The sequence below is a fragment of the Drosophila subobscura genome, chromosome J, assembly GCF_008121235.1.
Source record: "Drosophila subobscura isolate 14011-0131.10 chromosome J, UCBerk_Dsub_1.0, whole genome shotgun sequence".
Lineage (NCBI taxonomy): Eukaryota > Metazoa > Arthropoda > Insecta > Diptera > Drosophilidae > Drosophila > Drosophila subobscura.
The window spans coordinates 6279196-6388676 of NC_048532.1; the positions used below are offsets into that span (position 1 = coordinate 6279196).

General features: G+C 45.4%; 18 protein-coding genes across 31 annotated transcripts; 7 read left to right on the forward strand and 11 right to left on the reverse strand.

The window, feature by feature from the left end:
* Positions 1–616: 616 nt before the first annotated feature.
* Positions 617–6704, reverse strand: LOC117893825 (potassium voltage-gated channel protein Shal). 3 transcript variants are annotated; one of them, XM_034800579.1, is made up of 5 exons: positions 5590–6704; positions 5367–5529; positions 5116–5304; positions 2631–2783; positions 617–2171 (listed from the first exon to the last, which is right to left on the reverse strand). In XM_034800579.1, the coding sequence occupies exons 1-5, from the start codon at positions 6702–6704 to the stop codon at positions 2076–2078; spliced, it is 1716 nt and encodes a 571-aa protein (XP_034656470.1). In that variant the 3' UTR covers positions 617–2075. The 3 variants fall into 3 exon arrangements, with proteins under 3 accessions (XP_034656470.1, XP_034656472.1, XP_034656473.1); XM_034800581.1 differs by lacking the exon at positions 2631–2783 and having other exon boundaries at positions 2076–2171; XM_034800582.1 differs by lacking the exons at positions 617–2171; positions 2631–2783 and adding an exon at positions 4477–4909.
* A 283-nt stretch (positions 6705–6987) lies between these two features.
* Positions 6988–16734, reverse strand: LOC117893826 (UPF0389 protein GA21628). The gene is made up of 3 exons (XM_034800583.1): positions 16513–16734; positions 15561–16457; positions 6988–7373 (listed from the first exon to the last, which is right to left on the reverse strand). The coding sequence occupies exons 1-2, from the start codon at positions 16677–16679 to the stop codon at positions 16238–16240; spliced, it is 387 nt and encodes a 128-aa protein (XP_034656474.1). The 5' UTR covers positions 16680–16734; the 3' UTR covers positions 6988–7373; positions 15561–16237.
* Positions 16735–17621: 887 nt separating this feature from the next.
* LOC117893878 (ATP-binding cassette sub-family F member 3) lies at positions 17622–20386 on the forward strand. The gene is given in 8 exon segments (XM_034800650.1): positions 17622–18025; positions 18028–18119; positions 18178–18401; positions 18462–19109; positions 19169–19342; positions 19409–19899; positions 19965–20056; positions 20115–20386. Coding segments are annotated over 8 exon segments (2124 nt in total). The 5' UTR covers positions 17622–17775; the 3' UTR covers positions 20268–20386.
* LOC117893879 (rRNA methyltransferase 3, mitochondrial) lies at positions 20261–21744 on the reverse strand. Its single transcript, XM_034800651.1, has 2 exons — positions 20631–21744; positions 20261–20566 (listed from the first exon to the last, which is right to left on the reverse strand). The coding sequence occupies exons 1-2, from the start codon at positions 21716–21718 to the stop codon at positions 20398–20400; spliced, it is 1257 nt and encodes a 418-aa protein (XP_034656542.1). The 5' UTR covers positions 21719–21744; the 3' UTR covers positions 20261–20397.
* A 1100-nt stretch (positions 21745–22844) lies between these two features.
* Positions 22845–31182, reverse strand: LOC117893139 (histone-lysine N-methyltransferase ash1). Its single transcript, XM_034799594.1, is given in 8 exon segments — positions 22845–23500; positions 23562–23786; positions 23849–24660; positions 24663–25293; positions 25358–30166; positions 30259–30390; positions 30445–30551; positions 30765–31182. Coding segments are annotated over 7 exon segments (6900 nt in total). The 5' UTR covers positions 30532–30551; positions 30765–31182; the 3' UTR covers positions 22845–23296.
* A 465-nt stretch (positions 31183–31647) lies between these two features.
* LOC117893833 (transcription initiation factor TFIID subunit 6) lies at positions 31648–33948 on the forward strand. Its single transcript, XM_034800596.1, is given in 6 exon segments — positions 31648–32611; positions 32670–32839; positions 32906–33126; positions 33129–33357; positions 33424–33691; positions 33758–33948. Coding segments are annotated over 6 exon segments (1860 nt in total). The 5' UTR covers positions 31648–31726; the 3' UTR covers positions 33845–33948.
* Positions 33949–34032: 84 nt separating this feature from the next.
* LOC117893839 lies at positions 34033–36207 on the forward strand. 2 transcript variants are annotated; one of them, XM_034800605.1, is made up of 3 exons: positions 34033–34417; positions 34513–34531; positions 35463–36207. In XM_034800605.1, exons 1-3 carry the CDS (start codon positions 34214–34216, stop codon positions 35756–35758), a joined length of 519 nt encoding a protein of 172 aa, XP_034656496.1. In that variant the 5' UTR covers positions 34033–34213; the 3' UTR covers positions 35759–36207. The 2 variants fall into 2 exon arrangements, with proteins under 2 accessions (XP_034656496.1, XP_034656495.1); XM_034800604.1 differs by having other exon boundaries at positions 34036–34417; positions 35448–36207.
* On the reverse strand, positions 34419–35169 carry LOC117893840 (general odorant-binding protein lush). The gene is made up of 3 exons (XM_034800606.1): positions 34912–35169; positions 34709–34859; positions 34419–34640 (listed from the first exon to the last, which is right to left on the reverse strand). The coding sequence occupies exons 1-3, from the start codon at positions 35125–35127 to the stop codon at positions 34552–34554; spliced, it is 456 nt and encodes a 151-aa protein (XP_034656497.1). The 5' UTR covers positions 35128–35169; the 3' UTR covers positions 34419–34551.
* A 1478-nt stretch (positions 36208–37685) lies between the features above and the next one.
* On the forward strand, positions 37686–39314 carry LOC117893836 (venom protease). The gene is made up of 5 exons (XM_034800600.1): positions 37686–37813; positions 37872–38032; positions 38089–38225; positions 38284–38863; positions 38923–39314. Exons 1-5 carry the CDS (start codon positions 37726–37728, stop codon positions 39193–39195), a joined length of 1239 nt encoding a protein of 412 aa, XP_034656491.1. The 5' UTR covers positions 37686–37725; the 3' UTR covers positions 39196–39314.
* Positions 39218–50121, reverse strand: LOC117893830 (lon protease homolog, mitochondrial). Of its 4 annotated transcripts, none has more exons than XM_034800590.1 (10): positions 50046–50121; positions 42501–42744; positions 42186–42444; positions 41747–42125; positions 41560–41689; positions 41189–41493; positions 40699–41121; positions 39888–40634; positions 39633–39822; positions 39218–39576 (listed from the first exon to the last, which is right to left on the reverse strand). In XM_034800590.1, exons 1-10 carry the CDS (start codon positions 50108–50110, stop codon positions 39331–39333), a joined length of 2988 nt encoding a protein of 995 aa, XP_034656481.1. In that variant the 5' UTR covers positions 50111–50121; the 3' UTR covers positions 39218–39330. The 4 variants fall into 4 exon arrangements, with proteins under 4 accessions (XP_034656481.1, XP_034656479.1, XP_034656478.1 ...); XM_034800588.1 differs by having other exon boundaries at positions 42501–42787; positions 50089–50107; XM_034800587.1 differs by lacking the exon at positions 50046–50121 and having other exon boundaries at positions 42501–42916.
* A 403-nt stretch (positions 50122–50524) lies between these two features.
* On the forward strand, positions 50525–51572 carry LOC117893837 (glycosylphosphatidylinositol anchor biosynthesis protein 11). The gene has a single exon (XM_034800601.1). The coding sequence runs from the start codon at positions 50611–50613 to the stop codon at positions 51319–51321; it is 711 nt and encodes a 236-aa protein (XP_034656492.1). The 5' UTR covers positions 50525–50610; the 3' UTR covers positions 51322–51572.
* LOC117893829 (trafficking protein particle complex subunit 8) lies at positions 51477–56207 on the reverse strand. The gene is made up of 7 exons (XM_034800586.1): positions 55984–56207; positions 55736–55897; positions 54500–55673; positions 53978–54440; positions 53007–53922; positions 52526–52951; positions 51477–52464 (listed from the first exon to the last, which is right to left on the reverse strand). Exons 1-7 carry the CDS (start codon positions 56147–56149, stop codon positions 51809–51811), a joined length of 3963 nt encoding a protein of 1320 aa, XP_034656477.1. The 5' UTR covers positions 56150–56207; the 3' UTR covers positions 51477–51808.
* Positions 56208–57018: 811 nt separating this feature from the next.
* LOC117893838 (histone chaperone asf1) lies at positions 57019–58154 on the forward strand. Its single transcript, XM_034800603.1, has one exon. It carries the CDS (start codon positions 57316–57318, stop codon positions 58000–58002), a length of 687 nt encoding a protein of 228 aa, XP_034656494.1. The 5' UTR covers positions 57019–57315; the 3' UTR covers positions 58003–58154.
* Positions 58155–58232: 78 nt separating this feature from the next.
* On the forward strand, positions 58233–61168 carry LOC117893832. The gene is made up of 2 exons (XM_034800595.1): positions 58233–58335; positions 58387–61168. Exons 1-2 carry the CDS (start codon positions 58259–58261, stop codon positions 61070–61072), a joined length of 2763 nt encoding a protein of 920 aa, XP_034656486.1. The 5' UTR covers positions 58233–58258; the 3' UTR covers positions 61073–61168.
* An 831-nt stretch (positions 61169–61999) lies between these two features.
* LOC117893831 (mitogen-activated protein kinase kinase kinase 13-A) lies at positions 62000–69252 on the reverse strand. 3 transcript variants are annotated; one of them, XM_034800592.1, is made up of 7 exons: positions 68930–69252; positions 65237–65725; positions 64976–65167; positions 64250–64903; positions 64027–64183; positions 63078–63970; positions 62000–63024 (listed from the first exon to the last, which is right to left on the reverse strand). In XM_034800592.1, exons 1-7 carry the CDS (start codon positions 69082–69084, stop codon positions 62622–62624), a joined length of 2943 nt encoding a protein of 980 aa, XP_034656483.1. In that variant the 5' UTR covers positions 69085–69252; the 3' UTR covers positions 62000–62621. The 3 variants fall into 3 exon arrangements, with proteins under 3 accessions (XP_034656483.1, XP_034656484.1, XP_034656485.1); XM_034800593.1 differs by lacking the exon at positions 68930–69252 and adding an exon at positions 67189–67435; XM_034800594.1 differs by lacking the exon at positions 68930–69252 and adding an exon at positions 65946–65995.
* Positions 69253–73583: 4331 nt separating this feature from the next.
* Positions 73584–76165, reverse strand: LOC117893834 (E3 ubiquitin-protein ligase rnf146). 2 transcript variants are annotated; one of them, XM_034800597.1, is made up of 4 exons: positions 75818–76161; positions 75614–75741; positions 75034–75187; positions 73584–74482 (listed from the first exon to the last, which is right to left on the reverse strand). In XM_034800597.1, exons 1-4 carry the CDS (start codon positions 76041–76043, stop codon positions 73674–73676), a joined length of 1317 nt encoding a protein of 438 aa, XP_034656488.1. In that variant the 5' UTR covers positions 76044–76161; the 3' UTR covers positions 73584–73673. The 2 variants fall into 2 exon arrangements, with proteins under 2 accessions (XP_034656488.1, XP_034656490.1); XM_034800599.1 differs by lacking the exon at positions 73584–74482 and adding an exon at positions 74623–74946 and having other exon boundaries at positions 75818–76165.
* A 4506-nt stretch (positions 76166–80671) lies between these two features.
* LOC117894413 (ornithine aminotransferase, mitochondrial) lies at positions 80672–83487 on the reverse strand. The gene is made up of 3 exons (XM_034801423.1): positions 83105–83487; positions 81002–81816; positions 80672–80936 (listed from the first exon to the last, which is right to left on the reverse strand). Exons 1-3 carry the CDS (start codon positions 83425–83427, stop codon positions 80776–80778), a joined length of 1299 nt encoding a protein of 432 aa, XP_034657314.1. The 5' UTR covers positions 83428–83487; the 3' UTR covers positions 80672–80775.
* Positions 83488–86073: 2586 nt separating this feature from the next.
* On the reverse strand, positions 86074–99048 carry LOC117894813 (protein Teyrha-meyrha). Of its 5 annotated transcripts, none has more exons than XM_034802052.1 (8): positions 98588–99048; positions 92695–92952; positions 92400–92553; positions 88354–89009; positions 87818–88286; positions 87434–87731; positions 87149–87371; positions 86074–86864 (listed from the first exon to the last, which is right to left on the reverse strand). In XM_034802052.1, the coding sequence occupies exons 1-8, from the start codon at positions 98702–98704 to the stop codon at positions 86592–86594; spliced, it is 2448 nt and encodes an 815-aa protein (XP_034657943.1). In that variant the 5' UTR covers positions 98705–99048; the 3' UTR covers positions 86074–86591. The 5 variants fall into 5 exon arrangements, with proteins under 5 accessions (XP_034657943.1, XP_034657941.1, XP_034657942.1 ...); XM_034802050.1 differs by having other exon boundaries at positions 87092–87371; XM_034802051.1 differs by having other exon boundaries at positions 92695–92967.
* Between the last annotated feature and the right edge of the window lie 10433 nt (positions 99049–109481).

A 109481-nucleotide genomic window follows, 5' to 3' on the forward strand; every position in this document is an offset into this window, starting at 1 on the left:
TGTGTATGGGAGAGTCAAAGGGGTAAAGTATAGTACGAGTATATAGTCGAGAGGGTTCGCTTTGTTTGGTGGAAGTAAACAGATTTCTTTATTTATTTTATTATTAATTTTTAGCTTTTCCATTCTCGGAGACCCGTGGCAGAATATTTGTTCTTGTTGTTGTTTTTGTTTTTCGAATTACATATCACTAAAAATCAAAACAGAAAAGAAATGATTTCTTCCTATTGATTTCCACTCCGTTTTCCGTTTACTTAATAGATTGGTTTTGGTTTTCTTTTAGAATATCGCTACGAGAGTTGGTTTTAGTAACCAAATGTTTGTGTGTGTTCTTGTTAGTTTTCGACTAATCGTAATCGTCTTTTTCTTGTGTGTGTTGTTTCTGCACAATTTCGTTACATCGCTAAACAAAAGTTCGTTTTTCTTTTGGATTTTTTTAAAAAAGTTTCCTTTTTGCACATTTTTTGTTTGTGTTTAGAAATTAGCAGGCAACTTAGAGAATTCGAACAAAATTAGTCAACGCCATCGTCATAATCTTCATAATTAGAGTAATCATAATAAATTTATCATACATATACATACAAGCTCCATATTTATGTTGTTTTTGTTTTTTGTTTTGTTTTTGTAAGTTGTTTACTTGAACTAATTTTAAATGTTTGATTTGTAATTTAGAATTAATTAATATACTTTGAGTTTCTGTTAGAATTTGCTAAGAGTTCTTTTTAGTTAGTTAATGCTCCAATTCTTTAAAGCCTGTCCTACACACACACACGTACATATACATTTAAATAGGGTTTCTCCTTTTGCTAACTTAGTTCTTGGAAGAAAGTTCATTATTCATTGTGTAATTTCAATAAATTTTGATTAGTTCACTTATGACATTACCATGAGGAGAGAGAGATGAAAAACTGAAACCTTTTTGCTATATACGAGTACCATAGATGCGATAAAAATTACACGAAACGGGAGAGCATTTCAGTTGGAGGTTAAAGTTTTGCTGATGAGAAACCATAGAGGGGATAGCGGATAGCCGATGAAGTTCATACCTACAAAACTACGGACCATTTAAAAAATACACGAATTTGTAATAATAATAATATTTATATAATTTGCTCCTTTTCCTACGTTCCTTTGTTCTTTCGTTTACCTATTCATTCTTCTCTATGTATTTATTTTATTCGTTTCCTTTGCTACACAAGTCATTGGCTGTTAAAATCTGTTTATTGTGTTATTTTTTTTTTTTTTTTTCTGTTTTTTGGACCCCATGCAATTTGCTTGAGGAAACTCCTCCCCCCCGCTGGACTTTCAGTGGTATTTGATCTCCTATTTGTATCCAATCCCTTGGGTATTTTAGTACACTCTTCGATCTATTTATTGCACTTCTATGCTATTATTTATGTTCACTTTAATAAAACATACACACGGTAAATTCCTCTAAAATGCTTCGGTTTCTGTTGTTTCTGTTTTTTGTTTTTTGCTGTTTGTCTTGTCACCTATATAAAGTAAATAGTGTTGCATATATTATTATTTGTATTATTATAATTATTATTACTCGGTTTATCTAATTTATTAACGGGTCCTCGCTAATCAAATCCGACTGCGCCGCCTTCAGAAACTGGGTTCGGTCGGCACTTTTATTTTATTTGTTACTTGTTTATTTACTATTTGTTATTTGGTTTTTAATGTGCTTTTTTACATTTTACACATTGAGAGATGTTTGCACTTGAATCCGCAAATGTTTATCGTTAATTAAATATCTTTTCTGTTCGTCATAAACTCGAAAATCAGATTTTAGAGATTACACTTGTGTTTCGATTTTAGTTTTTGGGTTTTTGGGTTTTTTGTTTGTATCTTTTTTGGCGACTACATACACACACACGTACGGGGGACAATTTCTACAAACGAATTCAATTTCAATTTAGTTTAAAAACTTTTCAAGTTGTACTAAACATAAATCAACTTGATCTTGATTTGGATTTTGATGTGAATGTGAATGCGAATGCAGATGCGAATGCGATTGGGGGACTGCGACAGATGCTGATTCTTATGCTGATGCTGTAGATTGGCCGTGTGCTGGCTCAGAACGAGGCCTCCACCAGGTAGGTGCCATCCATGGGCTGATTGTTTTGGCTGTTTTGAGCATTGCTGGCAGCTGGCATGTACTTGCCGCAGGCCTAAACACGAACGAGAACAAAGCGAAAATGCATTAGGGCTACAAGATTTGCAAAGGCACAATATTAATGATTAATGTGATGGCTGCAGAGTAACTAATCAAGAGTATGACTATGGCTAAGAGACGAAGCGTACGCCCAAAAGTAGACTTCACTTTGTGACAGTGTTTCACCGCGTGTCTGTGTCTTTTAGGCTGTACGCAAAAGGCGTTTGTGTCGGTGTGTTTGGTGTTTAGTGTTGTTGGGTAGAATACACACAAATTCATACACAATTATAACAAAATTCAACACACAAACTATACGTAAAAATAAGTAGTTATTTTGTTTACAGAGGGAGTTACAGAAAGCGGTTGTGAGAGACCCACCTGCAAACGCGCTCAACCCTCAGCTGCTGAGGTGTCAAGCCAAGTCAGGGGGATTATATTGGGGTTGTGGAGATTAGATATGTACAATAGTGCTTACCTGATAGCGCTGGGAGCAACAGCGACCGCAGCAGGACTGCAGCAGGCCGGCAGTACTGTGCGTCGAGTGGGCGGGACTGGCCATGGGCGAGGGCGAGCCCGGCCGCTTCGGCTGTCCGTTATAGGGTAAATCTAACTCGACAAATTCTCGATCCTTTAGTGGTTTTTTGGTCAGAGTTATTTGAGCATTTGAGAGGTGTGTACAGCCAGAGAAGAATTTTACAAAGAGAAACGAAGAATACATAGAGTACAATATCTTTTTTGGTTTTACGTTTTTTGTTTTGTTCTTTTGTTCAGAGTTTTTTTTTTTTTTGTTCAACAATTTTACAATACAGTAGGAATACAGACGGGGGTATTGGAGTAGGTTGTAGGTGGGGGTGGAGGGCCTTACACACACGCACATAGAACACAGGACAGGGTTAAATACATACAAAGAAATATATAAATACTTAGAGCGAGAGTTTTCAAGTCTCTTTCAAGTCAGAAACAACAATTAGAACATTAAGCGGGGCTTGTGGGTTTATGGGTTAAGGGGAGGGGGACTTAGGGGGTAGAAAGGGTGTCAAACATTTAAACGCTTAAAATTCTAGAATGGTAACAGAAATTATGTCTTTTTTTTCTTTGGTTTCCTAAGCAATGACAATTTTACAATAACACAATAAACACTTCAAGACAGCCAAACGTTAGGTGGCACAGGGCAGGGCTGCGGGTTGGTGGGCAGAGCAATAAATGAGAGCTAGGGCAAGGGCAGAGCCGAGCGGGACGAGGTAGAAGCAAGCGCCAGAAATTCTTCATTCAATTTTTCAATTTTTTGCTAGCTGTTAAAAACGCGTTCGGGTCTAAGTGCGATTTTTCGTTCATTTTTTCAGATTTCATTTGCAAGCTGTTAAAAACGCGTTTGCCAAAAAAACGATTTAGATTTATGGCGGGTACTGTTTTATATTTATTTGTGGTTTTAGGTGGGCATTTTGAGTGCTCATCAAGTGGTTTACGGCTAGACTAGGCTACTGCTGTGGAGGATATGAAAGGGCTATGATTTGAGGAGGAATAAACCGGGAAAATTGGGAATTTAAAATGGTAAAAGAAAATATAAAATAAAGTTGCTTCCCTTCCTGAATATTTGTGTATACTTCCTGGTTATTTTTTTGGAAGATTTTTCTATACTTTTAAAAACAAACACAAATTTTTAACACAATTAGAGCACATTTAAAAAAAAGATTCGATGCGGAATTGCGCTCTAATCAAATGTATAAAAATAAATTGAATAGTTAAATGGACTTTTTACGACTATGAACACTTAAGTGGATTTCCATTTTTCCCACTTGATGAGCAAGCTCTCAGCAATCCGATTTGTTTATACATATTTTAGGGATGGGGGCTAAGTTTTTAGTTTTCGTTTTGGGCTTAATGTTGACAGCAATCGATTGCATATGGCCAAATGGTCGTTTCCGAATGTTGCTTGGGAAGTGGGGGCGGGTTTTAGCATTCGGTTCGATGCTATTCGGTAATGACCTATTCAAACAACTTAAAACAGAACAGAGCGCATAGCATTCAACACTCAAATGGTTTGCTTTCAACAGAAGGAATCGAAAAACAACATATGTAGATACAACCAAAAAAGATACAAAAAATAAGAATTGAAAATCATAAAAATTAATTGCAACGCATAAACGAGAAATAGAGATAGAGAGAGGAGAGCAATAGATACAGTTACAGATACAGAAAAGGGATAGAGTTAAAGATAGAGAAAAATGAAGGAAGAAACAACGGAACTTGGGTACAAACCGAAAGCACTTACTTTTCAGCGTTTCTATTCATTTATCAAAGGTATAGACATTGATTTTGAATTGGCTTTTTATTATTGCTATGCATTATATTTGGTTGAGTCTGCTCTTGAAACGCTTGTGCGAAAAACATGACACAAATGGAAAACTTAGAACATATTCTATGGTACATAAGAACGGAAAATATATAATAATTATAATTATAACAATTCGTAAACAAAAAGTACGCGGATCTCATACTAAAGATTGGCATTTCAGTTCAGTTCTCTCTCTAGGGGATTTCTTTTCATAAATGGGAATTCGCGCGATTTCTGAATCCCAATCCCAATCCCAATATCCCATCCTTGACAGCCTCATGACTGCACTGGGGCTCTGGTTGTTCTGGCGGGGTTTTTGTTGTTTGGGTTGTTCTGGTTGTTGTGTGTGTGGCTTGTCATTGCTTGAGGCAAAGTGTTTTATTTTTGACTATTACATGGATGTTCAAATGTGGCTACATCTGTCGCGGGCAAAGTCCAAAGAAATAAACCGAAAAATGTACAGAGAAAGTTTTTGTGATGATTAAATTAAAATCAAATGATAAGAGCAATTAATAAATGCGCGATAGAACCATAAATATATTTATATAGAGAGAGATATACATAGAGAGAGATGTAGAAAGAGCCAGAGAGAAAGCCTTGGGGCTGCCACATCGACTATACGCACCGTTGTCTTCTCCAGACATCGCAGCAAATGATGGTGCTGAAGCTCAAAGATATCCTCGTCCCTATAGTTGTCATCCAGCTCAATGCCCGACTCCTGGGCCGCCCATCTGGCCTCAGCGGCCTTCTTCTTGTTAACAAAGGCAGCACCGGACGAGGCCTTGGCAATGCGGATGCGCGCCAAGCGAGCTTTCTGCAAGAACAATCAGTCATGAGATTTGCCTGAAGGAGGAGAATCCTGGTGGATGATCTTACCCGCTGCGCCTTGCGCTTGTCCGAGCGCTGATTCTGGTGATAGATTCTACTAAAGTTCGATACGATAACAGGTACAGGTAAGGCGATGACCAGCACACCGCTAAGCGAGCACACGCCGCCCACTATTTTGCCAGCTATTGTCTCCGGCACCATGTCGCCATAGCTGTAAGAGAAAAAGGGTAAGTATCAGGTGCAGAGGGTACAGGACTAGACTTGAACTCACCCCAGCGTCGTCATGGTGACAATGGTGTACCAGAAGGCAGCCGGAATCGATGTGAAGTTTGTGCCGTTCACATTCTTCTCGGCATAGAACATGACGGTGGCAAATATGATGATAGCCATGGCCAGCGAGAATACGAGGAAGCCCAGCTCGCTGGCGCACGACTTGAGCGTGTAGCCGAGGATCCGGAGACCCTGCGAGTGGCGGGAGAACTTGAAGATGCGAAAGACGCGGAAGACTCGCAGGGTGACAAAGGCACCGCTGACGTCGTCGTTGTCGGTGATGCCCAGACCGATGTAGTAGGGCAGGATGGCCACCACATCGATGATGCTCATCACGGAGCGCACGAACTTGCACCGATCGGGGGCGGCAAAGAGTCGCAGCAGATACTCGGCGCTGAAGATCATCACGCAGGCGGTGTCCAGGCAGAAGAAGACGATCTTGTAGCGCTCGCCGCACGGCAGCGTGCCCGCCCGGCCCGGTCTGTGTCCGCACGGCACCGTCTCCACCACATTGGCCATCACAGAGACGGCGATGAAGAAGCCGGTGACGTAGTAGAAGACCAGGGCACTGGTCGACGTGTGCGGGTTCTCGAAGGCACGCCACATCTTCTGCCGTATGTTGGTCAATTGCTGCAGGTTCTGATCCCCATTCTCCGACAGTTTGTCGTCCATGAGGCGCTCGGCATTCTCTCGCTTCCGATCCCGATAGTCCTCGTAGCAGCAGTCACCAATCACGTCCGGCATGATGCCGAAGAAGGCCAGCTCCTCGTCGTAGCTGGTGAGGCATTCGTGTTTGGGGTAGTGCAGCTTGCCCGTCCGATAGTAGTTGAGTATGTGGCGGAATATGTCCGGATCCCGGTCAAAGAAGTACTCTTTGCAGTCCTCGTCGTAGAAGAACTCCCGCTCATTGGAGCCGAGCAACGTGTCCGGGTACTTCTCGAGGGTGTTGCGCCAGGTCTCAAAGCGTCGGCCGGATACATTGATCAGCAGCTTCTCGTCGTCCGTCTTGCGTCGGTCCTTGGGCACGGGGGGCGGTGGCAGTGGTAGGGAGGCTATCGGCACCCAACCGATGGCCGCCGCCCGTGCAAAGGGAAGCCAAGCGGCGACCGAGGCCATGCTATTGGGTGGAATGTTTCAGTGTCCCGGTTGTCGTTCAAAAGTGGGTGGCTCTCGCGGGCTGTCTCTCCCTCTCTCTATGTCTTCCTTTTCTTTTCCTTTTCCTTTGCACTTTGCTCTTTATCGTCCTGTGGTGTTATCCTTTTTCAGGGTTATCTCCTATGTTGTTTTGGCAGTTGAGTTTTGTGCGGATGGTGGCGTGGGGAGCTTCCAGAGCGGTAGGACGTCACTCTATCTCGTTCTCTCTCGCTCTCGCTCTCGCCCTCTCTCTCTCTTCTCTTTCTATATATGATTAACTCCTAAATTAAAGCTTTTATTTCTGTTGTCCAGCTCGTCGTCGGCCTCGCTTTCGGCCTCTCCTTTGCTCTTGGTTCTGCTTTTGCTTTTGCTCTTCTTCTTGCTTATCCTTGAGGTCTGCTTATTGTGTGATGCGTGCATTTTTGAACTGCTTGCCAAGCAGTGTTTTATTGCTTAAACTTATTGCTGTCATTTTTGCTCTTATTGTAGTTGTTGTTGCTTCTGCGTCTGCTTCCGTCACTGCCGTCTCTCTGCTGTTTGCTGCTGCTGCTGCTGCTGCTGATTCTGGCTCTTCTTGTTTTATTGTTCGCCGCAGGGATATGAAATGTTTCCTATGTGTGTACTCTATCTAAGTTTCGTTGTGCAGCAGCACTGCAAAAGAGAAAGAGAAACAGACAGAAAGAGAGTGAGAAAGAGATACAAAGAGAGTTGAGTTGAAAAGTTTTGCGGGAGTTTGAAAACAAGTTGTCACTGGGGAGAGCAGTGGGAGGAGAGTTTTATAGTTCAACGAAAAGTTTTCAGTTGGCACGCACACACACACACACCGGACACCCACATATAAATGTAATTACAGTTAAAAGTTTGTCTGCCATTTCATAGTGTGGCCTTATGTTGAACACAAGTTTGTGTTTTTTTTGTAAATATTAATTAAGAAAATAAAAGCAGACAAAAAGAAAACGTTTAAGGAAAATATATTTAATGTTTCTTATTGTTAGTATGCAATTTTAAAATATTTGTAGTATTTATTCGGAAATTAAAACGTTCAGTTCTAAGTCCCAGCGCAACATGCACACCTAATTTAATTCAGTTTGTTTACTATTCAAACATTTAACTAAAGACTCTTCTTGATTTCTTCTTAAACAATAGACAATTTATACTTAAATTGCTATTGAATTCGTGGAAGCTATTAGCCCCCTAAGAAAATCATTCTAATGGGTTGAGTGGGTTGTGCATTGAGAATAAAATACACTCACATTTAATTTAATTTCAAGAAACTGTTTGAATTCACTTCAATCGGATTGTAAAGTTTATGGGGAATCCCAGGCAATAGAATTTCGGACTTTCTCAAAGCATAAATATTATCATAAATCTGCGGGAACAAAACAATAGTAATACAGACAGGCACAGACCCACACAAACACACATCGACCCACGACGACCCACTCGTCTATTTCTCGCTTCACTTGTTTATATTGTCAATTTATCGTACCCCTCATGGTAACCCACTCTCCCCACTCCCCCACTGGATATATATAATGATTCACAGCAACAGAAATCGACAGACAACGCCATTCAATGCGTTTTTCGGGCAACGTTCTGTCTAAATATTTAAACGAGGCAAACACAATCGAACGGGGGGGGCACGGAATCGTAGCGAAGGGTTCTGTTTCTGTGTTTCTGTTGCTGTTGCTGGTTCTGCTTTACTAGTCCAGCAGCTGAGACCATTTTAATGGGTCGAACGTACCGACGGAATGACCATTCGACCGTCTCCCCATCTGCCTAGGTCTGGCTGGCTCTGGTGTGGGTTCTGTTTCTGGTGGTTGGGAATGGCCCGCCAATGAGTGGATGTTGGTATGGGATGCGTGGGTGGCTCTGCCAGGCGCAAGAAGCACAAATTTATGTGCATTTCTGTAGACAGTAAACACACTGCAAATTTCCTTTAGGCCACAAGTCATTTTGCCAACGACAATTAAAACGCAAAAACTTTTTGCTTCTTCTGTGTGTTTGCTCCTCCCTCATCCCATCTCATCTCATCGGCCTACCCAGCGGGGGTGGAGCTGTGACAAAAAGTCATTTGTTTCCATAAATGTCAGGGCATGGCATGGCTCTTGAAGTCTATATAATGTGTGTCTTTGATTTATATAATATTTATGGCTCTCGCACTGGCACTGGCACTGCCAAGATGCTTCCTTCACTGGCCAAGTGCACATCGAACTGTACTTCATCCACTCGTGGTTAGTGGAAGGACTTATCTAGGTATAGATATCTCCGAATGGTGTGCAAAAGTGTTTTCATATTCATGGCCGGCTGTCACATCCCTGACGTTGGCTTGGCCACTTCCCTGAAAGGGGTTCAGCGGGAGCCTAGAGCAGGAGCAGATATTTGCCATAACAACAGCCATTAGGAGTTATTAGTTATTTGATGGCAGAACACTGAGACACGCCACGGCCACAAAGAAAGAGGATAAGGTTGGACAAGGTTATGTCTCAGCTAAGGTGAATTTATGGGCATGGGTTTTATATTCTTTGGTCTACTTTACATGCGAAATGCATATTAACGCTTGTAATTCGATTGATGACTGTCAGCGCTTGTTTGTCTTTGGAAGAGTTTCTATTTATTTGGCAATTTAGATACTTCAAGTAGGGTTATATCGACGCCCCTAATGAATCCGTTCGTGTCACTTAATTCAGTTCAATGCGATTCACTTTTCTATTGCTATTGATTTTTCAACATTTCAAATCTATCGCATCATTAATTATTCAAGCACTTGGCACTTGCATTATTGCCGTCAAAGCAATTTTACCTTGACAATAATTGTGGGAAATCTATGGACATTCGTGCACATGTATGAGTACTTGCATAACCATCCTTCAACGCTTTTGGCGTACATTAAGCGATGAAGAGTCAAACAAACTGACAGTTTCCATCCCACACCACTCAGCAAACGTGCTGATGCCACCCCAGAAACCCCACTGAAACCACTCCAAAACACTCTCCACCCACACAGTGTACACTATCGGATGCCAGAGAATGGCAGACAATGGGCCATGGATTCGCTCCCAGAGGTCCGTCGTGTCAGGCCTTAATGTTTTAATGCCACATTATCCTATCAACGATTTTCCACTATGGATTGACGTTCGTCGTAGTCGTTGACCTTGCCTTGCTTTTCGCCGTGGACGAAATGGAAATTAATCAATGCCGTTTGCTCTGCCCTGTCCCCTGTCCCCTGTCCCCTGTCGCCTATCCTCTTTGCTGACGGTGATGTTGATGTCTGGATGTCGTTAGGTTATACAAGGACCAGGATCCATTCACGTATTCTGTGCGTGTTGTGTGCCATCAAAATAAATTGTCAAACATCAAATGGGTGCAGTGGCGGGAGGTAGAGCACGAGCAGAAGCCCTCCAGCAGCCCCAGCAGCAGAGAGTGAGAGGCAACACCTTGGGGCTGTTGGCAGTAGGCAGCAGGCAGCAGGGTCTACGGAGGTCAGGGATCAGTGGCTGACGTTGACTTCCGCTGGACTCAAAACAAAGGCGCCACATGTCCTTATTATATTTCTTTTTTCGTCTTTCTGTAGGCTTTCATTAATTATTTGCATAGTTTATTTTAGTTTACGAGCAGGGCAGGGCAGGGCAGGGCATCGCTGAGCATAGAGGGGCAGGGGTGCCTAATTATTCGCCAGTTAGTTGGCTGCTGCCTTTGGGGAACAGCCCCCCTCCGTCTCCGTCTCCGTCTCTTTCTCAAGGTTACATTTTGTTGTTTGTACCTTTCCACGAGAGTGGGCGGCCCGAACAATGGCCCTGCATCTCTCATCTCTCATCATAATGATTCGCATCCATCTGTCCATCCATCCACACTGTGCTCCCATCAACCAACATTGTAGATCATTCCGAGTGGGTGGATTTGGACTTGGTCTTGCCTCTTGCGACGGGCATAATAAACATTTCAATCAACTGAATTTTCCGGCCTCAAAACTGATCTTGAAGGTGAATAGAATGAACTTTTTTGTGGTTCATTATTGTGTATAGGAAATATACAGAAAAACGATTGAATTGCCTGAATTGAACTTAATAAAAGTTCATTTATGATATAGTATTTTTTGTGGATGAAAGAAGGCCACACAAATATTTCGTAGAATATTGTTTGTTGCTATAAGATTGCCGGAAGTTTACAATAGTATTTTTTTGTTGAGCGATTTTAAATCAAATATTTTTTAAATACTATTCCCCAAGGGAGATTCTAATTGATGTCATAACTCTCATTAAATTTTGCACTCACATTTCCATAGCATACTTATCCGAACTGAATAAACACCATAAATATATAAAATATTCCAACGAATTCATTGCCATAATTATCTTCTGTCTGTGCCTTTCAGGGCATATCAACTTCCATGCCTTCTCATTAGAATATTTTCCCTCCAATGCCACTTCCTCCCCTTCGTCTCGGTTTGCTTTCACTTTTCCCTCTGCTTTGTTTTTTTTGTTGTTGTTGTTTATTACGCAGCCCCCAACCTCCCCTCGGGACCATTCCATTCAATTCGGGTGGGCCCCAAAATGCTAGTTAGGCATTAATGTACGAAATACACGAAAAATCTACGGAAATCCTGTGAAATTTTCTCCTGCTCTTGCGTGGGTTTCAGTTATTATGATGACTTAACTTTCCTCTCTTCGCTCTTTTTCTAGCAAAACGGAAGCTATTCCGAGGTACTACAACTATTACTACTACTACTATATGGGTGAAGCCAGTGCCAGTTAACAGCCAATTGCAACTTTGAGGCCAAATACTAAATTGGGAAGCATTTCCAGATCATAAACGCAATTTTATAGCCTATGGTGGGGTGGGGTGGGCATTTCCATTTTGTATTTTTATTGCCAATAAGTTAACAATGTTTACTTTTAGTTGTTCGTTTTCTATTTTTAAACAATCACAACAGAATCTCCCCTGCTCACCACTCCATCCCAACCCCCCCACATCGTCAGTTCAACATTTTCCGTACAATTTTCCTTTCTTTTCTTTTGTTTACAAGCCATATTTTTCTTTCCTTTTTTTGTTGTATTCTCTGGGTTAAAGAAAAATGAGAAATACATGCGGGTATGTGTGTGTGTTCAAATGGGCAGCAAGAAAGAGAGATAGCGGGGAGAAAAAAGCGAGACCAAGTGTGGGTGAGAAGGAAAGAGTGAGAAAGGGAGAGAGAGCGAGAAACTTTTTGTGTCTCTGCGCCTGCTCATGGGACCCTGGGCACCCGCTGCCACTTGGGTTTAGGTTTTGGTGGGACCTTAGGATTCAGATTGGGATTGGTTCGGGTCGAGTCTACGAGTGCTACGTTGTCTCGGCTCAACATCAAACATTTTGCCTTATGAGCAGTTTATAATTTTGCTTGCCTTTTGCCTTTCTTTTTTTTTTTGCAACCATCTATGCTGCTTATGTCTGTCCCTGTCCCTGTCGTACAGGTCCTAAGTAGAGGCTTATGTGTCCTCCCACTAAGCACTTACTCAATTGAAGGTGTCTCCGGCACGAATAAGGTGTCTATTTGGCAAGCATTTCAAAGGAATTCGTGTGACTTATGGCCGGTTTTTTCTTGCCTGCTTGATGGAAATTAATTAGTTTCTATTTGTAATTGCAATCTATGGGGCAATTTTATTGGTGATTCAATCATACGAATGTGTAGAAACGTACGTGTAAAAGTCACGTATACAGCTATAACATCTATAAATAAGTCTGATTTAGTCTGTTGCCTAATGTAACTAGTGTAATAAATGGGCTTCTTTGGCATTCCTTGAGAGCCATTGAATGAATACTCAAACACATATGTATGTCTGAATATTCCTTAGACTTACATAAATTAGACTTACAATAAATAAAATATTTAAAATTTGTTTAAGGCAATAAAATATACAAATGTTCATTGCGCGTATATTAATCTCTTTTTTTGTTTAACAATGAATTAACTCACTTCACAATCTTTAATTGAAAGCATTTAATGGTAAAATACATTTTGTATTTAAACACCGAATGTATAAGCGTTCTGCAATTAATCATCGTATTGAAGAGCGTATTTTCTGTCAGGGCAATGTGAAATTTAATCTGATTAATTTCCCGATATGCTTTTAATGGCTACCTTCATATTTTACGAGCATTCCACTTCCGTTTTACATTTTATTTGAATCCATTTTGTATATAGTATTTACAATATGATGCGGCGGCAGCACAGTGCGTATGCTTATTATTAATTTAAAACATATCCCATACGTCATGTGGTTCCAGAGGACAATGCAGGAAATATGTAGAATTCGATTACTCGCACAAGCTGATTTATTATTAAAATTGCGTGTACAGCACAAGTATGGGCCACTACAGGAGATCGAAAGGCAAGGCACGTGCAACGTATTGGCTTACATAATGAATGGGCGATGGATGGGCATGGACAATGGGGTGAAGAACACTGGGCGAGACTTTCGTTTTGCTATTCAAATTAATTGAGAAACTCATAAAAAACTTTAGAGAGTTTTGGCTATCAGACCGCCAGCATCGCCAGCTGGAGCCAGCCCCAGTGCATCCACTCCATAGAAAAAACCCACCCAAAAAGTTTTCTAATGCCGGCCCTGACTGTAACGAGGGGAAGAACTGAGACTGAGAACGTGCAAGTGACCCAAAGAGCGTGCGAATGGGCCGCATATAGGATTTGCAGAGGGGTGCTGAGGCCAATGGGGTAATTTATGTAGGCCCGCTAAGTCCTTCCATGCGTGAAATGTGATTATATCTGCGTATAAATACGCAGACAAGTGTGACCGTTCGTATGTACATATGTGCGGGGGAGAGAGAAGATAAAGAGAAGAACGAGGCAATAGCAGCATGTGTGATAACCAGAGATGCGAAAGCTGCTCTGGCAAACGCATCCCATAAATGGCCACTAAAAACCCAAAAGGTTAAATCTATTTAAAAACATAGTTTTTATAAATAAAGTCTTAAAATAAACAAGCATTGCTGTTTCTACCCAATTAAAACGAGAAACTCAATCATTTTCCAATAACTCTAGCACTTCAGAAACCAAAAACCACATCTCAAAATACATAACCCAACGGACAGCTCTCCAATCAAATCTAAATCTGCAACCGCAAAACCACTCTGAGAATTTGCCGAAACCTAACCGAAATCTATATAAATAATCCGCCCAACCGCCCCGTGTTCTCAGATGCCGCCATCCATCCCATTCAGAGCACGAGGGCACATGGCCATTCCCTGCTGATAACAGCAACAACAAATGCAAGCAGTGCTGCAGGCTGCGCTGCCCTCGTCTTATGCTGCTGCTGCTGTGCATTAAGCGCGTCATCACACACACACACACACGCACCAACGCACCCACACTCATGGACAAAGAAACAAAGCTGTGTTTGTGTATATGTATCAGTGTTACAGTGGGGCTTTGTTGTTGCGCCAAAAACCAAGCCAAGGATTTTTCGCACGTTTACGCCAGCAAAATGGACCGACAGACGGAAGAATGGACAGCGCTGCTGCGACTGCTGCTGCGACTGCTCTCTTTCTCTCCTACAGACGACCTTCACTTAAGCATAACAAGAGCGGGGGATTAGGCGACGGACCATTACCGTCTACCTTTGCAAAGAGTATTAAGATTTTAGACAGAATTTTGCCACACTAAGAATTAGGGCTATCCTTGATTAGTGACAAGCGGCTAGCCATGTCCATCAGTCCGTTTATCTTCTAATATATCAGCTATGTTATCTCTCTGAAACTTCCCATAATGATAGGTAGATATTTACAGAGACATTTCTGATAGCCGGAATAAAACACTTTACCACTTATGGATAAATAACTACCCATAGTTACGATCGTTGGAATAACATTTTTGATTACAACTTTATCAGTGGATCCACTATCTCAGCTAAATTAAAACACTATTTCATGGTACTGCCAAAGGACTGATTTATGTGCAAGAGTATCAGAATGCTTTGCTAGGTACCCTGCCCATGCTTTCACTTCAGTTTCATTGTGGCTTTCTGGCTGTCTGGCTGGATGGAATGGATGAATATATTAATATCATAAACGTGGGCGGAGTGGCTGGGAGACTCGTGCTGCAATGGAGGTCTTAAATAGGCCAGATATGCAGCTAAAACCGCTGCAACAACAACAACTTGTTGTATTTACTGACTGCACGCCAAGCAGAACAATTAAAATATGTTTTTTTAAAAGCTTTTTTTTGTCACTCAACAAGGACATCATGGGCGGCATTTCAAATCAGTTGTACTCGTATATTCCGACATATGTATGTGTGTATGTGTGTGTACTTTTTTGTTGTTGTATTTTTTATACACATTTTTTGGTTGTTTTTGTCTTTTTATGGGATTGTCGTGCGTTCGTTCGCCAGCAGCCAGCAACATTCGCGGATACACACATTTTCACAAATCAAAAAAGCAAACGAATATTGCCACACACACACACACTCCCACTCACTCACTCACACACTCCCACCCGCAAAAACACACAGACACACACAAACCCGAAAGAGAGACGGCGAAGCAGGCAGGAAAAATCTCTCGCGAATGCCTATTTTTTATGGATTTTCTGGCCAGGCAATCTGCTTTTCCTGCTGTTTTTTGACGGATAAAACAATTTGTTTACTATTATTTATTTTTCAATACTTTTTTTTCGAGCAGCTTCACGTTTGTTGATCCTCTCTCCCTCTCTCTTTACGCTCTTTTCAAAGCAGTAGGAGCATGAGGCACACGCTTGCATGAATGGTATGAGGGCATACACACACACACACTCCCACAGGCACACCACTTCTGGGGCTTATTACATTTTACACTTGTCGCCTCTTACACTTGCTTCGTCGTTCCGTTAGCCGCACCACACTCGCCTCCACACTATTTTAATAAACATTTCTTGTACATTTTTGCTCTCTTTTTCAGCTAGTAGCTTCTTTGGAAATTTTTTCCGAGCTTTCCTTTGGCTATTCTGTGGCTATTTTTTCTTTTCTGGCTTTTCTATTGCCTGCACGCACGATTGCCACAAAACTTTGGGGCACAACTGCGTCCCGCTGTGGGCTCTGGGGGCGCTGCTCCGAGTTCAAATGCTCACGACAAACTGAAAGTGAAAAGCGACGGCGCCTCCGACAATGAGCATCCGAATCCGGGACACAAAACGTACGGCGGAGTCAGCTCTCACCGCGTCGGCGCTCTCGTCCGTGCAAGTGGTGGCCACCGAAACGAAACAGATGTTGCTCGGCTGCGGTTGCTCGCTTGCAGCGTTTTCAATTGCATCTGGGAGCTGGAACACTGCACATGTACTCATAAAATATTTATTACAAATATCACTGAATATCAAGCATGTGGATGTGGTTATACCAAGAAAAGTCTAACTAAATGTGATTAATGGTGCAGGTCTATAAATATCTAACAATTCAATTTTTATCTAAACAAACTTCACGAAAAAACACCAGAAATAATCAACAATCATTGCGAGTGGGGGTGTTGAGGCTTCTCTTCTATTTCTGTTTCCTATTTGGTGGTGGCTGGGGCTGCTGCAGCAGCTCCCTCAGGCTGGAGCTCATTGAACTGCTTGTGCCATTCCAGATTCATCTTGGTCACGGACTCTCCCCGTTTGGCCGCCTGCTTTCCGCTGTAGACCATAATGCCGCAGCCGACAACTGTCAGTAAAATCATGATGTTGGCCAGGCGGATGCGCATTTTGTTGCGAACACGTTCCATCTCATCCTGGCTGCAAGCAGTAGTAACAGTAACTAATATTTAACCACCTGTTAGTCGACACATACCTGACGAAAGCTGGAACATCAGCCTGCGACTTGTATTTGCCGCTCCATACCAAAAACCGTTTCTCCATATTGTTGGGCTGGTGGTTCTTAATCGCCTGTCTCAGTTGGTTGGTGCTGCCAAAGGAGCGGCGCACCAGGCTGCCAATTAGCGCGTATTTATTAAACATGTTCGGTTTTTGTAGAAAATTTTTTTTTTGTTTGTTATTTAATCGCTACAGCGAATTGGATGGTCGCACGACGATGAATCCGCATTGAAGAAGTAAGTGTTGCCAATTTAGCCATTTTCCCATAGATCTAGCGTTTTTCAATTGCCAAATGCGGGACAAACTGTAAAATATCGGGTAGCAGAAATTATAGCTATTTTACAATATATTTTTGCGTTATTCTAGTTTTTCAAAACATCTGCCATCTTCCATTATTTATATGCTTTTCTTAAGTACTTTGTAGTATTGTTTCCTTGTGAACGGCAAAAATAAGATCGACAAGTCAAAAGAGCATTTAATTGAAACGAGTTTTATACTATCACTGACGAAGTATTTCAGAACAATCACTTTTATACTATCCCTGACGAAATATTTCACAATTTTTTTAATCGTTCGCGAGTGTCAAGGCAGGTAACCAGCACAGTGGAAAATTCAAGCCAGAAATTTGTTAAAAAATGAATATGTCCTGAAATTGTAACTTTTCAGAAATTAGAATCACCCCTGTTAAAATAGCTTTTATTCTTGGCTTCCATCAAAATTGTCCGTCTATTTCTAGCTTTTTTCAAAGCTAGTTTAGCTTTCTTATGGCCCGAAGAGTTTGCAGCACTTCAGTGCGATGTTGGTGCTGTCGATATTTTTATATTCGGTGTTTCTGATGAGGGCGGACAATGTTCTTATAATTAAATTAAATAAAATAAAATTAAAGTTTTAGCGCGGAGACCCTAACTAGCTAGTAACATTAAATAGAACATCAAAACGAACAAAATAATTTAAGATTTACGGTATATTTACAGTATATTTTGAAAATGCAAGGTGATTTCTGTGTATTAAGAAGGAACCAGAGTGCCAGAGTGGAACAAAATAGCTGTCTTAACATCGATAGCCGGAAATCGATACTTTCTTCTCTCTTTGATTTCGCATGCGATGGTGTAAAAAAAATCATAAAAGCCAAATAAATCAATTATTTCTGCGTGCCGCTTCCATTGGATATTGGATATAGGATAGCCGTGATCAAGGTCAACTGTAGGGTCCAATTGTCCAGCAGAACAACACGAGCGAAATGAGTGAATACACGAGAATTCTGCAGCGCGAGTTCCCAGCGATAGACTCGGAATTGGTTTCCTACGTTATTGGTGTGCTGGCCGGCAGCGTGGAAGATTTCGAAACGTGCGATGACATCTTCGAGGCCGTGGGCGACATTCTCCAAAGTGTGGCCGGCGACCGGCCGGAGGAGAGTATACGGGACATATGCGAGGAGTTCTTCAACATAATGAAGAACAATACCACAAATGTGGAGCGCAAGGTGCTGAATGCCCCGTAAACATAGAGGAGATGGCCAAGAACATGGAGCGCATGGACATGGATCTGCAGAGCATATGGGTGGTCAACAAGGATGGGGCCAATGTGAGTGTGTACCTGACCAGAGTCGAAATCTAATTTTCATATGTCAATCTCCCTGAAGAAAGTGGACTCGAAGAAGCTGGAGAAGGCGGAGGCGAAGCTTCAACAGAAGCAGGAGAAGCGGCAGGAGGTGAACAAGCATGGCATGATTCCCGTGGCAGTGAAACTGCAAACGGCCACCGCCTCCCAGGTGACCAACAAGAAGAACACCAAATTGGATCAGAAGGGCCTGAATCGGTCCATGGACATTAAAATTGAGAACTTTGATCTGGCCTTTGGTGAAAAGTGAGTTCAAAAACAGACGCTTATCGCTCCCCCCATTAATCATAATGTTTTTCCCCACAGAGTTCTCCTGCAAAATGCGAATCTGCTGCTGTCCTTTGGGCGCCGCTATGGGCTGGTTGGACGCAATGGTCTGGGCAAGACAACCATGCTGAGGATGATTGCAGAGCGACAGTTGCAGATCCCTTCACACATCTCAGTGCTCCATGTGGAGCAGGAGGTGGTGGGCGACGATACGACAGCCGTTGAGAGTGTGCTGGAGTGCGACACTGAAAGAACGCGGCTGCTGACAAGAGAAAAGGAAATTCTGGCTGCCCTAAACAATGGCGTGCAGGATGCGACGCTGTCCAATGAGCTGAGCGAGACGTATGCTGCCCTGCAGAACATCGAGGCAGACAAGGCGGTGGCCCGTGCATCTGTGATACTCAAGGGTCTTGGCTTCGACGCTGACATGCAACTGCGGCCCACCAAATCATTCTCCGGTGGCTGGCGCATGCGCTTGGCCCTCGCTCGTGCACTCTTCTCCAAGCCGGATCTGCTGTTGCTCGATGAGCCGACAAACATGTTGGACATCAAGGCCATCATTTGGCTGGAGAATTATCTGCAATCGTGGCCCACTACGATCTTGGTTGTATCTCACGACCGCAACTTCCTGGACGTAGTACCCACGGACATTGTACATCTACATTCCCAGGAACTGGAGGCATACAAGTGAGATATACACATGCAGAAATGCCTGGAACCAGCTATCATATCTTCTCATTCCACAGGGGCAATTATGAGCAATTCGAGAAGACCAAAACGGAGAAGCTTAAGGCACAGAGGCGCGAATACGAGGCTCAAATGGCTCACAGATCTCATGTTCAGGAGTTTATTGATCGTTTCCGTTACAATGCCAATCGTGCCTCATCTGTACAATCCAAAATCAAGATGCTGGAGAAGCTGTAAGTCTTGAAAATAACTCACCATTAATCCTATTTTACTGACAATCTTTTATCCACTCCCAAAAGGCCCGAACTCAAGCCCGTGGAGAAGGAAACGGTCGTCACGCTCAAGTTCCCCGAAGTGGAGCCACTAAATCCGCCCGTCCTGGCCATCTCTGAGGTCTCCTTCCGCTACAATCCCGAAGATCCGTTGCCCATTTTCAAGGGTGTTAATCTGTCTGCCACCTCGGACTCGCGCATCTGCATTGTGGGCGAGAACGGAGCGGGTAAATCCACGCTGCTCAAGATCATTGTCGGCCAACTGAGCACCATTTACGGCAACATTGTCCTGCATCGTGGCCTGCGCATTGGCTACTTTGCCCAGCACCATGTGGATCATCTGAACATGAATGTGACGTGTGTTGGCGTCCTGGCTGAACTGTTTCCGGGTCGTCCCGATGAGGAGTATCGCCGGCAGCTGGGTAGCTTTGGTTTATCCGGACCCCTGGCACTGCAGAGCATTGCCAGCTTGTCTGGTGGACAAAAATCACGTGTGGCCTTAGCTAAGATGTGCATGGGTAAGTGGGCTTATTGAATCCATCTCAATCTCACTCAAAACTAATGAAATTGATTGATTCATCAGCGGAACCCAATTTCTTGGTACTCGATGAGCCTACAAATCACTTGGACATTGAGACAATTGATGCTTTGGGCAAGGCCATCAATGCCTTCAAGGTAGATTTCATCAAACTATATTTAAATACATATCTAAGACCCATTGTTATCATTTTAGGGCGGCGTCATCTTGGTTTCCCACGACGAGCGTCTCATCAAAGTCGTTTGCAAGGAGCTCTGGGTGTGCGGCAATCGCACGGTTCGCGCCATCGAAGGTGGCCTGGATGAATACAAGCGTGAGGTCTACAAGGAAATTGAAGCGAATAGTTGAATTGTTGTATTTTATTACCCAATGAATTTGTGAACTAAATTCTAGCACTAAATTTATAACAACATGTCCGTGACAAAGAAAACACTTCGGAAATGGTTTAACAATGTTTCCAAAGATAATCTTCCCTTTTTCACTCTGGGTTTTCCTTAACATCGATTGATTGCGATCCAGGCTGATTCAGTTTCCGGCGAAGCTCAAAGAGCAACAGCGTCAGGGCGGATGCCACATTCAGACTGTCAATGCCAGCTGCCAGGGGTATGTAAACGCATTTTCCCTTGCCTCCCACCAGGTTCATGAAGCTGCAAGAGGAAACAAGTCATACATTAGGAAATACGTAACCATCGGGAATGAAGAATCTCTTACTTGTAGGCCTCTTCGCTCACACCATGGCTTTCGCCGCCAATAATGAGCAAATTGTGGGATCCAATCTGCGCAATGTCTGCATAATCGATGGCCTGGCGATTGGCCAGCTTCTGCTTATTGCTCTCCGCTATGAAAACATGACAATTATCAGCTGAATCGGCTGGGATGGTCATGGAGAGCTCTTCCCATGACACATCATCGAGGATGGGCACGCGGAACTGACCGCCACAGCCGCCGCGCAGAGCCTTCGACTCCCAGGGATCGCAACAGCCGCGGGTGACCACCACTTGGCTGCAGGGCAGGGCGGCGCAGGTCCTAATAATGCTTCCCAGGTTGTTTGGCTCCCTAATGTTGTCACACACGACTGTAATGGGCAAGGGCTGGGTGCCCAGCCGCTGCTGCTCTGCCAAGTTCTTCTCCAATCCCTTCTCCGAGGGCCGATCGAAGACGGCCAACAGGCCAGGGGGCGTCACCAGCGAGGACCAAGTCTTTAGGTCATGTTGTGGAACTTTGTAGATCTTTGTGCCGGTCTCCAGCTGGGCCTGGGCCACTTCCTCTTTTAACAGGGCCAACTGATCTTTCTGGCTGAAGATGAGGCTGCTCATTTTGAGGCCACATTGCAGGGCCTCCTTTATGAGACGTCTGCCTTCGATGATGATCTGTCGGTTCTTGTCGCGACGCTTGCGAGACCGCACTGTGGTCAACAGCGTGCTCGTCAGCGGATCCTGCAGTGTGAGACGCACAAACTCCAGATTCAATTCGCTGTCCTTGATGACTGAAAGAGGAACTGGTGTTGGTCGTGCCGCAGGTGGAATACTGAACTTCGGTGGTGGGGCCAATGAAACACTCTGATCTTTCACTTTTCTTTGGGGTTTAGCTGTTCCCTTGTTCCGATTCTTGCGTAAAACTTCCCGCGTGCTAACCGGCTCATGCTTTATAGCGGAATTCTCGAAGAGATTAGCCTCTATATCCAGTGCATCGGTGATATCGTTTCTAGGCACGCCTGAGCTGCTCGGTCGCAGCACATTAAAGTTGTTCACATGTCTTAAATTTGATTGAAAAGAGCGTTTTAACATATTATAAAACATGTTTTTATGTTGACCGCGGTATTATCGATAAAATATACCATTAGGGCCTCGTAAATATACCAAAATATACCATTGCATCTTCAAAGTATACCGTAAATATACCGTTGTCTTAAATCAGATTCCTCGATTTGGATGTTCTATTTGATATTACTAGCTTGCAAAGACTTTCACCACTGAAACAATAGTTTAATCCGATTGAAGAAATAATTTTGCTTAATATAAATACATTTTTTTATTGGATTGTATACCTCATGACCTTATTTTTACAAATTTGTATTTGAATTTTTCATTCGAAATCACCCCCTCTGGAAGCACGGGAGCTTTGTAGTGTATGTAAATTATTAACGGATACACCTGTACGCGCGCGGAACAAAAGAGGAAAAGAATTTCTATTGTTGGGCGATAAGGGAACATAAGTATATATTATAAGCTCGGAGTGCTTTGGGGGCGGTGCTTTTATCTTTACAACATAATTGGGGCTAGAGTCCGGTATCGACATTAGCATTCATAATTTATTATTCATATTCATTATAATTCTGTAAAAGATTCTGCACGTCCAGTTCACCGATTTAGATATGAAAAAATGTATTTATTTTTGTATTGGGAAAATAAGCCCAAATCGTGTTGTTGGCCTACAAAACCGATAATTTTAAAGAGTCTAGCTTGAACTGACCCTCTATTTTGACATCACTGAATTTCTAAACAACTTTCTCTTCTCTCCGACAGAGGGCGCAACCGATGGCATTCCAGTTGCAATGAAAATTATATTTTTATTTCAGTTTCAATATGTTGTATTTTTCCCCAGAGGTTGTTAGAAGCCATAAAGCAATTGGATACTAATTCTCCAAGCCAAATTGTGCTGCCCTTTTTTTATACCATATAAATGCGGTAAGCTTGCCCAGTCTCCGGATGGAAGACAGATTAAAAATGTCCACAATCTGATATTTCAATTGTAATGAAAATATATTTTTATTTCCGTTTCAATATTTGTGTTAGCAGTTAATAACAATTTCAAATTAATTAAAAACTAATCGCGCATTCGGTTGTGCCACTTGGGTGTTTGCGTAGTTTCGTGTTAAGCATTCATTTATAACAAAATACAATAATTAATAATTTAAAATAACAATTCAAAAGTCAAACGCATTAAATTGCAAGGAGTGTGGTGATTGGAATGGGCGGGACTGGGGTGGTGTAGGGAAAAGCTTCGTAAAACAAGATTAATACGGAAATGCGAAGTAAACAATTAAAACATAGAAAATTCATCTAAATTGGGCTTCATGCGGTTGTGTAAATTCAAGGATATATAAATAAGTTCTTAAAATATTCATCATTAAAAGTATTCTTCATAATAAGTTCCATTTTCGCCATTCTCCAAGGCCCACTCTTTACGAATTTTGTTCATAACAGTCTAAAAACTAGAATTACTACTATCACCGCTGCGATTTATGTGTAAGTTGTGTATGTACATGGCTAGGTTCTATGTTTTGTTAAGGTATGTTCCATAAATATTAAGCAATGCCTCTAAATATAAGCATGTACAACATATGTATATGTACATGGCTGTACCCACAGCGCAAACTAGGCGCTAGGCGTAGCCGAGTTCGAGTTACTGCTGGTTTGTTGGTGTTGTTGGTTGTTGTTTGTTTTTCGCTGCCTGGCTCCACGGCCGGACCACAGGTACGACAAATCAATGGGCTGCTCCTGCGCCGTCTGTGCATCCATGCACTTCAATTTGACGGTCTTCAAAACGTTCTCCAAGCGCGAACGCTTCTTCTCAAGTATCTGAAACATGGATAGGCACATGGTGAAATTTCACTCGGAAAGGGACCTGCAGCACACTCACCTGTCCGTTGGGCGCCACTGGGGCTATAACATGCACGCTTGTTGCTCCTCCCGTTGCATCTGCGGCTGCCGCACTACTCCCACGTTGCTTTCTGCCTCCTACTTTCTGCTGCTGCTGCTGCTCCTGTCTTCCTGAAGTCTTGTGCATAGTTGCGGACACAGCTCCTACTTCTAAATCAGTCTTTTGCTTCTTCGTTTTCAGCAACGAGGGATCCACATCATGGGGCTGTAAACACAAGGAACTATTAGCATTTAGCTTGACATTTTGGGCGCACATCTTATACGTACCGCATAGCTTTTGCAGATCTTTAGCTTTTCGGGGAACTTGCGGAAGGCATAGCTCTTGGTGCAGGCCGGATGGTTGGCCTTGGCTTTGGAAAAGAATCTCGCCGTCTTGTCCACTCGCAGCTCGCAGATGAAACAATGATCCTCGTCGGGGCACTCCATGGGACGGCCCTTGCAAAATGTGGTGCGATCCAAGACCCAGCAGCGGCCAATAACCAGCTCAATGGGCACCACTTCGTAGAGGGAGACGCGCACGACCTCATTGGGATAGAAGCGGCGCGAGGGCTCGTGGAAGGTCTCGTGGGGTCGCAGAAAATGATGGCCGAAAATGAAGCGCTTGCCCTCATCATTCTTCCACAAGTGCTCCACGCGAAAGATGTCACATTCCTGGTAGTCAATGGCCCCAATTGTCTCGTAGGTGTGCTTCTGGCTGGGCAGGATGTTGCCGGCCGCATCCTTAATGGGTATGTCGCGCAGCACGTACACAGCGTCGCCCTGTCGCACCTGCAGATTGCCCCGCATGAGGGTGAGGTAGTAGCGATGGCCCTCTTCGGTGTATTCGTCCAGGGGTATCTCACGATCCACTTCCCGCGGCTCGCATCGCTCGCACTGGTAGTTGTCCGCATCGATGTCCGCCTTGGTGCACTCCGTATGCTGCCAGACCATGCACTTGGCACACTGAATCATCAGACCCTCGTCCTTGTAGAGGCCGCAAATGCAGCGAATAACATCCTCATCGGAAGAGGCCTCGATGGCAGGCAGGGGCACAGTTGCCACAGTTGTTACTGGATCCACTTCTACCAGCTCTGGGGTTTCTCCTCCACAGGTGCAGCCTCCTCCTTGGGCCTGAAGCTCTGCAATGACTCTATATCGCCCAGAATCTCCAGCAGTTGTGTGTAGCAGGCCATCTTCTGTTGCTCGTAGCAGTCCAGCAGCTTTTGCACCGCCTTGGACTTGCCCTCATCGTCGCCATGCTGCTGCTTGGCCTCAGCAAAGAGTTGCAGCATCTGCAAGTCATACTCCAGGGGCGTCTTATAGTGTCCCTGCTCGACGTGGGCTTGAATTAACTTGAACTCCACGCGGGCAGCCGATCCAGGAGTGCTGCTTGAGCCATGGGTCTTTCCATTTGAGTTTTTGATGGCCTTCTTTTTCTTACTGCTGGACACAGTCATCAGCAGCTCGGACATCTTCAGGCCCTCCACGGCGTTGCAAATGTCTCTCAGTATCACTGCCATTTTGGCCATCTTATCCAGCTCTGGATCCTGGACGGCCTGGGTGAGGCCACGAGTCTTCATATTCCTCTGTGTGCAGAGTGCAGAGATTTGGGTGGCCAGCAGGCAGGTGGAGGATGGCGTAGAGGGTCGACTTCCAGGCAATCCATCGCCATTGGACACCGCATGGCTGGGCGAAGCAGATGCTGCCGCAACCTTGGCTTTGAATTTGCGAATCTGATAGATAGATAGAGATTGAAATTAGAGAAACTCCTTTGGGGTGTAGTAGATCAGAGCATACCTTCTCAAAGTTTCGGATTAGGAACGCATTGAACTGTTTGACCAACTTCTTCTCCTTCTCGGAGAGTGGCTGCATCTTGGCCTTGGCCACGGCCACTGCCGCTGGGCTCTCCTTGCCCGACAGCCTCTGGGCATGCTTCTTGGCCTTGTGCTTCCGCTGGCGCCCGTTGCGGCCTGGACAACTCTCCACGGGCTTGGCCTCGACGGCAGGCAGCGGCTTTACTCTCTGCGACTTGCCACCAATGACGCCCCTGCACTGGGGCATATTGCAGCGACAAGGCTGGCCCTCGGAGGGATTGAAGAGCGAGAAGTTGTAGTCGTAGGTGAGCTCCTCGCCCTGCTCGATGGGCCGCTTGGCAAACAGCACCATGCGGGACAGCCCGTTGACGCTCCACTTCTGCATCTCGCAGTTGGGCTCGCACGAGTGGTTCACAAAGCGACAGTCGCTGCCCATGCGCTGGCCATCGATGACGAGGCCACCATCCAGATGGAGGCAATAGTGATGCGTGTCATTGAGATAGATGCTGGCCATGCGCTGCTTAAACTCCCGCTCGGTGACCACTTCGCCCACGTACTCGAGAATGTAGGTGCCCTTGGCAATGGGCAGCTTCGTGCGCACGCCCCAGCCCTTGTCCAGCGTCATGAATCGCTCCACGCCGGGCGCCACCTCATGGCGTTGGATCTTCTGGTTCCTGCACTTCTCCGCCGCCGGGCAATTGCTGGGCGAGCACTCAGTGTAGACCATGCGATTCAGACAGTTGTCCTGGCAGGCCTTCTCCCCCTGGTTCTTGCAGTTGCAGGTGGGATGATCGAACCCTGCCAGATTCGGGCGCACTGACTCCGCATAGACATTGGTGCGGATCTTGCGATAGTTCCACGAGGGCACAATGTGCCGCGTGGGCAGCTTATCGTTGGTGTACGCCCACCAAATGTCGTACGGCAGTTCAAAGTCCATTTCCGTTTGTCGCAGATACTTCTCGCAGTAGGGCGGTGGCGGCAGCAGGCTGCCACCCGGCGTGACATGCTGCTCCTCCAGTCCTCCTGCTCCCGGCTTCTTGTTCACTTTGTTCACGGGCGGCGGCATCGGCGACTGTTTGTAATAATTGGAGAACAATCCAGCCACCAGATAGTTCTTCTTCACCTTTGAAAACTTGCGCTGGGCGGCAGAGGCAGAAACAGAAGCCGTTGAGGCAGTCGAGGCCTTGTCCTCGCTGGCATCACTCAAGCTGGCATTGTCGGGCGGTTGGGGATGAAGCGATTCGCTGATGGGCAGAGGATCATGTTCAATGGGGATGCCCTCCAAGCGCTTGGCCTCTGCCGCAGCATCGATTTCCTCCTGCGTGGCATGCATTTCCAAGAGGGAAACAACCTCCACGGGCACAGGAACTGGCACGGGCACTGGCAGAACTGGCTGTGGTGGGTCCACGATGCTGGCCTGCAGATTCTTCCTTCGCTTCAAGCGAATCTGACAGCTCTTCAGGCCAACGCCTGCCGGTAGCTTGATGTTGTTCAGCGGCTGCTGTGGTTGCTTCACCTGTGGCGCCGCTGCAGCGGGCTTTTCCACTTCCAATTTTGGCTTGGGCTGGCGTCCACGCTTCTTGGCCGGCGGCTTCTCTTCCAGGGCGGGTAGGGGAGGAGGAACAACCACCACAGGGAGCGCCTCCTTGTCTTTGGGTTTTCTTCCTCGCGGTCTGCCCCTGGGCGCTGGTGTCTGTGGACGCTGAAGACGCTCTAGAGCTACGACGGAGAGGCGAGGTGCCCTCTGATTGCTCCTGGCAACAAAGGTCTCCCTGGCCTCTCCTGTTAGCGGCACACGCTCACAGTCCAACAGGGGATTGGCTGGGATTTGAGCACTGCTGGAGCTCCTCGTCTCCCGAATGGGCTGCAGTGGCTCCTCGTCTGCCTGCTGCATCGCATGCATACTCAAGGGAAGATCATCCATCACGACTGCTGGCTGTTGCTGCTGCTGCTGCGGTTGAGGTTGCTGCTCGACGCTGACTTTCCTTTTCTTCTTTTTCACTGTGGGAAATCCTGTGCGGTTGATCTTCTTGCGCTTCCGCTTGAGCATCAGATTGCCGCCGGTCTTGTGGAGCAGCGTCTCCACCACCCGCTGACCGATTTCCTTTTTGGTATCCTCTTTGATGTCCAGGGCCGAGAGCAGCGGCGACTCCGCCTCGGTCTTGGTTATGACAGATTCGTTCAGCTTGCCCATGGGAATCTGTATTTCCAGCTCCACCGATGGCTCGAATATGCCCGGTGGGGGGTAGCTTCCGGATGGTGATTGCAGCTGGATCAAGTCTCTCGCGGAGTGTGGCACCTTCTGCTGCTTGGCTGCACCTCCGCGCCGCTGCTGCTTGAGGGAGCACAGAGAACTGGGACTGATGTCCAGCAGCTTGCCGCCACTGATCGAATTGTTGTCCACCACAATCCGCAGCGGAGAGTTGCTGGCCGAGGAGGCAGCCGCCGCAACGCCTGCCGCCGAGGGTTGCTCCAGCAGGTGCCGCTTCTTGGGCGTCAGAGCGGACTTGCCACTCTTGGCATTGAACTGCGCCTGCGACTTGGTGGAGGCCGTGCTCTTGGCCGTCGCAGCAGCTGCCGCCCAGGCCTCGGCATTGAGTTTGCCATTGGCAAAGGCCGCCTCGGCCAGGGGACGCTCGCCGGGCGTGAGCAGATAGTGGCGCTTCTTAAGCGGCAACTTGTGATCGTCGGGGCTGGAGCTGGAGTTGCTTTGCGACTTCTTGTGGCGCCGCTTGGCTGTGCCATTGCTGCTGCCACTGCCATTGGGGGTTCCGCCAGCGCTCGCACTGGCGCTAGCCGAGAGCATGGCAAAGTCCACCAAGGGCTCGCTCAGCTTGCGCTTCTTTTGGGCCCGCTTGAGGGGCTTGGAGAGCCCAGCGGCAGTGGACGATCCCGAGCCTGCTCCTCCTCCATTGAGAATCAATTGCTGTGCCGCGGCATTGGGTGCCGCCAGTGTGGCCTGCAGCTTGGTGGCCTCGGCAAGCAGCTTCTCCTTGCCGCTGCTGCCAGTGAGGCGATCATCCTGAATGCGACAGCGAGAGTGGAAGGTGCTGGTGATGATCTCGATCTCAGTGAGCAGCTTGGAGTCAATGTTCAGCGACTTGCTGTGGCTGAAACTCTTACGTCGATGCCGGCGACGCACGCGCGACACTCCCGAGACATAGCTGCTGCACATTGACGCCGCCGAGGAGCGTCTGGACTTGATCTTGCAGGAGGACTTGCTGGGTGCAGGGGTTTCCTTCCGTTGATTCATCATTTTGCTGATAAAGTTCTCCGGATTGGTCGCGGCCAGGCTGCCGCTGGTGCTGCCCGTGCCGCCGCCACGACCGAAATACTGTCCCGTGGTCACATATCGATTGATTTCGCCATACTTCTTGCTGGCACTCGTCGTGGGCAGACTCTGGAGACTGGGCTTGCTGATGTATTCGTTGCTCTCCTCGCTGCTCTGGCCCAGCGAGAGGCCGGCCAGCAGCAGTATGTCCTGATCTTCGGTGGGGTCCTCCTGTGCCGCTCCACTCTTCAGCAGCATCGAGGCTCTACGCTTGCGTCTCATCCGCATGCCAGACTTGCCCGACTCCTTGCAGTCGCTGCGATAGCCACAGCTCTTGGCCCGACTGCGGCGACTCATGCAGCTCTTGGTGCTGTAGCGACTCTTGCAGCTGGCATCTGACTTGTAGCCCGAGTTGTGGTTGTGCGAGCTCCTCTGGTGCCGCACACTGCCGTAGTCCGAGACATAGCCGCTCTTGGCTGCCAGAATCTTGCTGCATATTGTGGTGCTGGCACCGCCCGCTCCACTGGCCGCACCCGCTCCGACACTCACGCTGCGCAGCCTGAACTTTTTGTTCACATCGATCTCCCGCCACAGAGGGTCCAGCTGCAGCTCTTCCTTGTTCGTGCTGGAGCTGGTCTTCTTGTTGTTCTGCCGCCGCTTGTTCCTGGGCGAGGGATACAGGACTCGCTCCGTCGCGTACATTCGCTTGTCCAGGTAGGCCATATCGATCTTAGGCTTGTTGCTGGTCGCAGCGGCTGGAGCTCCCGCAGTGCCCGAGGGCACAATGTTCTCTGTTTGCATTTTGGGCGAGGGCGTGGTGCTCTGTGTGGTGCTGGTGGTGCTTATGACGCCCGAGTCAGCCGATTCGTTGATGGCCGGACCCGAGCTTCGAGATGGCGGCACCACTACGGGCGTTTTCTTGGGCCTGCCGCGACGTTTGCGCGGCACATTCGCCAGCAGTTGGGTTTCCTCCTTCGCTTTCGGGAGCTGCTTCTCCGTCAGCTTGGAGTTGCCCGTTTGGCCCAGCATCTGGGTCTTCTCCATGAAGTCCTGCAGCAATGTGGACTGGTATTGGGGCAGATTCTTCGATTTGGCAGCCTTGCGAAAGCTGCCCTCGACGGTGGTGTCCTCGGTGTCGCTCTCCACGCGCTTGATGGCCGCCTGCACCAGATTGGGCAGATCATTGTCGCTCGAGGAGATGCCAATGTCGAGGGGTTTGCTCGCGGACTGCGCTGCCTGGCTGATGGCCGTCAGCAGGAGTCGGGGGGCACGTTGTTGGTGCACCTTCAGCGGCAAATCATCCTCAGAGTCCGAGGAGAAGGCGGACTGCATCCGTTTCTTTGTCTTTGCTGCGTGGCTTTCGGTTTTGCTGTTGTGGTTGCCGCTGCTGCCGCTGGCAATTTTCTTGCGCTTCACTTTGATTTTTTTGCTAGCTGCTTTATTTTTAGCCTCTGAGCAGCCGGACTCCGTGTCCTGGGTGGACATCTTTCTAGACTTTAAGGGATTCTTGCAAATTATGCTCTGACGATGATCTCTCTGACTGGGAGCTGGGGCTGGGGCTGGGCCTCCTGGGGTTGGGGGTGGAACTGGTGCTGGTGATTTTTTGATGATGCGGGTAGCAGGGGGCGAATGGCTGAGATTCTCATGCGCAGTCCATCAGTGTCCGAACGTTGCACGACACTAAACTGTGTGGCTGATTTCGCAGACTTCGATTGGCTCGATTGATCCGTAATGGAATCAGTTTCCTATTAATTCAAAGGTCAAACATGGATTATCGATATGGGTGTTGGACTACTTGCCTCATTTTCACTGCCGGATTCTTGTGTACGTTGCGTTTCCAAAACCTTTGCTGCTGATGCTGATGTCTCATTTTGGCCACTGCTCATATTTTGGTGTCGCGTAGAAGCTGCAAGATGATGTGTAAATGCGGCGATTAGCTGCGGCCACAAGCGAGAGAGATGTTTTTTTGACAATGCCTTAAATTTAATCGCATTTAAAGTAGGTCAAACCGTAGGCGCTGTGTGGGACAGCGGGGCGCGCGGGCGGTAGGCCGTCGTCTGGGCGAGGGTCCCCCGCGCCAAACCAACACCAACCCAATCAACTCTTTTCACACACTTACGCTTTGTGATTTTCTCGCTAGCACTTCACCTGCGGCTTTAGTTCAAGTGTAAAGAGTCAATGAATAACCGAATTAGTGCTTTATTCATTGCATTTGCAGTTTTTTGTTTGCCCCTGGCTTGTGGCTTGTTTTGCTTCTTAAAATGGCGCCGTTTTCACTTTTGCTGCAGTCGCTGCTGCTGCTTCTCTGCTTTGTTCGACGCCCGACGGACGACAACGACGCAACGTTGCAATGCTTTTCTTTTATTTTCGCATGCGGCACACTACACTCAATTTCGATCGCTATATTGTTCACTTGTGCTGCACGCGGGCAACGGGTGGGGGCGCGCGTCAATTGTTATTCTTAATTTGGCGCAACAACAAAAATCCAGGCAACCAAAAATTTACGAACATAAATAAATAAAGAAATGGTGATTGGTGCAGTGTAACCGCGGACTTATCGATAAAATATACCGCAGTCCCTCAAAAATAGACCAACTCAGTTTCAAAATACACCGTAAATAGACAGATTTTCACTGATTTCGATCATCTCTTTTTATTTTAGTAGCTAGTTTGGACTCTCAGCGCTTTAAAAAATTTGTGTATCCCATAAAAATAATTGATTTTCTACAAGGTTGATTAGTTTAAATTACACCTTATAATTGAAATGTTAACTATAAGAACTTTAGCAAAATTATACACAAAATTAATGTTTTTACATGGCATCTACACATTTGCTACATATCAAGAACATTTCCAACTGGGTATGTAAACCAGGGTGGCAACTATGTAAAAATGCAAGAAAATACCAAAAATTATATATGGTATATTTGGTATACTTAATAAGATTGTTGGTATATGACGGTATATTTTATCGATAATTCCGCATGCACACTGCGTGTGTACACTTTGTTTATTTATATAAAATTTATCACAGAAATACCTATTTAACGTAATTAATTGCACACACACATATTGCAAAGCATGAGCGGGAAGCCTGTAAAGCCAAGCAGCGCTACCAGCAGCATGCTGTACGGCTCCGTCTACTCTGCTGAATCAATAAAAGTAATTGCCGAAAGTATCGGCGTGGGCACCTTGTCGGACGATGCGGCCAAGGAGCTGGGCGAAGACATCTCCATCAAACTGAAGCGCATTGTCCAAGATGCGTCAAAGTTCAGGAACCATGCCAAGCGGCAAAAGTTGGTGATCAGCGACATCGATATGTCGCTGAAGGTGCGCAATGTGGAGCCCCAGTATGGATTTGTGTCCAAAGATCACATTCCCTTCCGCTTTGCCTCGGGCGGCGGTCGCGAATTGCACTTCACGGAGGACAAGGAGCTTGACTTGAGTGAGATCACAGCCAACAACTCGGTCAAGATACCACTGGATGCAACGCTACGCTCCCACTGGTTTGTGGTGGAGGGCATACAGCCCACGGTGCCGGAGAATCCGCCACCGCTCTCGAAGGACTCGCAGTTCGTGGACTCGGTCAATCCGGTGATCAAACTAGACCAAGGCCTAAACAAGGATGCCGCCGGAAAGCCAACCACCGGAAAGATTCACAAGCTCAAGAACGTGGAGACCATCCACGTGAAGCAGCTGGCCACGCACGAGTTGTCCGTGGAGCAGCAGTTGTACTACAAGGAGATAACCGAGGCGTGCGTTGGCTCCGATGAGCCACGTCGTGGCGAGGCCCTACAGTCGTTGGGCTCTGATCCAGGCTTGCACGAGATGCTGCCTCGCATGTGCACGTTCATAGCCGAGGGCGTCAAGGTCAACGTGGTGCAGAACAATCTGGCTCTGCTCATCTATCTGATGCGCATGGTGCGCGCCCTGCTGGACAATCCATCTCTCTTCTTGGAGAAATACGTAAGGCATCCGAGGCAACTCTTTTCCATAGCTAATCTCTGGGCTTTATCGTTGATAGCTTCATGAGCTGATACCCTCAGTGATGACGTGCATTGTGTCCAAGCAGCTTTGCATGCGCCCCGAGCTGGACAACCATTGGGCACTGCGCGATTTTGCCTCCCGCCTGATGGCCCAGATCTGCAAGACCTTCAACACATTGACCAACAACCTACAGACTCGTGTGACGCGGTAGGTGTTCTGGATTTCTTCGAACAGGACACACATCAATCACCTTTCCTTTTTCCCACTCTACAGTATCTTCAGCAAGGCTCTGCAGAACGATAAGACACATTTGTCCTCTCTATACGGCTCCATTGCGGGTCTGTCGGAGTTGGGAGGCGAGGTGATCAAGGTGTTTATCATACCGCGGCTCGCATTCATCTCGGAACGCATCGAGCCCCACCTGCTGGGCACCTCCATCAGCAACACGGACAAGACAGCCGCCGGCCACATACGCGCAATGCTACAGAAATGCTGTCCCCGATACTAAAGCAAATGCGCGCCCATCCAGACATTGCCGACGAGTACAAGTCGGACTTTGGCTTTTTGGGTCCGTCGCTGTGTCAAGCCGTGGTAAAGGCACGCAACGCTCCGGCCAGCATTGTGACGATCTCCTCGAACGCCATCAACACGGCGCCCATCACGAGTGCCGCTCAGACGGCCACTGCCATTGGACGCGTTAACATGCCCAGCTCGCAGCGACAAGGGTAAATGCACTGAATGGAACTCCTATTTGATTGCCACTTCTCAATCCCCGATCTTCTTCCCGACAGAAGCCCTGTGGTGTCGACCCTGCCTCAGATACGCGCCCTTCAGTCCAATCAGCAGCCGCAAAAGTTCGTGATTGTCACACAGAATGCACAGCAGCAGCAGTCGCAGCAGGCAAAGGTGGTGCGACGGGGCAGCTCGCCCCACAGTGTTGTCCTGTCGGCCGCCTCCCTGGCGGCGAACACTTCCAACTCGAACTCCTCATCGGGCAGCGGCAACGTCAGCAACCTGAACAGTGGCGGCAGCCTGCTCTCCTCGCGGAGCAACGACAATGTGTGTGTTAGTGGCGATGGCCAGGAAGGCCAAGAATTGTCGGGTCTAACAGTTGATTCTTTTTAGAGCACCCTAGACGCCAGCTCGCTGATCATCGAGACGGAAATTGTGCGCGCTCCACCCGAACTGGACGATCTGACCCATCTCGAGTGACACACAACCATTCATGAGCTCCATTCATAGTCGTTCATAGCTTAAGCGTAACCCCAAGCAGTATATAATAAGCAATAAAGTGAAGTTTTGTATCCAAGAACCTACCCCAAAAAGCGCTTAAAGCTTGCCCACGCATAAAGCACGCAGCACGCATGTGCGGAATGGAATGTCTGTGAAGTGGCTGGCTATTGATTTTTCCACCACTCAGCACAAAGAGCTCTCAGCGGACAAAGAGAGCATACACAGCGCACAACTCATTTGTAGATACCCATCGCAGGACAAAGGCAAAGCTCAAACCAGGCAACAGCAGCAGCAGGAGATATTTTGGAATTTTTGTATAGGAATTTGGAGTTAAAGAACTGAAACAGAATGCATGCCAGATTTGCTGATCCTGAGCCCGCGTCCCCCGACAGCGATGAGCGTGTTGAAACAGAGACTTTGGAGTATCGCATCGAGGTGTTCAAACAGAATCCCAAGAACATGGCCGCGCTGCACGAGATGCTCGATGAGGTGGTGCTGCGCGCTGAAACGGAGGCCAATAAGCGGGCATTCGATGGCCAGAAATTGCAACAGGTAAGCCAATCCAATCACTTGTATCCTTTATTGGTGCTTGCTTTGCGTGTGTATGTGTAAAACTAATGCATATCCTTGCTATCCCACTTTTGCAGGGCAAGGAGAAACGTCCGAGTGAGTATCCTTATTGCTTTCTATGGGAATGTAAACTTGCTGGGATCCACCTCGGCCATGCACTTGGTTGTATAGAAGATCTTTTCACACGAATCCTTGTACGGTTTCTCTGCGAAAACAAAGACAATGTCCTTCGGATGTCGCCTTGAAGTGGGCTTCAATTCGATTGGTACTTACGCACATCCCTGCATGCATCTACGGACGCCATGCCAGCCTCCAGCATTTCCGGGGGCAAGATGATTGGCAGCTGAGCATACGCCTTGGTGGCGCTGAACTCACCCTTCTTCGTCACCGTGCCCGCCATCTGGGCAATGCATCTGGTGTAGCACTGCAAGAGGATACATCATGGAATAGCTTGGCCTCTCTGGTCCTCGACTCACCATCAAATCCTTCGTGTGCTCCATGGTAAAGTCCGCTGAACGCATGCGATCCAACTCTTCGGTGGTCACCTTAAACTTGGGCTGGCAGGCACCGCGCAGCATGTCCATGGACTGCATCATCTGTTCCATGGTGACGGCCGCTCCTTGCTGGGGCAGCAGCACCAGCAGGACAATGGCCAACGCCAGAGACGAGTTGTGTTTCCAGTGCTTCTTCATGTTTGCCAAACAAAAAATGCCTCGAATTTCCGGCTAGCTGCGGCCTTTATATGTGCGCAGATGAGATACGGATGGGGATGTAGACCCTGGTGACAGGTGGCTGGCGACTGGGTGGGTGGACCAGCAGGTGGTAATTAAGCGGAGCCACTAATTAAAACACGCTTTCGCACGTTCCACTCCCAATTGCATTCTCCTGTTCTGTAGTTATTTATGTTCGATCGCATGCGATTTGTGCACTTTAATCCGCAATTTGCTTTCGGCCTCCCACACTGATCTTTGGTTCTTTGCTTTTCGAATGCTTCCTGCGCTAATCTGTCCAGGTTTCGCCATACCAGATTTTAAGAACGGCAAGGTGGTGAATCGCGCACGAGGATTTGTGGTGCGCATCTTCGATGCCATCTGCAATTGCGCCAACACCAATGCAGCCGCAGCCACGACGCGCTTCAAGCTGAGAAGCAACAGCGGTGGATCAGCAGCAGGAGGGTCATCTGGCAATGGTAAGCGTCAGCAATCCCAGGACGAACCGGAGACCCTAACCCTGACCAAGAAGAAACCATCGGCCGAGGGCAAAAAGAAGAAGGGCGTCAGCATGGCCGATGATGTGCAGGCGGGCGTACGACTAATGGACTAAGCCAAGCAATAATCCAATCTTGGAAAACACACACAAAATATAATCAAAAAGGAGTGGGCCCAAAAGATGAGGGAAATCAATTATTGTATCATCACAATCTATCCCACAACTTTACACCAAATATCGTCTACACTTTACATACTCCTTCTAATGGGTAATTCCCAAATGGATTTCATTGCTCAAAAACTAAATCGACAAACGCACAACAACAATTTTGATAAAGTCTTCCCCGCCTTGAATATGGAAAGGGACCTTTCCACTTTATCATTTCGAAAACCCAAATGTGATCCCAAAGAAACAAAATCAGAAGAGCACAAGCAACATTTAGGGTTAGTTAGGGTCTATAACTTTTCATACACTCTCCACTATCGGAACCCTTAAAACAATAACATTCTCCCACGCACAACACAATCAAAATGTAGGCATTGCATAATACAAAATATATATCACCAGTAAAAACACTGCAATGTCATGGGTTTAACCACAGGTCTGTCTGTCAGAACACTCCACCTAATTATAACTACTGTACTGTAGGATAAGTATATCAAATTATATACCAATATACCTATTTAGATGTGTGTGTTGTGTGTACGTGTTTGTGTGTAGTAGAAGTTACTAAAAAAAAGAGAAAGCAAACAAAATTCATTACTAAATATACAAAAATAAATGTGTACTGATTTTATATATATAAAAATGTATGTAGTAAGTATACCTTTACCTACAAATACATGCAAACTCGTACGATTATATAGAAATTTAGTTACATCCGACAACCGACAACAAAAATCATAGGTTTCCTTTAATCAAGAACCACACTTGTACGCTCTATACACCATATATTTTTGTGAGTGCCCCTTTTTGGAAGAGAGAGAATTGATCTTATACCGTTTACCTATAACAAGAACTATAAAAACTATAAAATTCCAACTGAAAGAACTTTGTAAACATATTTGCAACAGGCAACAGTTTTGTATAAGATTTTGCATTTATTTTGTAATCTCCCACAAATGCAAAGAACTCCCCACAAGTTTGAATTTGTTGCTAAAATTATGAATTATAAACTACAGCAATACGAAAGAAAAGTGTGCGCATATGAGATGTGTTGTATTTAGTTTACAAAGAAAATATCAGCAATAAAGTGTAACTATGTTTGAAAATGAATTACAAATGAAACTTAGGACTTATAGATCCCATATCAACATATAATTTAAAGGTTTAATCTGTGTAGCTTTGGTGTGATCTACGCTTACAATGGGATCGCAATGCTGTTTCCCCTCCCTACTTTGCTAGGATTCCGGTTCTGGGCTTTTAATTGATTTATCCATTGTGTTGATGTACAGCCGTCAAACTGCAATTAAATATGGATTCTAAGTTGCACATCTATTTATATAGACAAATATTACTTTTATGGAATCAAAACTCACCGAACCGCATCATTAGCCATGCACATCACGCTTCCCCCAGGGTCTGCGTCATCGTTGCCAGTTATCCCAAGTGCTGGCACAGTGGCCACATTCAGATAACACTCGAAACTGGGTCTTAGCTCATAAGCATTAAAGGGGGGACCGGCATGGGCTCTCTTTCCCTTTCAGAGATAAGCCAGTAGCAGAAATTAAATATTATTTAAGCAGAGTGAAAATTGGGTATATAAATGTCAGAGCTGGGAACTTGGGGGGCTCTCGTTTGGGTAAACATGTTTCGAGTTCAGCTTTAAAGTACGCGACTTGCCTGAGCGGCTCATCATTATTGTAAACTAGGAAAACCCAAAAGTGTCAACGCCACGAACAACGCTACGAGCAGCCCACAAGGTGAACTTAAAGCGAGAGTTGATCTGAGCTCGCCGCTCGCTGACCATATCGTAACCGACGCTCGCCGAGAGAACTACACGAAAGGCAGAACGGATTTGACTATCAACGGAAGCGCCACGCGATTTTACTTTGAAGCAAAATTGCGGGAAGTTGCTCACAATGACGCCTCGACAGTGGATATTCTTGGCTTTACTGTGCTTGAGCTGTCAGCAGATCCTGGCCAAGAGTTACACCAGCGAATACCTGGGCAAGAACACAAGGACTTATGGATAGATAACTAGTTTTAATCTAAACCACTCAAACAGATCTTCTCGACTTGAACGACAATGACGAGTTCCAGTGGGGCGCAGCGGAGAATCAGTTGAACAGCAATCAAAGTGAATTGAATTTTCTATCACGACATCGCCTCCAGAAGCGACAGGCACCTGGTGATGACAGTGTGGGGAGCTCTGGCTCCCAGTTGCTGGTGAGTGAATCATCTGCCAAGGTTAGGCTTCTGCAACCTCTGCCAATCTTTTGCAGGAGAACAAGGACTACGGTCCTTGCAGCACACCGCTGGGCGAAACGGGACGCTGCCGCCACATCATCTATTGTCGCATGCCGGAGCTCAAGAACGATGTGTGGCGTCTGGTCTCCCAGTTGTGCATCATTGAAAAAAGGTGAGACTCGATCACACTCTGTCTGCTCTGCTCTAATCTTCAATTAAATCCGTGGCAGTTCCATTGGCATTTGTTGCACTGAGCAGGCGAGCAGTTCCGGCTTAAGTCCTCAGATTATTACCAACCCCGACAAGGAGGAGCCCCGAATTGTAAATCGACCGGAGCAGCGGGGCTGTGGCATCACCACAAGGCAGTTTCCCAGGCTGACGGGTGGACGTCCAGCCGAGCCAGACGAGTGGCCCTGGATGGCGGCCCTGCTCATCGAGGGCCAGCCCTTTGTGTGGTGCGGCGGAGTACTCATAACCGATCGCCACGTCCTGACCGCCGCCCATTGCGTATACAGGAAGAAGAAAGAGCAATTATTCGTGAGACTGGGCGAGTACAACACTCACCAGTTGAATGAGACGCGCGCCAGGGATTTCCGCATTGCCAATATGGTCATCCACATCGATTACAATCCGCTGACCTACGCGAATGACATTGCGCTCATCAGGATCGACAGGGCCACGCTGTTCAACACGTACATCTGGCCGATATGCATGCCGCCAGTCAGCGAGAACTGGGCCGGACGCAGTGCCATTGTCACGGGCTGGGGTACACAGAAGCTGGGTGGGCCCCACTCCAACATCCTCATGGAGGTAAGTACCGCAAACAGTCGCTTAATCTTCCAACTTTAAAGCCAATGCCATTAATTTAGGTCAGTCTGCCCGTATGGAAGCAGTCGGATTGCCGGGCTGCCATGACTGAAGGCATTTCGGATACAGTACTTTGTGCCGGTCAGCCGGAGGGTGGTCAGGACTCGTGTCAGGGCGACAGCGGCGGACCGCTGCTGGTGCAGCTGCCCAACCAGCGCTGGGTCACCATCGGCATTGTGTCGTGGGGCAACGGCTGTGGCGAGCCTCGTCGTCCTGGTGTCTACACGCGCGTCGATCGCTACCTCGACTGGATCCTCTCGAATGCGGATGTATAGATGCGATGCGATGCAATTCATGTACATGGCTTAGATTTAGCAAATGCTTTTGTATTTTCTACATACACTAATTAACCTGATATCAATGTCAATACATCGATGCAACCCCCAACCCCCAAGCTACTTTTACTACGATTAAGGCCCCGTTGGCATAGCACTAGCAGCGCTCGACACCTTCTCGAGGGGCTCCTGCTCAAGCTCCGGCACTAATTTCGCCTCGTCCTCGGTTTTGGTGGGTGCAGAAAAGGCGATGTTGTAGACATCCTCGTAGTTGGCCGCAAAATGAACTTCCAGGCCTTCTGTTATAAACTTGGGCAACTCCTCGAAGTCCTTCTTGTTGTCCACGGGCAGGATGAGGCAATTGACGCCACTGCGACGTGCCTGTAGAGTGAATCAAGAGTGTACTTTCGATTCACAATGAACCCGCATCTACTTACTGCTATGGTCTTCTCCTTGATGCCGCCGACGGGCAGAACTTTGCCTCTCAGAGAAATCTCGCCCGTCATGGCCACATCGTTGCGCACAGACTTGCCGGTGGCCAAGGAAATTAAGGCCGTGATAATGGTGACGCCAGCACTGGGACCATCCTTTGGTACAGCTCCCTCAGGAACATGCAGGTGGATGTTTCTATGATGGAAAAAAGAGCCACGTGTTAAGAGGGTGAACGAGGGGCTTCTGTTGGAGGCGCTCACTGTGTCTCTAGGTACTGATTGTTAGGATCTCGTGTGAAAACAAAGTTACGCGCCACAGTGAGGGAAATTTGGGCAGACTCCTTCATCACATCTCCAAGGTTTCCGGTAATATACAAATTGCCACCACCGCCTCCACTTCCACCGACGGCTTCTGATTTTGAGCCTACACTTTTAAATTGGTTTCGTGGCGTTGTCTCAATGTACAGAGATGAGCCACCCATGGCCGTCCAGGCCAGGCCCATGACCACGCCCGGCGGCGTCGTCTCGTACATGCGATCAGAGGTAAATATCTGCTTGCCCAGGAATGTGGTCAGGTTCTCGGCATCCACTGGGAAATTGGTGCCCTCCTTCTTGACCATAAGGAAGGCTATTTTGCGGGTAACTTTCTCGATTTGCTTCTGCAAGTTGCGCACCCCGGACTCGCGGCAATAGCTGCGTATCAGCATATTCAGGGCATTTTCGGTGATGCTTATATTCTCCTCGGTCACTCCACAGTCCTTCATGGACTGCGGTATCAGATACTGGCGGGCAATAGCCACCTTCTCCTCTGCCACATAGCCGGACATCTCAATCATCTCCATGCGATCGCGCAGTGGCTCTGGTATGGTGTCTATCACGTTCGCCGTGCAAATGAACAGCACACGCGACAGATCGATGGGCACGTCCAGATAGTGGTCCAGGAAATTGGCATTCTGCTCGGGATCGAGAAGCTCCAACAGCGCTGAGCTGGGATCTCCCTGATAGCCTCTGTGAATAAAGATATAAAGATATATTCAAAATTGAACAAAAGTCGAGAATTTGTGGGACTTACTTGCCAATCTTGTCCACCTCATCAATGAGCACCAGGGGATTCTCCGTCTTGGTCTTCTTCAAGCACTGTATCAGTTTGCCAGGCATTGCGCCCACGTAGGTGCGACGATGTCCTTTGATCTCAGCCACGTCCGTCATTCCGCCCACACTGAAGCGGAAGTACTCGCGGTTCAGGGCCCGAGCAATGGACCTCGCAATGCTCGTCTTGCCCACACCAGGCGGTCCATGGAAGCACAAAATTTTGCCCTGCGTGGTGCCTTTAAGAGAACTGACGGCAATAAACTCTAGGATACGCTTCTTGATATCCTCCATGCCGTAGTGATCATGGGTTAGGATCTCTTCGGCCTTTTCCAGGCAAAGATTCTCAGTGCTAGTGATGCCCCAGGGTAGCGAGGTTAGCCAGTCGAGGTAGTTGCGGGTTACACTATAATCAGCAGGAGAAATATGCATTATAGGACGATGTCAAGGAGCTCTCCCTTTCTCTTGCTTACTTAAATTCAGAGCTGTGACTCTCCAGGAAGTTCAGTTTGGTTAGCTCCTCATCAATGACCTGCTGAATGCTTGTTGGAACGATTTTGTCTTTCAGCTTTTCTTTATACTTTTCGCCAATGGCATCCTTGTCGTCCTTCTCAATGCCCAGCTCCTTCTTGATAACCTTCAGTTGTTCGTGGAGTATGTATTTGCGGTGCTGCTGCTTGACTTTTTCCTCAACCTCGCGTCCAATTTTCGCCTGAAGTTTCGATAGCTCCAGCTCCTTTTTCAGTAACGTGAGAGACAGCTGCAGGCGTTTTGGGATCTTTAAGAGAAGAGTGAATAAGCATAAAAGAGAAATCAATGGCCTCAATGAATGCCAAATAATCACATCTGATTCCTCTAGGATATTTTGCAGCTCCTCTGGATCGCCAGACGACAGGGAGGCACCCAAGTCACACAGGTAGACGGGATTCTCCACCACTCGTTGATTCTGATGCAGCATTTGATGAAGACTCTCCCTAAAGGGAAAAGAGAAGAGATAACTAGGAAGCTTGTTGCGATATTTTATGGCTTACCTATACAAGGGATTCATGGTGATGATGTCGCGTAGAGTCTTTATAATCTCTTGGGTCAGCGCCTTGACCTCATTGGTTTGTTTAAAGGCAGATTGCTTAACATTCTCTACTTCTACAATGAGCACAGGCTGTGAAGCGGGTGCTGGATCGGCCTCTGAACCAGAATCTGTCAAAGTTTCCAATTTCTCTGTTACAGTCGAACTCTCTTCGACTTCATTCACCGCGATTTTGTTCTGCCTTTGTGTGCGGCGTGCTCTGCGGCGTTCACTTGATGTCAATGGCATTGTCGTTGTCGATGATTCGTTGTTTGTTGTTTGATCTTCAGCTGGGATGTGTAATTTAATATTAAATAGTGGATAATGCAAAGTTGTCATTTTCACTAAGATCAAGAACATTTTTGTCACAATTTGTATGGGCTTAGTGTGTGTCTGTGCCTTACCTGGTTTTTTTTCTGCTGGCAGATCCTCGATCACCTGTCCTGTAATTCGTATACGACGATGGGCCACAACCACCATGCGTATCTTGTCGCCCAAATCCTGAACCTCTTGGATCTGTGCAAAACTGCCTATTTGATGGACATCGTCCAGACTCTGGACGACCTCCTCTTCGCCATCAACTTTCTTAAGGAAAACTCCAATGTAGGGCTGGTTGAGCTTAACTTTGCGACGCAGCAGATCCATAATAATGGGATTGGACACCTAAAAGACGATTTATGTATATCAATCGAAATTGTTGCTCAATTAAGTGCACTCACCTCCACAATCTTTATGAAGCGCGGAAACAAGGGATTCCTACGCATGGCTATCAACGGAACATGTGGCCATACGTCTGGCACTGCCAATGTGGCAGGCAGGTTGGAATCTTGGTCGAACAACACATCTGGTGACGCTGGCGCTTTCTTGTCGTCGGGATCATCACGTTTGCGACTGTAGAAGCGCTGAGACATCATTGTCGCCCCACTGAATCTTTCTAGGCGTGTAACTTTCTCGGTAAAATGTCTGGTCAAGGCACTTTGTCCAGGACGATTGCGGGTCCACACAAGTGTGGTACTCAAACTGCGCATTAGATGCCGCCCTCGTGCAGCGTAAGCTATCATTTTGAGTCTACTCCGGATTAATCACAGCAAACGCACAAAACACAACAAGTTCTTGTAAAATGATTATGTGACGGGCCGGCTGATGAAATGGACCGGAGTTAGTGTTGTAAAATGCCTGCAGTTATCCGCAGAAATATACCAACATTCTCAGTTTTAAAGTGGACCAAACGAAACACTTAGCACTATATATAAATAGATGAATAACCTGAGTTTAACGGTTTTACTTTAGTTAGGTTTAGTTTAGTTACATAATAATATTACAACGATATTCTTTACCTGAAGGGCATTTTCTCTCCATGATTTGTAATTCAATTCCTCAATTTTTATATTCTCTTTAATATTAATAGTTGGATAGGAATCTCAACATTTAACATAATAGTTTATCCAATTGATTAATAGATTGTTTACCAAATTGTCTTGTTTTCAGAACTTCTTTTTACTAGATTGTTTACAAAATGAGGCTCAACAGCAGAGGTCAACAAAAATTACGCATAAACGTGGGTGGGAATGAAATGGAAGTGAAACAACGTAACGGAAATGGAATTTTCGTCATTTGACCACTTGTTGCTTGTCATCCTAGAGGATGAACATTTTTATACCCTATTTCCTGTAATTATTGTTGAAATTAAGTTTTCCGACATGCTTTTCAACATTAATAATTTTATTTCAATTTATATCTCCCTCTCGATATGTTCATAATCGGTGTCTATGAACTGCAGAATTTCGTTGAGATAATTTTTACTCTGAGAATGACTAGTTTCTTTGTTGGTTGGAGCCTGAGAATTCCAACATTTATGTCTGGACGTTGATATGCAATGACTGCACCATCAAGTGGCCCATGCGACACCAAGCCAAAGCCTGTTACGCGCGGAACCCAGCAGAACGCAGCCCTCCTCCCGCCCAACCGACCGAGGGGCGCTGCCGCATGACGCGCGGCGCGATTAACCGAACCGGTCGCGAGCATGCAGGAAAGATAGATGTTAGGCTAATATTCGAGGAAAATTAGAACTAAACACAACTAAACTAGAGCAACTATAGCTAAGCAAGCAAAATTATCAAAGTCAAAAATTAAATTAACTACGGGAGAGGTAGGCTAGTATAAGAGATTTAAGAAGAGGAAGGGAGTGAGTCGAGGATATAATGTGATAGAGAGAATTATAATCCGAGCATAACACTCTAAAGGGCTCGTGCAAGGCATAATTCGATCTACACATTGGAAGGAACAAAGGAATATAGTTTCTAGTGGGTCTAATGGGAATCGTAAAGTTTACGCGGCTCAACAAGTCAGGGCTGTCTACATCCCCTTGATCAAGTTGTGCATAAAAATTACACCAAGCATTTTTTACGACTAACTAAGGATGGAAGATTTATTAAAAGAAGTCTACTACGGTAGGATGGCAGTCTCACAGTTGCAGCCCAGTTGAGGCCCCGTAGGGCAAATAATAAGAAGTTTTTCTGTACTGATTCAATACGGTCCTGATGTATGTTGTACTGAGGGCACCATACACATGAGCCGTATTCTAAAAATCGGACGAACAAGCGAGATATAGAGAGTCTTCGTTATATAGGGGTCATCAAATTCCTTTGACCACCTCTTTATAAACCCAAGCACACCCATGGCTTTATTTACCATGTTAGAAATGTGTTCAGAAAACTTTAACTTGGGGTCTAGTTTAACACCAAGATCATCAACTAATGTAATTCTCTCAAGAGAACTACCGCAGAGGGTGTAAGGTGCCAGTAAGGGGCTGGAGCGATGAAAAGTCATTACTTTGCACTTCGAGGCATTAAGGTGTAACATATTTGCGCAACACCATGACTGAAAGCTATTGAGATCAGATTGCAAGCGAGAGTGAAATGAGATGTCCTTATACTGGACACAGAGCTTAACATCATCCGCATACATAAGTATTCGAGAATTTGTTAAGACAGAAGGCAGGTCATTAATAAAGAGTGTGAAAAGTAAGGGGCCTAAATGGCTACCCTGTGGTACTCAGAAGTAACCATGACAGGTAAAGATAAGGAGTTTTTGAAACGGACCCTTTGAGACCTAGAACACAGGTAGCTAGAAATCCATCTCAACAGATTGGGCGGAAACCCTAGAAGGTCGAGCTTTTTTTGTGCAAGAAGAGAGTGGTTTACAGAATCGAATGCCTTACTGAAGTCAGTGTAAATAACATCCGTCTGCAAGTTACCTTGGAATCCTTTAATGACAAAGGAGGTGAACTCTAAAAGATTAGTGGTTGTTGATCGTCGCCGTATAAATCCGTGCTGAGCTGGAGATATAAGTGATTTGCAAAGATGTTGCAAGTGCGGAGTTAAAATTTTCTCGAACATTTTAGGAATAGCGGATAACTTAGATATACCTCTATAGTTTTTGGCGTCAGACTTGCTACCTTTCTTATGGAGAGGAATTATAAAGGATTCCTTCCAGATGGGGGGAAAGCTAGAAGAATGGATGGAAAGATTGAATAATTTAAGCAAAGGTCCGCACAGAGACTCGGCACAGTACCTAAGTACACAGCCGGGAACTCCGTCAGGGCCCGGTGAAAATACCGGCTTAACTAATTTAAGTTCATGAAGTAAGGAGCCTTCATTTAACATAGGGCAGAAAATGCCATTCGACCTTGGTAAACTATATGGATACATAGTGCCTGGGTAGCTTTCCTGGGAATAGGTGGTTTGGAAAAATTGTGCAAAAAGATCGGCGATTGCCTGATCATTGTTTGCCGACATATTCAAAAATGATAGCATGGATGGATGTGCGGACGTTCTACGCTTACTGTTTACAAAGCTGTAGAACTGTTTAGGGTCCTGTGAAAAACGTATCCTGCATCGAAGTAGGTAGTTCCTATAGCATTGAGCATTAAGAACAGTGAAATTTGACCGAGCTATTAAGTAATTAGAAAGAGAAGAGGGAGAACCAACTTCTTGATTTTTTAAATAGTCTTGATTTTAGGTTCTTTAGACTGGATAACTCTTTGGTGAACCAAGGAGGTTTCGCAGATCTAGTCGGACATGAGAGTGGGACACACGTGTCAAAAATTGTGTCAAGTACATTGTAAAAAATGTTTGTGCCTTCAATGACGTCAGTGCACGAGTACAGAGCGGACCAATCAAAATCCCTAATTAAGTTATTGAGCTTCGTAAACTCGGCTTTACGAAAGCAGCGGACGCGTTCAGATAGCCTACCCGCACGATCCGATACAGTAGGTCCAATATCTACCGACACTTCGAAAGTAGGATGATAGCAGTCTTCAGGAATAGTGAGCGGGAGTGCTCGTGTTAACAACGATAAGGTCGGATCAGAGACAAAGCACAGATCAAGCAATCGACCCAAGGAGTTTTTCACATGGTTGACTTGAGACAGGGATAGGTCTAATAAGCCATCAATAAAATCATGTCGTGACATGGGCAATTTCCTCAATTATAAAAAATTAATTTCCCCAAGGGTAGTTATCCAATTTCCGAAAACAGTCTATTTGATTGCAGTGCTTTGATTTAGTTTTCGGGAGGGAGACAGCGTCAGCCCGCTGCTGGTGCAGATGACCAACCATCGAAAGTTGTCATAATGGTGTCTACACGAGCGTCTATGGGATTTATGTACATGTCTTAAATTTAGAAAATTATTTGGTATGTCGATGTCAATACATATATACAACCCCCAACCCCTAAGCTACTTTTACTACGATTAAGACCCCGTTGGCATAGCACTGGCCGAGCTCGACGACCTCGCTAGGGGCTCCTGCTCGTCCTCCTGTTCGTCCTCCAGTTCGGGCACTTGCACTACTTTCGACTCGCCCTCGTTTTTGGTGGGTGCGGAAAAGGCGATGTTGTAGACATCCTCGTAGTTGGCCGCAAAATGAACCTCCAGACCTTCGGTTATAAACTTGGGCAACACATCAAAGTCTTTCTTGTTGTCCACGGGCAGGATGAGGCAATTGACGCCACTGCGACGTGCCTGCAGAGTGGGGATAGAAATTCAGATCAAGCTGCGTTCGGTGCACAATGAACACTCATCTTACAGCTATGGTTTTCTCCTTGATGCCGGCTACGGGCAGTACTTTGCCCCTCAGAGAGATCTCTCCTGTCATAGCCATATCGTTCCGCACAGACTTGCCGGTGGCCAAGGAAATTAAGGCCGTGATAATGGTGATGCCTGCACTGGGACCATCCTTTGGTACAGCCCCCTCAGGAACATGCAGGTGGATGTTTCTATAATGGAATGAAGCGGAACAGATGAGAGAGATGAATGAGGGTCTTCTGTGGGAAGCTCTTACTCTGTCTCTAGGTACTTATTTTTAGGATCTCGCATGAAAATAAAGCTGCGAGCCACAGTGAGGGAAATTTGGACCGACTCCTTCATTACATCTCCAAGGTTTCCAGTGATATACAAATTGCCACCTCCGCCACCGCCTGTTCCCATGGCTTCTGATTTGGAGCCCAAACTTTTAAATTTGTTCCGTGGCATTGTCTCAATGTACAGAGATGAGCCGCCCATAGCCGTCCAGGCTAGGCCCATGACCACACCCGGCGGCGTCGTCTCGTACATGCGATCGGAGGTAAATATCTGATTGCCCAGGAATGTGGTCAGGTGCTCAGCATCCACTGGGAAATTGGTGCCCTTCTTCTTGACCATCAGGAGGGCTATCTTGCGTATTATCTTCTCGATTTGCTTCTTCAAGTTTCGCACCCCGGATTCTCGGCAATAGCTCCGTATCAGCATATTCAGGGCATTCTCGGTGATGCTTATATTCTCCTCGGTCACTCCACAGTCCTTCATGGACTGCGGTATCAGATATTGGCGGGCAATGGCCACCTTCTCTTCTGCCACATAGCCGGACATCTCAATCATCTCCATGCGATCCCTCAGTGGCTCTGGTATGGTGTCAATCACGTTCGCCGTGCAAATGAACAGCACACGCGACAGATCGATGGGCACGTCCAGATAGTAGTCCAGGAAATTGGCATTTTGCTCGGGGTCGAGAAGCTCTAACAGCGCTGAGCTGGGATATCCTCGGTAGCCTCTGTGGATAAATCGATTTAATTTATATTCGAAATTGATTAAAAGACAAGAATTTGTGGGACTTACTGGCCTATCTTATCCACCTCATCAATGAGCACTAGGGGATTCTCCGTCTTGGTCTTCTTTAAGCACTGTATCAGTTTGCCAGGCATTGCGCCCACGTAGGTGCGACGATGTCCCTTGATCTCAGCCACATCCGTCATGCCGCCCACACTGAAGCGGAAGTACTCGCGGTTCAGGGCCCGAGCAATGGACTTCGCAATGCTCGTCTTGCCCACACCAGGCGGTCCATGGAAGCACAAAATCTTGCCCTGCGTGGTACCCGTCAGAGAACTGACGGCAATAAACTCTAAGATACGCTTCTTGATATCCTCCATGCCGTAGTGATCATGGGTTAGGATCTCTTCGGCCTTTTCCAGGCAAAGATTCTCAGTGCTAGTGATGCCCCAGGGTAGCGAGGTTAGCCAGTCGAGGTAGTTGCGGGTTACACTATAATCAGCAATAGAAATATAATTGATAGGATAATTATTGATGTCAACGAGCTCTCTCCCTCTGTCTCTTGCTTACTTAAATTCAGAGCCGTGACTCTCCAGGAAATTCAGTTTGTATAGTTCCTCATCAATGACCTGCTGAATGCTTGCTGGAACGATTTTGTCTTTCAGCTTTTCTTTATACTTTTCGCCGATGGCATCCTTGTCGTCCTTCTCAATGCCCAACTCCTTCTTGATAACCTTCATCTGTTCGTAAAGGACGTATTTACGGTGCTGCTGCTTGAGTCTTTCCTCCACTTCGTGTCCAATTTTCGCCTGAAGCGTCGACAACTGTAACTCCTTTTTGAGTATGGTAAGAGCCAGATGCAGGCGTTTTGGGATCTTTAAGAAAAGAATATATTAGCATACGAGATAAATCTGTGCCCACAAATATTCACATCTGATTCCTCTAGGATATTTTGCAGCTCCTCTGGGTCTGCGGATGAAAGAGAGGCACTCAAGTCGCACAGGTATATGGGATTCTCCACAACCCGTTGATTCTGATGAAGTATTTGATGCAGACTCTCCCTAAGGGAAAGAGAGATAAGCTGGAAGCTTCTTGTGATATTGTATAGCTTACCTAAACAAGGGATTCATGGTGATAATGTCGCGTAGAGTCTTTATAATCTCCTGGATCAGCGCCTTGACCTCATCGGTGAATGTAAAGGCAGATTGCTTAACATTCTCCACCTCTACACTGAGCACAGGCAGCGGAGCTAGTTCTGTAATGGAATCCTTCGATTTACTCGTTTCGGGTTCGAATGCGGCTTTGGTTGCAGATGCCAGAGCTTTAAGTTTCTCTGATATATTCGAAGGCGCTCCTTTCATTCCGATTTTGTTCTCAAGGTCAGCGGCAGCCGCAGCTTCTATTATTTTCTGCCTATGTGAGCGGCGTGCTTTGCGGCGTTCTTTTGATGTCATTGTCATTGTCGTTGTCGATAATTCTTTGTTTGTTGTTTGATCTTCAGCTGGGATGTGTAATTTAATATTAAATAGTGGATAATGCAATGTTGTCATTTTCACTAAGATCAAGAACATTTGTCACAATTTTGATGGGTTTAGTGTGCGTCTGTAGTGTGTTACCTGGCTTTTTTGGTTTAGGCAGATCCTCGAACATGGGTCTTGTAATGCGTACACGGCGATGCGCTACCACTACTATGCGCATCTTGTCCCCCACATCGTGAACCTCTTGGATCTTTGCAAAGCTGCCTATATGATACACATCGTCCAGATTCTGGATAACCTCTTCTTCGCCATCAACTTTTTTAAGGAAAACTCCAATGTAGGGCTGGTTGAGCTTAACTTTGCGACGCAGCAGATCCATAATATTGGGATTGGACACCTGAAAGTCGAGTGCGAGTGTCGTGGTGAAGGCCACTGAAATATGTTTTCCCAGCAAATGCACTCACCTCCACAACCTTCATAAAGCGCGGAAACAAGGGAACCTTTCGAATGGCAATCAGCGGAACATGTGGCCATACGTCGGGCACTTCCACTGTGGCAGGGAGGTTGGAATCTTGGTCGGAAAGGACTGCAGGTGTCGCTAGCGCTTTCTTGTCGCGTTTGCGACTGTAGAACCGTTGAGCCATCACTGTCGCACCACTGAATCTCTCTAATCGCGATACCGTTATCCTCTCGCTAAAATGCCTAATCAAGGCACTTTGTCCAGGGCGGGTGCGGCTCCACGCAACTGTCGTACCCAAAGCGCGCATTAGATGTCGCCCTCGTACAGCGTAATTTATCATTTTTAGTCAACTCCGGGAATAAATTCAATGAACAAAACAATTTCGGGTAAAATAATAATATGACAGGTCGGCTGTTGAATTAAAACTGGGAAAGTGTTGTAAAATTTCTGGATTTAACGAGAAGTTGTCAAAACTATACACCACACTATGATACAGATGAGAATTATTTATACAGAAGATATCGTTTACGGTTGATTTCCGGGAGGATTCCAGTTGCAGTTCCTGTGCACTCTGCTTTAATAATATAATATATGAAAATATTATGGAAATACAGAGTAATATACCACTTTATACCAATTTATCATAAATACATTTTCATCTGTATTGCTACATCCGAATATACCAAAAACTATAAAATATACCGTAAACGGTGTTGCAAAGTGCTGTGCGAAAGAAGGTGGAACAGGAAGACGAGCAGCAAAAATATTCGTTTCGTTGTAAAAAATTGTGTTTGATTGCATTTAACGATGGTTTCGCGTTTCGATCAACAAAAGACCAAGCACCAGCTCTTCCATGTGTCCCTCAGCCTGGCGACCATATTGATATGCATGACATATATGCAGTACCGCCGGAACTGGGCCTATCTCGGCAACTTCTGGGACTCACTGGTCGTTCCAATTGTCTTCATTGGCGAGCTGCTGAAAGTTGTGCTGGCCCGTTTCTATGGACGCATTGAGGATGGTGTTCTGACGATCAAGCAACGGCAGAAGAAGGCGGCATATTTTACGGCACGCGAGCTCGCGGGAGGATTCACGTTGCAGTTTCTGTGCACGCTGTTGTATGCCTTCATCTGCATCATTTTGGGAGCACCGGTGCTAGGCAACTACGAGGAGACCTTTGTCCTTTCCCTGCTGATGACACTGTTGACGGTGTCGCCCACGGTGTTTCTCTTGGGCGGCGGCGGTGCCCTGCAAGTGTGCTTCTGCGAGAAACCGGACTTCGTGACCAAGTGCGAGGACACGGCTCTGAATCTGTTCAAGTACAATGCACTGGGTGGCATTCTGGGGGCCTGGGCTGGCAGTGTGGTGGCGCCCCTTGACTGGGGACGGGACTGGCAGGTGTATCCCATACCAAATATCATTGGAGCTCTACTGGGCAGCGCCATGGGCAATATCTATGCCTGTACGCATGTCCTCTATGCCACGGCTCGTGTGTACATGACCAAGAAACGCGCTTAAAATAATAACAATAAATGCTATTAATCCTGCCACCAGATAATTACGTTGCGCTGCCACAAACCCCACATCCACATCCGCATCCGCACACGATCCACGTCATCATCTGTCTCTGTCTAGTCAGCAGCTTAGGAACTACCAAAAAGCAATTAACATACTTTAATGTTACATGTTTAAGCATTTTATTAGAGTGTAATAATATGAATGAATTCTTTTTTAAATCAATCAACTAATAAACTAACAAAAAACATTACCTTTAATCAAGCGGACAAGCGATAAAGACACAAATGTTACCCCCACACACAAGGACTGAGAGGACTCTCCATTTATCTAAACATTTGAAACATTTACTACATAAGAAAGGACAGCCTTGGTTATAGATCTTCCCCAACAAATAAACAATTAATTGAAGACACAAAACAGTTGCTCGCAGGAGGATCATAAACGGATCCAGACACAAAACATATTTAACACAATTTGGGCACAAAACCTAACCCTTGGCAGCCAGCACAAAGCTCTCGTCTTCAAGCAGGCAACGTTGGCCCACATAATTCTCATTGGGCTCCCAATAGTCCTCGTCTTCATCGTCGGCCAGCGGCTCGCTGGCCTTCTCATTGCTGGGCGCCACCTCTGGCAGCTGGAACTCGCGATGTTTGTGGGCCGCATTGTCCGAGGACAGACGTCTGCGAAGCATTGTCTCGGCCGTCGTGGCTGGACAGTGTCCCGTCTCGTAGAGTTTGTACAGCTTGATGAAATGCAAGCCACTGGCAAGCCGTGGCCCACCCTCCCTGGCCACTATCGCACTCCAGCTGAGGGCCAGCGTGGCATGAGGCACATAGCCGCCAATGCTGGCGTTGAACTCCTCGGTGCTGATGTTGGTATTGAAGAACACGGTCTCCTCGTTGGTGAGAAAGCTATGCGGATCGTGCAGCGCTGGCATGTGCTGCTCCACTTGCTGGGCGTGCTGCGCAGGCATAATTTTCAAGTGGGATAGTCGGGTTTGTAGCAGAGTTTTGATCGTTGGAATGTCATTGAATTGTTCCTTTAGGCCCTTCTCCTGCAGTCGGAATTGCAGGCTGCAGAATTTGGAAGACTTGAGGCACTGTCCACCCGCCTGTCCCGCACTCACTCCCATGCTGTCCATAACTGCAATACACAGAAATTAATCATCAGGAAGGTGTCGGCATTAACCAGTTCTCCCACTTACTGTAAAACTTCTCTGGATTCACATCGTACTCCTTGGAGTACAGGGACAACGTGTTGATGTACACTTCGGTCGCCTGGGCGGCATGCTGATTGCGCAGGTTAAGCTCCAGACCCAGTTCGTTGGTCACTGCATTGCTCACGAAGCACGTGGACTCCGCCTGCAGACAGCTCTCCACCTGCAGGTGCCAAATGTGACGCACTAGACGATACTTGATGGGCGAATTGGCACCCACTGGCAATGAATAGTAGAAGAGCAGGCGCAGCGTGAAGGGTCCATCCTGGTGGGGTGCCTGCAGCCACATGGAAATGGTATGTCCCTGCTGTGCCTCCAGGGCCGCCTGGCCAGGACGTTGCAGCAGCCGGAATACCCGCTGACCACGGATTTCCTTGTCCTTGACGAGCTTGTCATTCGAGAGATCACGTAAAGCTGTGCAGGAAATTCTCATTTAATATACAAAATTAAATGCAATTGGTTTACTTACAGCTCTTCATGGCCAACGGCATTTGATCGGGGTGCTCCGACTGCAGTGACACGCAGCGTGGCGCGTCGCAGCCCAGATAAATCTCCTCAATGGGAGCTATGCCCAGATTTCGTAGGGTAATGGAAACGGGTAGAATCTCACCGGCCAAGAGCTGGGTGGGCACTGGGCTAAAGCTAACACTCATGGCGGGCAATTGAGGCACCAGTTTGAGGCTCAACCGGTTGTCCAGGACGGTCTGCGAGGATTGCTTGGCCGTCGCAGGTCGAATCATTTGCGTCTCAAACTGCAAGGAGCCGAGCAGACTGGCCGTGGGATCCGCGGTGGCTGCCACACGGCAAACCACGCCCAGAATGAGGAGACGTCCGGTGAGCCTCGGCGTTAGCTTGAAGTAAACAGTTTTCTCGGCCTGTTCGGCCAGCTCAAACGATGCCACGCAGCTGGTCTTGATGGCTGCCTGCACGGCCGCTTTGCTGGCACTGTCGGCAGCCTCCTCGTAAACGCAGGCATTCGACAGCACTTCCTCGTTGTCCAGTGTGAGTTTCCAGAGCAAATCGATCTCGGAGAGCGCTATGCTGCAGCGAACACTGTTCGACAGGGTCACGGCCAGCTCAATGGGCTCGCCCTGCACGGCAACGGGCGTCTCCAGGGCCGGTTGCTGCTTGGTATACAAGTATCTCGTGGGCTTAAATACGAATGGCTTATTGGAGGCAGCCGTGATCACCAGCATCTCCTCAATCTTGTTCCAAATGGACTCATCTGCCGTCAGATTCGAGTTGATGTCAATGTTGGTGGCTGGCAGCTGTGGCGCCTGAGCTGAGGGCGCTTGCACCAGGGTTAAGACGCGCACCGATGACTGCACCAACTGGGGCAGGGCATGAGGTAGGAGTCCGACCTCTGGACTACGTTTGAGAAGCTCCTGGAATACACAAATTGTCACTAAATTTATCGGAAGGAACCAGCATTCCACTTACATTCTGCGTCTGGATGTACTCCTTCAGAAAGCTGCTCTGCTGTGCGGCACTCTGCAGGCTGCCAGGGCGCAGGAGATGGGCAAAGGAACGACTGGCCTCGTCCAGCTGCTTCAACATGTAGGCCTGCTTGGCCACCGTATACTGTATATGATCCTCAGCCAGGCTCCACTCTCGCTTCTGGAACACCTGGTAGGCCTGGCGATAGCAGCGATACGCATGCTTCCGCTGTTCGGCACGCGAGTAGCGATTCCCAGCCAGAACAATGTGAAAGGCATACTTCCGGTGCATGGCCGGTTGTGTTACCAGAAAGCAGTAGGCCGCCTGCTCCAGCAGCAGCGCGGAGCGAAGGTGCGACTCCTCGCTGGTCATGCGTATCAATTGCTTGGCCACATCGCTGTACAGTCGCGCTGTCTTCAGGCACTCCATGCTGAGCAGCGTTGCTCGTGTGGCAAATTGCTGCATTCTGGAAATACAGCAAAATACAGTCAGAAATTGGACAGATAATTCGATGGGGAAACCCACTTGCACACAGTCAGATAGCACACAATGGCATCCTCCATGTAGTCGTAGGTTTTGCGGTGCGCTGTGCCCAGCATGAAGGCGGAGAGGGCTGCCATTTCGAGGGCGCCCGCATAGTATTGCCAGGCAGAGTCCGCGTTAAAGTCCCTCTTGGCCTGGTGGTAGGCCTGAAAAGCCAGGTTGTAGTGTCCAAACATGAAGTAGAGATCGCCGAGCTTTCTCGTTTGCAGCTCCGCTGATTCGTTTGTGTAGATGACTGCATTTTGATTGTTTGCTCCCGCTCCCGGCTTGCTGGTGACGAACCAACGCTTAGTGGCACTCAGCAGGGACTTGCTCACGCCCTTCTTGTTGGTCACACCCTCGCTGAGTGTGGCCACCAGGTGCTCGATGTAGGGTATCAAAGCACGCACCGCATAGTCCTGCACAAAGTGACGCACGTTGTCAATGTCCCGCGTGGTGAGACAGCCGCCGTGCGGTGCATCCGCCTCCAGATCGTTGGCCCACACATTGGGATTGATGGTCTGGGAGGCGAGGCTCTCGCTGCTAATGCTGAACTTGGAATTGATGGCCTCGGTGGCGCTCTCCTGCATGGGACTCAGAGGATGCAGCATCGTCAGGCCACTCTCCTGGGCAGGAACTTCCTCAAGCAACTGGGACATCTGCATGGAGGGCATGCTGATGACCGACACCGCCTCCTGTGGAGATTTCGGGGCACTCAGGTCCGTGGAGGTGAGCGTGGCATCGCTCTTCGGCTGTCTCTTGATGTAGCACGCCCAATAGTCCTGCACCTCTGCAGGTGCCTGGCTATCCAGCGAGTTAATGGACACTAGGAAGCATTTGCTGTCGCCAAAGGTGGACTTGAGCAGCTCAAAGCCCTGCTGGGCCTTGGACAGATCCCCCTGGTTGGCCTCATGCAGCACCACATAGCTGTTAAGCACTTCGTTGGGCTGGAACCACTTGGGCAGCTTCTGGGGCGTGATGCTCTGCATTTGCTGCACCCGTTGGGTCAGCTTGTGGGCCGTTTCCACTATCTGGGGATCGGCACTGGACAGCACAAGCAGACAGCTGAGCAGGTGGCGGGTGAACTCATGATCCGCTGGGAATTGCACAGTCAAAAACGTCTCACGCCATTGTTCAAACCAAGGCTCCGACGTCGGCAGCTCCAGGTCAATGTCCCCTGTAAGTGGTTGAGAAATTGAGTGCCGAAACCTTTTGGGTGTGTTCTCGCTGCATACTCACCTATCGTAGCAACCTTGGTCTTGTCATTGTGGGCATTGGTCACCGATTCCTTGAGCATTCGGCTGGCCAAGACTGGTTGTGGCGGCCGCCAGTCCACATCGCAAAAGTTGAGACGCAGTCCCCGCACAGAGACACTCGTCCCGGAGACATCGCGAAAGTGTGCTGCTCGGCAGGAAGGAGATTAAGTTATTTAACCATAACATCAAGTTGTTTACCACCGCCCCCACCACACTCCAAAATCCACTCACCATCGTTGGGCAGTTTGGCAAAGGGCTGCAGGAGCTCCACAAAGGAGAGATTGTTGCGGTGGCAGATGTCATCTGCGAGACTGCTGCTCAGCACGCCGATGAGCGGTGAGAAAATGTTTTTGATTATGTCGCGTGCATTGTAATTCTGGCCCGTCAAATGCAGCATTATTTTATTTATTTATTTATTGTCAATTTGATTGGCTCCAGTGGGACCGCGGATTAGGGTTGTCAAATATATATCAATATATCGATATTTCTTTAAAATAAAAATATATTCATATGTTTTTTCGATATTTTTGATATTTTAAGTTCGGTAACTAACCGCAGGATCTTAATAAATATGTAGGGTATATTGTATTTGTGCACAAAACTGGATGTATTATGTAACGCACAGAAGGAAATGTTTCCGACCCCATAAAGAGTATATATTTTGCTGTTGATCAGAATCAATAGCCATGTCTGTCTGTCCGTCTGGCAGTCTTATTTGTCGGCTAGTACTCAGAAACTATAAGAGCTACAGCCACCGAATTGGCTTGAATCAAATTTTAGCAAATATATACAAGCAATTATTTTTTTAAATTCTAATATTCAACATAAAGTACCTGGTCAATGCGGACTCATCGTCTGCGACCAACAAATTTCGCTATAGCGAAATATATCACCGAAAATATCACCGACAGATCCTCGAAAATCTACCGAAATATACCCTTTATTTTCAAAATATACTGTAAATATACCGTAAGTCTAAAACTATTTTCCTCGACTTTAATCTTCTGTTTAATATTACCAGCTAGATAGGATTCTCAGCCTTAACACTATAATTTTATCATATTTATCAATAAATTCTTCAAAAGATCATGACAAGGTTGTCATGATTTTCATGACATCTTTATTTGATTGACTGAAAATAAGGTTCAAACTCGAATGGTAAAATCATGAAACGGAATGTGACGTCATTTTTGCTATAAGTATCGCTATAATTTTATGGCTACAATCGCCTATCGCACACAACTACCGATACGTGGTATCGATAGCGGGAAGCGCGGGAAAGCCTGTCAGCTGTCATAAAATTCCGCATAGTTTTACACAAAACCGAATTGTACACAAAACGCAAAATTAATTAATTCAACGACAAATAACTCTTTCAATATAAATTCTAAACGTAGGCAACCAAAAACCTTTGATATTTACGTCGTTAGCCGCTAGTAATTTCATCAGCGCACGCAATCCAACAGAAGGAGCACAAAAAAGCCCGCCGCTTGCAGCGTCTGAGAAAAAAGGCTGAAAGTCTCGCAGTCTCCCAAAGAACAGCAGTGTCCCAAAAGTACAGTCATGGCCAAGGTGCACATCACAAACGTTGTGGTGCTGGACAACCCCAGCAGCTTCTTTAATCCCTTCCAGTTCGAACTGACATTTGAGTGTATCGAGGAGCTGAAGGAGGATCTCGAATGGAAAATGATCTACGTGGGATCGGCCGAGTCCGAGGAGCATGACCAAGTACTGGACACCATTTACGTGGGCCCCGTGCCCGAGGGTCGTCACATATTCGTCTTCCAGGCTGATCCGCCAGATGTTAGCAAAATTCCGGAACAGGATGCCGTTGGCGTCACCATTGTGCTGCTGACCTGCTCGTATCGCGGGCAGGAGTTTGTGCGTGTTGGCTACTACGTGAACAACGACTATGGGGAGCAGGAGATGCGCGAGAATCCGCCCACCAAGCCCCTGTTCGACAAGCTAACGCGCAACATACTCGCCAGCAAGCCGCGCGTCACCCGCTTCAAGATCAACTGGGACTACGGCCACACCAATGGCAATGGCAATGGATTGCCAGAGAACGGGCACACAGATGAAATGATGATTGACGGACCATCCACATCGCAGGTGGCACAGGCAGGTGCCCAGCAGCAAGAGCAGCAGGAGCCGCAGCAGCCGGATGATGACAATAGCCTGGCCATGCCCATCGAGAATGGCATCAAGGCACTCAACGAGAATTCCAATTCTCTGGCAATGGAATGTTGAGAGGCAGTCCAACTGCAACACAAACACTCTAGAGTGGGCGCAGACTTGAAAGAACTCCTCCCCCAGCCCAAACTCGACCCCTTAATTAAGTAATGTAATTTAAAAGCCAGCGATTTAAACTAAATCTAAAATATATGTACACATTAAATTAACCTAAAACGAAATGGTGACTTTGTTGCGTTGAGAATTTCGCATCCCGTCCATTTAGTTTCCCCTGTCAACTGTCGTCTGACGACAACAATTTCCATTATTTTCCATGAGAATGTCAAAATCCAAAGTGAATCAAAAGGGTATGCCCAGCGGCAGCCGCTCGCGGCAGCCCACAAGCAACAGGTGAGGCGGCACAAGACACAATTGTGGTACTGAATCCCTCTCTCCTTCCAGCTACTACAGCACCTATTCAAATCCGATCTGCCCGAGTCGTTATGCCGCCAATCCCCTGGACAAGCCCTATTATCACGAGTATTTGTGGAAGTCCTGCAAGAAGCGCAAGAACCGCGTGGATGTGGAGGCCGATTCCATTGGCGTTGCCGTGGGCATGGTCTGCTCCGAGTCCAAGATTGCCGGGCCCAGGAGCTTAGAGGGCAGGCTGCACGATGAGGTGAATTCGCGTAACTTTGCCACGTACCTGAAGGCCTTCGCCCTGGTGTATGTCCTGCCGGAGGTGGAGTGGACCGCGGAGAAGATCGACATGCTGCTGCAGGAGGGCACTGACCTGTTCATGGCCAGCTCCGAGGGCGATGATTCAAAGCCGAACAAGGACTCCAAGAGCACGCCACTTCTACGGCCGCAGGTCTACACGAATGCCGAGGATCGCATCAAGCGGAATTTCACGCTGGAGGGTCACACCTTCACCCTGGCCCTGGAGTCGCGCTATCTGGGCGATCCGAAGCAGCCCTTAGAGACGCAGCCGCCTCACATTATCAGCAACCTGCGCGATGTGCTGCAAACCTTCTTCCGCACTGGCCACTACTGCCTGCTGCTGACCAAGATGGGTCACCTGCTCATCTGGAAGCGGCGCAAGGTGTTCTTCGTGCTGGATGTGCAGGGCAGGCGCAAGGACGATCTGGTTAGCGACAAAGCCAAAGGCGTGGCCATGCTCGTCTGCCTGCACACCATCGACAATGTCTTCTATCTGGTTAGCCAGCTCAGCGGCATCTCGCCCACTGATGACTTCACACTGCGGGAGCTCGTGGTTGTGCGCCTGGTGACGCCCGATGGCCGCATCTACCTGAGGGACACTGTCCAGCGGGACGTGGACTTTGAGGTGATCAACAACAACTACGCCTATCTGAAGGGGAGTCTCCACTTGTCCCTCAACACGGCCGATCCGCTGCGCAGTCGCAGCAGCATCATGGTGGCGGTGGGCGCCATTATGGCCTCGAAGATCGACCATCCGGCCACCTGGAACACCAACATGTTCGATCGGCTCATCTGCTACGGCGTCGAGCTCTGTCGCAGCTGCTGGGGTGATCGCCTGAAGGATCTGCGGCCCATCAACCTGGACGAGTTTCCCACCCAGCTGCGCCTGGGCCAGTTTGTGGTGGAGCTGGAGCTGCTGCCCAATGTACGGTCGGGCAACTGGCGGTGCGTGGTGCGTGTCGCGGGCACAGACTTTGACCATCACGTCCGCGAGACCCTGAAGGAGTTCGGCAATGTCATCTTCCAGATCAACAGCCAGATGTACGCCGTGTGGAGCAAGGGCGGCTTCTACTACCTGCTCGATGCGTACCGCCACTCGATTGTCGGCACGCACGTGCAGCAGGACAAGGCGCTCGGCGCCAAGTGGTCCACGGTGCGCATGTTTCGGGATCCCCTCACCATGATCAGTGTGTTCCACCAGCTGCTGAAGGAGTCCAACCGCCAGTCGCCCTACCACATCCATGCGTTGCGCATCAATAATCTGGCCGAATGCCCCAAGGGCTATGCCCTGGCACCCCTGCCCGAGGGCGTTGACCCCGAGGTGCAGTCTATAAACGAGACGATTCGGTTCAAACAGCACGCCACCAGCTCCGGTCACGTGCTGGCCTCGGTAAGTGACTACGAGGAGGATCTTGTGAGCCAAACTGAGGACAGCTTTGACATCGAGAACTTCGAACTGTTGGACAATGTCAAGGATGAAACGGAACTCAATTTCGATGAAGAGGGCGAAGGTGAAGAGGATACGCAGGATACCAAGAAAGATGAAAAGAAGGGAAAACTGAAAGTATCAGTTTCAGTCATCGAAGTGCCATCCAGGTACGATGGCGGTACGCGGCTAACTTCTGGAAAATCTGAGAACCCCTCGCCACCAAAGGGCAAACCATCAAGCAAGGTGAAGGATCAGAGGCTAACTTCTGGAGAGACCAAAAACTCATTGGCAGCCAAGGAAAAGCCCTCTCGTGGTCAGCACTCCGTGTTGCCAAAGGAAAGGTCCGGCAGATCTCAGAGCCCGAGAAAGGATAAGGGATTCGATTCAGTGAGACAGCCAAAAGAGTTGGCGGAAACGATAAAGAAAGTCAGGGCAAAAACTAATTCCGAGACAGAGGCCAAGGGGATGTCGTGTCCCAATAAACCGCTCAAGGTGGCCCACTTCCAGGCCAAGACGTTCAAGCAAAAGGCGTGCCAGCAATCCTGCTGGTGCAGCGGTGGGGACGAGAAGTGTCGGGTGCCGACTGAAGCGAGCAGCAGGCATGAGATTGAAGCACCAAAATATCCGCGCTTTTGTCTCAAGCCCCATATGCTGGCCGTGGCTGGGTCGGAGAGCGGTACCATGGAGAGTATTAGGCGGCTGCTCATCTCCTCTTTTCAAGTCGCCAACCGAGTGTTCACCATGACACCCTGGGGCAACTATGTGGTCTTCAGGGTGGACAAGAACTCCGAGTCGGGATCGGGCTTTTATGTCTTTGACGGCTGCACATGCAACATCGATCGCTTCCGGCACTTGGATGTGTCGCATGGCACGGCCGGACTGCTGCCATTTGGTAGTCTGACGCAAGTGGTTTGCCACATTATCGACTCGCGGGAGGTCAAGGCTTTGAATGCGCTGCGCACTCGTCTGGAAGAGCCCTGCAAGAGATCCGAGCATTAAATGGCGCACAAGAAGTAGGACACTTTGCCAACTGATAATTCGGTTTATAAATTGTTTTATAGTGTAATAAAAATTTCAAGTGTGTTGTAAATGTTATCTACAAAGTGTTCCGAGATTTATTTTTTCGGCAACAGGCAGATGCACAAGCGAAAAATGTTAAAGAGAATGCTCGAGAGTGGAACCAATTGGCGCCCAATTGTTTACTTTTACGAAAAAGTCTCGTTTTTGTAGCGCTTCTTATTTGTTTTTCATTTATTATTATTGCTAGTTCGTATGAGTCGTTAAATTTAAACTTAATATTGAGTACATTTACATAATGTAGAGAAATGCCGCCCCGAGGTGGGACGACCACGACGATGACGACGCAACTTATGTTAGCTAAACATCCAACTAGTGTGTAAATTTATATATGTAGAATATATATAATATATATATTGAGTGTATATAGAATTATTTTTAAATTTGTAATTCGTTTTGCAGCTGATGAACGCTTTCCAGAGAATAGAAATGAAAAACCAGACAAATTTTCCAATGATTTCTCCTCCAAGTCTTCTGGAAAGCGTTCATTGGCCGCGTCATAGCCGCGGTCAGAATTTTACCAGGATTTTCTTTCAATATTCCTTAATTGTATTTTAATTTTATCATATTTTTGTTGTTGTTTGCATTTTAAGGCACTGAAGCTTTGAATTTTGTGCATACCGAAAGGAAGGTTTGTTTTATTTTCATGGATAAGGTTTCTCTACCATTCATCCAAATGCGCGACTATAAAATTATACAAATCGCTTCTTAAAAAACATGCATCTTTCGAGAGCAAATCTTTAGCAAATTTCGTTTATATAAAAAATATCCCTGACTATTTTGTCTTACTAATTCCCTCCTCTGTCCATTCCTATACTTTCTATCCATCTGTTTCCTATATAAGTATGCTTTTGCCTGAGGCTGATTCTATTATTTTGTTGCTTTGTAGGTTTTGTTGTTTGTTGGGTTTCGTTTTGTGGGTTCAAGCTCTTGGGATCGCAACAGAAAAAAATAAAATTAACACTATGCTATGCCTAGGCCGTAGGATCTAAAATACATACATATACAATTAGGTCATTTTTTAAATATATTACAAAGGCAGCTCTCTCAAAGGACAAATACCAACTAGGGACTAATGCGAAAATTATATATATAGATATATAATATATTCAGCAACATAGGAAATGCATGCGATACGAGTACGACACGAAGAAAAGATTGCCCCTGACCCCGAAGGAAGGTTCTGTTTGGTTTTGCGGTGTGTAATCGCGGCGATCCCGAAGCGATCAACGCCTGCGGGACGCGGCTCCACACACACTCGGACACAACAAACACATACGTAAATAAATTATAGATAGAGAGAGATATTGATAGATAGATCTGGACGTGAACATAGATAATACCATTAAAAGTGGGGGGCGATTTCCCGGTTGAGTATATATAAAGTAGAGATAGTTGTTGCACAGACCATGCATGCACAACTGGTTATGTTTAGGAGTTCTCACGCTTAGGCTAGACATATCGTGCTAGGTTAGACCATGTTGACGGCACCATCAGCCTCGAATGTGGGTATGGATATAATGTCGCTGCTGCGCACCGCTCCCATGGGTAGTGTGGAGCCCTTGGCTCCTTGTGGATCAGCATCATCATCGTCGTCGCTGGAGCTACTCGAATCGTCCGCCTCCTCGGGCTCGCTGCAGCTGTTTGTTGAGGTGGATGTGTTTTGGGTTTGCTTCATGGCCGATGCTATATCCGTATTGCTCTCCAGCGTCGAGTGCTGGCTGGACGGCGAGTGACTGTACTCGGAGGTGTTCTCCTCCTCATCGGAGACAATGACCACATTGCGTTTGTGGTGTATGGCAACCTTCTGGGACATCGGAGCCTTGTAGCTGCGACGCGGACGCATGCCACGGGCAATGGGCAGTCGACCAATGCTGAAATGCCACAGGTTAATATGGATCTTGGATTGGTTTTATTTCCCACTCACCTTCGTCTCCGCAAGGCGTACTTGCAGTCCGTGGTCTCGCCCTCCTCATCCGACCAGCTATCCTGAGCATTGGCCTCACCGCCATTGGCGTTGAAGACCGAGGGTCCATTCGGACCATTGGAATTGTCTCCCTGCGGCTGCTTCCTTCGCTTGCTCTGCGTACTGCTGCACCGACTCAGGCACGGACTGTTGCCAGCTTCCCTGCGCTCCTGCAGCGGCGATCCTCCTCCGTTCCCATTCTCAGTGTTTGAGTTTGAATTCGTGTTGGACTGAATGGAGAGGCGGTTCTCGGCTATAAACTCGATGACTTTGCGACCCAATCGATCGAGATTCTCATTGTCGCTGCAACAGTCGGTGATGTCCAGACGCTCATTGCTGTTCATCACATCGTCGTTCATCAGCTGGTCCGGACTAGAGCAGGCATCCTGGTACGTCAGCTCGCTGGTGCTCAACGAGTTGCCATTCGACGGACTAGTGGGATTCACGGAACCAACTCTGGCCTGCGCCTGAGCCTTGGCCATTTTCTGGACTCTCTGCAATTGCAACGGCAGCTGACGATGATTCGGGGGTGGCACATCAATGGGCTGAGTGCGTGGCAGGTCGCCGCTGGGACTCATGTCCGTCTCACTGACATCCATGGCATCCGTCTGTGTCTGTTGCTCCACCAGCTGTACCTTTCGGTTCTCCGGCTCGCTCTGGTAGCGACGGTCGCGCGTCGGACTGTACTTGGGCGGTGCACCCAGCGATCCAGAGCCATTGCGTCGATGGCCACGCTTCTTGTTCTTGTTGGCCATGCTGCTGCTGCCGCAACCGCCAGGAATGATGTTGCCCAAATACGACTTTGGCTGACAATTACCGTCCAACTGGGCATACAGCACGCACTTCACAGGGGACTACAATCAAGATTACATTATTTTTTTTACTAAGGAAACTGATTTGAATTTATCACCTCTGGCGTAGTCTCTGGATCTGGTGTGGTGGACGTTTGCTGCTGGATGGCAGCTGGCGGACCGTTCAGTCGTCGACGATAGTGTTGCATTTTCCTGAGTGTATTGCCAAGGCGTCGCGTCGGTTTGTAGCCACTTCCAGGCAACTTCCGTTCACGTCTAAAAAGGGGAGTTCGAGAGTCAAGAAAAGCCAACTTTCCATTGAGAACAAAAGTTAGCACTTACTCGGCAATTTCCTTCTCCTTCTCCTGCAGCTGCGTCATGCACTCGCTGAGCTCAAAGAAGAGCTGGTTCGTCTTCTGCAGCTTGTCCTCGTAGACCATGCGTATGTCCTGTGCGTGCCGCCACTCGGCCGTGCGCCGCTTAATCAGATCCTGCTCGTACTTGTGTATGCTGGTGCCATTCTGGGTGATCTCTTTCAGGTGCGAGCGCACCTCCTCCTTCCACGACTTTTGGGTCTCAAAGTACTGCTTCTCCGACTTGCGCAGCAACTCCGGTCCGGCAATGTCCAGGTGCGAGAGTATTTGCCGGAATGAGGGACGATTCCTGGGCTTGCTCTTCCAACAGAGTTTCACCAGCAGCTTGAAGCCCTCCGGACAGGTGCTGGGTACGAGAAGCTTGAGCGAATTGTTGCCCACACCCCAGATGATGGCCGAGGAGTCGACATCCTTGTAGGGAATCTCGCAGGTGAGCATTTCCCATAGCACAACGCCATACGACCAAATGTCCACCTTCTCCGAGCACGGCTCATTCCGTATCACCTCGGGAGCCATCCAGGCCACGGTGCCCGCGAAGCTCATCTTGGTGCTAATCTCATTCCACTCTCGACTCGTCCCAAAGTCGCTAATCTTGACCACCTCATTTGTACTAATCAGTATGCTGAAAGAATCCCCCCACAGGATACGTTAAATTTGAATCTATTTCGGAAAACTCTATTGCTGTGGCACTCACTTGGGACTCTTCAGATCTCTGTGGATGATCTTGTGGGAATGCAGATACTGCATTCCCTGGGCAATTTGCTTGGCCCAGGAGACCAAGCGGGACGGCAACATGACCTGCTCCTCCTTGAGTATATTCTGCAGCGGACCGTACGGACAGAACTCCATGATGATGCAGAATACCGGCGACTGGGTGCATACTCCTCTGCAAGGTGGATCAATCGATTGTTTAGATGGAATTACAGACTTAACAGACTGCAGCCAGCAGACTTACTTGAATTTGATGATGTTCTCATGGTCCAGCTTCCGCAGATGCTTGATGTCCGTCTCCTTCAGTTCCTTTACCTTCTTCACGGCCACAATCTCGTTCTTTAGCGTGCCACTGAAAACGGCGCCTTGCGCTCCACTGCCCAGCCACTCGAGATCGGTGATGGACTCGAATGGTATTTCCCAGTCTTCGGCCCGCTGACTCTTCACCTCGATCACGCCGCTCTTGCCAATGAACGAGAGCACTGGCTTCATGCAGCCCAGCAGCCCATACATCCATCCTACAGATTTGTCCGGATGCCCGAACGCTGCCGCCGCCCCGCTGACATTGTGGGGCCAGCGCTGCTGACACGTGTTCTCGGCACTGCTGTCCGTGATCTCCCCGTAGGTAGTGTGATGCTGCAGATGCGGCGGAGAATCGAGATCGGGCGACTTGAAGGGTAGATCTGTGGCCGCCATTCCTAGATGTCCGAACTCATCCTGCAGGCAGGCCATGCTGTTAAAAATAAAAGAAAACACCATTAAAACGGGTGAGTACGCATGTTAAGGAATCCATATTTCCCTACTGTCTTCAATTCCCGTTATTTACTTATCGATAATTAACAGGTTTGTTTTGAAATGCGATAAGAAACAGTACTATCTACCTGTTTCTATAAATAAAAGTGATTCCCACTCCACTTTAGCAGAGACAGCCATAATAATAATAAATTATTTACCTCCTACCATTCAATGATGTACAATAAAGGTCCATTCCAATGATCCAAAAATATCGGTATCTTCGATTTCCATTCTATATTCTGATATTCTAGTCCTATCCTCTTTTGCGTGATAAACAAACTGTTGTTTATGGCTTTTGTTTTTACGCTTACACACGTCGCAAATCATATTGTATACCCTTGCAGAAGGTATCCTTATATCGACAAACGATTGGCCAGAACGAAAATTCGACTCTATTAAGTTGATAGCTATGCGACATTGTATGTTGTACATATGTATGTATGTATGTATGTACACATAAGTACATACATATGTCATAGAAACACCTTAGATTATTTATAGATCATTAAACAATTGATCCCAATTGGATCATTATTTTATTAATCTGACAATATCCAAGGGTATCAAAAGCTTTAGCATTCGAAAAACTATTGTTCCACTCTCTTGTTTTCGTGTGCTGACACAATGAACGTGCAGAAAAAGAGCGAATAATTGATAAAAAGCCGTGCAAATAAATATTAGTGAAGCGATCGCCCCACCCCTCGTCATTATTTCAGTTCTGGAAACTGGAAACACACACACACACGCAAAAGCCTTCCTGTTGCCGTGCTTGGAATTCGTGTTTGCTTTGTGGTGCGATAAGATAAGCAAACACAGGAGTAGAGTAGACGCTAGGGGAGCTGGACGGACCGAGAGACGGAGAGCAGCGAAACCAGCAGCAGCCGCAGGTGAAAAACATTTATCGCAACAACAACGACTACAGTGCCAACAGAGCGACTCGTAGAAAGTCTCACGGGACCGACCGACAGGCAAATCACCTGTTACCCACCATTCACACACACACACACACACAAACATAGAATCTACCGTTCTTTGCAGATTTATTTGGTGACGGACCATATAGTCGTCTCACTCTCGCAATCGCCTCAGAGGGCACGGTCACCCGCGCGCCTAACAAGTGTCAAAAACCTTTTCTTCGAGCGTTGGGTTTTTTCTAAATTTGTGAAAAGTATTAATCAAGTCTCGAAAGTGTATAAGGTGCCAGCACGTTTTGACCTTTGACTGTGACGCGTCGTAGTTCATAGAACGCGGAAATTTGGCGGCATGCTGCGTTCCTCTTTCTCGCGTCATTCGTTTCGTGGTTTTTTTTTTGCACAGGTCAGCGCGAGTGCAGAAAACACACATAACGGTAAATGGTGCGGCTGGCTGCAGCGTGGTGTGACTCAGTTTAATGCGATTTACCTCTTTTCGTTGCTTATAATCTTGTCCGGCGGCTCATTGTGGCCAAAGAATGATATATAATAGACCATGGTGAATGTGCTTTCCTTTCGCTTTCCCTCTCTTCCACACACTTAATTCGGATTTCCACGGCCAATTGTGTTTGTTTTTGTAATTAGTTGTCGCGCAATAAGAATTTCATTCATTCATATACAACGGCGACGACGTCGACGGCGCTGCATTAATGCAAATATTTACGCTTGCTTTTCGCTGGTAGCAGTTTTTGGTTTACGCACAGCAGCGTCAGCGGTCGGAGCGGCGTCAAAGTAACTTTTGATTAAAAACGTTCACTCGGTTCGTGCCAAGCACAAACAGCCACCGCGCGAACACATGCACACACACACACAACAGACTGGCCGAGTTGCTGCTATTTTTTGTCGCCAAAAAAATGAAATGACGTCAAGGTAAGTTGGTAAGACTTTGTTGTTGGGCGTCTGTGTTAATTACAAGACCAAGAGCAAAGCGCGTAACACTTTCGTTGGCTTTGTTGTTTGGGATGCATGTGGATTGCTTGGGAAACTGTAATAATTTCGTGTATTTTGCAAAAACTGCGTCACAACAACACAAAAAAAGAAGAGGAGACCACAACTGATTTGGCGATAAGCAGCGCACACACACACGCATACGTACGAGCACACATTAAGGCAGGCTCACGATTTTTGAGACCGAACCGTCAGAAACGATTGATTTTTGCTAACTAAATGGTGAGCGGTAGCGTTGGAGCATGGCCCCAAAGCTTCCCATTATCAGCGTAGCTTTCGGATGTTGTGCTCTCTGGCTCCAACCGCTCTCTTTCTCCCTCTCTGTCGTTTCGTCTCTCATCTTTTGTTATCACGGGCGTTTAATGTTGTCAAAGTGACCAAATTCGCTAATGCTTGCAGTTGACTGCAGTTCGCCTGGCCTCTTTCTATGCCGATGTGCTCTCTGGGCACACTCGAAACCAGTTTTTGCAGCGGGGCCACATGATCCACACCGACAGGTATTTGCATGTATGCATATATAGACATACACCCATTTGTATCTACATATGTGGGGCTTTGTGTGACAAGGAAGTTTGGGTCGCGCGTCGGCCCCCTTGCAAAGATCGGTTTTCTCTCTTCGAGTACGTTTGCTTTTTATCATTTCACCACAATTTATTATGAGCACGTGTTTGTTGAAAGCCATTACTATCTATTATATCTAAAATCATTGAACCCTGTCGGTTCTACGAAAAAATAAGGAAGTTCTCTCCAAAATTTGGTGTCTAATGTGCTGATTTCGATATAATTGCGTTTGTTATAACTTTACAGGTGGATATCTAGATTGTTCGGGTCATTATTTAAGCGTTTTTCTGCCTGTTTTTATGAAAAACTAGTCAACGATTTAAATTTTAAAACAAAAAAAAATCAGCAATCTTGCACATTTCTATATAAAATAGAAGGGTGTCTAAAGATACGGGCCTCCAACCCAGTACTCTATTTCTAGATTTTGAATTATATTTATTAAACTGTTTATGTGCCGTGCCGCTGATCGATCAACCTGTCGGAGTAGTTTCGAGCGGGCGGCAAGAAACTACCCAAAGCTCGCTAGGGGTTTTTTCCAGTGTACGCTGAAGGTCGATTACCTCGAACTTGAGCACGATCTGACGGAATTTTCTTATAAAATGAATTAAAATATACATATTTTCAGCGTTTTTTTTTCTTTCTGTAAATCGTGCGAAACTTACCTTCTCCGCAGGTTATCCGTCTGATCCAGCGACAGGTTGGGACTGCTGCCGTGGTGTCGCCTTTGGCCGTACAATTGCTGCCGTGAGGCGGTAGCTGCGGCGACACTGACCAAATCATCGCGACTCTTGCTTAGACTGTCGCTAAATGGTTGCATTGTCCGTGAGAGAGAGTTTTAGAGTGGTCTGCGGTCTCCTTACGACATGCTGGGGTGATTGGTGGGTGGGGGTTGTATCTGCGGAAGGTCAAGCGATTTGGTATCAAGAGTTTCAGAACCTCAGTGAACTCCACACACATTTACGCGCTGGCGCGTTTAACCTGTAATCTTTTATCAATGAACGCCAAAGCACACAAAATCAATAAGAAACGACGTCAAACGGCAAAATGCGCAGGATGTGCTGTGCGTATGAGAGCGAGAGAGAAGTCTGCGGTCAAAGTCGTTCGTTCTCTGTCGTCACGGGGAGCCCACGCAAGTTCAATGAAGCGGGGTGTAGTCTACTAAAAGATACCCTCTACTTCGATTGATTGGAAATTATTTGGTAATGAGAGGGGTTCCCAAAGATAATTCCGTTCGCATTTGTATTAGTATTCATACGAACAAGAATTCCTCTCGTGTGTTACATCCGTTAACATTAATGCCATACGTTCTTTGCACCATGCGAGTACCGTGCAAGCCATAAAGTCAAAGCACTAAAGAAAGCGTGAGATTTTGTGCGATGAACAAGAAAAAGATGAAAGAGTCGGCCACTTTCAGTTCAATAATTACATTTGTCAATTGTATACTTCACATTCCACATAACGTCCATTTGTATGTACATATGTACATAAGTACATACATATGTATGTAAGTGTTTCTTTCACTTTCAAAGTGCAGTCTGAGCTATTTTTATGATGTCTTTAAAAGGCAAATTGCACAAAAGAACACACTGGCACATACATACATACGTACACCATCAAGTATTTTTGCATGCATGCGGATGTACATGTGTAAAACCACTTCTTCTGCTTTTTGCCTTTGCCGTGCTTTGGTGCTGCTGGTTCTTGTTTTTTTTTTTTTTTTTAACTTGGCTAAAGCTAGAACATAACAACAAAAAATACATTTTGCCACACACACCAATACAATTTGTTCTCTATTTCTGTACTCTTCTTCGACTCTCTCGCACACACACTGACGGTGCACACCCACACACGGACACACGTTGGAAACCTTACAGCGCAGCTTTGTGCTGTTGCTGCTTCCTCTTCTTCGTTTCGTTCCCTCTTTCAAAGAAAATCAATATACAATTTTTTGTATTTGCACATTTTCACAGTTTCGCACAAGCTTTCAAGCCATTTTCCCCATATAAATTGTATTCTTTATGCATTTGCTTACATTTATGGGGTGTTTGTGGGTAATTTTAATTGATTTTTGCTTGAAATAAAACAATTAAAGACTGGTTTCTGGTCTCCCCAGTTGCGCTTTAGATAACGAAACGGAGAACGCGTTATTCCGAGCCAACCGTCCGCACCAAAGGTAGATACAAATCAACTAAAAAAAAAACTGTCCGAAGCTGGCTTTAGGCCGAAACCGAGACCGCCACGGAGAGAGCACAGCGCACAGCACCACAAAATTGGTATGTACCGCCGTGAGCTAAGCCGATTTCCTCCCTGGAAACCAGTTTGGAGCGCAGGTTGCACTGCGCATGTGTGTGCCCAGAGAGCCAGCGACAGTGAGCGAGAGAGAGAGAGAGCCATGGCCAACCACCGAAGCACTTGCAAGGTACTGTCTGGCTGTTTGTTGTTGGTATTGGGTAACTGGAGCTAGCTGGCTCCAAAAAGCTCCGGGTCCAAACATGTCCGATCATGTTCACAGGCCTAAAAGCTTATGCAGCTGCGCCAAAGCTTTTGGCGTCAATACGCGAAATGATAAACAAAACGCGACAGAGACCGATGATAGTGATTCGAATTCGAGATAGCACTCACATGTAAGAAGTAAAACGCCATAGAATGGCATCGTAAACAGTAAATATGCGTTACAATTAAGCCTTAAAGTTTAAGGTAAGTATGATTTACCAGGGTATCTGTGTATGTTGTTTGTATGTTTCTATGAATAAGAACTCTTGACGATCATATCTCGTGTTGCTATATACAATATTCACCCTCAATCTCAGGGACTATAAGAACTGCAAACATACAATTTAGGATAAAGAATTAAGATCCTATTGTCTTCTTATCAACGAAAATTCAACAGGATTGTATGGAAACTTTACACAATAGTAGTCAGAATAATTAGTTTCCATTCATTTAGTTTTTACATATGTACATATGAAATTGTCACCGCGACAGTTTCACTTACAAGATTATAGGAAGATCATCTCATATCATTTCATAATGATGCCTCTATGCTGATACGAGTCATTCTGTCGTCGATCGTAAACGATCCCCTCAGACTACACAACAGGTAGAAAGAACATACGCAAGAGCATAATGCAGCAGGTAGCATAATTTCTATGTAAACAAAGATGACTCATGTGCCCAAAGCGAAGAGAGTTGTTCTGTCCACACTGCAGACCATATTTATGGGACAGAAACGATCCCATTGCGTGAGCCCCACACCGTTCCCTTGTTAGAGCAACGACGCCTATACCCCCCCTCTATTCACCTCTCTATGGAGGTACATATGTATGTACATATAACCATCTTGTTGGTTCAAAAAAGAGCACCACAAACAACAGGTCCAGAAATTTGTTATGCCGCCTGCGTGCCTTTCGGGCATTTTCTTTTGGTCCATTGCGCATGAGTCATTGGGTTAAGGTATTTGTAGACGGACAGGGTCCAGGGTTTCAGGGTACCACGGTTCCAGGTCCCATTCCCGTCAATCAGTGCCACAAAAGGGAAAGGGGATAGAATTTCGTTGCCTTTATCGAGTGTCGGTTGGAGTGGGGGGATCATGATTAAAAGATGGTATCTAAAAGCGATCGTTATTTTGAAATTAATTGGATAAGGATATGATATTTCCTTTGTTTTCCTATGTATTGTATTTTATCGTTCTATCGCTTTTTATACTTACAGGTTCATATTCGCCGGTATAATAAATAAACAATACTCGTATTTGTTAGGTAAGTACACTTGACTGAATACTACATCTAGATCTAACTCTCTTTATTTATTTCTCTCGTTCCAAACATAAACCACATTCAAAATGTCTTAGGATCTAAACAATATCATCGTTTACGTTTATATTTGATGTAAATGTATCTGTTTCACAGGATTTATCTTTCATTAAGCCATTTCTTTCTCTTCAACGTCCCTCGCTGTTGGGGGGTCACAATCTTTTGAATACTGAATGCATTAGTTATACAATATTTCAATTGAAAATATGATGGGAAGAAATTGCTACGTGCTGCTCAGCATGCCTCTGCCTCTGTCTGCCAGGCATCTCCGTGTGTTTGTTGTTCTTCTTGATATACCATTTTGTTATTGTTAAAAAGCTAATTGTTTTTTAAGTACGTATTGTTTTATTTCTGTTTATCTTTTAGAGCTGCCACCAGTCGATAGGGAATTAATATCATTTAGAGACTAGATCCTAGAAATGTCATGCAAATGATATCAGTTGAAAGTGAGGATTGGTGGTGGCTAAAGCGTTATCCTTATGGAAGGTAGCGAAAGTAGGAGATTTTCTGTTTGGTAATGAAATAGCATTCGAAACGATGGTGTTTTCCCATTCCCCGGATGAACATTTAGAGATAATAATAATTGTTTTCTTGATATTACCGGGATTGGGGAGTGGTTCGGGAGCTCGGGATCGGAATACGATTTCAGTAGAGCTTTAGGTATATCGTAGATATTAGGGAAGCAACGAATACACATTTCGCTGTTAGAAGTAATGGCGGGGTACAAATCCTAAACGAACCTATAAATAGTAGTCACAAAATTGAGATTATTAATACCGGGGGAATAATAATTGCCATTGCATTAGTATACTATGTAGGTGCTTGGCTCAGGACTACTGCTGAACCTCTTGTCAGATTTAATATCATTGTTTTAATGATAACTTAATGCATAATCATTAGAATTAAGTCTCACAGAAATTTTGTTTGTTTAACGCACTTAAAGTCGACTTATTATAATTTGGGACACTCTTTCCATGAATCCCTCACACATCGCTCCCAAATCGATATTCTCACGTCTATATTGTCTTTCTCACTACTATTCATTCTTGGTGGTTATTTCATTCTTTCCGCTCGACAAAGGAAGAGTAATTTATATTGAACTCTTTAGGGTATAATATCATTTAGTTTTATTTACAGCGGAATGCTATGGTTTTTCTATCTGGGATTATGCGTGTTTGGGAAGTTCACACTGTGTGTCTGTCTATGGTTGTTTGTGTTTGGCATTAAATGTTGTTTAAGTTGTGTGTAAATGAGTTTTGTTTGGCATACAGAAGTTCGGAATTTTTGTATCAGATAAGTACTTCCCAATCCACGCATCAATCCATTCATATTTTTATGTAACATCTGATTGAAAGGAATATACATAAATATGTATTTGTTTTGTGTGATGTGTGTAGTTTACCCTGTAGACATATTCTGTTCTGCTCTCGGATATATACATATATATATGTTTATATATACTCAGGTACGCGCTGCATTTCTCTAGTTAACATTCCTTTCAGTGTTTAGTGAAATCTGCTACAAGGAACATTTCTTTTCTTTAAGTGTGCGTGGGGGAAATGGGCATATAATGTTTACACTTGTGTGTGAATGTTTAGAGACCCTCATGTTTGCTGTTTGGCTGCGTCTCGCTCGCCTCCACATTCCGAGGTTCCAACTCCACCAGAGCTTCATTGTGTTCCTGCTCGTTCTCGTCTTCATCGTCATCACTGGAGTCCACAAAGGTGTGCATGGTGAGGGCCTGGAAGTCGTTCAAGGCCTGCTCGAAGAGATCAATGGTGTGTTGGTTGTTGGCTATCACCTGCTGGGTGTTCAACAGGTCCTCGGTGGCGCTGAACAGGAGATCTTGAATGGAGCTGGAGTGCGAGGAGGCAAGCGAGCGCGTTGTACCGGCACCTGCTCCTGGTGCTGCGGTTGTGTTTGAGTCCTGTGGATTGTTTGACATTGTTTGCTCACCGCTGCTGCTGCTGCTGGGGTCCTCGCTGATGTTGCTTGCCGCCAGTCCCCGCGTCAGCTCATCTGCATGGGCCAGCGTGGAGCCAATGATGTCGCTGGCAATCCGAATGGCAGCGTCTGTGGCGGCAATGGTGGAAATAAAACTGGAGGCAGCTGCCGCAGCTGTGGTGTTGGACGTCGGTGGGTTTGGTGCGGGTCGGCTGAAAACAGTATCGCTGGTCACCTGATTGCCCTCGATCCGGAGACCGGCCACTCCCTTCTTGGGTATGGTGGCCAGATCTCTCTTGACGCGACGACAACGGGTTGGCTCATTCTGACGCTGCTGCACAAGCTGCTCCAGATCGACCACGTAGACATAGCCAGCCACGAGTATGGAGCAGGATTTTTCGCCCTTTTTGAAGGCTTCTTCAATGTCCTGGCTGGTGCGGTCATCGTATTGCCACCAACCTGAAGTTACATTATTGTCAAGAATACTTTTTGGAGTTGGACCTTGTTGGGTCTTTAAATCACAGTTTGGTTTCGATGTGGGTGGATGTTGGATGTGGGAGAACGGATGAGGGGATTGCATATGGGATTAAATATCTAGTGGGTTAGTTGGCAGCGGTGGGCAGGAAGAGCCCGGCCACGCCTTTAAACTTAGCCGGTGGTGGCTCTTCCGATTTGCGTCTCTGAATGGCTCTATACTTGTCGATTTTAAGACTATACTGACGCATATGATTAAAGTCGATGAGAAAGTTGATCCCGCAAATCATTTGAAACATCTGGCAGGGATGCAGATTGACTAATAGATGGTCCGCCATGGTCTAACTCATCTATGTTCTCATCGGGATTATCCTTCTTGTAAGCCTCGAGTATCTGAAATCCCTCTTCGATCTCTTCGTTGGTTCGCGCATCGTAGGCCCACCAACCCTCTATATTGGTGCAGGGTATTGGTGAGGGGTTTTTAGTTTGGGTTATGGGGAAATGCGGGATGTCGGACACCAGAAATGACAACTCACCGTTGCGTCCCTCGTAGTACCACTGATAGCCATCCTCGGTGGCGCGGGTAATGCAAATATCCTCGATTCCATTCACAAGCGTGGGATGATCCAGAAACTCCGAGGGAATCTCGCGTCGGCACATGGCGCAACGACGATTCTTATAGGCAACGCCCTGCAAAAACAACACAAGAAATTAGATAAATGCTGAACGTGCCACTTCACCTAAGCCACTGCCTTCGTAGCATGTGAACTGGAAAATGCATTCAAGTGCTAATTGAAATACTTGTCCAAGGCCCAAACTGGTTGTACCGACAAATAGTCAAAATTTGAAATTGGACAAGTTTTCAGCCGGAAGCCAATCCAATCGAGTGTGTGTGTGTGTGTGTGGCACCACCTGGCACCAGTGAATGCTAAACAATCGGACAGCCAGCAGCAGACACCAAAGGGTTCAGAACAGCCTTGAACCTGCCTGCCTACGTGCTCCACAATACTCGCAGTCAAAAGCGAATATTTAAAACTCAATTTGACGATGCGCTGCGCATAGGCAAGTGGCGGTGGAGTGGCTTCCGCATTCGCGAGGGGTGTGGGGACTACGCACCTTAATGCACAAGAAGCAGAAGATGTGGCCGCAAGGTAGACGGGCTGGATGGATGCAAGTCTGTAGACAGATGGCGCACTCCAAGGCCGCGGCCCCTGTGCTGGATGCACCATCCAATGCAGGGGGACCTACAGAAACAGCAAACAAAAAAAGACATACAGTGGATGAAGACGACACCACGATTGATGGTTGCCTGGGACTCACCTGTTTCCCCGTTGGTGGTGGCCTTGGGTGAGGCTCCTGTCTGAGGAGCAGCGCCAATAATGCCATTGGCGTCACGGGCTGCTGCAGCAGCCGAGGTGGACGGCATGTCGCCGCTGAGATCAATGGTGACTATGGGCTGCATAGTGGTTCCCATGTATTCAATATCCTCGTCGTCATTGTCAACGATAACGCTGGCGTTACTTGTGTCCGCCTTCTGATTCGACATCTCGCGAACAATTAAAATTTACTTAACTATACAACAAAACGAAGGGGACGCCTCGGACGTCAGTTTTCGTTTACGTTTTTTTTTCCACAACAACAAAAAAAGGTGAAACAAAAAATTGTTGCTGGTAGCCAGTGTGACCGCGGAATTATCGATAAAATATACCGTCAGACCCTCAAAAGTATACCTAAATATACCTCTCATTTTAAAAATATACCGTAAATATACCGTAGTCTTAATTCATATTCCTCGATTTTGATGTTTAAGCAGTGAAACAATAATTTAATTTGATTGAAGAATCAATTTGGCTTATTATAAATACTCCTTTTTATTGGATGAGACATATTAGGGTGTCGATAACAGGTACTCTATGATGGATATTGAGAAAAAATAATGATTTTGATTGGTTGAAAGCTTTGAAAGCCTTCAATTCAAAATATAGCGCTTTGATGGTCAGGGATATTCTTACCCGTCAGAAGCTCTCCCGATCTAAGAAAAATATCTCATTTCAGCCTTTTAAATATGAACGCAGAAATACGCGCCTTGATTTGAAATAATTTCTTTCCTCTCTTCTCCTTATATTATAAAACATTAATTTCCTTTATAATCACACTATTTTTGTCGTCATCACTTTAAATTTCTTTTGAATTTAGAAATAGGCAATTCTTTTAAGGGTTAACAATTTTCAAATGCATGCGCAAATTAATTGCTGGCACAGGGATGAAACCTATCGATAGTATCGATGGAAGTAAATAACTAGGTGGCAGCACTGTCGTCTATCGATTAAAGTAGTGTCAGTGCTGTACAATTCTGTGGTTGCGGTAACATTTCAATTTTAATTTAAATTCAAATGATTGAAAACATTTTAAAATATGCTCGATTTAATCAGGCTTTACTTATGCCATTGATTTGAATGGCCCTTGGAACTCCCACATTAATAATGCTTTATTAAATTCAACGAAAAAAAACCAATTAAAATTATGTGCATGATTTCATGCAACACCTTTTCCCACTGTGTGTGCTGTGGCATCTCTCTGCCACATCCACCCAACTCCCACCTGTCGATGGGGCATTTAACTTCATAAAAATTGACAGCCCTTGCCCAGAGGAGCATCACGCACTTTTTAATATGCAGCCAGCATGCCACGAAAGTCACCAAAAAAAGTGAAACACAACAACAGTCAGATGCAGTCCGAGGGACTCATTACATAAAAATCAATTTTTGGTTTATTTTTCTTTTCGCTGTGCATGTCATTTTTTGTCAATTACACACACACGCAGACAGACATTCAGAGAGCAGAACTCACGAGGACTCTACGGGGGCAATTGCCTAATTGCGCGACAGACAAACGCGTTGTGAAGTCAACTGCCGACGAGTTTTGTAAATTACTGTCGTTCTGATGTCCTTTCGGGCTGTTTAATGCACGTGTCCCTCACGGCGCGTTGGGGCGTTTTAAAAATGTGTTGCCTGCCCGGGGAGATCCACTCCCCTGCTTTGGCCCGATTCGACGTGATTTGCTTTTGGGAATACCACTCGTACTCGCACTCTTAGTGGTAGTCGTGATCGCACTCGCATGTGTGTTTTAAAATGCAAAAAAATAGTATTAAGTGGCTATTACGACTAAAGGATACCCACTAGAAAGACAAAATTCAAGTTTAAAAAGTTAATTTCAAAGGTATCTCTGGTTATAACCAAAATTGATGGGTGTACACAAATATATTCTATATCCTGGCCCTCTTATAAGGTTTATTCATTAGGCATGGAGTTACATAGATTGGTAGATAATATTAGATAATATTTCGACCAAAAGCAGGGTAGATTGGTAGATAGAGTGTTAGATAATATTGGATTGATACTATTTAGAGCTAAAACAAGTCTCTATACCATTGAAAATCCGAATTTGCGAATGATGAGTTGATAGTCCCTGAAATCTGCCAGCCAGAGGACTGCCTGTCACAATCATTGCCACGCGTAGAATCTACCCTTTGGAACGCACAAATATGTACTGGGTATAGGAATCACACTATTTAGTATGCATGACAACTCCTTCAACTCTCGAGCACTCAAACCCTTTATTTCTGTGCTCGTTTCAGCACTTGTTGTTTTGTAATTGTTCTATGAGTGGCACAATTGAATTTTTATTCGCAGCAAACCATCAAGCAGGACATCAGAGGCAGAAGAAAAGTGCTCTGATGGCCTCTTCATGGCGCTCCATGGCTCTTCATTGCTTTGTGGCCACAAAGAGAAACCCATAAAAAAACAACGAAAAGGAAAAACCTCAAATCTTAATGTAATTATCAAGCCAGAAAATATAAGCGTTTATGGCGGTAGACGCCTCAAGATTATTAACACAAAAGAGGGCTGGCACTGGCAATGGTCGTCATAAGCATAAAAATATTGCCCAATCCTCCCACCCTCTCGCTGGCTCTCTGTTTTTTCTTTTTACCCCAAAAAAGGGCGAACAAAAATAGGATAGAATTTTCCTTTGCACCCTCTTTGTAATAAGCTACTTTTGCATCTTTTCCACTCGTATTGCTCTTTATTTTATCATTTGGTGAGGCTTGTCCTCCTGTCCTTTGCCCCTGCCCCTGTGCTGTACATTTTATTATCGCTTCTTTTTTGCTGCTGCTGCGCCTCGGTAAATCCCCTTAATCAACGAAAATTGTCTGTTCACACATGTCAGCCTGGAAGAGAGTTTATCGCGCCTAAAGCTCTAATAAATTTACGATACAAATTTCGCACGATTTTCCTATTAAAATGTTGATTTTTCCATAAGCATATATCGGGAAAAAACTGCCCCTGTGTTGGCTGTTCCCTTGATTGGCAAATTTAAAGTGTTCTTTGTGTCCTCTGCCAATGGATTCCTGTCAAAAGTTTGCTCGGAAATGTGCCAATGCCTCTAATCAGTGAACTACTTTCCTTGCAGTGACCTTCCTTGCAGCAGGGGAAACTCTACCCAGAAATGTCCCCCCCTTTTGCGGCTCTTTTTTAATTAAAATATAAAAACGGTGAAGAGAACGTGCCGCGGTCGTTAGGCAATAAACTTGGACACCGCGCATCCTGCCGAGGACAATTACAAGGCGGAAAATGTCGCAACATTTTCCATCCTTATCGCTCGAGTTCTGGGTGCTTTAAGCACAAGAATTCCGGCGGCCTCGACATAAAGGCAAACGAATTAACGACATTGTAATGCTTATCTGAGAGGAAGGTCCTCTGCTCCTGTCCTGGTTTCTGCTGGAGCACATCCTGGGCATATCCTTTCTCCATTGAAACAAAATGTGGGGGAAAAAATCTCTTGATTTTTTAATTTTAACGCTTTATTTAATTATGTGCAGACGAGACATCTTCAAGTTTTGCTAATAAAATGCTTAAGGAGTGCCGTGTCCCTTAACCGCCCCACCCGTTCCTCCACGGTCTGCGACTCAGTGCCATAAAGACCAACAAAAAATGGGCTAAAAATTGCATTTTTTCCCCAAATACTTTCGCTCTCGCTCTCCCGGTCGGTGTGTGCTCCTTTTTTTAATAAAGACATCAACAGATGGACGCCGATAAAAAGCCAAAGATTATGGGCTGGTCAAAAGGGGGACAGGGGCAGAGTACGAACTACAAAGAGGCATGGGCCGGGTTCTTGTCCGGGTGCTGGGCCAAGTGTCGTGTGGCTTTTGGCTTTTCACACCCCCCACAAAAAGGAAGAAAAAATAGCAACAAGAAAAGGAAAGAAAAAACAGGCAACAGTTTCAGTTCCATTCAGATTCAGATTGAGAACCCGAAGTGGAAAATGGACAAAAGGCCAGACGTTGGAGATTTAGTTTTTTAGCTGCAAACACTTGACCTGCTACCCCTTGCTGTGTGAGTTTCTTATGTCCCTTTTTTATGTGCCTTAAAGATAAGATATTTCCTACTCGCATTTAAGCGTAATGCAAAAACTTTTAATTAGCTGGCCAAGGAGAGAAGGACTAGGAGGAAAGGTGCTGCTGGTGTAGATTTGTGCCAGTTACTGCTTTGCCTTCTTCTGCTTTGCCTTCTACTGCTTTGCCTTCTTCTGCTGTGGCTTCTACTGCTTTGCCTTCTTTCGCTTCCCTTGCTACTGCTTTTCCTTCAATTGCTTTCCAATTGGTGTGCTACAAATTTCACACAAATGAAAATCAAAATAAAATCAAATACAAATCGAATTGTTGTTTCCTTTGGCCATTCCAATGCTCTGCGGGGGGGTTTTTATGGCCTACTTATAGCAATCGTTTGCTCATGGCTGACACCTGTTGTTGGTACTCCATTCTGTTGGCTGTATTCCATCCTGGCCTCTGAGCTGATTTAAATCTCTAGAATCAATATGCCAAGTGAGAAGGACAAAACAGATGCGACAGCTACTAGGTAAACATGGCCAAGTAGGAAGCCTGCAGCAGGATAACGTGATGGAGGGGGTAACTGTGACATCCTTGACAGGTGTGAGATTGGGGGGAGCGGAATTTGAAGTTGACTTTTCTACGCCCTCAGGCATCAGACATCAGACAGCTGGGCAAATTGAAATGGTTTAGATTACATTTGACATTTATAAGCGGATTTTGTGTGCCAAGTCGGAGATGGGGAAAAAACTTGATTTCAGGCTGAAGGAAGTCAAAAGAAGCATCCGTAATGGCTATAAAAGATTGTATTTTAATTCAGACTTGACATGAAAAACCTTAACAAAAACTAGCTTAAAACTATGCGATCTAAGCGATCCTTGACCATCCGCATCTACATGGAGAGAATGGTCTTCTTGATGATGTCAATGCTCTCGAGCATCTGTGCCTCATTGATAACCAGAGGTGGGGCAAAGCGAATGATGTCGCCATGCGTGGGCTTGGCCAGCAGACCGTTTTCCTTGAGCTTCAGGCACACGTTCCAGGCATCGTATTCTGTGCAGCAAAAAACCACCACAGATTAGCAGAAGCGACAGATCAATAGTCGGGAAAATACTCACTCTGATTAATGACAATGGCATTGAGCAGTCCCTTGCCACGCACCACAGAGACCACATCCTTGGGCAGCTGTCCCAGTTCGTTGCGCAGTAGTTCGCCCATTTTGTAGGCATTCTCGGCCAACTTCTCCTCCTGCAAGACCTCCAGGGCGGCCATGGCCACACGACAGCCAAGGGGATTGCCACCGTAGGTGGAGCCATGCTCGCCGGGCTTGATGCAGAGCATCACCTGGTCGTTGCAGAGCACCGCGGACACGGGGTACATGCCACCAGACAGTGCCTTGCCCAGAATGAGAATATCTGGCTGCACATCCTCGTAGTTCACTGCCAGCATGCGTCCGGTGCGGGCCAGACCCGTTTGCACCTCATCCGCGATCCATAGGACATTGTACTTGCTGCACAGCTCACGGACCTTCTTCAGGTATCCGTCGCTGGGCACCACCACACCAGCCTCACCCTGAATGGGCTCCACCATGAAGGCGCACACATTCGGATCCTTGAGGGACTCCTCGAGGGCTGTGGTATTGTCATAGTCGATCAGCTCGAAGCCCGGCATGAAGGGACCGAATCCCTCGTAGCTGCTGGGATCATTCGAGGCGGACACCGCCGACAGGGTGCGGCCCCAGAAGTTGTTCCTGGCAAAGATGATCTTGGCCTGGTTCTTGGGTATCTTCTTCTGCTCGTAGCCCCACTTGCGGGCCAACTTGCAGGCCGTCTCGCCGCCCTCCACTCCGGTGTTCATCGGCAGAACTTTGTCGTAGCCAAAAAACTTGGTCACAAACTCCTCGTACTCTCCCAGGACATCCGAATAGAAGGCTCTAACGGGTGGGGTTGAGAGAAAAATTAATACAGATTAAATTTAAATTAAATAATCGGTTTGCATAGGGAAAAACAATTTAAAATTCAAGAAAATAAATTGATAACAAAATATTGAAAAAATTTATATTCTATTTAAATATGAAATAAATTTATTAAATACAGGACCATGTAATTTTTCAATGAAAGTTGAAATATTTAAATTGTATTGCTTTTTTTCTGGGTGTGTGCGCATTTCTTTCATTCCAAAAATATTTCCTATACTCGGCAGATCGCACATCCGAACCTTATCAATCCATTTTCTGTTCCAAATTTAGCAATCGCAAAACAACAAATTGTAAGCCAAAACATGTCATTGCTCAGGCTTTTTCTTATCAATGTTTTTGTTCGCGACTTTATGGCCTCACTCTCAACCCAGCAACCCAGCAACCCAACAACCTAACAATCTGCCCCTGGCAACCCAACCCAATGTGAAACCAACTAAAACCGGCAAGAGCTGTCCGAGTTGTCCAAGTCAAATCAGTTAGGAACTCGAGTGCAATAGAACAATTCAATAAATTTAAATTCTGACAAATGTCCCATCCAAACACTAAGTGGAGTGTGAATTTATTTGTGCATTTCAAACTGATTAGATTTGAGCCTATTCCACGGGGGGTTATCAGTAATTAAACTGGGGTTAAACTAGTAGTTAAGGAAGAAAACACAAACTGATGGTTCGCAATGAACAGATGAGAAAAATGGTTACTAACTGAGAGATTTTTGAGCCATCAAAGCTGTTTATAATTCGGAAATGAGTTTACGAAATGAGTGCAGCAAATCTAATCTCAGCCAGACACATAAAACACTCAAGCATTAACAGGAAAGAAAGGGTATTTTTAAGTACCATTTCAATCAAAATCTGTGGAGTGGCTTAGCCATGAAAATTGCTAATGGTTCTGAATCTCAACTCTTTGCAGTGCAAAGACGAAATTAACACAAATTAATAACTCATTAATAAGGCAGTAGTTTTGCTTAGAAACAGACGGACGGATATGACCAATGGTTTTAATGAACACAAAGAAAGATAGAATCCGCTCTTAAAGAAACTGAATGTCTCTCCCACCAATTGGACCAAGGTCACTCTCACTGCTTGCTCTCGTGAACTTGCTTTATGTTGTATATTATATTTAAAGCTGACAAAGCTTTATGGAACCGATAGATAAGCTTTCCGAGCGTTAGGGGGGCTCGACTCTTTTCTTGTTTTGATATTATTTCTTGTCTAAAGTTTATTCAACTCAATAATACCCTTACCTGGAGGTCAGAGCCAGTTTGGAGGCCTGTTCTGTGAGTGCCTTGACAATTTTGGGATGGCAGTGTCCCTGGTTGACTGCGGAGTAGGCGCTCAGATAATCAAAGTAGCGTTTACCCTCCACATCCCACACGTAGACGCCCTCGCCCTTGGTCAGGGCCACTGGCAGTGGATGGTAATTGTGGGCACCGTATTTCTGCTCCCGGGCATAGACTGCCTCAGAGAGGTATCCAGTGGATGATCCGGTGGCCTCTTTGGGTGCCGTCTTCTGGGTCAGGCAGCTCAGGCGGCTGGCAATGCCGCGTGTGGAAAGCTTGGAGAACATTTTGATGGCACAAATCGATTGGGAGCGTGGAGAAGGGGAGTCTGATACTTCCACTCGCGAAATGCTTACTGAAACTGTGCTGGTTATAGGCGGCAGCTTTTTATACTGCGCTTCGGGAGAGTCGAAAGTGGGAGAGCGTTACGTACCCCCTGCAAAGATCGCGCTATCTGGAAATAACACTCACTCTTTGCTTCCCTCTCTCTCTATGAGATTTGATGTTTGCCTGGCTGGCTCTATCTTGCTTACATTCTCTTTATATATTATACACAAATTATCATCTGATACTCGGGGAATATGATCCATTCATGCATACATACACATATGCGCGTATGTGTGCGTCTCCTTGTAGTTGTTATTGCCTTGTGCCGGCAAAATTTGTAATCAGCATAAAACTTTTCCACTGCTCAATTGATTGAAGCGCTCAGGCAAGTGGAAGGCAGCTTTTTGTTATATTTAGCAACAAATTACAGGCAAAAGCTTTTGTCATCGATGCTGCATAGTTGCTTTGGTTAAATACAACTAAAGAATCTTCTGAAATATTAGTAAAACCACTTAACAAAGACAAAAAAATAAAAAAAAAAACAAAACAATTGCATACAAATTAAAAAAAAAAATTTACATACACTCCCAATCAGACGAATAGACTCACGAGTTTTCAAAGTGAAAAAAGGTTTTTAAATATCCAGCAGCGAATGATAGTGGAGCAAATTTATTTTTCCATTAATCAAGATTCTTTTCCTTGTTTGAAACATAAAGAATTCGACTTCTAAGTGAAAAGAGTTTTTTTTTATGAATTATTTTGTGTAAATACCCCAAAAAAAAGGCCCGTTTTAGCGATCACCGAATAGACTCAATAATAAATATTAGGCAAAATCTTTCAAAAGCTTTGTAATAAATATTTTTTTTATGATGTTTGGAGCTTAACTAATGATAATTGTGGAAAACTTTTTTGGAATTGCTTTGTAATGTCCTTCAGGACATTAAAATTAAGGGGATTTCAAAGGGTTCAATTAAAGCTCGCTGCAGGCCTGTCTGATGCAATTATGTAATGGTTTAACTTCCTAAAATTGTTGACAGGACTCATATCCTTTACGTAAAAGCTATTCCCATGCGATCCCTGCAAAATTCTGATCAAGAGAGAAAAAAAACTTCCAAATTAGGTGAAAATTTGAGTCTTTCTTCCACTTCTTTATCAATTTACCGTTATATTTCGTGCGAGTATCCTGGTGAAACTAGCAGGACCATGTGACAAAAATGTTGCAGAATCTCACCAAAGGACTTTAAGAGTAGCTTTCCTACTGATTTACTCAACATCCACGAAACAAATCGGGTGTCAAGTGCGCCATAAAAACAAATGGAACCCAACACCAGTATGGTCCTCTAAGGACTATTGTAACGAGTCAAAAAATGTTCTTCTTTTCTTAGATCATGAAAGAATAATTAAATCGACCTATTCTTTTCAAATTAAAACTTTTTAAAAAAAAAAACGGATACAAAAAATTCGGTTTCCGGTGTCATGACACGCGCGACAACAATGCAAGAATCCTTGCGAGACCCAGTAAGAGGATAACTTTTGTCTAATTTCAATAATACCACAATGCTTATCACATTTTTGTCACACGGACCGGCATGTTTCACCATGATAGTCGCAAGAAATATAACGGTAAATTGATAAAGAAGTGGATGAAAGACTTAAATTTTCACCTAATTTGGAAGTTTTTTTTCTCTCCTGATCAGAATTTTGCAGGGATCGCATGGGAATAGCTTTTACGTAAAGGATATGAGTCCTGTTAACAATTTTAGGAAGTTAAACCATTACATAATTGCATCAGACAGGCCTGCAGCGAGCTTTAATTGAACCCTTTGAAATCCCCTTAATTTTAATGTCCTGAAGGACATTACAAAGCAATTCCAAAAAAGTTTTCCACAATTATCATTAGTTAAGCTCCAAACATCATAAAAAAAATATTTATTACAAAGCTTTTGAAAGATTTTGCCTAATATTTATTATTGAGTCTATTCGGTGATCGCTAAAACGGGCCTTTTTTTTGGGGTATTTACACAAAATAATTCATAAAAAAAAACTCTTTTCACTTAGAAGTCGAATTCTTTATGTTTCAAACAAGGAAAAGAATCTTGATTAATGGAAAAATAAATTTGCTACACTATCATTCGCGGTTGGATTTTTAGAAACCTTTTTTCACTTCGAAAACTCGTGAGTCTATTCGTCTGATTGGGAGTGTATGTCAATAATAAATTTATTAAAAAGCATAAAATATTAATAAATATAATATAACGACTAGAATGTTAGTAATGTTGCAATATAAATGAAGCCACTCAGCAGTTACAAATAAAAATAAATTTTAAAAATTAAAAATAAAAAAGTGTTTGTTAAAAAAAGGTTATTAAAAATATACAGAATTTAAAAATATTATAGAACGATTACAACCAGTTGAAAGTGGCAGGGATTTTGGATTTTTACTATCTATTATTTAAAAAAAAAAATGTTAAAACTAGTTCCAAATCCTCCTTAATTTTTTATTTCTTTCAAAAACTTATCAAAAACTCCACTACTTACCCCACAACTTACCCCCTTATTTGATTACACTCAAAGCGGGGGATTACTGTTAATATTTTCATGTATTTATTTGATTTTTGTCATAAATAATTTATGGGCTTAAGAATTTACAACTAATTATTTGCTTACTGTTGAAACTATTTCTCATTTCTCGTATGTATTTTTTATTTATTTTTGTTTTTGTTTCTTCCGATCAATCAAATATTTAACAATTATAGCACGTTCGGGGAAATTACGAATACATATTACATATACACGGATGGGATATATTATATGGTAAGGGTGGTACATATGTATATTTATAAGACAGTTTGAAAAGGCAACACATAAATTGCACTAGAAATTCCATTTCAAAACGAAAAACAAAATTAAATTTACACGACAAAAGGGCGGGGAGCAAAACCGAACACAGGAGGTGTTGGTGGGGGTGAGGAGGGGTTGGGGATATGCCCAATTAAACACCAATTTGCATACCAATTTGCTCCATTAGCTACCACAAATACTCGCACAATACATATATTTTATTAATTAATTTTAATAAATTCACGCTTTGATTGCAATTATCAACCTTTGACCTTTGACACCTCTACTCCATGGCCTGGCCCACACTCTGCTGCGGCGACTGGGCTGGCGACAAACTGCGGGTCGTTGCTGCTGCCTCTCCCCCCGGTCCAGAGCCAGCTGCAGTCCTCTGTTGCTGTTGCTGCTGCTGTTGCTGTTGTTGTTGTTGTTGGTTCTGGGCCTGATTGAGCAGCTCCTTGTTCAGGCGATAGCTGCTCATGACATTGGCACAGCTTTGATGAAAATAAAAGTTACGACCGCGCAGGAACGCATCCGTATTGAGATCCTTTATGCCTGTCTTGAAAGAGAAAAGAGACGAAAAAGATGTGCAAGATATAGAAATAGTCGCTGGCTATGGCATGCGGAATGTGCATCAACGTCGGGGTGAGTGGTGGAGTATGTAGAAAGACAGTTAAAGGCAAACAACAGATAGGGATAAAGGATAAAGGATATAGAGAAGATAGTAAGTAGTTCGTGCTGGACACTGGGACTAAAAAGTGAAACTGAAGCAAACTGAGAAATTACCTTACAAATGAAACATTTGTTTTCATCGTCCGGTTTTAAATCCGAACTAATTCCCACCTTTGAGTCCAATTGCGTTAATCCCGGCACTCCCATCGATGATAACTGCGACAGGCTGTTCTCCATGCTCTCCACATATTTCGATGTTGGTGTATTGTTGTTGTTGTTGTTGTTGCTGCTGTTGTTGTTGTTGTGGGAGATATCCATGGGTCCGGGATCGGTGCTGCTCACTTGCGGCTCGGAACGGGGACGCTCTTCGATGGGTGAGATATTCTCCAGAGATCTGCAGAAAATAAGATAAAACTTGTAATCGAAAATGATCGAGAATTATCGATTAACACTCACCTGCTGCTGCCCACATTCTGCTCCTCCTGCCGTCGCTGCTGCTGTTGCTGCTGGTGCATTTTGTTGTAATTCATTTTGTTCGTCAACTTCATGCTGCTGGTGTTGTTGTCATCATCATCCACAATCACATCCTCATCGCTATCGTTCTGGCACGAGGCTGTGTCCATCATTAGCTCCTTGTTGTTGTTGTTGTTGTTGCCGCCACCGCTGCTGCTGTTGTTGTCACTGACGCCCACGCCGCAGGAGTCGGCATTGTAGTAGTGATGTGTGGTAGATGACAGCTCGCTGACGTTTTTCACTGAAAGAAGAGGCAGAATGGGAGGCAGAGTAATTATTAGCATGCCACTCGGCCGAGGAGAGAAGTTGAACTGGAAGGAGACCCACCACTGATATGTGCCTGAGGCGGTTCACCCGTTGGCCAACTGCTGCTGCTGCTGCTGGCCGTTGTCACATTGGTGCTCACATCCTGCTCGTCGCCGTGCACATCCTTCTGGTTCATCACGCAGGCCGTGCGATACAGTATGCCATCCAGCTTGCCCGGCTGGGCATTGCTGTTGTGCATGCTGGTGGGTATCGTTGAGACGCCAGCCGCAGCCACCGATCCGGGGCCAGTTAGCTCCGAGCCCGAATCGGGCACATCGTCCGTGCAGCTCTCCACATCCACCGTCTCGATTTCCTCCTGCGACTTGGCATCGTCCTCGGGCAGCTTGCCCGTTTCCAGGGCATACTTTCGCTTGCAGATCGGACAGCTGCTACAGTAGAGACTCTCCATCATATACATTTCGCCGTATTTACGCTTGCGCACTTTGAGTCTCAGGCGATTCTGGCGATTGTTGCGTATCCTCTGGAATGTCTGCACCCCAAAAAGGATTCGAGATTAGAGACTAGAGAGATTAGATTACTCTTTTATATGGACGTACCTCCCAGCGATTGTGACTGGTGCGTATGGCGTTCTCTTGGGCCGGACAGGGAGGAGCAAACATGTACGTGGCCTGCAGATTGGCCCGCTCGAAGCCCGCACTTAGCTTGTAGAGCCGATCCAGCTCCGTGAGGAAGTGCGTGTGCCACTCCTCCGGACTCAGCTTGAGGCCACACACCGGACACATGTCGGGAATGGCCCCGCCGGCTGCCGCTGCCTGCAACCCACTGACCAGACTCAGGCCGCCCGGCACCGCCCGCAGTCCGGCCATGCTCAGGCTGGCCAGCGCCGCATGATGAGCGGCGTGGTGGTGGGACAACGGATGCGGATGGGCCATGTGATGGTGTGTCGTGGCCACCGATCCCGGTGGCGCTCCCACATGATGGCCATGATGGGGATGCGAATGCGAGTGCGAGTGCTGATGCTGCTGATGTTGATGCTGATGCGGATGGGAGTGCGAATGCGAGTGCGTGTGATGCAGATGGGGCGAGGAGGCCAGATGGGTGGCCATCGAGACGGCCACGCTGCTGGTTGGCGTGCTGATGGCCGAATTGCTGGTCGAGCAGGATGAGTTTGAGGATGAGCTGGAGGCCGATGCCGATGCCGAGGCCGACGAGGTGGCCATTGCCGGGTGTCCCTTCCCCGCATTATGCAGATCTGTGAACGAATCGGACACTAAATTTTAGACATGCCCGCAATCATCAATCAACTAAAGGCAATAAAAATTGAAAAAATTCCAAACCCCCTCCCTCTCATTGATTTCCATTTCGCTTTCGGGTGGGTGGAAAGTCCTGCCTGTCCCATAAATTTCTCAGGCATTTTCTAATTGCCTCCTGCCCTTCACCCGCCTTCGATTTCCCTGCTCCCTTCACATTTTTAACAGAGGCAGAAAAAATTAATTGGAGCTCGTAATTTTGTGGAGAGAATCAGAAACAGGAGCAAACACACACACGCACACCAACAGCTCTCGGCCGCAGATTCCTCATGTCAGACACACGTCGCCACGTATTTTCGGGAGCTGCACGGGGCACAGGAAAAAAAAGCAGAGAAACCACCGTCAACCACAATAAATACAAACTGTTTGCTGGCCCAAAAATCCCACCAAACAAAAATCTCGCTCTCCTTCTGCACGTGACTGTTCGTTCGGTTGGCAATTAAAATAATATTACAATAAAATATATCACAATATGGTGGAGAGCAGCAGCCAGTTGGCAGAATGTGCCGCAGGCCCACTACAATTGTTGAATTTCATATTTATATTCCTCTAAAATATGTCGGCTAACCGCGGCCAAACAGAAACACAAACACAGAGTCAGCGGTCAATGGCGGATGGAAATGGTCCATGGATATAGAGAAAAAGAGAGTCAGATCCATTCGTTTCGTGACTCTGGTTCAAATTAGCTTAGAAGTGGCTGTGGGGTTGTGTTTCGGTTAACAGTTTCGCTGTGGAATCTTTTAGTTTTGACTTTAATTATTTTTAAAGGGCTAACAGATGATAAATAAATGTCTAGGGAACCTTTTAGTAATGATTTATTTACTTATCTACCAACCAATCAATTTTCAACTGTTTTTGTTCTTTTTTTATTGTTGCTACCTGCCGCTGTCGTTTGCTGTTTTGACTTGCTTTTGCATTGAATTTAGTTTCCAGAACAGCCCAAAAACTGAATTGAATTTGCGCTCAAATGTTGAATTCCTCTTCTAATATGGTATGCAAAGCTACAACTCCGAATGCCTGACAAACTGACTTTGCTCGAAAGATATTATAATATTAGTTATCAATGACCTACGCCCACCCACTCCTACAACTCCCACTCGCAATGTCACGTGCTCAACCCCACTCCGCCCCGTAAAAAAGGGGGCGTTCCCATACACATATCGCAATATGAAATATGAGTTTCGCTTCTCTGGTTTTTGGGGGTTTTTCGCGTGGTTGTGGATGTGGCCCATTAATATTACAGAAATTAATATGAAAATTCCAAGTGTGCATTCAACATAATACATCATTCGAGTAACAATAAAAACAACCAGAGTCCAAGGGGATATACTTGTAATAATCATAATTCTCGTCATAACAATGCCAAACAATGCAATCAAAGCGATTGGCAACACTTGCGCATCCTTTGAGCGAACAAATAATAAAGCCAGGAAAAAATATACCACGAGCCGAGTCCTGCGATAAATGAGCAAACATTATGGTATCGAAAAGGATGACAGGATGAACGGATGCTGGTGGTGGTGGCTTCCTTATAATTGCCTCTAGAAGAGTTGCAACAATGTCGAGGATAAGTAATTAGCTCTGGAAACGGAGAGGAGGCAACGTTCGTCGTCTTCGTGTGCCGAGCACGAGCCCCGGCTCCTGCCGAAAGGATGCGGTTTGACTTTGTAGTCAAGTGGGTTTGTGTGTGTGTACTTGTGTCCTGGGGTGGCTGTTGTTACATTTCAATAAGGCCAACTCCAAGTCAAGTCTCGTACTCGTTGTGCCATTTAAAACACTTTGGACACACGCACCCCACACCACACCCTTCCTTGCTAACCCTTTACTCTCTGTTCTCTGTGGAATGCCCTTTTGACTTTTGCCGCATGTCGCAGAGAGAAACTCTTGGAAAAAGCACGACTGCCGCCTGTTTACCTTTAGTTAGTTTAACCCATTGATGGATGCTCGCCTTCGTATCAGTTTCAGCTAATTAAAAGTGTATTATTTATCCAAATTAATTTATGGGCTGCCTCGTGTCTCAAAGCCAAAAGTTAAACAACACCCAACAACTCACATGTAGAGCGGGTTTTCTGTTTCTGTTCTGCTTCCGGTGTGCTGTGTGGTGTGGGTTGAGGCCGGAAAAACTGGTTTTCCGGCTTAAGTTGAAAGTCAAATAATGGCCAAAATAAACAATTGTCTACATATGTATTTACATACATACATATGTGTGTGTGTGTTAAACAGGGGTGTTGCCCGAAAAAGGGGTTTATGATTATGTAGAAATGGCTGCTGGAATTATGGAAACACATATGGCAGGTGTCGCTTAATATTTAAGAGGTCTTCAGTGTAATTTATCTTTTAAAATCAATTTGTTAAATTTTAAATCAATTTAAATCAATTTAAATCAAATCACTGTATACGGGAGTGCTTAGGATGTTTTTCTTAATCTGAAATCTTCCTATGTCAAATATCATTCCCTCCCACATCCCTAAATCAGCTCCAAGTAGCACGTTTGACGATTCGGATCTCATTAGCTCCTATAATAGTCTTCCAGCAAATCTCTCAGCATTCTCAATTCTTTCAGCACCAAAAGAACAGCACCAGAATTGGAAAGTGATAAGAATAACGGTCTCTCGTTTTACTCTCGTAAGAGTATATTTATGATTAATTTAGCATTCTCCGAAAGTTCTTTATCCTTTGTCCAACTCTTGTCCATTCCTATACCCCTTTTCTACTGCACCCCTGCTTCAAACTCTCAGCCACCCCATCCCTTAGCTTTGGTTTGGTTCATTTCCATTCCATATTTATCATTTTCATATGCTGCCGCTTAATTTGTATCATAAGGCGCTTAACTCGAACAGCTTTGCCAAGCCCCGGGACCAATTAGCAACGCGTTTGAATGTGATTTGCTTAGCCTATATATTCGGGAGAATTCCAGAAATACAACTTTAAAGCAGGAAAGCACACCCTCAGGTAAATGGTAAATATGCGAAATTGATTCGGAATGTCTGGGGGCAGAGGCAAAGAGGGAAAAAAACTAATAAAAAAGAAAGTGGAGTGAAGTGAAGTGCGTGCTAGGAGTGGGCCCTGCCTGTGTGCTCTGTCCTGCCAGCCTTACGCCTGCCAGTCAAAGTTAACCCACTGAAGCGTTAAAATTGCTCAGGAAAAGTAAAATTGAAACAAATACGAAGTACACCCAGAAGATTTTTATCAGCAAAATTGGAAAAAAAAAGGCAACAAAACTTTCTACGCCCAATTTTTTGCAGTTCTTTTATGCGCCATGCAAATTTTTTTTGTCAGATGTAAATTTGCTAAATAAATAAGGGAATCGGAATGGAAGCAACCCTACTTACGTCTCAAATCCCTGGGATCCTGAGAATTATTACTGCGCGGACTTTCACCCTTTTCAACGGCATCGTAATCCTGTGATCCCTCCATGGATTCGTGGGATGTGCATGTGGGACTGGCCGAATCCGTGCGAAATGATTCGCTGCCATTGAACAGATTCTGCCAGAGAGAGGAAGAGAGAGAGAGAAATTGAAATCCCATTATGACAAGTGTCAATCTTTCAACGATTATCAGCTCATCGGATCTGCTGCAGCAGCTTCCCCATACCCTGAAGAGGGTTCTTGGGACGGGACTACTCACCTGATCCAACGATATGCCAATATATTTGGGGGGCGAGAAAGCCGACGGCAGCGGCAGCGAGAAGTTCGACAGCCCCGACGGCTTACCCAGCGACGATCTGTCGCTGGCAAAGTAGCTCGCGGGACCTGCACCGGCGGCTGCCGCAGCCGCTGCGGCGCCGTTGGCCACCAGCATTCCATGGTTGAGGGTCTGCAGCAGATGCGGATGGAAGTAGTTGCCGACTAGTGACATGTTGTGGAGATCTTTGGCGTCAGGTAACTGAAATGGGAAAAACTAGAGAGTATCAGTATGATGGGGTTTTGCTTTGAAACACTTTTGGGTAAGCTGAAAAAGGGGAAGGTTGAGTAAATTTAGAATGTCCATTTCTCATAATTTAAGGCAATTTAAATAGTTTTATAATATCTAGAGACCAGAGAAAAGCCTCCCTGTAAGTGGAAATATAAAAGGTTTTCACTTGTTTTTTGATATTTGTATGAAATATTTGATTTATATATATTTAATAATACAAAAAAATAAAATTGTATATATAAATTAAATATTTAAATAGCTTATTAAAATATATTTCATACAAATTTAGGGTTTCAACTTTATTTTTCAACATTGTTCTAATCCCTATTAATGGAAGTTTCTATGAGTAAAACTCATAAGAAAGCAGTTCCAGCCTATCCATTCTATCAACAGTCTTTTTGTATCCACAAATAAGTAACCTAAACTCCAGCAAAGATCCACATTTCCGCGCTGGCTCCCCTAATTGCTGTATTCCGCCACGTACCCCCACAGGAGTTTTGACAGGCTAAGTGAGCGTTAAATTTAAGCGTTAAATATGCGCATTACTCGAGTCTAGGCCATGGAACCGCACCACAAATTATGGCAGCTACATGACTTGGCGTTAAAATTAGCCAATTATGGGATACACCTTCCTGCCTTCCTGACTTGCTTCCTAGAGAGCTCAGAAGTGATGATGCCCAGATACTTAGTGGGCAGGCAACATATGGTATGGAAAAATGCAAGAAATCATTGCAAAATCTAATCGAATTCCACAGAATCGAAACGACGCCCTCAAGTGTGTTTTTGGGTGGTATTTGCATCGATGGAAATTATGCAGGGGAAATGTTTAATTTACGACAAATAAATGTTAAATTGAGAGATTTTCGAATTACGATATCGAGTCTTGTCGCATAAACTGTGTCACTCTGGTGGATGTGTGTGGATTGGGATGGTAGATGGGGTGCGCCTCTCCGATGGGGTGTAAAATAACGAGAAAAATGTTCACCCCCTGCCACCCGCACACACATAAAGACTTTTGCAAATGATATGGGTAAACCAGGGGGTTCTGTCGGGGGGGAACTTGTGCTCACAAACTCCAGATAACCGACAGAACGTAAAGCGCTCATAACAAATTGAGGCTGACGAGTGTTAAGCGGCGGTTTGGGACTGAGAGACAGACAAGATACGAGCATAACATAAGCGACGACATGTGTGACAAGTATTAACCCTCCCAACCCTGCCACCCACACCCTTATTTCTATTTTGCAGCACGGCAAGCCCCTCTCCTTGGGCAAGTTTGCTGGATGCAAATTTACATACAAATTTGTCTGCCAAGTAAAGTTTCTTTCTTCCTTTTTTTTGGCATAAAGTGTGGGAAAATGATATCGAAAATGTTAGAGTGGAGTTGAAAATTGTTGGTTTATTTATGGATGATCTAATTTGGGGATTCCACTGGAAGTAAATGGGTTTTAAAGATGCGAATAAGTAACCAAAACTGGTTGGGAAAAGCCAAAAGGATATACATATTTCTTACGATATTCCTCATTAAAATCTATGTAATTACTTAGAAAAATATAATTATAAAGTAAATGGAAGAAGAACTTTCCTTTGGCGTAACTATCTCTACACTTTGGTCAATCTAGGCTAATCAATCCCATTCATTAAACTGGAAAATCCTTTCTTCGACAGTTGCTTAATCCGCAACGAGTGGCCGGCTCTTGGCTAATCACCCTCTCCTCTTTTGTTCTCGCTGATGATGCCCAGGGCAGGGGCAATAAATTAAGGCTTATCAACAGAAATTAGCACCTCAATTTGGGGGCTTGCTGTTGCAGCATATGTTGCCATATCAGCTTCATCATCATCAGCATCATTCTGTACTCCTCCTACGCTGCATAATGGTGAAATTTGTTGCAAGTCAGACGGAGTACAAGGGGTTGTGGCACGGCACATACAACCGCATGAGTTGCACTTTGTCTAAGTCTGCAGTTTGGTCAACAGCTGGACCCACCACAAGGGATGGGCATTGGGGTTTGGGGATTGGGGGCCGAAAACAGAAGTGGTCAACCACTTGGCTGTGCCATCTCTGGCGGCGCACCATCACGAGTTTTTAATGCATTACGTGTTGATGAGAGTGTTTTCAGTGCGGACTCAGCGTGCTTATTGATTTATGCCTGTTAATCAGTGCTAAGCCAAGGACAAGCCAGAGCAGGTGCTGTGACCACCCTCCAGCCTCCAGGATTCTCGTATCTACCCCCGTTGTTGTTTGCTTTTCTATTAGAGGGTCGTTGGGCCTTTGGGCCGTTGTGCCGTCGGTCTGGGGCCGGGGTTTGATTTGTTATCCCAAAATAAAACATTCCTCCTCTTGGCTGAGATTTGCATAAATTCGTTCGGTGTTTGTTCTTTTAACACTTGAATTATTGCCTGTATACTCTGCCATTGGAGATGATTCCCATCTGTATCTGTGGCTGTCTCTGTTATTGGTTTATTCTGTTCAGTTGCAGCTCTCAGCTGCAGCAAGAGCTCTGGAAGAGCAACAACAATAACAGCTTAATTACAACAACACGATAACGAGTGGCAAATAGCAATTGTCTACATACAATTGCCAATTTCGCTTAACTTGGCCATAAACAACAACAAAACGACAGCCCCGGCGGAGAAGTCAACACACAAACCGCATCGCATCGTATCGAACAGAATCCCAGCCGAACGGAGCCAATCGAAACAACTGGGGCCTCCTCAACACACCACAAATAAATCTCAATTTGTGGCACTAACACGAGGAGTAAACGCTGCGGGCCGAAGAAGTAGCAGCAGAAGGGAACACTAAAAACGTTTAGCAATTGGCAATTTTCTCAAACTAAATGTTTATGGGGCGAGAGTCCGAGAGAGTCTACTCAACCTGTTCGACTGTTTGTTGGACTCATTGCGGTTCAAGTGCAGATAACTCTAAAGGAGAGACCATTTTTGTAGCATAAGTTGAGGGGTCTTTGAAGTCAAAGGTCAACGTCATTTCTCGAATGAATATTAAATACTTGTTTTTGTTGTTTAGTTTAATATTTAATTGTTGAGGATATTAACGTCTTTTCTTTCTTATAGCCAACCAACATTTGCAAGAAGTTTGCTAGTGAGTATCTTTCATCTTTAGCTATTTCCAAAAGGTCCACCACTCAGTATTTTCCATCATTGGTAGTTGTTCTTCTTGGCTGTTTTAATGAATATTAATTTTTTCGAATTTTTAATTGTTGAGTATTTCTGTTTCTTTGGTTATCTTCCATCTTTAGCTATTGCCAAGTGTTTTACTTGTAGTTAATATCTTCCATCTTTAGTAGCTACACTTGTCCCTTCACACCATATGTTTTTCCCTCTATTGTTGTCTAGTTCCAACCTTCTTTATCTTTCAGCTCGGAGGCATACCTTAAGCCAACTATCAGTGACCATTTGTGCACATGATACTGTGGTACTACATACTAGAACTCTTCATGAGTGCTTCTTGTTATACGCCTCGTTGCCTTTGCATTTTTGTACGTGTAGTTCCTCGTCTTGATAAATTGCTATAAATTAAATTAAGCTCGCTCACACACACAACACACACACTCACAACTCACCTCCACCTGCACATACTTTGTGGTAATAAGTGTGCAAAAAAAGGGAATTATTTTTCATATGCTGTCCCCCGACTCAGACTCATAATTTCTCTGCCACCCTGAGAGAGACCCGGGGAGTGCCTTGCTCTGGGTCTGACCATTTTTTCTGGTTCTTTTTCTCGCTCCCCTGACAGGACGGGGGTCAGTCGTCTACCTTTTGTTGGTGTGGTTACAAAATTGTTATGGTGTTGTCCCCTCCCCTTAGACATCCAGTCGTGGAACAGGAGGCGAGAAGAAGTGCCGCGGAGTACCAGCACCAGTAGCAGTGGCAGTGCCAGGGGTAGGGAGACATTAAACCATTTGACATTGCATTTAATATGCTTGCTTGGGTTGTTTTTATTAATTTTTATTGTTTGGGTTATGCTTGGTTATGAATGGTTGCATAAATAATGGCAGATAAGCGAGAGAAAAAGGAAGAACGGCTATTGTGGAAGTTTTTTCTAAAGAAAAAAGTTTGTGTAGGGATCAAGAACAGCTAAAGAAACTCTTAGGGAATGGATGGAACTGCAAAGAAACTGGAAGACTATAAGCTATTTCTGCTTGGGAAATTACTACTCCAATCACAACAGAAACAAATATGTTAATCTGTTAATAATCACGTGGAAATGTCTCACTGTGTTCACTCTACTCCACTTGTACGAATATTCCTTAAACAACTGTTTTGCCTTCTTCTAGCTACAAACTTTTCGGATCCCAGTTTCGAAGCCACACCGAACCCAACTCGCGTCCAGAGGATGAGGACATATTGTTGTCATGTTTAACATATCTTAACGCTACTCAATGCTATGCACAGGCAGAGATATAATTTCAATTCCGATTCCAGCTTCTGCTCCACAGCTCCGGCAATTCCGAATAACCAGTTTCAGACAGAAGTTAGTTATTCCAAGTAGGTTGGACTGGCTGCCAGGTTGCCGCTGCCTGACTGCAGTCGGAACATCATCAGCGTTCGAGTTCTTCATCATTTGTAGCATCAGCGTCAAGATCATTGCTCATGTTTACAATGATGACAGGCAGAGGAGCAGCAGCAGAAGCAGCAGAAACAGCAGAAGCAACCGAAGATGCCACAACAAAATCGAATGTGGAATGGTAGTAGCTGCTGCTGCTCTGTGAGATCCGGGGGCTCTGCTTTGCTCTGCTCTTCCATCAGGCCCGGGCTCGAGGTTCGGTATTGAAGCTATCATAAATCTGTTCGTCGCAAAAATCTACACACAATGGGGCGTTTGCAAACGCATTCGTTGATCGGAATGCGACGACGAACTCTCTGAATCTGCTGCCTCTCTCTTGACTGACTTCTGGACTGCGTCGGCAGGGGGAATGGAAATGCGATCGTGACACGCTTTTAAAACACGATCATCTACTCCCAATTATTAGGTAGTTTTACCAAAAAGAAAGAAAGATGGTAAAGCATACTTTCTCTTTGGGATCTCTTTATGTTTGATAGCTCTCACGCTGCCATCTCTAAGAGTATTGCTTTAACTAAAAGTTCACTCGGAAGCTCTTGTTCGTTTTTGTGGTTTTACAATGCATATTGACTGGGACTGGCAGCATGACACGAAGACCAATTACATGCAAGTTCCCTCATGTTTTCCACGGGAAATTTATACTTTCTCTTCGAACTCTACCAATTTGTGTTCGATCTTTCACGCTGTCATCGCTAGGCGATACTTTTCGCAACTGGAAGTTCACTTGGAAGTTCTGGTTCGTTTTGTTGTTTTACAATGCGCATTGTTTTGGATGCTTTTGCCTTTGCTTTGGCCTTTGCTTTAGCGGTGTGCTGATTTATAGCATCTTTCGGCATTTCGGCTACTGGCCCCCTGGTTTATGATTTGTCATAAATATGTCCCCACCACAGTCGCCCCCACCTGCCTGCCCTTCCTTTGCATGAGCAGCAAACCTGATCCTGATGCCGAGTCCCGATTCTGATCAGTATCTTATCCCTTGCATTTGGATATGGCTATGAGATTCGATTGGGTTTTACTTACTCTCGATGGAAACGGACGTTGTCCACGTAGAGCCTCATGCAAACCGGAAGCGGCCTCTGATAGAACAACAAGCGCTTGAGATGGCAAATGGCTGCTGCCAAATGCGTTGCTTTCCATCTGCAACTTGTTTTTGTTTTTTGTATTCTTTTATTTTGTTTTGGTTTTTCCTGTTAACTTTTGATTTCAACTAATTTGGCACACACATAACGAACACACACTCTTTCTCACTTTCTCTTTCTGTATTGGCACATGCAAAATTTAGAAATTATAATCGAATAACATTTGCAAATGATTTCGGTCGGAGGGGTGTGGGTGGTAGCGAACAGTACGAGTATTTGTTTTAGTAGTTCCCATGGGTTGGCGCGGCGTCGGTAAATTAACGGTAACAACGGATGCTAACGGATGGATCAGCTGACTCGCTCTCTTTCTCGCTCTCGACACATGCATGCACCCGCACGTTCCCGTTGCAAAAATCCAACTGAGGCGCTGCTTTCGAAATCCAGTTGGATTTTTCGTCGCTGGTTTCTCCTTTGCGGCTGCGCAGTCAGCGCTAGAGCAGCTTGCTGCGATTGGCCAGCGTGCACAACCGGTTTGGGTGCACTATAGACATCCCGCTCTGGCACAGAGGCGCGCAAACACAGGCATACCCACACCTCGCTCGATGACTTTTACATTATGTTCTCACCTCTTTGGCTGGCTCGAGTTTGTTTTTCCTGCTGCTGCTGCTGCTGGTGCTGGTGCTGCTGCTGCATTATTATTCCAAAATGGTTGCATGTTTGTCTGTTTTTATCTCTGCCATTGTACGCCTGTTTGTCTGCCAGCACCTGGTGCCCCGGGATGGGGATCTGGGACCAGGGACCGACCCCGGGACTGGTACTTCTACTGCTACTGCGGACTACTTCCCTTCTGGTTTCCCCACATCTTCTGGTTCCCTCCGCTCTGGTCAACTTCTGACATTTTGTGTAAATAAACCGTATGAGAAACATTTTTACTTTTGGCTTTGGTATTTTGTTGCCTGCCTTGTTGGTCGGACACTGTCCTGGACGGGAATGGGTATGGGACGGCACTGGACTGGACTGGGCAAAGTATCTTGGAAGTCTGTCTTTCTTTTTTTTTTGCTGCCGCTTCTGTTTGGTTTTTTGTTTGCCGGACACTTAATATAGCACATTACCGTGGTATTTATTGGGCACAAAGTGCGAATTGGAATTGGAAAAATTTAGGTCTTTCAGGTTCAGAGAATATATCATAATGTTATATAAATATATTGTCCATCATTACAGTGAATATATCTTTACTTCTACCAAACTTCTCTCTGAAGAAATCAAAGTCATATAAAGTAATGTAAATAATGTTTTTCCTGCAGAGTTGAAAGTTCCTAAGAATCTAAGAATTTCGACTGTACTTCTCTATAACTAAATATTTCTATGATATATTGAAAGAGATGCTGTATAGATTTAAAACGTTAATAAGGCATACGAGTATCTATCCTGATATATTTTCAATTTAAATGTTTTTCCCCAATACAAATTTGTTCCATGTTTGTTAACCCTTAAAAGAATTATTCAAAGGGACCAGTTATTTTCTTCACTTCTTACTTTCGAAGATCTATTCCTCTGCAGGACTTAAATAATTCCATAAACCCTCCGTACTTTTCGAACCTTTCCAATGTTTGCTCCCACTGTAAACTGTTTGTGGTAACTGCCTACAAACTGAAATAGTTGTGTCACACAATATTACCAAAGCAACAACTGCAATTACAACAACGAATGCGACATGGACAACAACCACTGGAGTGTACACTGTACAGTGGACACTATAAAAACCTTAACCCGTCTGCGCTCATCTTTTTTGTGCGGCTCCGGCTCGGGCTCGAGCTCGGGGTTTGTTCTCCCTTTTCGCCTCGTTGTGATTTCCAATGTGTCGGACTAACTAAATAAAGTATTTTCCTTGCAATTTACTGAAGAGGATGGAGGAGCACTACAAAACAACAGCAGCAGAAAGAAATTTGTGTAAAAAAAGCGGTGCAAACCTTTTCTGACATGTTTATGGGGACCTGTCCGTCAAAAGGAGGCAGTTGACACCACTTCATCGTCCCCACGGCCCACAAGGATCCCATGCCTGTAATTGGTGGCTAGTAAATTTTCTCTTTACCATGTTTGGGCCTCAGAGATCGAGTCGAGAACGATTTCTTCTAATTTTTTGCTCATTAAATTTACATTTTAAGCATTCCTCTAGAGCAGAAACAGAGAGAGAACGAGAGAGAGCAGAGTAGAGGTTTGCACTTTATAATTTCCAGCAGCCTGCCTCGGTCTGGTTTATTACCCACCCATCAGAGAGAGAGAGGGAGAGGCCCATACTAGTGGAGGATAGAATAAGGAATATTGGATGATACTTTTTAGGGCGCATGCGCCGACGTTGGCGGTAGCCTACATTATGTGTCTATGCCGACTCTGACTCCGACTCCTAGTCCGTGTGCGAGTGCGAGTCCGAGTACATAGAACGTGGAGGAGCTCCTCCATGGCTCTCTCTGGCAGAGGTAACTAAGTCTTCCTTCGACTGGCGAGTGGCGACTGCCAACTGGCGACTGGCAGCGACTGCCATGTACAGGACTTGTACTGCATTTCGGGTTGGCAGTAGATTTTTCATTTTATTTATGTGCTGATTGCCATTCTGCCTGTGCCTCTGCCACTGCCCCCCAAGCACCATTTTCCTGCCATTGCTCCTGCTGCTCCCGCTCCCGCTCCACCATCTTTCCTGCTCATCTCTTTGTCAGTTTGTCAGCTTCTCAGCTACAAAATTAAATACTTGTCTCTGGTCTGTCGTTTTTTTCTCTCCCTCCTCCTCTGTTCTGTTCTACTGTTGGGTCGTGTGGGTGTGGCTCTCTCTATATAGCCAAGTGTCATCTGTCTTGGCCTTCTGCTCCTCCTCACACATACATAAATAAATACATACAGATGTATGTACATCTTGGCGCTGACAACTAATTTATGTAGTGGCCAGAAAGCAGCTGCTACAACTTTAGCCTCTCACAGTTCTTTAATAATCTTTCATTTTTTTTCCATTTTTATTTTGGCAAACAATTTCTTATAATTTAGTATGGCCAAGTGACGTGTGGTACAGTCATATAAGTGCTTGCTGTGGGTGCTACCATATAAATTTGATGATGAACACCAAATTAGATATTAATTGGTGGACATTTTATGGCTTTGTTGTTGATTGTGAAATGTTTACTAGTCATATTATCATATGGGCAGTGGAATTTGGCAGTACTAACGAGTTAAGAGATTATTCTGGGTAGGTTTTTAGTGTAATTAAAATACTAAATGTTAGTTATGCTTAGCAAATAATGAAAATTCGATCAGTTGATCAATAATTTTCCTTTCTTTAAGATGTTTCAGTATCACATTTAATTAAAGTTGTGAAAAATTAAATTGTTTGGTGTTAAATTGTTGGATTTCTGTCCATACACTGTTCTAAAAGTTCTCTATTTTGTACACATTTCTATGACTATTTCCCAATAGGAAAAGGAATTTATCGACTGCCTTCCGTAAACCTCTCCCAATCCCCTTGTAGAAATATCTACAGCAACACTCCCTCCCCCGTACGCACACCTGCTCCGCAGACATATACCCTGAACAGATAGGGCAACGCCTCCGAATTAATTGAAACCGCATTACAAGTGCCAAAACCCAAAAAAATCCCATACCGTTTTGCTGTCAGATCTGCCACGACCAATCCCTCGAATGCAGAATAAAACCAACTCCCAAAAAAAGGAAGAAAAAAAACCACAGATGCGACTACTATAAAAAAGGAGAAGTGCGAAAAGGGAGGAGGGATGGTGGGTTTAGGAGGTCGATCCAGCAATCCCCCACAAATCCCAGACAAATGTGCAAGCAAAAGAAAATAAAAATTCAGCAATACTCCATCCCCACTCGCACTTTGTAAATTTTCCCATGTAAATATGAATGGAAATGAATTACAAGCGAAATAAATGTACGAAAAAAATTGGATGAAACAAAGCCAAATCGTAAAAAACGACAGAGAAAGAGCCAGCAAATATGGCTTTTGGGGGCTTGGATTCGTATACGGGTTCGACATTGGTATGGTTTGGGGGTATACGTTTTTTTCCCTCTGTGTGGTTTTGCAGTCGCAATGTTGACATGTTCCAAATGCAATTTTAACAGGATTTGCAAGGACACATTTGCACAAAGTGACAGAAAAACGCAACAGCCAAAGTCAACTCCCCTCTGAACCCCAGTCCCAGTTCCCTTCGCAGTCCCAATCCCACTCCCTGTCCCTGTGTGATGTGCGTGGCTGGCATAACTTGCGGCTTAAAGGGATCAACTTGTCATGTTTTTGTCGTTGGCATTGATTTTCCACTTTCCACGAGACCAGAGCCAGAGCGAGCGACCTGCGACCCCAGCCGTGCCGTACCCGGGACCCTTGTCGGGCTTGGGTCATCGGTTGTGATGTGGTCTTAACGCTTCATCAATATGCTTTTCCCAACATTGCTAATTTTTCGCTTTAGTCAACCTCCCGAGCATGGGCCACACGAGTACGTGTGGCAGATTTATGTCTCATCTATCGCCACTCTCGCAGGAAGAGCCACAAAAAACAAGTGGACAAGCCAACAGCACAAGCATCCTTTGGCATGGTATCTCTCGTATCCTGTGCATGTGGGTGTGTTTAGTGTTAATCCGTCAATGATAAGCTCAATTTGTTGTGGACACTCCAGCGACAATGGCCAGCCAGCCCCAGACCTTTGCTCTGTGTGTGGAAGGGGATGGAATACGCTTTGCTATTGGTATGGGAAAAGACCATTAATGTTGTATTAGAGATTGTTGGAGATGGCAGCGTGATTGGATAGGGATATAGTAGCAATTAAAACGAGCAGGATGAGCTAATAAAAATGAGTAAAAGCTGCTTTTGGGTACTTACTGCACTTACTACTAAATATTTTCAATATTTAAGGATACTTTCTCATCTCTTACTGCCAGCTTCCCGCAATCGTTTGCATCCTTAGCTGTTATGTCCCACCGCGTGAGTCCATCTCTAGTGTGCCGCCCACACGCATGCATCATCTTAATTTTACTTTTGCAACTAGTAGTATTACTCATCTGCCACACATGTTCCTTTATGGTGACTCCCCGTTGTCACAGCCTGTGAAGTAATTTAAACTTTTGCCTATGACAACATCCCTTTGGTCTTTGTCGTTGTCTTTGTCTTTTGGCGCAAAAGAATCCATGAAGGATTTATGGTTACCCAAAAATGCTATATGAGAGGCAAAGCATGAGCGACTACAGACTATATTATAAAAGTTTCTCCCACGTTTAGTGTTAGTCCGATGCTCTGGGCTTGATGAACTTTTTTCTTTCGATGTGTATGCCCAGGAAAGTTTTTATTTATGCGCACGTGTCCTTGATGACATGTCACCCCCCGGCTGCCGCGGCTGAGCTGTGTGGCGAAGGAGGACTACGCGGGGAGGTAGCAGCGCGCCTTTAAAGGACTCTTTGTCCAGGCGACCGCAAATGAACCAAGAGCCAAGAAAGGCAAGGCCCGGCTCTGGCCACTAATTGGCTTAGTGCATTAAAATAACTTGCCAATAGTTTTGTGGCCAAAAGGGGCAAGAGAGATGGAGAGCCTGCTGACAATGCCCTCGCTGTCATTGGGATATTTATGACACTCTGTGGCTAATTTACCAGATAAAGGCTTTTGTTTGTCCTTGGCCTAAGCCCAGCAACTCAGCCAAAAGGATTTTCGGCCCGTGCAAAGTGAGAGAAAAGCCAACAAGATAAGCCCCATCGATGGGGGTCCTGGTCCCGGGTCCTTAAAGCCTTCCTTCCTTCCTTCCAATTCGATATGGAGGATGGAGGTGCGCCTGTTGACGTTGGCTTTTCCCTGGCTCTCATATGTCAAATCGGCTGGACGGCAAGTGTGTCTAATTATACAAAATTATTTATAATAGCCACAGTGCTAGGTCTCCCCCTCGCCCCTCCTAAATGTTTTCCCTGTATTTGCGTTTGGCACCGAAACAAACAGATTTCGAAATTGTGTAAAAACCTAATTAAAAGCGAATTATTCATGTTGAAATTAGGCTGAGGGGCGGCATTTATGGGTGGTTGGGTGATGGCTGATGTATGGTAGACACTCACAAACTGGCACACACACAGAGACACAGTCGCACAAATGCAAAGCAAAAAGCAGTCTGTGTTCCGTTCCATATGTTGCCCGAATGAATTTGTTAAAATTTTCTTTGATTAATTGGTGGTCAAAAGTTCAACGGCAACGGCAGCGGCTGCTGCAGCAGCAGGCTGTTTGAGGGGTGTTTGGATGAGTTTGGATAAGGAAGAGGGGGTTAAATGGGGATAGGAGAGCAAGATTTTTGAAGCTGTTACAGGGTTAAGGAATGTCTTCGTTGTCTTTTGGTAGAAATATTACTCACAAAAGTTCTCAGAAAGCAATCGAAAAATGGAAAATGTTCATTTAGCATTTTTGTTTTTTTAACAGTGGAACATTTCCCATCCATTCCACATACATTTTCATGCAATAATGGAACTTTATAGAAGTCTATGCACCAAAAAATTAAGAAAGAGTATTTTAAATTATGAGATATTTTCATACTGCAGTGAGATTGCATTTTATTCGGATTATTAATATTTCTGCAGCTAAAATAAATGTTTCCAGGTGAAACGTCTTCGTTCATAACATTCCATAACGTACATATGTACATATATTCCTCTACCTCTCTAGATAAACCCTCTAGGTACAACTTTCTTTTGCCTACTTGCATCGCAAATGTAACCCCTGTCTATAGATATTTTCACGCCAAATTGCCACTTTATGTGGCGTCAAACATTAAAGTTGAATACTCGCAGCGTACAACAGTTGGGCATCGGAGATGCCAACAGAGTCCATCCCTGCCATGGATTTGATGTGGTGCGGCAAATTTAAGGCATTCAAACAACATTCAACATTCAGACATAAAAACCAAATGCAAACAGCCGTCGAAAGAGTCGTCCGCTGTTGGTTCTGTGATGTGGCTGATGACTTGTGAGTTCGTCCCCCAAAGGGTTGCACCCGTCGCCTTCGCCCCTTGAAATTAATATTACACCAATAATAATGAGTGCAATTAGGCGGCATCTGAGGGATACAGAAGGGGGATAAGAGTTGTAACAGCTTAATGTGTGTCACTGTAAAATTAAATTTACGCTAATCGGGCAAGGAAACTGTAGGGTGGGACAGGATAAGGCCATGCCACTGCCTGACGCCAGACGAACAAATTAAATTGTCGTTTTATTGTTTTGCCTTGTTAAATATCTCAAATATTTTCGTCGTCTGGCCAATTTGGTTTTGTTTAGATGGGTTTAAGACATTCCCATATATAACTTCACTAATCCCCCACACCCCGCCTGTTTGTGTGGCGGACTTCTCCCTTTTTCCCCCTTTTTTCAGCGAGCAGCAGCCGCCCACGCGTGCTGCTGCAGCCGGGAGTTGCCCCTTGGCAACGGCGAATGGCCTCAAAAAGGTGGCACCATATGGCAGCACTCCACCGATTCTGTGTTACTTTTTGTTGTTGATTTGTGAGTTGTACTTTTATGCCCAGTACACATGGAGTGATTGGGGATATATTGTATGAATATAAATGAATGTCTTAGGGATAAGATCATCTGTTAGTAGAAAGTCTAAATGTAAAAGAGGTAGTAGCAATCATTATCCGCAGAAGTCTGCATTTGGCAGACCTGTGTTTTGTTTCCTTTCCACCAAAATCCTCTGAGTTTTACACAATTTTCATTACAGTTCTTTACCAAGGGGTATCATACAGTCGGTACTTTCAACTATCTTGTTATATGTGGAAATTGATTTCCGATTTGGAGTGTTGTTAATGTTGTTGTTGCTTTTGTTCCTATTGTTGATTGTCGGTTTGCCATTGTTGTTGATTCGATCAGCGGCAAAATGTGGTTGGCCACACGTCCGCGCCTTTGTTTGTTGTTCTTTTCCATGGATACGGTGGTTCCCCCACCTCCCTCCACTTTGAAATTATTAAAATATGATTTGGTTATTTTAATTTTTTTGCTAATGATAGAATTCTTTTACTCTTTAGCGCTGTTTTATTTGTGGGTGGCCCATTTTCCAAGATCGAAAAACACACTTAAAACTGGAATTTTACGAGTTGTATGACTCTTGGTTTGTTTGGGTAATATTGATCCATATGGTTGTGTGTTTACTCTTTGAAATTGTTTGTTATAAGGTCATCTTTTATGTTTATGTTAAGTGTTTCAGATAATAAGAAGATGAATGGGCAGGAATGAAGAGTTATGGTGGGGAATATATGAAATATAGAGAAGGAAATTGTGAAATTTTCGTCTACCGTGAAGATCTGCGACATCTATCGATACCTTTCTACCCTTCTAAAATTATTCTTCTCCTGACGAACCAAAAGTTTAATTAACTTTACCCCTTTCTTCCTCCATATCGGTTATGGGGCACACTTTATGTATATTATTTGTGCCTAAGTTAATATCGTCTGATGGCAGACGAATTCTCGCCAATGTTGTCTGTTTATGAGGCATGAAGGCATTCAAAAGCGCAGTTCCCGAGTCGCAGCAGCTGCAATCAGAGTACTCAAACCAACCAACAGGCATCCAACCATGGCAACCTCAACCTCGACAGCGGAGTGGCAGGAACCTGGGGGCGCAGGCAGCATTAGCGATGTGTCGTCAGTCTGTTGCAATGAGGCCTCAGCCTCGGTCTCTCTGTGTCCTGTTATTGTTATATTGTCATTAGCTTTGACTGGGATCTGTTGTGTTATAGCTCTCCCATTCCCTCAGATCCTTGGAGAGTTGCATTTAGCAACAGCTTTCGTCTGATTGCAAGTGTAACTGCTCTGATACTCTCCCACGTCCTATCTGGATTCCCCCACACTTCAGTCTCATTTTCGAGTGTCAATTTTCAACACCAACCCTCCTGCTAACTGCTCCTTCGATAACTGACTACTATTCACGCCCTTGGTATCTACTGATAAAAAATGTACAAAATGTGGAAAAAATCCCTTAATTTTCACGCGCTTTGACCTTTTTTTTCTTTCCCTGGTATTTACAAGTTTCTTTTCGCTGCTCGTTTTTTTGTCAGTTGGTGATTTACCAAACATTTTTATCTTTACTGCTTTACACATTTAATTTGATTTCTTTTTGAAGTTTGATGCGACTCTCACACTGTCTAAATGAGTGGAAGTGCTGGAACGAAGTGGAACTACGAGCGTAGTGTAAAAGGGGGTTCTGCTGACTATAGATAATGGTAAGGGGGGTGGGTCGAAAAATTAAGGTAAATTCTGGTTAACAGTTGAATGGTGGTTATAGATTTTACCATCCAAAATATTTTAATATATTTACTAAATTACAAATTATAAAGGAGGGTCACAGCTTTTTTGTATCATCTACTAAAGAGGATTAATCTTGATGATTGCGAAGCATTCATTCTCGATTCACTAACTTTAACTTTTGACCCTTTAGTTCGCTTTCTTTTTCACGTTTTCTTCGACTATTCGATCGATAATTATTTCTATCTTTGTCCCTATTTGTCCTTATTATCCGTAACTCTCCATCTGTACATCTACAGCTACATATAGAAAGTAGCTCCAATCTTATATAGTTGTTATAATCTTCTGCTATCCTCTTCTAATTTTTCTTCCTATACTTTCCACCCCTCAGCAGCGTACGCCTCTGCCCGTTTGGGATACAAAAAAATGCCACAGGTGCGGCCACTTTGCCGCTTAGCTGCTCATTTAGATGTGGCTCCAGCTAATTGTCCAAGAATTCTCACATTTTTTTCTACCCAAAATTATTTAATTAAATTTGATGGCAAGACGGTCGGTTCGGTGCCTTCTTTATGCTGATTAAGTGGAAAAAAGGAAAGCGGACAGGCCAAAACGGAGCATCTTTGAAGATTCGACAGCCACTGAAGTGTTTCCTGCGCTCTTTTCGAAAGGAAATTAAAAATTTGCCCTCCAACTCCTACCAGACGAGTATCTCTCCCCCTTTTTTGGCCACTTGCAAATTAAGTAAGTCAACAGAACACTTTGCGGATTTGCCATCGTCTCGCTGACTTATCTGCATAAAATGTCCGAAAAGAAACAGAAAAAAATGCCCAGCCAAAAGGGACGAGAGACTAGACGAGCGGCGAGAGTGCCACCGATATGGCAGAAGTTATTTTATTTCTCCAATCTCCATTCTATTTGCATTGCGGCCAGGATAGACAGGCAGGCAGACAGACAGCACACGAGAGAACAGGGGGGTGGGACTGGCATAGATCAGACCATTTGGTATGCGAGAAGCTAACGAACTCGAAATAATGCGTTTGAAATGTAAAAAACGTGCAATTTATGTTAAAAATTTACGCAAACAGCGGCAGCAGCAGCAGCGCGAAGAAAGATTTTTAATTAATCATTTGCCATTTTTTGTCCAAGCCCTCCGCTTAATGCCGCTCATATATACAACAATATACATATCGTATATATACTTATATTTGACTTGTCTATGAAATTGGCATTAAAATCAACACGGGACAACACAGGGAGACCGGAGCCGGGAGCCCGTAGCTCCGGAGCCCTCTTGTTGTACAACTTTTGTACTTTATTTTCTTGACTGCGGCCAGCCGACCAATTAAGAGGACAGGCCTTCCAGTTCGTATAAATCGCATTAAGCTGTGGGGGGTTCGGTTTGGTGTCTGTGTGGAACACCGCCCAGCCCATGGACAGCTGTTCGATTTGTTTCGATTCGGTTTCGGATTCTTAATTGCCTCTGGAGCCCCGCCACTCCTTTGCTTCTCGTGTGTGCTGGCACTTTTGCTTGAACGCATTTTAAAAATGGCTTAAAAAATGGTTGCCCAACCGAAAATG

Coding starts and splice junctions, on each gene's coding strand:
- LOC117893829 (XM_034800586.1), bottom strand. CDS start 56,149: ATGCTGCATTTGACGGGCCAGAATTACAATGCACGCGACATAATCAAA. Junction 52,952..53,006: donor GCCGTTGGCCATGAAGAGCT/GTAAGTAAACCA, acceptor TTTCCTGCACAG/CTTTACGTGATCTCTCGAAT. Junction 52,465..52,525: donor GAATCCAGAGAAGTTTTACA/GTAAGTGGGAGA, acceptor TGTGTATTGCAG/TTATGGACAGCATGGGAGTG.
- LOC117893837 (XM_034800601.1), top strand. CDS start 50,611: ATGGTTTCGCGTTTCGATCAACAAAAGACCAAGCACCAGCTCTTCCAT.
- LOC117893836 (XM_034800600.1), top strand. CDS start 37,726: ATGACGCCTCGACAGTGGATATTCTTGGCTTTACTGTGCTTGAGCTGT. Junction 38,033..38,088: donor GCTCTGGCTCCCAGTTGCTG/GTGAGTGAATCA, acceptor AATCTTTTGCAG/GAGAACAAGGACTACGGTCC. Junction 38,864..38,922: donor ACTCCAACATCCTCATGGAG/GTAAGTACCGCA, acceptor CCATTAATTTAG/GTCAGTCTGCCCGTATGGAA.
- LOC117894413 (XM_034801423.1), bottom strand. CDS start 83,427: ATGTTCTCCAAGCTTTCCACACGCGGCATTGCCAGCCGCCTGAGCTGC. Junction 81,817..83,104: donor AAACTGGCTCTGACCTCCAG/GTAAGGGTATTA, acceptor CCCACCCGTTAG/AGCCTTCTATTCGGATGTCC. Junction 80,937..81,001: donor TGCCATTGTCATTAATCAGA/GTGAGTATTTTC, acceptor TTTGCTGCACAG/AATACGATGCCTGGAACGTG.
- LOC117893834 (XM_034800597.1), bottom strand. CDS start 76,043: ATGTCGAATCAGAAGGCGGACACAAGTAACGCCAGCGTTATCGTTGAC. Junction 75,742..75,817: donor CACCACCAACGGGGAAACAG/GTGAGTCCCAGG, acceptor CTGTTTCTGTAG/GTCCCCCTGCATTGGATGGT. Junction 74,483..75,033: donor GTACTACGAGGGACGCAACG/GTGAGTTGTCAT, acceptor ATGTAACTTCAG/GTTGGTGGCAATACGATGAC.
- LOC117893840 (XM_034800606.1), bottom strand. CDS start 35,127: ATGAAGAAGCACTGGAAACACAACTCGTCTCTGGCGTTGGCCATTGTC. Junction 34,860..34,911: donor AGCACACGAAGGATTTGATG/GTGAGTCGAGGA, acceptor ATCCTCTTGCAG/TGCTACACCAGATGCATTGC. Junction 34,641..34,708: donor AGATGCATGCAGGGATGTGC/GTAAGTACCAAT, acceptor TTGTTTTCGCAG/AGAAACCGTACAAGGATTCG.
- LOC117893830 (XM_034800587.1), bottom strand. CDS start 42,842: ATGATAGCTTACGCTGCACGAGGGCGGCATCTAATGCGCAGTTTGAGT. Junction 42,126..42,185: donor GCCAGCAGAAAAAAAACCAG/GTAAGGCACAGA, acceptor TCTTGATCTTAG/TGAAAATGACAACTTTGCAT. Junction 41,122..41,188: donor AGTCACAGCTCTGAATTTAA/GTAAGCAAGAGA, acceptor TGCTGATTATAG/TGTAACCCGCAACTACCTCG.
- LOC117894813 (XM_034802049.1), bottom strand. CDS start 98,704: ATGGAAAGCAACGCATTTGGCAGCAGCCATTTGCCATCTCAAGCGCTT. Junction 92,968..98,587: donor AACGTCCGTTTCCATCGAGA/GTAAGTAAAACC, acceptor GATACTCTCTAG/TTTTTCCCATTTCAGTTACC. Junction 88,287..88,353: donor CCAGTCACAATCGCTGGGAG/GTACGTCCATAT, acceptor TTTGGGGTGCAG/ACATTCCAGAGGATACGCAA.
- LOC117893832 (XM_034800595.1), top strand. CDS start 58,259: ATGAGAATGTCAAAATCCAAAGTGAATCAAAAGGGTATGCCCAGCGGC. Junction 58,336..58,386: donor CGGCAGCCCACAAGCAACAG/GTGAGGCGGCAC, acceptor CTCTCCTTCCAG/CTACTACAGCACCTATTCAA.
- LOC117893826 (XM_034800583.1), bottom strand. CDS start 16,679: ATGTTTAATAAATACGCGCTAATTGGCAGCCTGGTGCGCCGCTCCTTT. Junction 16,458..16,512: donor GATGTTCCAGCTTTCGTCAG/GTATGTGTCGAC, acceptor TACTGCTTGCAG/CCAGGATGAGATGGAACGTG.
- LOC117893831 (XM_034800592.1), bottom strand. CDS start 69,084: ATGCAACCATTTAGCGACAGTCTAAGCAAGAGTCGCGATGATTTGGTC. Junction 65,168..65,236: donor GAGAACATCATCAAATTCAA/GTAAGTCTGCTG, acceptor TCCACCTTGCAG/AGGAGTATGCACCCAGTCGC. Junction 64,904..64,975: donor AGAGATCTGAAGAGTCCCAA/GTGAGTGCCACA, acceptor GGATTCTTTCAG/CATACTGATTAGTACAAATG.
- LOC117893838 (XM_034800603.1), top strand. CDS start 57,316: ATGGCCAAGGTGCACATCACAAACGTTGTGGTGCTGGACAACCCCAGC.
- LOC117893825 (XM_034800579.1), bottom strand. CDS start 6,704: ATGGCCTCGGTCGCCGCTTGGCTTCCCTTTGCACGGGCGGCGGCCATC. Junction 5,530..5,589: donor GTCACCATGACGACGCTGGG/GTGAGTTCAAGT, acceptor TTTCTCTTACAG/CTATGGCGACATGGTGCCGG. Junction 2,172..2,630: donor GTTGCTCCCAGCGCTATCAG/GTAAGCACTATT, acceptor GTTCGTGTTTAG/GCCTGCGGCAAGTACATGCC.
- LOC117893879 (XM_034800651.1), bottom strand. CDS start 21,718: ATGTTTTATAATATGTTAAAACGCTCTTTTCAATCAAATTTAAGACAT. Junction 20,567..20,630: donor GTGAGCGAAGAGGCCTACAA/GTAAGAGATTCT, acceptor TTCCTCTTGCAG/CTTCATGAACCTGGTGGGAG.
- LOC117893839 (XM_034800604.1), top strand. CDS start 34,214: ATGCATGCCAGATTTGCTGATCCTGAGCCCGCGTCCCCCGACAGCGAT.